The sequence below is a fragment of the Colias eurytheme genome, chromosome 6 (assembly GCF_061535395.1).
Source record: "Colias eurytheme isolate Ceu_HAF_F1 chromosome 6, ilColEury1 Martin Lab GWU primary, whole genome shotgun sequence".
NCBI classification, from domain to species: domain Eukaryota; kingdom Metazoa; phylum Arthropoda; class Insecta; order Lepidoptera; family Pieridae; genus Colias; species Colias eurytheme.
Genome location: NC_142985.1, coordinates 3,320,882 through 3,465,060, shown reverse-complemented (window position 1 = coordinate 3,465,060; position 144,179 = coordinate 3,320,882). Strand labels below are relative to the sequence as shown.

Here is a 144,179-nt window from a genome sequence, read left to right as displayed (position 1 = left end):
ACCTACAAATAGTACAAATATATATTGATATGATTTTTTTTTTATTTTTTTAATATCCTATAGATATAATCTCATTAATCACACGATAACCACATTGTGCATAAAATGTTTTTATAAGGAATATATTGTATTTATTTAATATATAATTTAGTAAGTTCAAATCCAAATAGCTTTTTTGATATTTTTCTTTGAGCATAGTTAAGCGAGAAATAGAAGTTTAATTTAGTCTTTGACACAATGTTATAATTTATATAGAATTATTTATTAGATATAATACAAATGTATAAGTAATTCATTTAACTAATCAACGATATTTTTGTGACGTTTAAAGTTTTTTTTTAATCTATGTATCATGGAAGAATATTTATTAGACATTGCCTTTAAGACAAATAGCCTCATGGCGTTAAATAACATTAATTTTATTTAATGATTAATGATGATGATTAAATAAAAATAACTAAATAACACAGATCTAGATAATAACAAAAAAAAATATTAAAATAAATTAAATTCGAATTCAGGAATGTATTGTCATTAAAATTAAACGCCGACAAAAAATGTCCAAGTCACGATAATACATATAAATAAAATACTTAGTTCCCACTAAACATACACCAAACATCAAATTTACCTAAACTATTTGTAATATTATGCAAGTTTTCATGGTACGCCTTATTACCTGTGTCGTAAGGTCGAGAATTACACGCTATTATCGTCTATATCGGGGATTCGGTTGAAGTCTTCTGGGGCTGTGTTCCAATAGTAGAACGGTGGTCCGATTGAGAAACAGTACTTCATGTCTAATGGGGTATCGTTTTCCACCCAGTACATTAGGTAGAAGTTACACATCTCGTCTTGGTTGGTTGATCTGAAAATAATTTAGAATCATATTACTATGTTGTTTCTAAATCGTTTTTACAAACAAAATAAAAAACTTTTTGAAGTGAAACTTCTTTAGGCGCGTTGACAGTAAAATTTTAAGGTCGCATCATAGCAATACCACCACGTCATATCTAGTAAAGCGACGATTTTGGTATCTTTGAATCTTGCCAAAGAAGTTTCATTTCTGACACGTGTCGACACAAAGGCTCTTTTTTTATAGTTCAACCCATGCAGGTCAACTTTAAAGTGCCCTCTAAAGAACAGAGAATTCTTCAAAACCAGATATTGGCTATACATACCCAATCTTAACCATATAATCGTGATCATTTTTCATCACACATCTCGCGGCCAAAATGTCCCCCTTCCCAATGGGGTCCTTATACACCACGGGGTAGAACATTTGGGGTTTTTGCGGGTCCTTTGTGCCTATAAGGGTCCAATCGTCACCGTTAAGTGACTTGCGAACAACGTAACCGGATACTTGCTGGCCTGGAATACGGAAAAAATAATTAGAAATTAGTACAAAATTATCTTTATGCGCAGATTTATACTTAAGTTTTAAGTAACTAATTATAAAACAATTACAAATTTATTAATGTAATAAAATATCCACGTTTGTTTTGCACACACTTCACCACATAGTATAAAACAAAGTCGCTTTCCCTGTCCCTATGTCCCTTTGTACGCTTAAATCTTTGAAACTACGCAACGGATTTTGATGTGGTTTTTTTTAATAGATAGAGTGATTCAAGAGGAAGGTTTATATGTATAATAACATCCATTAAATAGTGGAGAAGTATTGTTATTTTTGAGGTTTCTAATGTGATGTCGTAAAAAAGTACATTTTTTCCGCTTACATTGCAAACGCAGGCTGAATCCTACGAGTTTTATCAAAATAATGTACTAAGTATTATACACATTGAAAAGGTCTATAGAAAAGTCCGCGATGGTATATGTCTATCTCTTATGGATACTTATATACCCACAATAAATTTTTTTGTCATTTACTTTTTACGACAAATAATGGCTAATTTTCGATGCGATTTTAACCAATACAGCATTAATCCTTAACCAATTAAATACCTTGAATACATTTTTCATTTAATATAGATCTATATGGCCCTTTACATCGTATGATTTAAGTGAATATTTTCGAAGATATTACAGATTTAAAAATTGCGGGACGTAGCGTTTGCGGCGGTACCGGCCGGCCGCCCGGCTATCTATTTTATACCCGTGCGATTTGCGAAGACGGAGCGGGCGGTTATGTTTTTATATACAACGTTCACAGTTTTTCTGTAGTGTATTTAGTATCAGCATTGCACCCGTGCGAAGCCGGGGAGGGTCGCTAGTAATACTAATAAAAAAGGGATATAATATCATAAAATGTATATTAAAATGCAAGGAAGAAACTAAATGATCCCTCGTTTCTCTCTAACGTTATTGGGTTGACAACTTGCACAATGTTTAAGATAAGCGTGCAAGTAACATGCTAACAAGATACTCGAATATTCCAGAATATCGAAGAACATTACCTACATCAAAAGAGATTATTATATTCTAGACTCTTCTAGAACAAAACTATCCCAACGAGTAACCTATCACCATGTGTTCTACCAATCATGGAACTTTAATTTCTCCATACTATACGTTCTCAAATGGAAAATTCTAGAACACAACTCACCAAGGCTATGCGTGTGTGTGCGGAACGCGAAAGGGATCACTTTATCAATAATACAAGCTGTCTCCGTGTGTTCTACCACTCATGGAACTTTAATTTCCCCATAGTACCCGTTACCTAATGGAATATTCTAGAACCTTCTAGAACATTCTAGAACATTCTAGAACACAACTCACCAAGGCTATGCGTGTGCGTGCGGAACGTGCAAGCTGTTTCCATGTGTTCTACCTCACACACGAAAGTCTTTAGATCATTAATTTCCCAATACGACTCGCTATGAAATGGAACATTCTAGAACCTTCTAGAACATTCTAGAACACAAGTCACCAAGGCTATGCGTGTGTGTACGGAACGCGAAAGGGTGGATCACTTTATCAATAAAAAAGCTGTCTCCGTGTGTTCTACCACTCATGGAGCTATAATTTCCCCATAGTACCCGTTACCTAATGGAATATTCTAGAACCTTCTAGAACATTCTAGAACACAACTCACCAAGGCTATGCGTGTGCGTGCGGAACGCGAACGGGTGAATCACTTTATCCTCTCGCAATGTACAAGCTGTCTCCATATGTTCTATTTTGTGTGGAGCGATCACACCGCTTGTACCAAGGAGTAGGACTCCGGCTTGGCGGGGCATACTGGAAATTTTAAAACATTTATGAATCGTTTATAATCACGTAGGTACATAATGATTTCGATGTACATAATTTATTTAAAATGATACGTTTTCATATTCACAGTAAAACCACAGGGCACATACTCATGCATTATCCATACTAATATTATAAATGCGAAAGTAACTCTTGTCTGTCTGTCTGTTACTCAATCACGCCTTAACTACTGAACCAATTTGCATGAAATTTGGAATAGAGATATTTTGATACCCGAGAAAGGACATAGGCTACTTTTTACCCCGGGACATAGGATAGGTTTTATCACGGAAATCCCACGGGAACGGGAACTATACGGGTATTCCTTTGAAAATTCGGGCGAAGCCGCGGGCGGAAAGCTAGTTGCATATAAAATAAATAAATCGATGTACTTACACTGCTTGGGTATATTTCAAGAAGACGCCAGAATTGTCGGTTTTGCCAGCTGAAAGAATAGAGTTACGTTTTGATCAATGTTTTAGTTCGCTAAATATACTCATATGGGAACTATTACATAAGAATTTGGAGTTGATTATTTATTTTCATAAAAGAGAAGTACAATGTTTGAACATGTTAAAAATTCTTCAATTTTATAAGAAGTACCTACAATATGAGGATATCAGGGAAACCGTTAGAAAAATTTTGTTACATATTTTAACAAACCACAAGCTGATAAACTGTGGTGTAGTATTTCTGAAAATAGCCTAAACATTCAATAGGTATTCAAGAACTTACCAGGAAATTTGGACATATAATGCACTTGCAACACGAGGTATTTGATTGGTGAGTCGCGGCCAATGAGGAAGCCGACGTCTGGCGGCATCTCCAGACTTGGCGCATCACGGGCCCATGCGTATACGATCTGAAATATAATTTATTTTTTATACTTAATATGGGTCACTTTTAACAATCCTTACTAATATTGTAGTTTTATTGTGTCTATGTCAAATTATACTTCTTACCGCGGTGAAACATCTAATTTCTAATTTTATGACTACACTGCAGCTGGCGAAGCTGCGTGCGGAAAGCTAGTCATTTATAAAATGAGGAAATATTAAGGATTGCAGTAACCATAAGTTGTCATAAATATAAATAAAATGTTTCAAATGGGTAATAACTTTGACCTATAGTTATTGTGACAGTTTCAAACATCTCCAAAATAATATCAGTCTCAATGTTTATGACATCAGTCTCCTCAGAGAGTATCATTGGGAGGACCCATAATAGAATATTAGAAGATTATCCCCTTCTCGCCGCGGTCGTGCTGTCGTGCAGACGTGTTTTTAGTTTCATTTTATTACGCACTAACTTTGTATGAACGAGATGCCACTACAGCGCTCTCCTCCGCCGTCTACGACTACGACACCAACGCTCACGTCGTTGTGGTCCAAGAGCAAAAGCCAACTTGATTCTGGTTCAAATATGAGCGTACTAGACTCGGATACTGACAGAAACATCCCACTGCGGAAACCGAAAAGAAAACGCATAGACCAATATGATGAAATAAAAAACCTAAAAGAAGATATTATGAATATGCTTTCTTCTTGGAAATCAGAGCAAGAAGACCAGATTACGTCAATATTTACCACAGTTAATTTATTAAAAGACGAATGCAGTGATATAAAAAAATCGATTCAATATATGTCTGACAAGTACGACGAGGTTCTAATTAAATTAACAACGGTTGAGGAAGAATTAAAATCAAAACAAAAACAAATAAATGATATGTGTCAAACAATTGAGAGCATGGAATCCTCGCAAAAATTAACCAGCCTAGAAATTCGGAACATTCCTGTCAAAGAAAAAGAAACAAAACAGGATTTGGTGAACTCGGTTTTGGCCATTGCGGAAACCCTTAAATGTCCATTAGTAAAATCACAGATAAATAATGTGCACCGAACTGGAAAAAGTACCGCATCTGAGAGACCCATATTGCTTAGTCTTGTATCCATTCTCACCAAGGAGGAGATATTACATAACTATAAGAGATTTAACAAAGAGAGTAGAAGCTCAAAACTAAATACCACCCACATAAATATTACCGGCCCACAGAAGCAAATCTTTATATCAGAATCATTATCAACCAGAGCCAAGAAACTCTTCTTTCTCACCCGTGAATTTGCTAAGAAAAATAATTATTCATTTTATTGGACAGTTCGAGGTATTATCTACATCAAAAAGGAAGAAGGTTCGCCAGCAATACGTGTTGATAACGAGTGTACACTGAAAAATCTGAAACAAAAGTGACTATTTTCTATGTGTATAAGAAATTTTATGCAGTGGCTCCCGTTTTGTTCTTTAGTTCGTATTAAGGGACTCCTAATTATTAGCTTATTTTTAATTTTATGTAAACAAATCTTACAAAACACACACATTAAACAAAACTTTATTCACTTAAACAAGACAATATCAATATTGGAATTCTCTTCACATAAAGTAATTAAGTTACCAATACTATCATATTTTATATCTAAGTATTTTCTTGTTCTTCGTATGCATATAATAATATACAAATTATATTTTTATAATATATTATTATACATAATAAGTAATCAAACAAAAGTTATAAATATGCACATTATATATCCCAATTATCACATACTTTTTACAAAATTGTTAACAAAATTATTAAGTAAAAAATTTATAATAAATATAATCGTTAATCACTTGTACCACACAACATCATACGATACTAGATGGCCTACCGTATCCTTTCTGATTAATTTTAATATTCTACAGCTAATGAGAGGGTACTTCAAAAACTTATTGTTCTTTGGTTCGTATTTTAATCTTTATAAGGTTAAACAAATAATCCTTGTCCGTTCTTTATATTTCATGCATACAAAGCTTAACAAAGCTATACTTACTTTTTCTATATTTAAAACTAAGTTAAATCTCCTGCTCAAATTCTCAAAAAATAACAATGTGTGATTTTATACAAACATGTGTGCTTGATGATTTAGATAATAACATGAATCCAAGTGCAGTATACAGTGACCCGGAATCTTGTTGCAGCAAAATACGTAAGAATTCATATTTAAAAATATTAACGCAGAACATTCGTAGTTTGAGTGCTAACTGGGATAATTTGCTTCTATTGTTGTCGAGATTTAATTTTGTATTTGATATTATAGTTTTAACAGAGTGTTGGTTGTCTTGTAATAATATAATTCCTACCTTGAATGGTTTTAAATCGTTTGCAAATACAAAGTATTTAAATCAGAATGATGGTTTAACTATTTATGTACGTGAAAATGTTATGTCAATACTTCTTGAAGAACCGGATTTTTCTGAGGCAAATTGCTTAGTACTAAAGATGGGGAGTGATACAGCTCTTATAGCCATTTATCGTTCCCCAAGTTTTAAAAATATTCATAATTTTATTAATTCATTGCATTCGATCGTAAATAAACTATCCATGTATCCAAATATTATAATTACAGGCGATATAAATATAGACATAAAATCATCAAACACAGATCATTTATCAAGTGAGTATCTCAATTGTATAGCTATGACAGGACTTTTACCAGCACATTTATTGCCAACCCGATCAAACAACTGTTTAGACCATGTTATGGTTAAAAGTAAAGAGTTATATCATACTTTTATTATTGATTCTTTAGTCACCGATCATAACCCAGTAGTTTTTTGCTTGCAATTTTCTTCTAAAAATAGGTCAAAAAACGAACTTAAATCTATAACGACAACCGACTCTGATGCCTTGAGTAATTATTTTGATAAATTAGATTTTTCTCAATTATACACAATAACGGATCCTAATTTAGCCGCGTCTTATTTCACTAATCTTATTTCTCAGGGTATACAACAGTCTACAACTACGAAACAAATATCTTGCCGCAAAAAAATTATCAAACCATGGATTACTCCTGGTTTACTTCGCTGCATTAGACTAAGGGATAAACTACAAAAAAAATTTAAAAAAGCGCCTAATAATCTTATCTTATCTTTAACTTATAAACGTTACCGTAACTTTTGTAACGCATTGTTAAAAAAAGTAAAAAGAAATTATGAACGGACACTTATAATAAACTCAAGTAATAACAATAAATCACTTTGGAATTGCATAAAAAAATTTACTCACATGAATACTCGAAATCAAAATGGCTGTGACTTACTTAATAATTCTGAAAATGCGGTTGAAACGCTAAATAGCATCAACTATTATTTTGCTAATATTGGTAAGGAACTTGCAGAAAAGATTTCACATAATACATCTGATGCGACTCTTCCTTCCTCGTCCCCGTCCAATTTTTTTAATTCTTTTTGTTTCTATGAAACCGACGAGATAGAAATAAACAATCTGATAGTCTCTCTTCGAAGTGATTGTGCAGTTGGATGGGACAATATCCCAGCCAATATAGTTAAACAATATAGACCTATATTTGTTAAGCCCCTTGTGTACATTTTTAATTTGTGCTTGTCTTCTGGGACTTTCCCCAACACTTTTAAAAAAGCAATTATCCATCCAATATATAAGGCGGGAGATAGAGGTTCTATGAATAATTATCGCCCTATATCGATACTCCCATGCCTCTCAAAGATATTTGAAAAAATAATGAATACACGTTTGGTTACTTACTTTGAGAAGCACTGTATTTTATCACCCAATCAATTTGGCTTTCGCAGATCGAGATCAACGACGGACGCACTACACAATCTTATCGATCACGTTGTGGCTAATCTTGATATAAATAGAAGATGTGTTGCCGTCTTCCTCGATCTCGCGAAAGCTTTTGATACGGTATCGATGCCCCTGCTATTAAACAAACTAAATTATGTCGGTATAAGAGGTAAACCATTTGAATTGTTCAAAAGTTACTTAACCGATAGAACACAAATTGTTAAACTAAACGGCTTAATTAGTACCGAACAAACGCTTTCTTTTGGTATTCCGCAGGGAAGTATTTTAGGTCCAACGCTTTTCTTACTGTACATGAATGACTTGACAAATCTATCTCTTGAAAACGGCAAAATAATAGCTTATGCAGACGACACGGTTTTAATATTTGATGGTCGAACGTGGGAGGAAGCTTTTTCACATTCACAGTCTGGTTTAAATATCGTAAGTAATTGGCTGCTATCTAATTCGTTGACTCTTAATTCTGATAAAACCAAATACTTAACTTTTGGCATAAACAAAAATTCTATAAGACATTCAAGTAACTTAACACTTAAAGCTCATTTCTGCCCTGATAAACTATCTTGTACATGTATAACTCTTCAAAATGTTGATTCCATTAAGTATCTAGGTGTTATTGTTGATTGCTATCTAAATTGTAATAAACATGCAACACTTCTGGCTGCCCGCATTCGTAAATTGATAATTATTTTTAAAAATCTCCGTCACATCATGAACTTCAACCTCATTAAACGGATATACTTTACATTATGCCAGTCCTTAATAAATTATGGAATATCTGCTTGGGGTGGCATGGCTAAGAGTAACATGCTTACCATTGAGAGAGCACAAAGATCAGTTTTAAAAGTCATGACCTTTCGGCCAATTGATTATCCGACCAAAGATTTATATAAAAAATGCCAAGTCCTAACAGTGCGACAATTGTTTTTGCTGCAACTTATTTTAAGAAAACACCAGGAACTTGAATTTGAATTAAACAGCACTGATAAACGTAGATCCTACATGGTATGTGAGGTTAAACGTTCTCAACACTATTTTCCTACGAAGTTTTATGCTATATTAGGAGATTATATTTACAATAAAGCAAATAAAATCTTAAACATATATTCTATGAATAATTATAAATGTAAAAAAACAGTCACAGAATGGTTACAGGAGTTGTCTTATGAATCCACCGAAAACTTACTAAAGAAAAAACTATAAAACTATAAATCTTGTTTCACATATAAATATTATAAAATATATATAATTTGTTTAGTATTTAATCAATTACATACTAAATTTATTAAAATTATAAATCAATATTTGTTTATTTTACCTATTTTTTGTATTTTTATTTATTCTCTTATTTATTTATAATTTACTTGATATATTTACTTTATTTTGACACACATATACACGCCAACACACACACACACACACACACACACACACACACACACACATTACTCATAAATTTAAAATTTTATATTTATTTAGTAATCATATTTGTATAATATGCTTGCACATACCATTTATATAACTAGCTCACTTTTCAAGTTTTTTGTTTTATTAAAGTTCAAATGACTCAGGGAGAAGCTGGTGCCTGTATATACAGGCTAGTTCTTCGAACTAAGCCTAAAACGGGTGCCACTTATACTTTTTACTTGTGAACAAAACTATATTGAATATGTCCATGTCTATGTCTATGAAAAGAATAAGAAATAAACGATATATTATTATTATTATGTTTCTCTGTTCCATAATACTCGGGTACCACCAGAAGGACGGTACCCGGATCTTTGGAAGGCTTACGTGGGGACACGGATCCAACACGCAGAGGCCCTTTCGAGAATTTTAATGTGTTGTGGGACACCAGCCGCAGCCTGCCCATGACTGCACTATAGAGATACAGCCCTAGGCAGTCCGCGGCCGATGTAGGACTATTGCAAGATAAGGGAATAAAATAAACTGGGCTATGGAATGGGATGTTAATGGACCGGAATTAAGGACTATGGAAGACTATGGCACCTGCCTTTCCACTAAGATATAGCAAAAAATTGTTGGCAGGTGGTGACTCGCCCTCTCACTGTATGGGCCCCCGAAATAAGTCGCTGCAATAGTGCGACAAGGGGGCAACATATTGTGAGCAGCTAAGGGTGGAGAGGCGTCCCTGGACTTTAAACTACGATCACGCGCTCCCTGAGGGTCCAGCATCACGTGCCCACTCGCCACTTACGCTTCGCATCCACCCTTCGAGCTAAAAGCTCTCGCGACTCCACTCTGGCCGGCCGGTTAAGGCAAGCCAGAGGTGGGGGTCCTGTCCTCGTCAGGCTTCACTCCGACCGGCCGGTGAAGGCGAGCCGGAGATGAAGACAGGGGCCTCCCCCGGGAGCACTCGGTTCCCGCGGGGTCGCTACTCCCCGACACCCCGCCACAAGGTGTCCTGCGGGTTGACTGATTGCACGGGTGGAATATCTATTGTCACGTAGACAATAGATATTCCAACCGTGGGCGATGGGGTCGTCACATCCCTACGCCCTTATTATTATTATTATTATGTTACAGTTAAAGTAAATTTTCAATTTATAATTCAAAGACATCACATGATGCAGAATCTCATTTAAAATGCAACGTTTCATTGCATACTACATTCGTTCCAGTATATGCTATCAATATTGAATCATACACAAACAATTCATATTTGTTATAGACATACATAAATTACACGCTCATTTTGATTTGCCTCGTGCAAATAAAGGCCACTATCTTGGCGAATACAAAACTTGATCTTGGTCAAATAGAGTTTTTTTTTCTTAGACTTATTTCTCTTTCTTATCAATGCCTTCAAATTGTATCGCCTATATCGAGAAATGTGAGGCTTAGGAGGCTATTCAGAGTTTAAAATTTTCAATTTTAATATGTGTTTGTTTAATAGGTGTATTGATGCGTACTAAATATCAGTACTTACTCATTATTATATTATTCTATTAGACTATCAATACCAATAGTAATAAACTGAAGAGATTTATGTTTGGTTTTTTGAACGCGCTATTCTCAGGAACTTGGATTCCGATTTAAATTATTTCAGTGTAAGATAGTCCATTCATCGAGGAAAGCTATAACGGTATAGGCATATGTACCCTATAACGGTATAGCCTATAGGAACTAAGACGTAGTATTAGTACGTATTAGTGTAGAAATGCGGGTAAAACTGCGGGGAACAGCTAGTTTAAAATAATACCTGTGAACCGTTCCGACAAGGATAGAAACTAAGACTAATATTAGCGTAGAAATGCGGGTAAAACCACAGGGCACAGCTAGTTTGTGTATAATACCTGTGATCCGTTCCGACAAGGGCTAGACGTAGCGTACATGCTATCCACTTTACTGCTCTGCATTTCACCACAGCTCCTGAAATATAAACATAAACATTTAAAAAAAATGCTATTTATTTATATTTTATAAACATTTTTGAAACAATACCCATTATTTATATTTTTGTTTGCTTTAAATAACGAATGCGAGATGATGTAATATTAAAGACATGGTATGTTTATAGATAAACAATAAAAAATAACTTTAAACAACAATTGATGTTGATTGTCATTGAGAGTATTTTGATCGACAGTAAATTATAATATACAAATTTCATACTATACTGTTGAAATTCTAGCGTATCTGACCATAATAGACCGGGAGATACTGACACAAAATTTCGAGTCATTTGTAACAGGATGGCGGTTCTACAGGGGTCTTAGTACGCAATGACAAAAAGAAAAATGATGGTATGAACGCTGGTACCGGTGGGTTAGTCGCGTGGGCGTTAGTCGAACTCGTCGGAAAAATAGCGAAAGTCAAACGATTTGTAACACAAAAATTTTAGAATTTACCGATAGCCCATAAAAAAGAAGTAGGCGGTAGTGTCATGCCATACTTTTCCGGTATGACTTACAGCCCGCCATACCGACGCGAATGTGTTGATTTAAAAAAAAAACAATTATTCAACCATTTCTACCAAGCTAACTTTTGCACAGGTAACCATCGTCGTGCAGCCATTTATGAAAATCGCCATGCCATACTTTTCGGACGATTCCAAATGGTCGCCATACCGCCGAAAATCTGCAAAATTTTTTTATTTCGCCTATCTTTTTGTACCAGTATTGCATTTGGCTTTTTGGAGAGTATTTGATAAAATGTGACCATTATTATATTTGCCATACTTCTAGTAGGGGGAAAAAGTGCTGTCATACTTGAAAAATAAATTTATTATTAATTTATATAAGTGAAGATTTCCAACACCTAGATCTTTGAAATTTTGTATTTATATTCGTTGATCCTCAAACTTACAGGAAAAATAAGTGCCATACTGTTACAAATCGTTTGACTTTCGCTATTTTCCGACGAGTTCGACTAACGCCCACGCGACTAAGCCGCCGGTACCAGCGTTCACACCATCATTTTTCTTTTTGTCATTGCGTACTAAGAACCCTGTAGAACCGCCATCCTGTTACAAATGACTCGAAATTTTGTGTCAGTATCTCCCGGTCTATAAATTTACTTGAAAAAGTAAAGTTTTATCACACTAAACATTTCTTTCATTAGTATTAATAATTTACACACACCATCGCAATATGCAACAAAAGCCTCCACTGACATTCACGCAAAAAGGAACCTTAATACCTCTACCAAAAGACCATATTTCCTTGCACCAATATCTCTAAATCTCACATTATATTGAAATTTCACACTTACCATACAGAATCATTAGATCCTGGTTCCGAACAACCATACAGAAGCATGTGGTGTGCTGTGTGCATTGATGCATTCGGTTTGAAGCCCACTGCAATATAGAATAATATAATTAAATCATCATGTAAGAAACTAAATGTGATAACAAGTTTTTGGAATAACTAGAAGTAAAAATGATAATTATATGATATTTATATTAATATTGTATCTAGCATTCAGTTTGATATTCCACTACTAATACATAAAACAATTAATTTAAAAATCTGTCGATTATATTAAAATTAATTAACTATTATAGCAGATATTGTGATGTTTAATCACTACATAGTATAAAACAAAGTCGCTTTGTCTGTCCCTATGTATGCCTAAATCTTTAAAAATACGCAACGGATTTTGATGCGTTTTTTTTAATAGATAGAGTGATTCAAGAGGAAGGTTTTAGTATATAATTTGTTATGTTTTAGACAAAGCGGGCGAAGCCGCGGGCGGAAAGCTAGTAAATAGTAAAATAACTAAATAGTAAAATAAACATGACACAAAACCCAATTTACACAGAAATAGGGGATTTACATTTTATCAAAATATTGTTTTCAATGAATAACTAAGGTTATTCCCCAGAGACCTTTTGACATGTACAGAAATAATTATTTAAGATGATGCATAATAATTATTATAATCAATGTTACAAGATTAGATAAGTATTATTTAATATGCCATATGCATAGTATAGAGATAAGCTTCTGAAATTTACATAACATTTTACAATATATATAATGCACATCCAGAAACCTTAAAGGACTAAAGCATACTTATATGAATATATCTTTGAAAATAAATATCAGTTATCCAAATGTTAGAACATTATGAATGCTGAAACTAACCAGTAGATGGATGTGACAATTTTAACTACAGTATTAGCTGAGACTTCACATAAGGCCTTAATATCAATATGGTGGCAAATACTATCATTTAAAAAACAATCACAAATTGGTTAACCCATCTTCTCTACACATACATATATATTGCACTATAACAAACATTATTATTTCTTACCTATATAAAAGTTTTGAGTTGGGGATATTCTAATAGGTGTACATAGATACAGCTCATCCTGAAACAAACAAACAAATTGAGATCAGAGATAAACACTAATTGCACAATGGTACCCACATGACAACAACATTTACATATATTTTAACATGTTTAAAACTCAACATTTTCAAATGACCTATTTTTAGACTGTACAGATGAATTTGATACAACTTGATAAAAGACAATTTGTCTAAATGTCTTTATCATAAAAAATGAAATATATGAAATTGAATTACCTAGTACCTACCTCATAATATTTGGAGGAGTGCATACAAACTAATGCGTTTTAGAAGAGTATAATTTCATTTTCAGTACCCTTTTAACCCTTTTTAGTCTGTACTCTGTTTATAGCTGGCTTTAATGTAAATTTTTAAGAGCAACAAAATTACCTTATGAACACTTGCAGATTTTCCTTATTAAATATGAATATTATGTCCTTGATTTGATCTTTACACTGGTATGTGGAACTAAATAGACACAACCAGTTCAAAAACCATTTTTCTAATAAACTTTGCAAATCTTTATAACAAGTTTAGAGTTTTTTCGCAATAAAAGGTAGGTAGGTTTCTCAGGGTCTAAAGATTGTCTGTGCCAAATTTCTAAAAATCGGTTGAGAGATTTAAGCGGGAAAGCATAACAGACAGACAGACAGACAGAGTTACTTTCCCGAATATTTAAATAGATTTAACTCTATTTATAAAAACAAGCAAATAAAAATATTATTATATTCGTGAAATTGTATATTATTATGAGATTAGAATCGGAACAAAATTGTTCAATTTATTCTTTTATTGTGCTGTATTATAACTACAATTTTACAATTATGTTGTTTGTTGAATGTGTATTGTATAAATGGAATTACATACTTTTCTGGTGATTAATGAGAAACATATTACAAATACATATAATAACTAGCGGTCCGCCCCGGCTTCGCCCGCGGTACATATGAAAAATAGATGTAGGCCGATTCTCAGACTTACCCGATATGCACAGAAAATTTCATGAGAATCGGTCCACCCGTTTCGGAGGAGTATGCAGACTAACATTGTGGCACGAGAATTTTATATATATAAGAAGATGTTGTTCAGGAAATGTTGGAGTTCATAAAGCAATTTTCAATAATTTAATAGCTTTATTTTGAAATTCACAAATTAACAAAATCACACCCTTATTATGTCTATATTATGTTATTTTTATGGCAAACAACGGCAACCACTGAATCCATTTTCATGCAATTTTAAAGTATAAATAACCGATATTTTGATTTGTGGGAAAGCTCAAAACTTATGATGCTGGAAAAATTGTTTTTATTCTTTGTGTCTCTCAATGTTAGCCAGAAGGGCTACATTTTAACGTGGACGCGTGGGTGAACTGAGGGTTCACCCTGGTAGCGACATGCACAAGGGCGTCCCCCCTTGACGGGGATCTTGGACCTCGGCTTGGGCTGTCACTTGAGTGGAGGAGGCCGGAAGGGCCCTAGTCGGACGGGTGGAAAAATTGAAAGGAGAAAACAATTTCTACCGATAATGCTGAAAAATATAAATAATATAATATTTGTGTGATGGACATAGATGTTTGCTCTGTGTCTGGGTGTTAATTATCTATATAAGTATTTATTTAAATTATATATATATATATATATGTATGTTTATCAGCCATCTGGTTTCCATAACACAAGCAAAAGCTTAGTATGGGATCAGATTGTGCCGTGTGTAAAAATTGTCCTGAAAATATTTATTTATTTATAACTTGAAACTTATTGTCTTTCATGCAAGGGCCATAGAAGTTTCAAGTTTAATTAAATTTCGCAATATGAAATTCATTTATCACTTTAGAGATAAGCGTTAAGTGTTTGATTAGAGCCTTATTGCTCCATGGATCAATAGATAACAGCATCATATTTTGTAATAACTTTTTTTAACTATTTTTAAAGCATTAATTAATTGTTTTTATTTTTAATTTTGAAGATTTTTTAAAGTGTAAAGAGACTAAAATGAAACTGATTTGAACGTACAGTAATTAGTAAATGAATGTAGGTTCAAATCTGTTTTGTTTTTCTTTTTCCCTGTAAGGTAGGCTATGCCACTGGATAGGTGTAATAGGTATTCTTATAACATTTTGCAATTTTTGTCATCTCACTGAATTTGATTATTAATATTGAAACAATAACAACATAATATTTTGTATCCTGTTTTATTACAGAATCGTTAAAGTTTATGTCTGCACTCTGGATATATTTATTATCTATGTAACTACATACATTTAAAGACTTTTATTAAAGTATTTTCATAAATTTCTAAAAAGAGACAAATCTATTTTATTTATAAAAGTATTTAAATAATAAACAAATAACTAACATTTACAATGGCACGCCTCAATAGTAAAGGTCAGGGGTTGAATTATTTCCAAGCATAATGCAAAAACACCCAGGCAGATTTCAATAACATAACAACCTATATTAAACATTAAGGTTCTATTAAAAAGCATGTTTGTAGATAAATAGAATAACAATACCAGTATCTACATCTAATATCTAATATATATTATAAAGGCGAAAGTTTGTAAGGATGTATGGATGTATGGATGTTTGTTACTCTTTCACGTAAAAACTACTGAACCGATTACAATGAAATTTAGCACACATATAGAGGGTAACTTGGATTAACACATAGGATAGTTTTTTATCCCGGAAATCCCACGGGAACGGGAAATATGCGGGTTTTCCTTTGCAAACGCGGGCGAAGCCGCGGGCGGAAATCTAGCACATCATATTATAGGAATTATATTTATGTTTCAAATATTTCTTTATTATATTATATGAACACGCATTTTTATTTGAATGGAATTCTTAAAATAAATCGCACTTTAGAGTTAATTATAGAATCCATCCCTGACCTAGCTTAACAGAAAAATAAATCTAAAATGAATTTTAGCCACGTATATTTTTTAATTAATAAATAGGAAAAAATACTTACTCTGTGGGGATATACATTAGGCATGAGTAAATCGTATGTATCCACTTCATATGAAAAAACTACCAGTATATTTAAGGAAACTATAAAAATTAACACTTTAAACAAGTTATTTAAGCTTTCCATATTTATTTTAATAAAATAAAACCCGCGTAGACTTAGAAATGAGCTATTCGGAAAATGTAAATTAACACTTGTGTGAGTGATGTAGTTAACGTTATAGCGTTAATTTTATTTGCAATGTGTTCACTTATTTCCACAGCAAATAATACGACATGCACTCAGGTTGTAAAAACTAAGTACTGATGGATCAATAAACTTATCTATAAAATAAACAACCACTGACGACGAATCCTGATTCTACTAACGTCATACGTTTGTGTAGCCAGTAATTAAAGTTTTACCTAATTTAGAGGAATATATAAATTAATTTTTCACTATTTAGAATGTTATAATGAGGATTTGTTACAGGTCATAACTAAATTCATATACATATCTCTATTAGTAGTTGAAATTTTGTTGAAAATATCAAAGATTTTCAAAAATAATATAACGAGATCTATTCTTTTTAAGAGATTTAACTGACACGGACTTTCAGTTTTTATACAATTTATCGCAAGAACATAATTCAGTAAATCAGCAGTCTCCCCGACAAATCTACATAAAATCATTAAAATATAGTAAAAAAAACTGAAGTAGGTATATTTGGGTAATTTTTAAAATCTGTATATGGTATCATTGATCGTTTAGAAATTAATTGTTTATATGTATTGTATTATTATACAACTATATTTTATAATTAAGGAATTAACTTTAAAATATCGATTATTTTGTTCTATAATAATAATTCTACAATAACATTTTATATCATAAAAATGTCGTTTATTCGAATCAAGATAGGTATAAAGTGACATCTACAGTTTGATATCGCAAAACGTCAAAGCGATGGAGTTTTGTCATAATTTGATAGTTATCCAATAGATGGCAGTTTAATCAAATTTTTAAACCAAAAACAATAAAAATAATGACTATAGGCAATGATTTATTGATTTATGAACTTCGTTATGAAACTGATAATAAATAATGTGATATACTTACAAAAAAAAAACTTTCATAAGTAAATGCTCAGAACATTAAGAAAGCAGTAAGTAGGTACTAGATACTTGTTATTGAAGCCTACCTATAGACTACAGGCCCATGTTGAAAAAATTATGGGTCATTTGACCCACCACCTGACCTATCTAGAATGATATAAGAGCATAAAATAAAAAGATTCAGCACTATGACGTCACTTGTAAGCTGTCCACCTGAGTGCAGATGAGAATTCGAAGGTTCAGGTAGAGATTTTCTCCCCTTGTCTCCATGATTTTTGTACGGCGTTGCGGAATAATGGCTTAAAAGCAGTATAGAAATAGTATGACACAGATGCCGTACAAAAATGGTGGTCCACAAAGTCGGAATTTATTTTTATTTTTCGACAGTTGCCGGGGTAAATTTGGTCATTTGATTTTGTACGGCATCTGTGTCATACTATTTCTATACTACTTTTAATCAATTATTCCGCAACGCCGTACAAAAATCATGGAGACAAGGGGAGAAAATCTCTACCTGAACCTTCGAATTCTCATCTGCACTCAGGTGGACAGCTTACAAGTGACGTCATAGTGCTGAATCTTTTTATTTTATGCTCTTATATCATTCTAGATAGGTCAGGTGGTGGGTCAAATGACCCATAATTTTTTCAACACGGGCCTGTAGTCTACTACGATTACCTAGTATTTTTACGAGAAAGTTTTTATTCAAATTTGTTTAAAATAAAAATAGTGCCAAAATTATGCAGTTCAATAGGTAAGGTTCCATAGGTATGTAAATAAAAATGTGAAATTTTGCAAGTTCCGTACTTTGTTTATCTCATCTTGGCAACGAACCATGTCCATACATCAAGCCCTAATGGAAGTATCTTGTAGTGATAAAGTTATTTGTCAGGTTTCAAAACTCCTGTTGCTCTCGAATTTTATATAATAAGTACGGTACTTAGGTACATTCAGTGAAATATGACGTTACAGTGATATTTTAAGCTGTATCTACATAATATTAATAATTAACATATTATAATTGTTATGTTAATAAGTATGTAATTATACATATTATTATAACCTAATCCTCTAATTTAATTTCTCTTCGTACGTCCGGTTGTCTGCAAGAAATCACTACCTACATAGCCATAAGACCGCCAATAATGTATAAGGTTAAGTATTCCTAATAATATTATAGTTTGTGAGAATGTGTGTGTGTGTGTTTTTATTCTTTCACGCAAATACTATCTACTGAAACGATTACAATGAAATTTAGCACATATACTAGAGGGTAACTTGGATTAACACATAGGTTTTATCCCGGGAATCCCACGAGAACGGGAACTATGCGGGTTTTTCTTTGAAAACGCGGGCGAAGCCGCGGGCGGAAAGCTAATATTTTATAAAAGGGTAATTGCTATGCAATTGACACTATTTTGTAAAGACAAATTCAATAGCAAACAGGAGACGATTCAAATCTTTCGCGAGTGGTTTCACCCATATTTTGTCTCGCAATATACAATGTAATTTCGTGGAAATAGTGAATTTTTCCGCTGTCCCAATTGATATCCTGTCAAAGCCGTTCAATATATTATCTCTTGTCGGGCGTGTTGCTCACACGTTTTTATGTTGGACGTGATCCATATTGCCTTCAGAAGAACAATGAAACATCTTGTATATAGAGCATATTTTTCAGTTCGATTTTGTAAACTATGTAATAATGGTATTCATCAATTTTATTATCGCGTTGTGTGACTGAAAATAGAGTTAGCACTACTGCACAAATGTAATATAAACATTATCACGTTTGCTAATAAGTCTCGAGATGGTAAATTCAGACAGGTATAGAAATAGGAGGCAAAGAAGAAGTTGTTTGCAGACACGGTGTTTACAACAAAATAATCTTAATTTTAAATTGACTAACAAGTAACCGCATCTCATGAAAGCTATATAATTTTATATGAATCTTAAACGTTCACAAAATATCATACAGGTTCCTTATCAAGCTAAGGAACAACATGGTTTTAAATGCATAGATGTTTTAACCCATTGAGCCCCGAACGGGCAGATCCGACCGCGACACAATAGATTTTCTATTGTGTCTGTGATTCCGGGGCCTGAGTTATTATATGATTTAATAGTGCAGAACTTCATATCCACAAAGTAATTAAAAAAAAAATAGCACAGCTTGTAGGCATTTTCGAATAAGTAACTCCTAGTAAAGGGATCCTTACCTACATCCAGTTTCTATTATTGCCAGTCTACAGATTATACAATAATGTTTGACATAAGCCCGTTTACACACAGATCACGTATCTCAGTATGTATCGGTTCATACGTCAAGGAGGATACACACGTACGGAGTTTGACATGGATGTACACGTGACCTTATTGGGTTTGTGGGTGAATGCCAGCGGATATTGGGATAGGGTAATAGAGTGTATTGTGGGCTATATGACGAATTAGATGGTATGTGAAACGAAAGTGAATTAGGTACACGATTATGTATTAATCATGTACCTAATTCACTTTCGTTACTCTGTGATAAATACTTAGTTGAGACGTTTTAATTATATTGTAATTTGTCACAGATTCTGTTTGAATGAATGTTTTCCAGTTGTAATTAAATTTATGTTGTCATACATTCGACAATCATATAAGATGTACCTACCTATTAGAATAAAGGAATCAATCAGTTTGCCGTATGAGATAAATGTTGGGATGAAACACTGCCATTGACGCCTGAAAGCGCGAAGATACGATATTTTAAGTACTTACATATTATTCCTGAAATCTATTGTTACACCAGTCTTTATTATACTCGTATATTTATCCTGTTTAGCACAACAGTCTAAGTTTGAAAGTATTCCCGTAAACATCCTTTGTTGCTAAGACCTAGAAAGTTGAGCCCTGAAACTTTAAATGAATTTTAAGGCAGCACGTAAAGACACTCCACGAGTTCAGATAGCTAAATAGCTAAGTTTGGTGTAATTAAGATGCAGTCACTGTGAGTTATCACTTGGAATTAATGAGTTTTGTATTATGACGTAAACGGTGACGTCAGAGTACAGTTGGAGTGCCTATTTGTGTTTTCCTTGGGATTTAATTGACATCTAACTCGTGGTTTTCTAACGCTAAATGATTATAAAACTTGTGATGGGGCTTTAAGAAGTTTTCTTTTAGGATTTTTTGGTGGAAATTAAATTAAGGAGTGTCGTTTTTTGCAAGCTTGTCAATTAACTCAAATTTACTGTTGAAGCTAGATAGCTTTTCTACTTGTACTACCTAGGTACCTCTGCGGGAACGGAATCTTTTTGTATCAAAATAATATTCACATAACAAACTCTCCGTTTTAACATTCACTTTTCAATCAGGTATATCATACAAATCTCAGTTGTCATTTCTCAAGGAGGTGTGTCATTTCTTATCTCTCTTCTTTTTCTTACGTGGCAACTTCTGATCCCAGTGAGGACAGATTCTTCCACATTTCTTATCAATTGATAATACATCCAATGTGACACATAAATGACACTTTAGTTGGACAAATGCACAGTGCAAGATAGTAAACACCGTATGAAAGCCAGTCAAAAACAGCCACCCTATAAGTTACACCCAAGAGATATTCAGCCAGGGACCAGGGTGTAACAAAAATGAAAAAATACAACTTATCTACCAATTGCAATCCCAGTGCAGTCCCCTCGCAGATGCTTCGATAGGTTTCTTTTTTATCTTAGAGGGAAAGCCGGGGGCAATACGTTTGTCGCAGATATGAGAATTGCTTACGTTTGGTGAAATTGAATTCCAGTTCAGATGATTGGCCTTTATTGGTATTGTTGCGATGCGTAAAAGCATCTTTGGTTTTTGTAGATTTAAGGTATGTGGATGTCGTAAAGGTTAATGGCCCTATGGGCTTAGTTATAACTAATAAGTAGAAATGTTGTAATAAATAACAACCGAATTCGCAACTAAGTGAATTCATTAATTTATTGTGTTAAATTGCACGTGAAAAGAAATGCGATGATATTAATTTTATAAATTTCTAAATAAACTGTTTTAAAAAATCACATGAAATTAATTTTCTAATTTTCATTGTCATGACAAATTGTATATCAGGTTGTTTATCGATTTATGGTGCTACTGGCTTTCCTCCCGCGGCTTCGCCCGCGCAGTCAAAGAAAAACCCGCATAGTTCCCGTTCCCGTAGGATTTCCGGGATTGCGTCATTTTCCTGGGATAAAAAGTAGCCTATGTCCTTTCTCGGGTATCAAAATATCTCCATACCAAATTTCATGAAAATTGGTTCAGTAGTTTAGGCGTGATTGTGTAACAGACAGACAGACAGAGTTACTTTCGCATTTATAATATTAATATAGTATGGATACTATCTATCAACTATTAGGTATAATGGCAATGAAAAAATATTCAATTTTAAAAAGCTTTTGCGTGCATTTTATACAAAATTAAAATAGGTCCTGAAAAATTGTTATCAATAAAACAACGCTTTTAAGTATTTCGTGTTACTAATTAGAAAAAAGCGCTAAAATACTCTTATTATATTCTTATTCTTTCTTAATATAATATTTTAATAATTATTTCTATGGCTGTTATCACATAATTCCTTTTTATATAAGGCTTGACTAATCATTTAACTGTTAAGAAAAATACCAAAAGTATTTCTTTGACACGTTTTGACCCCTTAACCGAGCCTATCGCAATTTTACATTAAACTTTGTCACGCAAGGTCGTTCATAGATAAACTAGAAACCACAGACTAAAAATGTTTGTCTAGAGTTGAGTTGGGTAACTGTAGTTTTCAGGAAGTTTTTATTGACTTGTACTTGCTCTGTGGTTAGGCGGGTTTTTTAAAGTTTGTTGGCGACAATTTATGTTGTTTTTGCGTGTTTTATGGTAGTTTACGCCGTGAAAACATCTGTCATAGAGGCTTAAGTGGTATAATATGGTAGGGTCAGTGGGTTAACTGCTTCATTTATGAACCTTAACTAGATTGTATTTATTCGGGAATAAATGGTCAGTTTATATTAAAAGTTATCCTAATCTGGGTGAAGAAGATAAACGAAATAGACACGATAGGCACAATTTATTGAAGGCACTACAATATAATTTCTCTATAGTAATTATTTTTCTTCATAAATAACCAAAATTCGAGAATAAAAAATATAATATTTAAAAAAAGACGTGTGGCACTCGGGGACTGCCGCGGTAAAGCTAATTACTTGCTCTGTAGTCTGTGGTAAAGCTATTGCATAGCATGCCTTCAAGCCACACCTCCGAGCCCGTCGGAGTGGGGAGCGTGAGGTTTTTTCGTTACGGAATTTCTCGATTCGGTCCCCGAGCTCAAGGCCCGCGATAGAAGCTATCTTTTTATCATTTGTCTCCACTCCACTAGCAGAACTACTAAAATATTTTACGCAAGAAAAATTACAAAAATATAATGTAAGAAAAAATTCCCTGAAGCGTTCCATTTCACCGGGTCAGCTGGCAAATAGATCAAATGTGAATTCTATTTTAAGATGTGTCCCCAGAATGTCCAAACATGAATGTATTGAGAGGAAATATTCCAAGTGAAGCCAATCAGGCAAAATAACCAAATAGTCGACAATACGCCCAGTCGTTCGAAAGGGACTATTTCAGTATCTCTCACGGTTATCGCACAAATACTATATGATATTTAAAAATATTCACGTTGTTTGTTGGAGTGGAATGGAGATTCTATAGCATTCTATTATACACTATGGTAAGCATAATCATAGCGATTTTTTGTAAGAAGGTACCATAGTTTCTGTGATCTGTGGAAGGTACCTATGTACTAATGGATATAACAAAAAGAGATAAAGACCTAAATATAATGAGATGAATTCAAGAGCATAACGTTGCTTCAATCCTCGTGCGAAATAATTTGGATATTTATTGAATTTGTATTTAAATACAAAATAGACAAATACGTACTACCTACATACTACTAATATATTTTCGCAAATTGCCTATCTTTTCATTCCAACTCCACTTAAAATTATTCGTGTCCCAGAATTTTTAATTCAAAAAATTTGCGCCTATAAAAAAATTGTTTCCGCCCGGGATCGAACCGGGGGCCTTCTGCGTGTTAGGCAGATGTGATAACCGCTACACCACGGAAACTTATTTACTGCGTATATAAAAACGCATCAGAATCGAATGTAGAACAAATTGACCAATCACAATAATTGACCCTGATTATAAAATATGCAAGAAACCTGCTTTGTAGAAACAATGATAAAATGTGATATTTTAATCCCAGTCGTAAATTGTTTGTTTTTATTATTTATCCATGATTTTCATATCAATATAATTCTAGATAGGTATCTACTTATTAATTTATTGCTATACTTAATTAAGAATTATGAAGTTTTCGTAAATATTTTTATCTCATTGATTACAATTTATACATGTCGGAGAATTTAAATAACTCTCCATAATTAATTATAATTAGGTAGATATGTGAAATAATATTAAATAATGACTCAGTGCGCACACCTTGCGCGGTCGATGGTAGTACCGAGACTATATCATCGAGCTACTGACTCAAGGAATATAAACCATAGCATGGCCCGTAAGCCCATGCATTTCATATCAATTCAATATCGACATTATATTGTACATAATAGAGTACATTATAATAGGAAGGTATAGCCACATAACAACTACTCTGTTATGATTCTCTCACACGGCCATTCTGACAACGAGCGCGTTCTCGCGCGAACAATTCGACAAGTAATTTTGCGAGATTACTTCTGCATCACTATGCCATTTGTTGTATTCAAACTCTTTTCCCTTCACGGTTTGTAACTTTTCACACCGACTCACAAATTATTACTCATCATCGTCATCATCGGCGATATCAACAACTGCTACTGTCGCCTAAAGGCGAAGCTTTGAATGTATTGTGTGTGTGTGTATTATATTGTAAGTGTAGAGCTCTGAACAAATACTGGAACTACATGCAGCGCGGAGCCTGACATGTACTGTAGTCACATCAAGCGCAATGCTTCGCACAAAATCTGGAACTACATACAGCGCGGAGCCTCATATGTACTGTGACTACAAGGAGCTTGAAGCTACCCACAACAACTGGAACTACATGCAGCGCGGAGCCTGCCATGTACTGTTATCACAAGGAGCGCAATGCTACCCATAACATCTGGAACTACATGCAGCGCGGAGCCTGCCATGTACTGTTATCACAAGGAGCGCAATGCTACCCATAACATCTGGAACTACATGCAGCGCGGAGCCTGCCATGTACTGTTATCACAAGGAGCGCAATGCTACCCATAACATCTGGAACTACATGCAGCGCGGAGCCTGCCATGTATTGTTATCACAAGGAGCGCAATGCTACCCATAACATCTGGAACTACATGCAGCGCGGAGCCTGCCATGTATTGTTATCACAAGGAGCGCAATGCTACCCATAACATCTGGAACTACATGCAGCGCGGAGCCTGCCATGTACTGTTATCACAAGGAGCGCAATGCTACCCATAACATCTGGAACTACATGCAGCGCGGAGCCTGCCATGTACTGTTATCACAAGGAGCGCAATGCTACTCATAACTACACGAAGCGCGGAGCTTCCAATGTACAATATGACATACACGCCTTGCTTTGTCAAACACAGAGCTATTATTGAGCTATTAAAGTGTGGTGTGCATGTGTGTTATGAAACTTTTGTGTATTACTTAGATTAACTATACGGAACTATGTAACAACCAAAGGAATAAATAGGTAAAAATAATAAAATAAAACAAAAATAAAATTATACGGAGTATGTATTTATTTATTAATAATACTTTATTGTACAAAACAATGTAAGGAAATCTAGTACAGACTTATAAGGTAAAAATATTTTACACAATATGCGGCCTTATTGCTCACACACAGCAATCTCTGCCAGGCTGGAAGTTACTGGAAGTAAGGAGTAACTTGTGGACTACATTTTTTTTTTCATTCATTGACTCACTTTCCAACTGCGGCCTCCAGTTTGAGACTCGATTAGATACCTCTCGTTATCGCAAATTTTAGATTATTTTGCATGGACTGGAGAACTTCTCTCCTAACTCAGAAAAAACATCGTATAACACGCCATCAATTCGTCATCCAGTGACACTATTTACAGGAATACACAAAACCACCTTGCACCTATAACTTGATGTATACTAGGTATAATAAAAACACTTTACAATTGGGGCAGAGTAAAAACTAATAATTAATTTACGAAGACTGAACCAAGTCTAAAGTTCTAAAGTCACACCGACTTCCATATCATTTACCACTACCGACGATATCACATTATCATAGTCTACCTTCCTACGATTCAATAATTATAAATGACTGTTAAAACAAGTAAAATAACATTGATGTTACAATCGGCTTTTCTTTCTTACTAACACAAAATCATCAACATTAAACATAATGCCTTTTTTTTTTTCAATACGAGCCTTATAGACGTACAATTGCTCGTCCATCCTGACTTTTGTGTTATTTCTAATTTCAAATAGGTTAACTACTAAAGCGTTGACACTCGTACTAAAACATTATTACGCGGTGGACTTGCAGCCTATAGACAATTGCAATGGGCTGTCGCCTGTGCTGTGCGTTTCTTTCATACAATACAATTAAAAGTAAGTTGAATAATTGTAGAATGCCAATATCTACATTCATGATTTTCAGCGATAATGAAACAATGAACTTAAGAACAGACATAAACCTTTTAAAATAACCCGTTAGCGCAACTCATCCCGCTTGTAATTTTGTAAAACTCAAAAGAACACTGTCAACGCAAGTCTATGAGTTCGCTACCTGCAAATGACGTAGCTTGATCGGCTACTATTACTTTCAGCGCCATAAGACAACAAAAACACAGCGCTTAACATGCTCCTTTTTTGTGAAGACACATTTTTAACAGGAGCTAGGTGACAATATTTACCAGTAAATGCGTCAACAATTACCAATGCGCATTTCTTAAACTCGTAAGTGCCATTCGTATCGATTGTAATGTATGAAGTGGCTCTGACACATTTTCTATCGGATGTTAAGTCGACTGTCCAGCTCTAGAGGGCCTTTTATTAACTTTGCGATGTTAAAACGTTCAATGTACGTTCTAACGAAATTACACTAAATTTTTGCAGGATTTCCAAACTTAAATGTTTCAAATAATCATGAAATGATTGTATCAATTAACGAATGATAACACTTCATTTGCACCTAACAAAACAAGAAGTTTATATAGCAGGCATTTTTTTTATCGTATGTGACAACCTTAAACTTAAATCAATAATGTCATTTCATCGCACATGTCGCGAATCTTTACTATTTTTGCCCGAATTGAACATTATGTGGAGACAATTAGTTTCTACTAATCAAATCTACATGCGGTATTCTTGCACCCTTGCGTAGGTACCGACATCGAAATCAAAAGCTTGTATGTAAGCCCATCATCTATGAACAGGAGGAGAAAATCTTGTTCTTATGACATGATGCTTTGAGACTATTTTAATCTGTTAATATTTTAAAATGATAACGCTTAATTGATTATGCTTGAGGTCTTCTTAAACCTTTTAACTCTATTCAATAACTATGATAACAACTTTCTGTGTCAGTGATTCTTTGATTTTAATATTCGATTTTTAAGTTGATCATTACTTTCTTGTAGGAAAATTGAACCATAATAATCTATTGAACAGGAATCTGTGTGTACTTCAACAACGAGATTTGTCCGAAAATCGTTAATAAAGAAGCAGACGTCATTATTTTTTGTTTTGTTAATTTCTCCGCAGGTGGGTGTCCGTATGCGAAGTGCACCAATCCTACTTTACGTCTTTTTTATTTATTTCATACAATAGGGGCTAAGACTTAAGAAAAGCTAGGAGTAATCTCTCTACAATACCTCACGAATAAATAGCTCTTATTTATCTGACGAAGCTACCGTTCGATGTTATGAAACCTTGTTGTGAATACCTAGATATTCAATGTTGCAACAGCAACTTGCATTTATTCCAATTAAATGAAAACTCTGATCAAGTGAGACTTTCAATACTCTTCTTAAACAAAAGAATGTAACCTCTTATAATTTTGAAAACTCGAGAACATCGTTGAATATAAAAAGTAGCTATGAAGTCACATAATTTATCTAGTCCTTGGTTAACAACAAGGGCATTACAAAGCCTTATAAACGTTGAAAGAACTATAGATTGTGCTAGTGTTGTATTCACAAGTCTTATTTCCATTTCACAAAATTCGTGCTTTACTTTCAATGATGGGTCACACAGGATGAACATAATTAAAATCATTCGATTCCGCGTCTATAAATTCAATATTATTGTCCGCAAAAACAAATAATAAAATATTTTTTATTTTAAATTCACGAATAATTTGACTCCCATTGTTATTCATAATCAAACTACGTCCGGCTCTAGTAAAAACATCTCAACCTGTTACTTCATCCCCGAAAGTACTCGAAAGTCTACAACAACCAAAGCTCATAATATTTACATCATTAACAGTTATAGGTAATGTTGTACGGGCGAATGAATAGGTTGATACAGTGCCAATTCTTGTTACGTGAGTGTATACAAACTCTAGAGGCCTGGTCATGTTATCCGCGGCTATCCTTTTACAAAGGAAAAAAAAAAAAAACAATCGGACCCGCTGTCAATAAGGCACTTGAACTTAACGCCGGCAACATCTGTGACTGTAAGCAGGGTATCGTGCTGTAAACACACATTAACAGGGTATTGTTTCTTAAAGAGCGTGCCGCCCGTTGCTTAGAAAAACAAACCTCTTCTATGTGACCAAATTTATGACTATAAGTGCGTTGTTGTACTATTTCTTAAATATTCAACGGACCTTTGTTATTCTTATTGATTAAACTAACTGATTTTGTTTCATAGGCGAGATTTACCGTCACGTTTGTAATGACCTGTGAACACACAGTTATAGCAAAAAATTTGCAACATGCGACGCTTTAAATGATTTGTGCCAAAATGTCTATCAAGACCCACAAAATCAATCGGCGTGTATCATAATAAATCAGATCATACCTGGTCATCTGCAATACCTTCTACCACGAATTTACTATATTCGCGTAGTTCCAGCCTCTTCGCAGCCGGTCGGTTAGCAACAACTTTGTAGTGGAGCACTCGATGTATTTTGAAACTCGATCATTTTTTTTTACCATACCATATCTCGAAAAAGGTATTTCCTCTCGCTTCTTAGCTTCTTTCCAAGTTAAGAATAATGTCCTCACAGGTAGATAAAGGCTGGCTTCGTAGTCGGTCTAGGAATCCGATGATAGTTTATTTCGTTACACCATTGTGCTGCCGTAAACTCGCTATCATTCGGGTCGTACATCGGTATGTAAACATCATTATAGTTTACCTTCCATAATTATGCGTTAGACCCGGAAACAAAATTTTTCGTTTCGGGAAAGTGTATCTGCCATTTCTTTTAACATTGATGCGCACGACATGATGATTGCGAAACCCACACACAACTTTGTCGTTGTCGTGCTAACATTCTCATGATTAATTGGTGGAAACTGTGGTTCTTCTCGAACCTCATTAACACTAGCTATAATATCTTCTTGAATCTCACTAACACTATCACTCGTTTCACTCACTTGCAGATTTGCACCGTTTAACAAAGTCTTATTCGTATTGGAATCGGGGTAATAAGTGCCGATCCCACCGCTGCTGTCGGAGAATTTAAATAACTCTCCATAATTAATTATAATTAGGTAGATATGTGAAATAATATTAAATAATGACTCAGTGCGCACACCTTGCGCGGTCGATGGTAGTACCGAGACTATATCATCGAGCTACTGACTCAAGGAATATAAACCATAGCATGGCCCGTAAGCCCATGCATTTCATATCAATTCAATATCGACATTATATTGTACATAATAGAGTACATTAATAATAGGAAGGTATAGCCACATAACAACTACTCTGTTATGATTCTCTCACATACATAATACTTTAAATATTACCTACTGATGTTAATTCAATGTACGTAATTGGTCACAATTGTACTTACAAATGCTTTGAATAATTTATCTAGTTTTATGAATACAAAATGCGACAGCATAATAGTTATCTATCTGATAGCGGCAGTACACATGGGGCCAACGCGTTGGGCCAACGTGTTGGGAAAAAATGAAGGATATCAAGATTCCTGTTCACACATTGGCGTACTGATCATTCTGCATTGGCGTTTCAAGGATGGACGTAGTCCGTAGAAGTTCTTGCAGCCGCGGCAATTTATTTATACAGTGCGTTTAATTATTACGTACATGTGCATCAATAACAATGAGTGTACTCTGCCGTCTGCGATGATACCATTTTCCAATCTCTATTGTCCTTTTTTATTTCTGTATAAATAAAACATTATTATGTTTAGATTTTTTCAAATGTTTAAAATGTGTACATTTTACACTTAATTTAATTTTAATTACCTATAAAACGAAACTTTAAAGATTATATAATATTATTATATTAAATGATAATATTATTTATGTAATAAAGCACAATTTGATCAAAACCACGCTCATTGTATATTGTTATTTAATTTTTAAGAACAAGTAACTTTTTAATACTATTTTACTCTTTTTATAAATATATTTTTTTTTATCGCATTGTATGAAAGTGAGATAAGAAAAACATCTAGAATAATATAATAAATAGAAAATAAAACATCTGATTTATTGAGATTGATTTTTATTTTTGTGTAGTTCATGCCGTGGATTCCAAATTATTCCTTCATGTCGATACAATTCTACGAATTGTAAAACCTCATTGCTTGTCCACATCGGCGCCTCGGGCCTCCATCGCTATTGGGACATGGTTAAACGTAAATTTCATTGACGCGCAACGATACTGTCTCCGCTGACGCGTAACAACAAACTGAACAAGACACCAACGTGTGAACGCTGTTTGCGGAGCGCGCCAAGATCCTTTGATGTGTGCACAAAAAACCGACAACATTCGGTTGGCCTGCCAATATTGGCGCCAACTAGGCTAATGAAGCCAACATACCGCCAAGTAGCTCTCTACACGTTGGCCCAACCCGTTGGCCCAACGTAACGCTACGCAACGTAACGCAAACAGCGTTCACACGTTGGTGTCTTGTTCAGTTTGTTGTTACTCGTCAGCGGAGACAGTATGGTTGCGCGTCAATGAAATTTACGTTTAACCATGTTCCGATAGCGATGGCGGCGCCGAGGTTTTACAATTCGTAGATTTGTATCGACATGAAGGAATAATTTGGAATCCACGGCATGAACTACACAAAAATAAAACGATATGACTCAATAAATTAGATGTTCTATTTTCTATTTATTATATTATTCTAGATGTTTTTCTTATCTAACTTTCATACAATGCGATAAAAAAATGAATATATTTATAAAATGAGTAAAATAGTATTAAAAAGTTACTTGTTCTTAAAAATTAAATAACGATATACAATGAGCATGATTTTGATCAAATTGTGCTTTATTACATAAATAATATTATCATTTAATAAAATAATATCTAAAATCTAATCTTTAAAGTTTCGTTTTATAGGTAAGTAGTTAAAATTAAATTAAATGTAAAATGTACACATTTTAAACATTTGAAAAAATCTAAACATAATAATGTTTTATTTATACAGTTATAAAAAAAGGACAATAGAGATTGGAAAATGGTATCATCGCAGACGGCAGAGTGCACTCATTGTTATTGATGCACATGTACGTAATAATTAAACGCACTGTATAAATAAATTGCCGCGGCTGCAAGAACTTCTACGGACTACGTCCATTCTTGAAGCGCCAATGCAGAATGATCAGTACGCCAATGTGTGAACAGGAATCTTGATATCCTTCATTTTTTCCCAACACGTTGGCCCAACGCCTTGGCCCCATGTGTACTGCCGCTATTAGATTAGTATAGTATTTTATTATCTGTGGCATAGATATTATAACTCGGCTCGGAGCAATTGATAATTGCTCCGAGTAACTCGGTATTATAAAGACAAGAAAACATAGACCCTAGAAGTTTCCAGACGATATCAAGATTAAAATAAAACATCCAAATGTGCAAAAATGAATTATTTATTCCAATAAATATATATGAAAATAAAATAAAATGGTAACATACAATTAACCTACTTTTCCAGGGCACTGACCCAAGTGAATTTAAAACCTTCGGGACCAATCTTCATACATTTGCAGCGGGATGTTTTATAAAATATATTTTTAAATTTGTGTTTTCTGTTAATTCAGGGAATATAATATTTATATCACTACATAGTATAAAACAAAGTCGCTTTCCCTGTCCCTATGTCCCTATGTCCCTTTGTACGCTTAAATCTTTGAAACTACGCAACGGATTTTGATGCGGTTTTTTTTAATAGATAGAGTGATTCAAGAGGAAGGTTTATATGTATAATAAGATCCATTAAGTAGTGGAGAAGTACTGTTATTTTTGAGGTTTCTAATGTGATGTCGTAAAAAATTACATTTATTCCGCTTACATTGCAAACGCAGGCTGAACCCTACGAGTTTTATCAAAATAATGTACTAAGTATTATACACATTGAAAAGGTCTACAGAAAAGTCCGCGATGGTATATGTCTATCTCTTATGGATAACCCACAATAACTTTTTTTTGTCATTTACTTTTTACGACAAATAATGGCTAATTTTCGAAGCGATTTTAACCAATACAGCATTAATCCTTAACCAATTAAATACCATGGATACATTGTTCATTTAATATATATTCTATATGACCCTTTACACCGTATGATTTAAGTGAATATTTTCGAAGATATTACAGATTTAAAAATTGCAGGACGTAGCGTTTGCGGCCGCCCGGCTATGTATTTTATACCCGTGCGATGCCGGAGCGGAGGAGGCCGGAGCGGGCCGCTATATTTTTATACCTATACAACGTTCACAATTTTTCTGTAGTGTATTTAGTATCAGCATTGCACCCGTGCGAAGCCGGGGCGGGTCGCTAGTTACCTATATAAGAATATCCTCATACATTTATGTCCAATCTGTAAGTACCTACCTGAAATATTGAAGATTATTTTGTAACCCCCAAATTTTCTCAAGACAATACTACCATATACAAACCATTATTTATATTTACCATTATTTCCTAACATTATTACATAATGTGTTTGAACAAAAACCATGCGTGAAGATTTATCGTTTACCGTATACTTAATGGATGGAACAGGAAAAAAGCCTTAGCTGAAGTCGTAACTGCGTCAAAAGATTCGCTGTTAATAAGGTATCACTGATATAAATTGGTCAGTATTGTTCTTTGTGTTGCGAAAGATCGTCTGTATAGCCTATGTTTGGTGACCTATACAGACATACTTATAATTTCAAAGAAAAACACAGGTATCAATTACCAGAGTTTATGTTATCTGAAGCCAGAAAGTGGTATTTAAAGATGTCTGTGAAAAATAGGATGAGTTCAAATAGGATTCTTTTAATATACATGTTTCCTATTATCAAACAAGTTTCATTTACAATATTGCAATGAAATGATCATGATTAAAAAATTAAAACAAATACAGAATTAAAAGCCACAAAACCTTCAACATTAAAACTAATCAAAACAGCCTTATAACACCGATACTTGATTACCAACAAAGAAGTGGTTCTTTAGCTAAGCGTGTGAACGCTTATCAACAAATAAACCGGTTCACTTACGAAAAAATACGTATTAAAATCCACAATTTTCACGGGAAATAGACAATAAAGTACGCTCCGCTTCACCCTATCATACCTCTTTGAAACTCGATAGGTAATAGTACCATCTAGAGAAAACTCGACGTAATTGACTTACGCCCGCCCCGTTGAAAACGAAAGTAATATTATTATAAACGGGCTTTTAGCTGGCCGGGACTCAGTCTAATGCTATTAAATCACGGAAAACGTAAAGCGAGATTTATATGGATCCTACGAATTGGATTTTTAACAGTGACCTGGCTTGGCTTTGAGCGTAGTCGTGGACTATGTGCGGCATATATTTGCGCTGATTTAGTTTGCTTGGCACAAAATTCTTTCTTGTTTTTAGTAATCAGCCGAACCATTTTTTCTACTTTTACTTTGCATTTTCTAAAAAAATATTCCTTAGAGAATGTATAGGTATACAAGGGTGTTACATGCTGTTAAGTCTGCCCAAAATATGTCTGCATATTGAAACCAAATAGTGCTAAAGCTCTTCACGATTCTCCTCATGATTACAACGTATGATTGTCACTAGAAAAAAGAAACAAGCACTTTAAATTACATCTAGTCACTAGAGCACAATAATTGTATCAACAAACAATCTTCAGTCTAAATATAAACTGCAAATACAATTTACAAAACAATAGAAGCAAACTTAATTAAACTTAACACCAGCACGATTGAAGATTAAATTTTATTTGTGTTCAAGTCCTCTCCATTATTACACAAAGTAGGCTTTCAATAGGCTCTAGACACCCTAGGCCACGTAATTAGCATCCTGCCTGAAAGATATTTGAATACGGCCGGGGTAGAGTTAGGCGAGGGGCACAATGTCAAATCAGTTGAAGTGTTTGTTAACCCCTTTTGTAACGTTTTAGTATTGTGTATTTGGGTTTATACTGGCAATTTAACTAGAATACTAAGTGTACCTTATTTTGTCATTGCTAGACATGAAAATAATGATACATATCGTAGACGTATACGGTGTTGTGTCGATATTTTTAATCAGTCTTTTTTTTCAATTTTACCTTATCTTACTACTAAAAATATTTAGTAGAGCAATTGTCGTAGCACTCTTCCTCTCTGTATATTTATAATTTTTACCGACTCAGTGTTTTATAAAGTTTTTTTTAATGAAATTTTGCAGGGAATTGCGTGGTGCGGCTGTAGAAACTACACTGATCGGATAAGGCCAATATAAACAGCTGCCACTCTATTACGACAATTCTAAAATTTGTGCATTATCTGTGCTAACATTTGAAGTTAATAATGAAGTGCTAGTCGTGTAGACCGCGCCTACAATCTCAGCGAGCAACGTACAGCGAGCGGTGTTAACGCTCCTCTGGACACGTTAATTGAAAGTGGATTGGAGGTGACAGTGTAGAACGGGCTTTACAATTTTTTAACCTAAAGGGATGTTTGTGTGCTGGCAATTTACAAGCATTGTACGATTCTTTTGTTCGAAGTGAATTTTGAATTTGGAATCCTGATTTCGAATGGTGGATACAATTTAAATGGCGGTTGATTCTGATCGAATTCGTAAAGCGTTGCTCGAACTATTCGCTATGTAAAAATAAAAATAAAACTTAACTGAGAAACAGAGGCTGATTGTTTTTTTCAAGACAAACATTCCAGATGTTTCTGTTTGATTGACGTATTTTCTGAATAAGTAATTACTACTTCATGATTAATTAATAATATTATGTAAATTAAGTTAATTAATATTACTGTAATATCCTACGGTATTTTTCCTTACACGTGATTTATTACAGAGCTGAAGTTAAATGTAGGAGAAAAGGTATTTTTGGTACTTACTTTATATAGCTATTTTGTTCGGTAAATGAGTTTCAACAAAAATACAACGTTAGATAGCTTGTTTCAACGACATGTATTGTGCCACAAGACACAAGCGTAAATTGTGGAAAATATAGTATTATCAGGAGCGTTTTCTAGATTTTATCAAAACATTTATTTATTTATTTATTTATTTATTTATTTATTTTGGTCTACCAACGTTTGTTTACATTACATATAACATATCAAAATTCATATACACAATTATGAGGTCAATGTAAAAAAAACACTTACAGGTAAACACAACATGCGAAAACTAAGTTTAAAAGTATACAATATAAGCGATAAACAAAAAAAAAAACAATGATATATAATGTACTTAATCTATCCTATTCCTTAAAAAGTGAATTGAAAGTTTTGCGGAGCTTGTTGGGGGAGTCTACGAATACATCAAAAAACTCGCTGTAATCGTTTACAGTTTTACAAATTCTCGGAATGGGTGAGTTCCGACCCGATACGGTTCTGCGTTGAGGAGGACACAGCGGCAATAGAACCTTACGAGGATATCTGGAAGGGACCTTTAAGTTAAATTTTTGCAGCACTTGGGGGCAATCGATTTTACCATTGAACAATTTTAAGGCAAATAGTAAATCAAGAAGTACCCGCCGATTATCAAGAGAAGTAATTTTGAAATGAGATAATTGCTTTTTATATGATGGTAACTGTTTTTTTGATTTCCCGCTAGAATAAACAAGGTGCAAAAGAAATCTTCTCTGTATCCTTTCCAAACGTAAGGAATGGCACGCGTAGTGAGGTCTCCAAACCACAGAACCATATTCCAATATACTACGCACCAGGCTGTTGTATAATGATATCTTTGACTTTACATTATGTAAACCTTTCACGTTACGTATTAAAAATCCTAACATTTTAGCCGCCCGTGTAGCAACCTGATCTATGTGTGGCACAAAAGTTAATTTGTTGTCAAAAACAATACCCAAATCTTTTATATGATACACCTCTTTGATACTCTCAGAGTTAATATGATAATTGTAATTGATCAAGTTTCTTTTGCGTGCGAACCTTACCAAAAAACACTTCTTGGGATTTAAATCCATTTTGTTAGAGTGGCACCAATCAACCAGTTTGTCTAAGTCGCTTTGTATTTTATAAGTGTCTTCAATGTTATTAATTGTTCTGCAGAACTTGAGATCATCAGCATACATATAACTTTGGGAGCAAGACAACAAATCAGGTATCTCATTTACGAATACGTTGAATAATATTGGGCCTAAGTGAGAGCCCTGCGGGACCCCGGAAGTTATATTATACGTTTGAGATCGAAAACCATTCACAACAACAAAAAAACTACGTTTACTCAAGTAGGATTCTATCCATTGTAAGAATAGATTTGATAGCCCGTACATAAGCAACTTTTTAAGTAGTAGATATTTTATGTGAGACCTTATCAAACGCTTTACTAAAATCAGTGTAAATAACATCAATCTGTCCATTTCGATCTAGAGAATAGGAAAGACTTTCGCAAAAATCTACTAAGTTAGTAGTCGTAGACCGAGACGGTATAAAACCATGTTGACAGATATTAAATAACTGTTTAAAGTGATAATGCAATACTGGGCAAATTAAGGATTCCAACACCTTACCAAAAGATGACAAAATTGATATAGGTCTGTAGTTATTAATAAATTCCTCATTACCGTTTTTATGAACGGGTACAACTTTAGCAGTTTTCCAAACTGTTGGAAAAACACCAGATGAAAATGACTTATTATAGATTTTTAAAATGGGCCAAGCTAAGTGTTCTGCACATTCAACGATGAATATAGGCGGTATTCCGTCAGGGCCTGCTCCTTTTAATTTATCTAAGCTCTTTAATTTTTTTAAAATTGTACGATAATCTAGGAACAATACAATAATAAAAACAATAATAAAAACATAATTAAAATATTGCATTTTCAATTTAACAACGTATAAAATATGTTGAATAAGGTTTTCACCACAACCTCACAAATTTGGGATCAAAACATGATCGAACAAAGTTTATTCATTAAATTAATTTATTGTTTTATGAATGTAGTAGATATTAAGAGACCATCATAAAAAGGTTAGTACTAGAAGCCACAAAAAATTCACAGTTAAACGTTATAATTTTTTGTACATATTAATATTGTTGCCAATAAGATTTTTATACCTTGTACTACAGAAGTATCAATCGTTCGGTGTTCGCGCGGTAAAATGAGATACCAGTTCATATAGAATGAGGAAAGCGTAACAGTAAAGGCCAATGCCTCATCCCTAACATCTTCAACATATTACGTTACGTCTTATCGTCGTATAGTATACATTGGGTAGACTGAACAATACTTGAATTTTAGATGTCGAACATAGGTAGCAATGTATGCTGTCATGAATGAAAATTGCGTTTTCTTTTGCGATGGATTAGGGATGAAGAATTTGTAATTGTTGGGGTAAAAGGATTGGCCTTTGTACATTTTGTATTCATAATATTGGTAGGAAATCTATACTTTTTATACTCTATCAAACGTTTAAGGCTTTGAAGTAATTTTCCATTAATAGAAGTCAAGGAACGTTCCGTACTCCGTAGGCATAAAAAGTTTGCAGTAAAATTTCGTTTACTGTATGTGTGTTCGTGTAAATCGATAAATACAAAACCACGTTAATTAGAAATCATAAAATTTATAGCGATACGTAAATTAATTATTCAAAAACCTATACAAATAGCGTAATATGAGCCGTCAAGTCCATTCGACGCTGACAAGGGTTGCTTGTTAGCAAGCGATTATTTAGTTGACCTCCCTGTATATGCTTTATTTATGTCGCCATATTTCAAGGCAAGGGATAATAGGAACGGAAGGCAAATAGGCCTGTGTAAATAAAAATACGAGACCTTGCAAGTTGATGTGATATATTATGCTTGTACTTTTGTAAAAGTATAGATGTTTCTGAACATGCTTTGGCAATAATACTTACGTAGTTACTATGCAATATGTGAAAATACAATATTTTATGATGTAATGTTTCATTTTATTTATATCTCTAATATAAAATACACGAGCATTTTTATTTTTAACTAAATAAGTTTATTATTAAGTAATTTTAACGACTGGGCTTATCACCTTAACATATAGATCGCTATGAAAAGCATTCCACGTGTTCAAAACTGCGAATTTAATATTTGACTAATTTTTAATTTTTATCAATATCAATTTGTATGGATTTTTGTTACACTGCGTACAATGACTTAAATAGTGTTTCTTCACTAGACTGTTTCATCATAGGGAAACTATGATGAACCTACCGACCACCTAAACTGAAAACTTTGAACAGTGAAATTTCTCGCCATATCAACAGTTCCGTGCTCATTTCCTACAAGCGTCAGCCGGATGGTATCACTAGAAGGAGGCGTTATTGTGAGAATAAACGCCTCATTTGCATTACACTGCTGCGTATGTACCACCCAGTTTCATAGAGCATGTGTTGCAGCAGGCAATGTACGTTAAAGTGTATATTATACTCGTTTTAGATAAAGTATATCAAGCCCACGTTCCAGACAGCTTCCGGGCGCCACTGGCCACTGTCACTTCCAAATCAATGGGTTTTTAAACGACAGACAAAAATAACAGTTATTTTTTGTAGTTATAGTTCGTAGAGCGTAGTTGTTTTAAATTGTAAGGCATAACTGTGTTTTGAAGATGATGTTTTGAAAAAGTTCAAAAGTGTTTTGTTCCTTCAGTTTGTTTCATGACGCGAAGGATTTGGGATATGGTTTTCTATGTTAAGTTTTCGTAAGCAAAAATATTTTTTTGTGTAGTATCAGACAAAATTAAATTACTTCAAAATTATGTGAAAGTCATAAGTTACTTTTACAATAATATATCATCTATTAAAATGCATTAAATTTTTTTAATCCACACAATATGAGTCTCTACATAGACTCTACAATCTACATACAGTATTGATAATATAAAATTTCCAATCGCTTGCAATTCCATTTAGGTACTGGAATGTTGATACACGGCCCAAAAACCGGTGAGTTTAAAAAGCTTAAAATCCTTCAGCATAACGGATTTCATATTTACATTTTACTTCGTTCATACAGAACAAACAACGATTACACGAATTGAATCGAATTCTGGATATCCCAGTTTGTATAATATATCAAAGTGCTATTGGGATGACGATCGTCTTTGAAATTGATATTTTACTTGGAAGACGTGCATATTGCTACGACGTCCGGCCAGCGCGGAGACACGTCTAGGGCAAAATAAAATTACTTCCGACGGTATCAAATATATAAAATTCAATATTTTAAAGGACGATGTGTGACGGTTATTAAATGATATTCAGATATTATGTTAAATAGACTGACGCGGACGGAGCGACGAGTGCAAGAGAGCTTTATTGAAAAGTTCGCATGAAATTACTTTACAGAATACGATTAAATTTATAATTCAATATTAACAGTAAGGTTTATATTCGGGCAAGGCAATTGATAACTCATAGATTTGAGACATAAACTATTTTTTTTTAGAAAAAAACAAAAAAATATGACGATTATTCTTTTAATTAACACAACATGCAACATAATACACAATAATTAAAATATTGAAAGTTACAGACTGGAGAGGCGTTCAATTTTTTCAATAACAAATTATTATTTTAAAATTTTCGGGTAAAGGGAGCGGGATCAACCTCGAACCGTAATTCGATCATGTTGTAACGTGATTACAGAGGTTCTTCGAAGGCTTTTATCTATAATGGTGCGTAATACTGAGCCCTCTCTCGGGGTTAGATATTTTCAGGAACAATAATTTTTCACGAGTTTTATCTGCTATTTTTAAGGAAATCTATACTTGGATCAAGTTTAATGGTAGTTCAAAATGGAAATTATTGTTTTATGGGGTTAATAATAATAGATTCGTTAAAGTAGTTAAAATAAGAGACGATACTCGGTTGTGTGGCTTTTAAAATGGCACAGACATTTCAGGAATCAAAATCCATACTAATATTATAAATGCGAAAGTAACTCTGTCTGTCTGTCTGTTACTCAATCACGCCTAAACTACAGAACCAATTTTCATGAAATTTGGTATGGAGATATTTTGATACCCGAGAAAGAACATAGGCTACTTTTTATCCCGGGAAAATGACGCAATCCCAGAAATCCCACGGCAACGAGAACTATTCGGGTTTTTCTTTAACTGCGCGGGCGAAGCCGATGGCGGAAACCTAGTTTTATTATAAACTACAAACTACCTTATACTATTATTACCTTATCCTATTTACGTTACAAATTATAGATATACCGCTATAATAAATGTTAGATTATAAGTAACTAACTTCCGCCCGCGGCTTCGCACGCGTGGTGTTTTGATAAAACGTAGCCTATGTTCTTTCTCATGGTCTAAATATTGTCTGTGCCGAATTTCATCAAAATCGGTTGAGAGGTTTAAGCGGGAAAGCGTAACAGACAGACAGAGTTACTTTCGCATTTCTAATATTATTAGTAGGGATATTAGTAGGGATGAGCTGCTCCATATAAACATATGTAGAAGTAAACTATATTATACACGGGAAAAGTCAATTATCCGTCTCTAATTTGATAGAAGCACCGTCAACGATCTAACGTTTTACATGGAAAATGAAATTTTGAATTCGATTAGTCGAACATACATCTACCCTCCTAAAGTTGTCATGTACAGATATCCATAACGAGGGTGAAAATAGTCGGTTGGACGCCTCTGATCTCTGCAAATCCCGTTCTTACATATTATAGATCAGGTAGGGGATGTAATCTCATTATTGGCAGATATTTAGAGATATTTAGTCAACCAAGTGGTGATCTAAATCAGTTGGTTTATATTTTAAAATTATAACTGCGTGAATAGAGTGATATCTGATAGTTCGCTGTGGATGGAGTGTTGTTATTTTATTCGAGAATAAGGCAAACATTGTAATATTTACCAAACATTATCCACCATTATCTTTGTTTTATTTAGGAAACGGGCTGCTGTCTTTTTTTTCAGGCTAAGGATTACGTCATTACTCTCTTTTTTGGAACAATATTGTTTTTTATAAAACAAAAGTCAAGTAGCTTTGAAATTAAATGATTTTTGGCCATCAATTATTAAAACATTTTTCGCGTGGTGAAAACGTATCGTAACGTATAACGTATGATGTCATGAAATAAAAGCTATCCAAATGGACGACCGACGAATGCTTCATTAAATCATTTTAGCACTGAATCTAATTACCCATCTCCCGATGTTTTGTATACATATGATGAAATACAATTTGTCTCATCAATTATTGCTAATGGAGCAGTTTGAGTAAGTGCCACTATGGATAATTAATTTTATCATCACATACTGTTTGAACAATAATAAAAATGAGTTGCTAATTTATTGCGCCAATAAAGCTGATTTTATGTCGATAATAATCCATTAGTATTGCAGATAAAATGATAAATTGTTTTATTTTTATGCGTGGTTCATTAAGCGGGCTTCATGTGGGAAAATATTATGTTGAACGAGATGGTTATTATGGCAAAGACAAAGATTAATATTGGTCTTATATGGTTTGTCTATAACTCAACTATATTATTTGATTTCAACTTAGTTTTAATTTTATTTCAACTCGGTTTAAATTTATAAATATATTATAGTCTTTTAATGTAAAGTTATCAGATTGGGTTTTATATGAACATTATTTGTGATATTAATGTGTTTCGGAAATTAAAGTCATATCATATTTTCAAACTATAGTATGCAGACTTTCGTAACTAATGCGACATAACTTTAATGTCTCTTACCTCAAACCTTTCTAAATGACAGTAGAGCTAATTTTATAATAAAAAGTATATTAATAATAATTTCACTTCAAAATTGTCTCTGAAAACAGCTCGTACATTCACATGTTTATGTACCTGGTTTATTGCACAACTAGATTTCCGCCCGCGGCTTCGCCCGCGTTTGCAAAGGAAAACCCGCATAGTTCCCGTTCCCGTGGGATTTCCGGAATAAAAACTATCCTATGTGTTAATCCAAGTTACCCTCTATATGTGTGCTAAATTTCATTGTAATCGGTTCAGTAGTTTTTACGTGAAAGAGTAACAAACATCCATACATCCATACGTCCTTACAAACGTTCGCCTTTATAATATATATTAAATAAAGTGTTAAATAAATAAATAATAAATAAATAAATGTGTTTAGATGAATAGTTTCACAGAGAAAGTTTATAGAAATATCCATAATTCCATTTATCAATCTCTTATGACTGAACATTTTAAATACTAATAATTTGGAAAATCCAAAAGTGCACGCCTCATATTTTTTTTTAATAAATATTTATTAATTATTATTTTTGTTTATTTAATAACAATTAAACCACATCGAATCAGACCCTGAAAAATGAAAGGGTTCTATTCCTGAGCATACTCAAGCGTAAGAGAAAAAAAAAGACTCGATTAGTAAAGTATTTCGGTCGCTATCGTGTTAACAAGAAAAAGGATCCGCACATACAGACACACGGACGTCCAAGACAGAACTTTTTTAAACTGTTTTTTAACTAGTTTAAATAACAAAAATGACATCAAAAATATCATGAACGTTAAAAATAGTGTTTTTTCTGAATATGTGTGTGTATGTATTATCTTACAAGTGCAATGTATGATACATAAAGACATTTTAAGTTTGAAAAATCAGATGTTTTGCGCGAAGTGACAGTAGTACCCACCTCAACGCTTCGCTTATGAGGCGTGCAATAGAGTTAGATATTAGATAAGCCTATTCACATAAAGGATTATTGAAATAAGATGGTAAGGGGCTAATATTAACTTAAACCTATCCGTGTGTCTCATCAGATCATCGGATTAGGACAAATTCTGTACTAAATGTAAATATAAACATAAACTCTTGAAACAGCCGGCAACAGCCTCACAAAGGTAACTTTGTGAGTGCTCATGGGCGGTGGTGATTACCTCACTAGGTGACCCACCTGCTCCGTTGCCCGCTCTAATATAAAAAAAATAAATAAAATAAAAAATGATAAATTTGCGGAATATTAGATACAGTTCTGATAAATAACATGAATGTGGATCATATAACATGACATATTCATGCTAGAAATGTATGATATTTTTAGTGTTTTTCAACACTTTTATCAATATAACTATGAAATAAGTTGTTAATATTTTAAAAGTGAAGTCCCATGTCCCTTAGAGGGGTAAGGGGCAGATGCGTTATACATCTGTTTCACTGATCGATTTTCTTTAGGGACAAGTAGGTGATCAGCCTTATGTGTCCTACGAAACTGAGACAATATTTTTTCTTCGTCTCCACCGGGAATCGAACCCAGGACCGCTCAGTGCTACGCACACGCATCAACCACTGTACACAGGAGGCGGTCTATATTTTATTAGACGATGATATTTGAATTAATTGATAAATGTCTTCCTAATAAGTAAATTTATTTCAAACAAAAAATGCCTAATTTTCGACCTTTTTATTTATTCGCTTTCACAAATGTTTCCCGCGCTTTATCTACGTGTTTCCGTGACGTCCTGACTAATTAAACTTTGGGTTACCCTTTGCTTTGTCAAAACATTCGAGTGTTAGTAACCTCAGCTAGATTGTCGTCACACTATCCAGTGTTATACAAACATAGTTATATGTATAGTTTGTTCGGGTTTGTTTGTTTGAACGCGCTTATTTCATGAACTAGGTACTGGTTCGAATTGGAAAATTGTTTTTCTGTTATCCATAGAACTGGCATCATGTAAATGATGTGGGTGAAATCGCGGGGCACAGCTAGCTAAGTATAACTGGATATTGCTGAAAATTTGAATGGAATAACTGAATTGGCACAAATATTATTTAAATTTGACGACGCGGTTGGCGCAGTGGTAAAGTAACTGCCTACTTAGCCGACGGTCCCGGGTTCGATCCCCGGTCAGGGCAAATATTTGTGTGATGAACTCAATTATTTGTTCTTGGGTCTGGATGTTATTATCTATATATGTATTTATTAAAATATTATATTTATCGTCGCCTAGTACCCACAACACAAGCCTTAATTGAGCTTACTGTGGGACTAGGTCGATTTGTGTAATAATGTCTAAAAAAAAAACAAAATATTTGTCACCATTCTTTACTCTTGTTAGATTTTTTATAGATTTATTCTTTATAGAATGCTGAAAGTTTTTTTTGGCAATTTATCTTGTATCAATTTAATAAGGAGCAGTAATTTTCTACTCAAAATTAAGATTAACTTTAAGATCTATTTAATTAATTGGACTCACGAAAACATTACTAACGACGACACTTTATGTCCCGACGTTTCATCAAAACAATTAGCTTCCTAGAACTAGTGTAGTTTTATTTTCAACTCAAAACACGAGTTCAAAGCGTTTGTCCGTGTTGCAGTTACGTTCGTTTGTCACACTTCACGGCGATACAATTACAAACGTTCCCGAAACGCAATTAAACTTGTTAAAATTTTATTTTCTACTTGCGCTGCAGCAAATTCGGCGACTTGTTTGCGAACAAGTCGGTTGTTTTTTGTTTTTGTTCGTGCTATAGTTGCGATTTCGTAGTTTTTTAAAAGTGTAGCTGGTGTCAATTGCGATTTGTACCTATGATGTGTACATGAGATTTGAATTGGTGTTTCATGATTTTAATTATAGGAAAGTCACGTCATCGACATTTTATTAATTTTGAAGTGAAAACTTCTTTAGCGGCGTTGAGCACTTTTTCTGTTAATGGGTATAAAATCTTAAACTCAGATCAGGACACGTGACCTGATCGAAAAAGCGTGAGACGGATGGATATCAAACATGCTCAACGTTAATAATCAAGTTTTCACTTCTGCCGGCACTCCCGGAGTGCAACCTGTCTTTTTTATTTCTTTGTATTGCTGTCCGCAAAAAACTGCAATTGTGGATTTCTGATATCCCATCTTTATCCAAGGATGAACAGAGACAATAGAAATAGAGGAAAAATTTAACAATTTTAATACAAGCAAATTTATAAAAAACTGATATTAAAACGAATGCCATATTCCGTAATATACAGTAAATCACTGCATGGCGCAATAAAGTCTACTCCATCATACAGAAAATATTTATGTAGTAGTTGATCTTCTCGTAGGTTTTCTGCTTATTATGAACTGACTTTGAATTGCAAAGTCAGATAATAATTACCGTGGTTGCCTGGAAGAGATCACTACGTAGTGATAAGGCCGCCAAGTTAGTTTTTCTCTGTTTTTTAGCTGTAAGTAATTCTAAGGTTTTCTTGTTTGTACAACTAATAAAGTGTTAAATCTTATATATAAAAATGAATCGCAAAATGTGTTGGTAAGCGCATAACTCGAGAACGGCTGAACCGATTTCGATAATTCTTTTTTTATTATATTCCTTGAAGTACGAGGATGGTTCTTATGTAGAGAAAACGTAAACATGTACCACGGGCGAAGCCGGGGCGGACCGCTAGTAAATAAATAAATAAATATTAATAAGCTACTTTGTACTTTATATAATACCATACATTTTTTGTATTTTATCCGTCTACTTGCGATATTTCTAAAACTCTATCGTATTCTAGGTAGCTACAGAATCAATTATTTCCGTAAAGTTTCACAATATTATATCAAAAAGCTTACTTATTTTGCTATGATTATGTATTATCAACTTCCTCTTTAAGTTATTAGAATTAGATCCATTTCATAGCAAAGAAATAATAATTTATAGGATTGTAAATAATTTAGCTGATGGAAAAATTTATGAGCTATAATTTTAACAATGTAGTTACTTGGTGGTAAAGTTTAGTACTAGTAATCTTATATATAAAAATGAATCGCAAAATGTGTTGGTAAGCGCATAACTCGAGAACAGCTGAACCGATTTCGATAATTCTTTTTTTATTATATTCCTTGAAGTACGAGGATGGTTCTTATGTAGAGAAAACGTAAATATGTACCACGGGCGAAGCCGGGGTGGACCGCTAGTTTTATATAAATGTGACACATTAATAACTGCGATAAAAATTATGGCTTGCACATAGTTATGATTTTTAATCGTCCATTTAGTTCGTAAACTAGACTCGTAAAGATTGGGTCTATATTTTATACTAGCTTCCGCCCGCGACTCCGTCCGCGCGGATGTCGGTCTTCGCGTGGATGGTTTATTTCTCCATTTTGAGTAACTCTGACAATAACATCTTATAAATATCTATTGGACTCAAATACGGCTAGGCCTATAATAATACCCAACGTGTGTTCGCTGTTCTACAGAACAACGTCTATGGATAAAACTGAAAAATTAAGATTATTTTTTTTCATCGTATTTTTTCAGGATAAAAAGTATCCTATTTTACGCCCAGGATAATAAGGTGTAATTATACCAAGTTTCATCGAAATCGAACCGTTAGTTTTCACGTGATGTCTTCACATACAGACAGACAGACAGACAGACAGACAGACAGACAGACAGACAGACAAAAATTTTTTTAATCACATATTTGGGTTTGGTATCGATCCAGTAACACCCCCTGCTATTTATTTTTTCAATATTTTCAATGTACAGAATTGACCCTTCTACAGATTTATTATATGTATAGATTTTACCGTATTTTTATGACGTTAAACACTGGTTGGATATAAATAATAATCATGTTCTAATTAATATAAAATTTGCCTAGAAAAAAGTAGATTTAGATTTGTATAACGGTTTAAGTATATCTTTCTTATAAAACTGATCAATTAAATTAACTTGTAATCTGTCTAAAACTTCTAATGTAAGGGGTTATGAGAACACTTTAGCACACTTGAGTAAATAGGCGTCCATTTTGAAGACTGTGTGTGACATAGCCCTCGGGCATATGGGATTTGTGTCTCTTCTCAATCGATGGTTTGGGACTATAGACTTAGTTTTAACTACGCTTAAATTTGTTTATTAAATAAGTACTTATGTTACGTTCTCCTGATAATCTTTATTACACAATGTACATATTATATTAAAAATTAAATCGTATGTTTTGGTTTTCATTTGATACATTCTTATTATGAGACTCGAGATAAAACGTCTCTATTTTCTAGACTATTTTTAACTCACAAAATATATCATTCACCTGCTGTAACTTATTAATGAATTGTACTGAGATTTGGAGAAATACTAAAGGAATAATTGTATACCGATCATGTAACGTCAAAATAACTACAGATATTTCGATATAAGCTGTAAAAGAAACAATACCAAACATGGATCTGCTTCCATCTTCATATTTTCTCGAACACAATTTACCCCGATCCCGACCAATGTAACAAGACCTATTTCGGCACATTCTGTTTTCTTTACAAGTAAACAAAGGATTGGGAAAGGTAGGTCATTATATAATGGTGAGAATGAACACCGGGATTGACATAATATTTTGGTTTGAACATGAAGAAATAAATGATTACAAATGTACAAAAGGAAGTAAGAAGTACAGATGAATTTGGCTTTGTATCGAGTGTACCTTTACGTTCAAATTATTATTGTTAATAGAATGCATAATCAATTAATAAATTAAGGGCAATGTCTCATAATCAATTTGTTTTAATTTTTTTAAATATTATCACATAATTTAAATAAAACATTTACCTACCTATTTCTCATACTTACATGTAAAATGTAAATCATACATTAATAATTGTACTTTCTCGCGTTACTATTTTCCAAACAAATTACCTTAAGCAAAAGGGCTATAGTTGACCAGAAAAGTAATAATAAATAAATCATACCAATAATACATGATAGATAGTATCACTATACAGTATGTTCAAACCAATACAGAGTACAACAAAATCGTCAACTCTAGCGACGACAACCTAATCAACTAACTTCATTAAATAACGTGTTAGAACTTGTACATTGAAGTTAAAGATCTATGAAAAACAGATATGATATAACCTATATGAAAAGGACATATTATTTAAAATACAGGATAATAATTAGCGTGGGCTTTACTGAAATAAATGAAGCAATTCAGAGTCCACGTGTATATTTTCACTACACGGAGATTCCGAGAAGTTACATACCAATTTTAGCTTTCAATTGCGTAACGTAATAACGTGGGATATACATAATTATTATTATTTTATTACAAAATAGAGTCTCCTGCTAATACAAGATATACTCATTAATGAATCTAGCAACATTGAAGTTTTAATTGGGTGCCACCAATAGTGAAAATAAATACGTAAAATTATCTCTAAATTTTGCGAACAAACAAATTAAAATTTATTTAAGTATTGACCTTTCTTAAACTTAAAAGTAAAAATGATTTAAAATGTTAAAACTCTGAAGTTTATTTCATGCATTTTAACGATAAACGCTTCAAGATCACATCTCCAATTCGGATTGTCTTGAAATATCTTACGCACGTAATCCATGTAAATAGTGCTCCCCAGAGAATCGGTTTATTCAAATTACCATATCCACGCAACACACACAATGTTCCTTATATCGGCATGATATAGTTTGCTGTGAGAACAGCGTCACCTGAAGTTGGCAACTTTTGCGCTAATATGGCTAAACTTTGCGAGGATATTGAATTTTATGAATACATTGAATGTTATTATAGGTACACGACTATACCGCTATGAATATTTGTTCAAGTATGTTAGATAAGCTTGAATAGTATAGTTGCCAAGTGTGTTGTGTATGTTATGATATTTTTCTCGGCGTAAGGGATGATAACTGATAAGATATGGATGTAAATTGCGTTTGTAGGTACTTTTATGTTTTTCAGAAATTTCAATTCCATTCTTCCTTTCTGTAAATGCATGCTTTTATAAGCAATATTATAGAAAAGCATGCATTTACAGAAGTGTATGTAAGTTAGCAGCATTAGCAATGGCGCTGATAGCGGGATTAATGCTGCACACATCTGATTCTGGTATGAGATGATAGATTGCTAAAATAAGTATAAATTGTTTTTTTGTTACCTTCTAATAATTTTATTTCTATTGATTAACGTTAATAAAGGTCCATAATAAGAATAACAAAAATCAACATATCTTAGCGTTTTCCGAATAGTAAAAGGTGCTCTGCCTACCGTAGCCGCTTAGAATAACCACTAGGTATCCAAACTAATGATCAACTGCAACAGTTATTTTGTACATACAGTAAAATAAATCCAATCCAATACACATTGGCGTTGTTATTTAAGAGGCTTAACATATATATGTGAATAATACGCATGCAAATAGCATCGGTTCACTGCTTTGCAAGTGTGGTGTGAAGAACAAGCGATTATCCTGATCATTTATTATAAATTACAGTTGGTAGAGCTTAGTGGCAAATAAATGTAGATTTTTCAAACAACAATATTAAGTTATGAATTTAATGAACGGTGTTGCATAGCGACGTATTCGATAAGTGTAAGAAAAGTAATTTATGCATATTTGAACATTTTAATTATGCCAATAAATTATCATAATATCCTTTGGGATACAGAAAATTATCACAGATGATGGGAGAGTTGTTTTCGTAGGCGTTTCGTAGGCGTTTTCGTAGGCCTTCATCGTAGATAATTTTGGGAAATCGACTAATCTAAAAAGACTGATCGATAAGTTTATATAGACTTTATGCAGTTTATTCATATGTAATTTTGGATTGCATAGAAAATAAAAACAATAGATATTAACCTGTCTTTATTTAAACATCACCGCTCCCGCTTATTCCTTGTTATAATTTCAAATTTCCATGTGCATATTGACTCAAATAGTAAAATTTTGTTACATTCACACTTGTTAGTACTACAGCTACACTATTGTTTGTAACGAATTTGCTTTTCGGCTGTTTCGTAAACATTCCCCGCCATTTTGCTACGTCATAACATACATCCAATTTGACATTATGTGGCCAATGCACTCTGGATTTCATATTGGTAAGTAATTAAATGGTATTTAGATATAGTTATGATTGGTCACTAATAAAAGGAAATTTTAAAATTATTACAGGATAATAATTACTCTGCAAATCGCTCATTAAACGGTAGGAATACCTAAGATTATCATATCAAATAACAATAATTATCCCTACATTTTGTGGAAATACACCTTACCTAAGTATTTAGGAATTGACCTGTAAAACTTAAATTAAAAATGATATATAAAGATAAATCTATGATGTTATTTCACACATTGCTTGTAACGATAAACGCCTCAAGATCACATCTCCAATTCGGATTGTCTTGGAAAGTTGGAACTTTAATAGTACGATTAAATAAATGTTCTTAATAATATCTTCTTACTGAGTCCAGTTTATGAGAGATTGCCCATTATATTATTAGATACTATTTTATCATTAAGACAGGGACGATAGCTAACACACCTCATGCAAATAATATAAAAACATATTCCACAACTACAAAAATAAAACACCCTTATTCCTCAAAGTGAGATCCACTTTCAAAACATATTCACCACCAAAAGAATATCATAAATCTTCAATATCTCAACCAACAGACAATATAATACTAAATCGCTTTTAGTCTCTCGAAATAAGTCACAGATAAAATATGAAAATTCAATATTCTATAAAATAAACATAATTCAGACTTGCAAAAGGAATAGAGTAGCTTTGGTTCGGATTTAGAAATACAATTTTCTACACACTGAACGTTCGTACGATCAACCGCTTTATTTGAGGGATTCGGTTTGACATCGACGTTTGAAATGAAATTTATTTTGCGAATGGAAGTCAATAACGCTATTTGGTTTTATGATTTTGTCCGCCATGTGATTGAATGTCGTTTAATATTGTGTGAGAGTGTTACAGTTTTATAAAGTATCTTAGAAAAATCTTTATAAATTTCTCGTGATACAGCGCTTTTCACCAAAACTAAACGGTTACGGCGGAAGGTGAAAAAACCTGATAGAGCAATTGAGGTATTTTATAGAGAGGACCACACAAACAAAATCTGTGTGACAAGCGCGGCCGCGGCGCGGGGCGGCTAGTTACTAGTGAGTCATACACTTTGTAGATATTCTGCCTCTTAAAATTAAAACTTAAAAATTAAAACCAATCAATGTAACAAAAAAAAATATAATATATATTTGAGACGATTGACTCTAACTAGTGTTACAAATAGTATATAGTATTATAAATAGTAGCGATGGCCTCTCTAGTACGTAGTACATAGTAACTCAATGGGTAGAGCAATATGTTTTGTGGGATTACGTTGTTATTCAATAAAATGTTTTGAGACTGATAAACATAATATGCTTGTATCAAGTATGAATCAAAATAAAGATGAAGGTATGACCATGTGATTCATTAATTGACTTATGAGATAATACTGCTTAGTTATTCAGGTGAAGGCATGGCAATGAACAAAGAAAATATGTTTTATACAAGTTTAAATTCTTGAAAGACGATTTTTCAATGTAACGTACCTATTAATTGAAAATGTATAAATGTTCTTATCCGTAAGCTTTATGCGGTGGGTATCAGGGGTGATCTTCTCAGATGGATAGAGTCTTATATCAGGAACCGCAGTCAATCGGTGATTCTAGGGGGGTTTAAATCAGATTTTGTTGATATTACTTCGGGCGTCCCGCAGGGATCGCATCTCGGTCCCTTATTGTATAACATTTACTTATTCGACATTGGTAACTGCTTTGTAAATTCTAATTTCTTACTTTATGCTGATGATAAAAAAATATTCAGAAAAGTCACTTCCTCTTACGATTGTCAATGTCTTCAAGATGATCTTAATAGATTAAGTGACTATTATAAATTAAATAAAATATCAATTAATATAAAAAAATGCCAAAAAATAAGTTTTACCCGTAATAGAAATAATAATATTATTTGTTTTGATTATAAAATTAATAGTGAATCTATACCTGCTGTTACTTCAGTAAGGGACCTAGGTGTGATTCTGGACGTCAAACTTGCATATCGTACGCACGTGGATTTTATTGTTCATAAAGCCTACAAAAATCTAGGTTTCATCTTGCGACAAGCTGATCCATTTAACGACATTACTTGCTTGAAAGTTCTTTATTTTGCCTACGTACGTAGTGTTCTCGAATTTGCAAGTGTGATCTGGCGACCGCAATATAAATGTCACATTAAAAGATTGGAAGCGATACAAAAAAAATTTGTGAACAAAATGAATTATAAAACAAAAAATTATTCGTTAAATTATGAACAGGCTTGCGCACATTATGGGTTAAATACTTTGGAGGATAGGAGAGATATAATAGACATTTTGTTGTTATACGATATCGTGAACAACAAGTTTGACTATTCCACAGCGTTGGAAAATATAAAGTATCTTGTACCCACACAGCGTACTCGCCACACACGCCTATTCCACGTGCCGGCTACATCAACTAATTATCTAAAAATGTCACCGTTCCACAGGCTCCCGGACATTTATAATAAAAAATTTTCTTCTGTGGATCCCTTCTATTTATCACGTACTAGTTTTAAAAAGCAAATTTTACAATTAATTAATACTGAAGCTCAGCTCACATAATAATATAATACATTAGCTTTTAACACTCACACATTCTCATACACGCACTTTCACACACACACACACACACACACACAATCACATCCTACTTACATTAAATTGGTTTTAATTTATTTGAATTCGAAGATATTTAAAACATTTCCTTTCTTTATAAATACTTATTGGGCTTGATCAATGCTTACTTATACCTACAAAAAATTAAAATCTTTTCTCTTATCATTTGTAAAATTCTTATACTAGTATTTGTTCACATACGTAGATTATTTTTACTACCTATTGGTGTACCTTTTAATTGGCGTAGCTTAGTATTTATTCATCTCAAAAATTGTATCACTAGCTGTAAGGTACCTTATAATAAATAAAATAAAATAAAAAATAAAATAAAAAAAAGTTTTTTCCTGGAAACGTTATTATATCAAATAAAAAATAACAATGACGATATTCAATGTATACTCATAATTGGGTCACGCTGTACCCACATTTGGGTACAAAATAAACTTTCTAAGGAACATTAAGTACGGTAGAGTACACAATCCCATGTTGATTTGCTTATTTATGAAGCAAAATGTATTGGACCGGAGTCACTTGAACATTAACCACGGTTAGTGACGACTTGACCAATTTTATTAATATTTTGAAGGGGAAAAAATTAATATTTTTGGCGTTATGAGAACCGTTAAAAGAGCTTTTAAAACAATGTATTTTTATGCCGATGCTTCATGTAGCAAAAATATAAAGAATGTTTCACAGGAAATTACATTTATTAAAATATCTATTATTCAATAAAAATACTGGTCAAGTTTTTATTACTAATAGTACTATTTATAGTACCTAATCTGTGGTAATAATGAAGAAAATGTACTTATAAAAAATTGTATTAAAATTTGACGTATAAATATTGGATGTTTTTCCCGAAGTTGTAGAATGTCTTTTTTGCAAAGTCCACGGTTTTAGCGTCGCACAGTGGGGCCTATTTCAAGAGTGCTCCAGTGTAGAATGCAATTTCCTCCACAAAGGGCTAAAAGTTTAGCCTAAAATGAACACGAGTTTCCGAACACAATATTATTTTTACTTCAAAAATGTTGCAGAATGTTTTGTAGAACGACTCAATGAAAAATAGTAAATTAAGTGAGGATCAATTTCTGGACAAGACTGACTGTAACTTAATCTAAGGCCTAGACTGAAAGTGTTTATTCACAATTAGTTGTTACTTTTGTACATTCGTCATTACCATTCTGTATCAGATAAAGTTCAGTATAATATGCTCTTATTTCGTTTCTTTGTGACGCGTACGTTGTGGCTCAAGTATAGGAATAAAATGGCCATGATTTTGGTTTTAATTAAAAAAATAATAATGATCACTTAATAACGGATGGGTACCTATATTGTTTATTTTTATAGGCGTGAAGTTTTAGGAAATATAATATGAAATTCATAGTGATGGTGAAAGCAATCAGCGGTTATTGACCCCTGTACACACGGTGATCAATATTTCGGCTTTTCAATTGACAGCCGACTCCAAATTATAGGTCGGGACTTTTAATAGAGGTTCACTTACGTTCCAATTTTGGTGTTATAGGGATATTTATTAATGTATAATTTAGTGGATTTTACGTGGCTCTGATATATTTTGGTAGTTGGAAAATTCTTTGGCGCAAACCGTTATAGCAATAATTATGTATTTTTCGGTTTACTCAACATAAAAAGACGATATAAGAATACAGTGGAGTAGCGTAGATTTTCCAAACTTTTTAATGGTTACGTCACACGAGAAACAAATGTATGCGTTTGTATATTTGTATATTTTATTGTATTTTAATATTATGGTTTTATTTTAAACTAGCGGTCCGCCCCGGCTTCACCCGTGGTACATATTTACGTTTTCTCTACATAAAAACCATCCTCGTACTTCAAGGAATATAATAAAAAAAGAATTATCGAAATCGGTTCAGCCGTTCTCGAGTTATGCGCTTACCAACACATTTTGCGATTCATTTTTATATATAAGATGGTCCATTACAATTTTCAATCCACTGACATTTATAATTAATAAATTAAAGTACATTCCCTTCTCCAAAATAATATCCACAAGTTATGTAACTTTGGAACAACATAGCCGAGTTGTGTGACTTAAACCATTAAGCAAGCGTTACTAATAAATATTTCCACATCATTAGGCAATTACGTCATTAAAATCCATCTGTTTCAATTATATAGGTACTTATTAATAACGCGTAGGTATTATATCATGTACTTTTATCAACACGGAAAAGTAAACAGTATGAATTTATTGTATAGGTAGAGTTAGAAAAAAAATATGTAGATAAAAAATATTTTTATCGAAAATGATTGGCATAAATAGTAGGAACCAATATCCGCAGCGGCTCGACGGAACACAGTGGGGCTTTAGTCGGCAAGAATCCGACATAACCCACGGCTCCTTGCCCGGTAACCGAGGGTATCTATGCAAGATTTCCTCGCTATAAAAAGGTAATAAATTTAAAAACTCGTAAATTATAAAAGAATAAAAATGGAATAGACTTAAAAATAACATAAATGCACAATAAGTAAGTACACATGCGAATAATAAATTAAATCACGATTCTCGTAAATCACTATCATTAGGTACGGTTATTATGTATTACACAAAACCAATGTAAGCTTAAATAATTAAGCCTTAATTAAGCCCAATAAATAGAACAAGGAACTGCCTACATTTGTTCGCATACACACGCAGTGCCAATAACATTTTTAAATTGCAATGTTTCAAGAACGTTAGGATATGAGAACACGCCAACATTTTATTTATAAACAATCTAGGTATTCTATCTATTACTAGTTAAATCTTTGAAAAAAAAAATTGTTGTTGTTGATTATTTTCTGATGAATATTTATTTCCAGATAGTTTTATACTTCATAGCATACAACCGAGCTGACAGGTCACCTGATGGGAAACGATAACCACAACTAAATTAGTATTATTATGATATTTTATAGACTGTAAAAGACAGATAAATAGTCCCCTAAACAAATAAAATATAACAAATAAAAACTGCACATTTAATTCATGGTCAGTAAATGTAACGACAATCGTTGCTGACAAATGTGATTTGACCCTCCATAAAGTTCTTTCATAACCTTTTAATTCCATAATTATCATTAATTGCTACGTTCATAATTAAACAACAGCCGACCACAGTGTAATGAGTTAACCTGAAGCGGGTATGTCATGAAAATCAGTTAACATTGACGGTCAAATATCCCCAGGTTCAACACGATCTCAATTATTTTTAATTAAATATAATCGTGTAGTGAAAGATGAGACTAATTGGACGTATGTCCTGTATGAGCATCGATTGTTTTATCAATGCAATTATTTATTACGAGCTGACCACGCAACTTCATTTGCACTGAATATTTTGTATCATTTTTATTGTATGCTTGTCTTCTGTTGGTTGAAGCGTAATGCTATAGTAATGTCAATTGAATACTAAAATGTTGCATGTTATTTATAATTTTTTTATTACATACAAACTCATAGTGGAGATAAAAAAAATATTCAGAAGAAAATACAAATAGTAATTATTGTAGGTACAAAAAAAAGATTTTTCAATTCAAATAATTCATAATACAAAAAATTTTGTTCTACGCCACTATATACATACATCACCATTTTATTTCATCTCAATCTTATACAGAAGTCGCATCATAAATATTATTTACTGCAAACGGAATTCCATTTCAATTTAACCAAAGCAACGTTTAAAAATTAAATGAATTTTCCCCGAGCGCTAGTTTAAAAAGCAAATAAAAATCTAATCAAGACTCGGAAATAATCGCGTCAACTTCGATCGTCTTATGTTAACAAGATACCAAGACCAGATTGCTGGGACTGATTGAACTGAGATCCAAACAGAAAAAACCAAGTACACATTATCGAGCTAAGTGCGTCCGCAAATATTGGCTCAACATACACTTTCCTTACATCAAATAAGTCTAGACGCGACCAATTTAAGTAGACACTTCGATACATTTATCCTCGTATATCGGGATTAGTCAAGTATGATTGGGTAGGGCTCACACTTGATCGGTCGGTGACAGACGACAAGGGTGCATTCAGATTAACAGGGAGATCGACAAAGAAATGCAATTAAATGTAAAATAGGGGCTGTTTCACACGATTGTTGACACGCCGCGCCGTGACGAATGGGGATGTGATAGACACTATTCAGGATTGCATTTTACGGATTTTTTCGGGATGGCCCGCTATCAAAATGTCAAAGGATTACGATTTTGTTAGGAAAGTCGACGATAATTTTGTTTATAATCGGATTCGAAATTTCAAGTCAATTTTGAATAACAAATGCAGTTCAATTTAAGCTATTTAGGTCATAATCAAATTCAAGACGATTAACATAGATCTTAGTTGACTAGAATGAACATAAGAAATGAAAATAATTCAATCCAATTTAGAACTATGATCTCCTCTGTTATAATTACAGATGTATGCAGTAGTGTAAGTGTTGTTTATTTTAGAAATTTAATAAATCATTAATCGATACTTACAATATAAAAAGAGAATGTTTTTATGAAACTCTATCTACCAAATTATAAATGTGAAAATTTTGAATGTTTGGATGGATGTATGAATATTGTGTAATCAAACACGCATAAACGGTGGATCGATTCTAAATCAAATTTGTCACAGATTCAGATATAAGTAGTTTTGATCAGCACATAGCTTATTATTTAGATACCTCTCTTCTATGCATGTGAATCCTCGGGCTCCAGTTAGTCAAAGAAAAGCAACAAGAATTAAACAATAAATCCCTGCTTAGTCCATATTATTAACATTTCATTTCATTATATCAATGTAGTATCATCGTAAACGATTACTTATTCATAAAATGGTAAAGTTAAAACTCGGGGGAAGCCAGTTAGCGGACCGACTGAGCCATGGAGATTTATGCATTTTAAATTACACCTGAAACGTGGGCTCGTTTACACGATACAACACGATTTGGATTCGATTGCGATACGATTGTCGTGTGGTGATAAAAAACGGGATGCTATTTTCATATGATGAGTGATGCATTTGGGATTGGTAGACCATTTTAAATAAACAAAATTATTTTTGATAGATCGCTATGTCTTCTGTCAACGCTGTGTAGTCTCAAAGTATACTTGGAATAAAACTTTTTACTACTTAGAAATTAAATATAACACTTTTAAATATATTTATTTAACTATACGAATAAACATAAATAAAACAATTTGCAATATTGCAGTATTTTATGAACATTAAAAATTAGTTTCTTAAGTTAATTCGAAATTGAATTATGATGTCTTCGTATACCTATCCTTTATGTCATTACATTATATAATAGAGCCTTATAATTATTTATCTATAGATAACTTATCTTACTAGGAAATTTAGATAATATTAATATTACTTATTTACTTAAAATTACGATAAATCGTGAGAAGTGAAAGACATCTCTAATATTGGCTAGAGTTTGAAGTAAAACATGATAACGATCGACTTTGATGGCTTTCGGATTAGATCTATTTAATTTTGTATGTGGTTTGTAAAATATATGCGAATTATATGATGGGACTTTGTAATTATTTTTATAAAATATAACTTATCATAGGTAAAAATGCGCTGTGTAGGTTCACACTACATTTTAAGGACTTGAGTTACACGTATAATATTAATAGATTTAAGAATCTTTTTATTCTCCAAGTACTAAATTTAAGATGCAAGATACTAACTATACTGTAATTATTTTTTATCTTTTTATTATCATATCTCTTTTGTTTTTTCACATAATATGTTATTGCAATTATACTTATTTTCTGTTCATTTTTCTGTATATCTGTGTTGATGTAAATAACAGTGGGCTACTGATGTAAATAAATAAGTTTGCAGAATTCTAGAATTCAACATTTTAGTAGTAAGGTTTCATTCAATACTCAATCAATATAATTAGCTTAAAACTTTTCATGTATCCAAAAGTTCTAATGCATTTGCTTAACTTTAAAATAGAGAAATACCTATAGATAGTACCTACACAGATAAAACAGACTCAAAAATTACCAACATTCTATGAAGGAAAATGACTAATTGATACTTACTAGTTACTGTAGTATCGTTTTAAATTCATTATATTCAAACATTTAGCTAATTGATACTCTATCAACGACTATGACAAAAACAGACCACAGATAAAACATCATATAATCTGTAACCCGATTATATAAAGCTCTTGCATTATGTATTTCAGGACGTGAAGACGGTCAGCTGTCAGTGATTGATGGAGTGTCTCCACAAGACTGATGCTCGCTGGTGACCTTCGATACTTGCATTAGGTTATTGCTAATCTAATTGGCGCCATCCATTTCTCACGCTGTGGACGTGTTTGTAGCGAGTGGATAGATTAAATATGGAAGAAAAGTATGATTGTAAGGTTCAATTTTAAGTACCTAGGTACGTATAGTGTGGTATAATGGTGTAGATATGTCGCAGGCAAATTGTAATATTTCGCCGTTTACAGACGGTCGGAATTTTGTAATATGTATTATGCAGAAAATTCGTTATCAGAAATTTTTGGTTTGGATAAGGGGGTAGGTTAGCTTAGGTTCTTGTTTTTAAAACTACACAGAAATAGGTACAAAGGTACTAATTTATATAGTTTGAACATGTTTCGAATTATTTCAAACAATTTTTGATAGTATTATTTTCTATTTTATTCTAATAAAAAATCAACATGAGTTGGTTCAGCTAGTCTTTAATAAATCTTCCAATAACAAACTTGAATAAACGCACCCAATCGATTTTATTTTTTACTCCTACTTTTAAATACTTTTACTTTTGATTAAATTTTAATTAGTATTTCGTTTAAATTAAAAATGTATAAGTATACAAAGGGTGTATTTACACGGGGAAGTGATTTCTTTCTGCAAGAAGGTGAGGGATAAATGCACCCCTTATCCGTAACCTGAGGGACGATCAAGTATATCGTTGGAAAAACAGGATAAGACATAAACAAGTTGAAAATTTTTTAAACAGATAAATTGCTTAGCTATTAAGGGTTACGATTTAAGTGATCTTGTTTTCATTAAATAAAATTGTCTGATGTTCATAATGAAGAAATAATATATAATATTTTTACTCTTTCATTGAGCTGTAGCTTTATTTAAATTGCTTCATGATGACATATTATATTATCTTAAATTCAACAGCAAATAGAATGACTGATTTCTACAGCACTTGACAGACTAAATTTCAGCAAAAATTCAGATCATCAATCGCTTCATTCATCATCGTTTCAGTGTTTAACTGAACAAATGTCAAACACACGCATTCATAATATTTCAAGTGATAAAATTTAACTTTAAAGGCATGTCCACATAATCTAAATTCCTTGCCGCAATAATGTGTCCAGAATGACAGTTTGATTCACTTAGATCGTGTTACAGTGTAAACGCGGCATCAGACAAACGGGGTGCGACTTTGTTCTTTGAATATTTCATATAAAATTGTATGGATAGTTTTGATATTGTCTGAAATAAAATATATATCTTATTTGTTTTATATATCTGTCATTCACGCTGACTGACATACATGATTTTTTTGTTCATGGATGAAGTCACGAAAATACTTTTCAAAGCTGAGTTTCAAAGTACCTTGTCATACACATTACACACGCTAACATACATGATTTTATTGTACATGGCTTGGATGGAATAACACATTATTGTTGCCTTTCCATATTGGACACTGGTTTTGGATATCAGTTTTCCTATATAGTATGGGATTCTCTAAAACCATCAACCTATGTGTCAGTGTAAAGTTGTATATAATTTCTAATTAGGTATGCTTCTCAGGGTGGATGCTATTATTGTCAAGCCTTATATTTTCATACTAATTACCCCGATGCACTCTACATAAGTTCAGTACACAGAATATTAAAACAATCTACAAATACCTGTACTACTTGTAAATAAAGGGAGGTAGCTAGACTACAATAATTATCACAAAATGATAAAGCTGGCTGCGAGGGGAGCCACACGTGGTTTCGCAATTTCGACCCATCCGTCCACGCTGGCCGCAGGCGACTGAAATCTGATGTATTTCGTGTTGAATGGCTATTGCTATTGTTAACTCGATTGGCTTGGTGGTAATAAAAGTTTTTCCTCTATAAATAAATGAATTAATAATTGCTTAACATATTTCAATCATCATGATCACAAAATATCTCTTTGTTACATGTTTTATTTAATGTCCGATTTATTAACATAATATTGAAATTCTACCAGCTAATTTATGTATGAAAATATCACAAATTTATAAGATTTGTATAATTTTTATATAAAACATAATTTCTTACACAGCAGGTGTTTAATTTTGTACGCGTGTAAACATTCACGCTTGATTTATGTGCGTATCGAATTTTCTGTGTAATTATAAAACAAAACCCATTTAACTGTAGTAGGTATATAATATTTTCTCATTGACTATGAGTATTATGCGTTTTTAAATCGTTTTTAAAAATAGAATGATGAAAACGATGAAAAAAACCTTAATTGGAAGTTCTTTTCCAATTAGTAAATCTACTCTTAAAATGAAATAAAATTACTTTTTTACACACGAAAATTATTTTCTTTAAAATATTGTCCAGTCATATATTTTATATATCTACTTTTCATGTGAATATTTTTTTATATTGTAATATTATTTTAAACAAAAATTAACAGTTTAAAAATCAGTAAGTACCATTTTTGTGTAACCATTTACAAGCGGCTCGTTGGTCTAGGGGTATGATTCTCGCTTTGGGTGCGAGAGGTCCCGGGTTCAAATCCCGGACGAGCCCAGATTTCTTTTATAAAATTATTTATTTTATTTTGGGCATATACGAAAAAAACACTGCAGCAAGAACCAAGATAAAAAAAAAGATATTTTAAAATCTGTAAAATATACTTATAGTGTACAATGTAGGTACCTACATGCTACTTACATGTATATAAAGGTAAAAACATTAATTATATAATATATTGGTACTTAATTTTAAATTTCTAAGTTAAATTTAGAGATAGTAATTTTTAAAATCGTTTCGTAGGCCCAGTTTATCCGTAGCAAACATACTGTAGACTGTAGAGTAGGTATAAAGTTCTGCTTTTTTCGATATTTTTTATTACTCTTTTCACAAGTGAACGATCCAAACTTAATCGATGACGTCACAATTTTTAATACCTGTACGACGCATTTAAACCCTAAATAGAATATGTGACGTCATAGCCGTTAAAATCCCTAAAGAAGTCATTACTATGCCATCCATACGTAATACAGATTCGTGCAAAGCGTTCGGAAAATCCGTGAACCGTGAAATCCTTTGGCTTAAATCGTTTAAACGCTAAGCAACGCCTCAACACATTGCCACCAGTGACTGTTTGCTGGCTTTTTTGTGACCGAATTAAATTCCTTTCCATCCTTTGAAATTGATCGTGGCCTGCATGTGTTGTCTATCCGTGTTCTTGTTTCAGACGATTTTGTCATGACAATATAATACGAGAACTACGCACAGAGAATTGGCACAAGTATCAAGAACTGCTATGGTACATAATATAAAAATTAATGAGTTGAATGTAGTTGACGATATAGGATTGAAAGGTGTTTTTTTATGCATTTGTAACTTTACTTGCGATGCGTATAGCTTTTAGGCGATCCTCACAATGCCCCGCATCATGCTGCATGTTGCGTGACTGCGTGTTTAACGTTACTTGTAAGTATCTCCGTTTGTATAGAAAACACGCACAGTCCAACACACTGAAAATGCAACCACGCGCGTTCATGCGGGTCACGCGCATACACGCGGAGAAACATGCATCCCCGCGCGTATAGATGCGGGGCGAGACGCAAGGTATGGCCACAGTATTACCATCCTACAGTATGGCGACGAATGTACTTGTGCAGAGAAACGGAGGGGAACTGGCGGGGGGTCGGGCGACGCGGGCCGCTTAATGCAATCACGCTGAGTTTGCATTAACTATCGCGAAAGGACGACGCAGTCGTATTTTTTGTGTAATAATTTTATTATACATAGGTACTTACATATTCTATTATGACGCGCAAAAACTGTTCCGTTTACGGATGTAAATCTACATTGAAATCCCAGAAGGAAACAATATTTCAGAAAGATTGTATTAATTGTATCTGTTGAATTAAAATCAAAGCTATGTATATGTTGTCCTCATTATTTTCTAATCAGATTGTACATCCCAATGCGAATGCATTACTTAGTTAAATGGTATAATATACAATTAAGAACATCCAAAAATAAAGTGTCCAAATAAATAATATTTAGCAGTGCAATATCTGTAATTATATATTTATGAACAAATAATTACATCAGATTTAATAATCGCAATTATTTTGAATGTACATATGAATAAATGATTTCATCATAATATTAATAATCAAAATTGTTTTATTTCCCATTTGTTGCAACCCTAGCGTATTTTCGTGTGGCAGCGTAAGTACCTACGCTGGCGGCGGCATCGCGCGACATCAAAGGCGATTCCTTACTGTAGTAAATAATATTGTAATACTGTGGTATGGCACACCGAATCCCGCAGTGCCGCGCGTTATTTTGAATGGGATTTTGAATTATCGATCGATTTATTAACAAATGACCCATTTAAAGATCTTGTTTGTAAATAAGGATGTACCCATGTATCTTCTATAGGCACGATTTCTTTTAATTTGACCGTACAAAAACCAAACAGTTAATATAATGGCAGCGTCCTGAATGAGTTCCACACTATTAACAATTTTTATCAAAACTATCGTGATGCTCACACCACAGAGAACGGCGAATAAATGATTAATGAGAGCCGCCGCGCCGTGCGTGAATCTACAAATGCACCTACGCGCGTGAGTGCGCAAAAAACCCGCACGATGATGCAGATCTGCACTCCCGCAGGAACGCGCGTAGGTACTTCGACATGCAACATGCAGCGTGATGCGGGGCAGTGTGAGGATCGCCTTAAGCTTTTATGATATTTATCAAGTCTAAAATATATACGTTATTAAGTTAAATGTTCTTATAAGTTTAGATTCGATTTAAAAACTTCGTTGGTTAAGTTGCAATGGAAATATGAATATCGAAAAATAACAGATTTAATATAGGATCCTATAATAAATTTTGTGAAACATGAATATGACCTCTATGTAATCACTAATCAGCTAAGCTAATAAATTAATGTAAAAAGAACTTCAGTACGGTTTTTGTGAAACGGCTCGTTGGTCTAGGGGTATGATTCTCGCTTTGGGTGCGAGAGGTTCCGGGTTCAAATCCCGGACGAGCCCAGGTAACACTTTTTATCATTCTGAGATTTATAAAATGTAAAAGACCTATAACAATATGGTTCAAATATAAAAGATGCCACAAAATTTTAACTTCATAAATTAAGAGACATTAATTATTTTAAAGATAGGTTGATGATACTTGATGCGTGTAATGTGTATGTTATTTTGGGAGAACGGAGTTCTGATATTATAACTATCATAACAAAAATACCTATGAGCTGAGAACCACCCTTCTCATAGAACTTGCGAAAGTAGAGATATATCTCTCTACTCTCGCAAGTACTCTATACTATAGAGATATGTCTCTTCCAAAAATGGATACCATTTTTATACATTTTTATAATAATTTATCATTGCCATCTGCATAGTCGTGCACCCTTGTCGCCTGTCACGCGTCACGCATAAATAATTTGGCGGGAAAATCACACCAACCCGCTCTCAGGCGATGTTTAGCGAATTGTAATTTTCATGTTAATTATATCATTGCGATTTAAAGCTTTAATTAGCTAATGTTGAAAAAAAAATGAAATGAAATGAAAAGTATGTGCGTTTGTATGTGTTTATGTTTGCGACGATAAATAGTAATTGTAGTACAAACAAACGAAAAAAAAAACAAATGAAAGTAATATAGTAATGAACTAATGAACTGTCACTTGACAGTGTCGTTCAGAAATATTTTGCCGTAGGTATACAAAGATGCAAAACAAGGTATGATTTATTTTTGCAATGGTGTTAGACGCGGCTTGAATGATGGTTTGAATGCTTTTTAACCAACAATTTGGCTAAATGATTTACTATTTAACACATAATAGACCACATGGACGATTTTCTCGCGTGTGTCATTTTATTTCAAACATTTATGAATTTCTTCTTATTTTGAACTCCATCATCTTCAAGTGTGTTAACTTTTGCGGAATTCAGTAGATAAACTCACTAAGTGCTCATAATTTGTGTGCTACAAGTTTCTTAACTCATCATAATTAGTTAATATGTACCCGTGTGTTAATAGGGTGACCATCAATCTAACTTTATACGATACAAATCTAAATAATAACCCTGTAAAGCTATGTATAGAATATGATTTTTATTCATTTTTGTACGACGTCTATTTTCTCTTTAGTTATTATTTTTATTGGTGTTATTTAAACAGCGTATAAGCTTTAAAAGGGATGTTTATATGCTAATATTAAAACGAAGATGTTTCGGGTTCGGTTCACGGTATAGTCATAAATAAAAGTTGTGTTCATCGATTTCGAACGATATTTAAGTCTAGACTACTTCCTTGGATGGAAAATAAATGTTAAATGTGTCTGAACATGGATGGGCCACTTGGAAATTTATTGGGCCTATGTATTGAAATTCTTCTTCTCTAATCTAAAATATAAAAACTTTAAAGTTATATTGAAAGCGTTGCTCTTTTAATTTTTGATGAATCTACAATTGTATTTATTTATTTATTCAACTCCATTTCATCTTTCTGTTCGCCTAAATGAATTAAGTTCCATGTGAAATTTGATATACTAACAGGTATAATAAAATAAAGTGAGATTTATAGTTTAAAAAATCAATCATATTATTTTGGTATTTGTGTATAATTTTCTTTGAATTTTACCCTCTTAAGAATAATTTAACATACACCTACACCTCATAATTTTTAACAAAATGTCAAAAGCAAGACCTTTATTTTATTACCATAAACACATTAAACACAAAAATCACAGTCACCCCACATAAAGAACGTATCACATGGACGAAGAAGTTCACGCTAAGCTGTGCGGATACTTTCAAGCCGCTTGTTAGAAGCTACACACGCTTCTGCATCCACAACTTTCTTAATTGTAGTGCAACCACACGTTTTGAACTTTAAATATTGAAGTTGAATTGATTCTGTATGAATCTTAAATACTTTTATCGTTCTTGTAAGACTTGTTTCAAGGTGTCTATAAGAAATGAAAGTAAAGTGTAGTAGTGATTATAGAATAGATATTTGAAAAATGTATAATTAGAAAATGCAATTATTGTATGTGTAAAAACACTGCCCATAGGTAACAAAACTAACAAATAAAACTACGTATATAAAATTATTGACTATATATTTCAGTTTATCTTAAAACTATCACTATTAGCAAACTTTATTACAAATTGTTTCTTGATTTTCTTGGTAATGAATAAGGAAGAAAAAACAAAACTGTATATTAAAATTGTGCACATTACAATTGCTTCTTAAAAACGAGTTTTTATTTATTTATTTATTTTGCCCTTATTATTACATGACACTTCAACACAAATTACAACAAAGTTACACATTAATAATGTAATTCGGATAAATGCCCTGGGCCCGTAGACAAAGTAACAATTAAAAAACGATAACGAAGTTAGAAAAGGAAAAATGTATGGGATTGACATTAGATAGACCACGTGATCTAACGCGGCGTATGTCAATCCCATACATTTTTGCCTTTTCTAACTTCGTTATCGTTTTTCAATTGTTACTTTGTCTAAGGCCCCAGGTCGCTTTCGGGTATAGGCCTCCCCCAATTGTCCCCATTTCCTCCTGTTGCCAGCTGCCTTCATCCAGTCTCTTCCCGTCAATTGCAGGATAACATCAACCCAGCGAGCTTTTGGTCTGCCCTTCTTTCGCTTGGCTCCTGGCCCTATCCACTTCGTGACGCTTTTTGGCCATCTATCTTCAGAGTATGAGAACGAAAAACGAGATACTAGTATAGTAGGTATTATATTATCTGTGAAATACCAAACGTCAATATCTCTAAACACAAACGCCTTCATTAATTTAAGCCCTGCCGTTCCGCAAATCTCAATACTGTAAGTAACAGTTCTTCGTAATAGATAATCAGCGAAGCGAGCGAATATTCCAGATATTTGAATAGAGTTAACCCTCTTCCTGGCGTGATGGAACGATGATTGATTTCTGTTTGCTCTGAGGGTAGATCGCAATTTAATATCTTATTGTTAATCGTAGAACTGTTGATTCAGCGAGACCCTTTACGCACTGCGCTTAATGTTTTCTACATTTTTATTCGTAAAAAAAACAAATATTATTACCTATAACTGATTATGTGTTACGCTTGAAATTGTAGAGAAAGAAAAATTTAGACTCAGAATATATTTTTTATTTTTATTTATGGGAAAGGAACCTTACTAGCCAAGCATTATATTGTAAAATCCCATAACCGCATTATGTGTTTCGTACTTCTATAACAATCATCATAATATAAAATACGACTCACCTCCAAAAATATTATAAAATATTAAATCAGCTGTATCGCGTAGACCGTAGAAGATTACTTCCTTTTCACAAGAGAATAGAGATATCGCCTCAATATCGCCAAGCGCAGTGGGTAATATCTAAAATTTCCATGGTTAATTATTATAAACGCTTCAATTGTTTTGTTTATGTTCGCGTCCGAGTTGAATAGAAACACTAAATACAAATCTAAAATAAATATTTGCTTACAAATTCAGTTCAATGACTTATCACATTTTAATAACTATAGCAATAATTTTGTATTGAAACCATCAACGAAACTAGGGATAGATTAACAATGAAAAGGACTAGTAAGCTTTTTTGTCTTTTTATATTACGCACAGGAACATGATCAAATCGATATGCATGACTTAGGTAACAATATGTTATTGATTAAGAAAAGTAAGCTTGCATTTTTGTGAGTACGTAGCAATACGATCCTATGACCCTTGGAATTATTGTCACATTTTTATTTTCACTTATAGATCACCTTAAATTTGATAAAAATGAATGCTGCAGTTTAATGGAAAAATAACGGTAAAAACGATCTATTTCTTCAATTATAATAGCTTGGAATATATAAATTTTCTGAAATCTTCATGATGTGAATGCGAAATATTCAAACAACGGAAGCATTGATGAACTAAATAATAATTGAATGAAATGCTAAGAAGTTGATTTTGTGAACGTTCTATTTTAAAATACATTAGGCATACGAATTTATTTCTTGTCACCTTATAGTAGAGCCTATAAAGAAAAAATATTACGATCTCTGAGTGTTAATACTCTATATTTAATTATAGCAATTTCAGCGGTGCTGGTCAATTGTTGCAACCCTTCTATTGTTGGAAAGTTTTGAATGGCTAACTAAATTTAAATTAAGTTTAAAAACAATTCATCTTACCCCCATGCTCTATTACGTAACTGTAAACTTTGCTATCAACTCAAGTGTCGTGAAACCCGCAAATAAAGGGATTTGTTTTTAACATACTGACACACGGACCTCATGTTTGTAGTATAAAATGTTTTATATATTTACTAGCGGCCCGCCCCGGCTTCGCCCGTGGTACATATGAAAAATAGATGTTGGCCGATTCTCAGACTTACCCGATATGCACAGAAAATTTCATGAGAATCGGTCCACCCGTTTCGGAGGAGTATGCAGACTAACATTGTGACACGAGAATTTTATATATAAGAAGATTAGTATATGTAATTTTTTAGTTTTTCCAAAAATTTTCTATGTAGTCTAGTACCTATTAGTCTATTCAAATTTTGATATTGAAAATAAGGATCTCTCTATATTATGACAGTACTTCAAAACACTTTAATTTTTATTGGCCTTTTATTGCGTAGTAATTGGATTGATTATTTAAATGGAACCGTGACTAAACTAACTCTATGATAGTAGGAATATTTTATTTAAAATATTATGTAGGTAAACACTTATTACGTAGCATTTATCAAAGAACAACCATACATAAAATTAAACCAAGCTCACCAAACGGCCAAGCAACGTGTAGTACAAAGAAATAATAGCATTAATGTAATTGCGATGCAAGGAAAGTTTGTCCATTAGAGCATTATTGATGGGTTTTAAATTGCACACAGCCCAGGGGACGGCCATGTTGACATCGGATGGGCCTGGGGTGCCTGTAATGATTTCTATGCTTATCGATTTGGGACAGGTATTCCATATGTCTAATGAAGGTATTTGAGTTAGGTTTATATGAAATTATGAAAAAAATTAAATTGTTGTTAGGATACGATTTTATTGTATACCATTTTAACCAATGTCAAATTAGCTTGGAGACGCGGTAATGTATACCTACAAAATGGTATAAAATTATGAAAGAAGTCGAGATATTATGATACATACTTTACTATTTTATTTTATACTAGAGGTCCGCCCCGGATTCGCCCGTGGTACATATTTTGCAATAAAAGGTAGCCTATGTCCTTTCTCGGGTATCAAAATATCTCCATACCAAATTTCATGCAAATTGGTTCAGTAGTTTAGGCGTGATTGAGTAACAGACAGACAGACAGAATTACTTTCGCATTTATAATATTAGTATGGATTTTGTATATCATTCACGTGTATGCATTTGTACTTTGCGCGATAATATCATGAATTCGTATCTAAAAAACGTTCCCGCAAAACCGCAATACCTCGAAGTGAAGTTGCATTGCGAAAATAAAATCAAATTACCTTCGCCAAACGAGGCCGTATCATCATTGAATGCTTGCCAAGGGCGCAATCAGGAATCTAGGACAAGAGGTTGCGGTGTTTCTACGACTGTCTGGACTCTATCAATTACTGTAATTGTCAATTTTCATAATGTTTAACGATAAAGTGGCTAATTGCACTTTAAGTGGTGCGTTCTACGTTTATTCTTATGCGTGATGTATTTCTTTGAAATAATCGTAAATCTTAATAAACGTAATTGGTAAGTTATATTATATAGAACTATTTTTCTATTCTCCACTGTCTTAAGCTAAGCTTGCTTTCGTAGTTATTAGAAATAAAATTATTAAAGGAAATAAGTTGTGTTATTAGGTCTTTATAGTATTAGTATTGGGTTTTATATTCGACGTAAAGGTCGTTATCAAAGTAAGTACGTTCATATTTTTAGAAACAGTTCTACAAACCAGTGCTATAGCTTTGTGAAATCGAAAAGCGTTTGTAGAGGAAGTCAAGTCGAATAAATACTTATTACAGTTTTATGAAAGAGCGAAAATTCAATACTCAATAGCGTAAAATATCTACAGGTATTCAGTGCCTATTTTCTAACAATTGAACAAAGAATCACATGCCAGGAGGTGAAAACGGTTTCATATTATATTTCAGTGTCGTTTTTCGATTTATTGCAAAGCTAGAGAACTCTTAGAGGGTGTAAGGAAAGAAGTTTTTTGTTAGATATTTGCCGACAACCTGTCCTGCCGATCAAACAACATATCCGAGGGAATATTTGCTCGCGTCGCTCTGTTTTATTGTGGTCCAATGTATTAAAGTAAAAGTTTTTTAATAGAGTGTCATGATTTGGACTATAATAGATAATGTGTCTACAAATGTGTCCACCACACATTTGGAAACACATCTTTATGGTAACTGTAGATACAAGATTAATTTAATTTAAGTAAAATAAATATACTTACTACAATATTCGTATTTACCTATGTTTACGTAACTGGCCATACGAATCGGAATGTTTAGGGAATATAGCTGCAATAATTAAAAGATGCCAACAAAATTAATATAACGATAAAGGTTTTTAAGGCTTTTCATGGCAACGTCTCTATTACAATACAGTTGTGATAAAGTTGCCTCTACATTGACACAAGAAAAGAATAATAACTCATTTCTACACACTTTTACATTAATATCTCAAAATAAAATAATCAAAATATACAACGCTAAATCCTATCACATAAACCGCAATAAAACAGAACAGTATTCCGAATGTTTTCACTTTTCTACACCGTTGAACCGAATACCATGAATACATACCAACTTTAAAAATCACCTTCTAGTTTCAACATCGCTTTCTTGAAAAATGATAGCAATGCAACCTGGAGCTTGTTATCGGAATGTATATTATTGCTAGCTTTTTACTGTGGAATTGTTCACATCTCCTACACGCTCCAGTTTGATGAACTATATCACCCCCTTTAGACTAACAATAACACTAATAGAGATGAACTAAAAACTAGTGTACCTACATAATATATTTCTGACACAAATAACAAATACATATTGTATTAACAATCTCCGTGTGTGCTAATTTTTTTATTTTAAGATCTAACTTTGATTACGATCTTTCAACTATAGTAAGAATCGGGAATAAGTAGATTTATATTTAAAATTTAAATTGTATGGTTGCCCTTAGCTACCAAACACTAGTCTGTAATATTGTCTTTAGTCGCCGGCCCTAAACGCCGCTACTGCTCATTCTATTACATAGTACCTTATAGTACCTAGTATTTAATTACACAAGATCCTATTCAATTTGTAGAGGTACCTAAACATTAAGGTCCAAAACTGGCCGTTATATGCAGCGAAATGTAATAAATACGACTTCAAAGCCAGTGGACACTTCCTTTAGAAGCCAATTCTCTTTTAAATTAAAGGACAAAAGGGTTTCGCTTCCCACATTACGGAGGGCAAAGCTTCATTGCAGCCACTTACGTAGTTCGTTCACTTTGTAGTTACTGCGTTTTAAAATTCCTCTTTGGCATCCTGTTACACCAAAGCAAATGAAATCGTGCTTAATTTTTATTCACTCAAAAATCGATAACATTAAAATTTAAATTAAAAGGACAAATTATAATTATTAGTCAACACAACAAATTGTATAATACATAATCGTGCACAATACGAACCAAAAGCTACATAAATTATTGTAAATTATGCTCAAATTTGGCTAACATTAAGGCATTTCATTCTTACACCAAAAATATCAATAAAAACCAAACTTAAATGGTATTTATTCAGTTATATATATTAATCAAATAAAGCGCATAAATTAACCAATGCGTGTAACAATTCGTTTGAGCGAAGTACATTCCTAGAGTTCAATAATGTTCCAATAAAGAGATACAATGTGTCTGAAACCGCACGCAACATGCGCCTGTAATGGCGGCCGTAAATAATCGCAACTTACAAGTGTAATAAACTTTTTAGTGTATGATTTAATGAGTTAATTATCAGTGTTTTATGGCGTTAGCGATGCCATATGGATGCCATTTGACAGGGGTTGTCGTTAACGTTATGGGGTACTGAAATTTGCAGGGAAATCTCTGCTTTAATTACGTATTTAATTAGCAAAATAATATTATAATGTATCTCTGTATGTGCGACTTCTATAGGTCATGGTCTAGATACCTAGATCTTCAATAAGTGTTATTTATAATGTTGTGTTTACTTTGTACTTGTTTAGCTGTAAGTGCAATGAGATAAATAAATAATTCTTACTATAATCTTAATATATATATGTCGGAGACGGTCAATAGCGCTGATGCAAAACGACTCGAAGCACGAGTTCCGGGAGGTGGCAGCACAGTGATGTTGGCGGCTTACTTCATGCTTGTACCGGGTCGAGCCGGTGAAGGCTCGCCCTCAGGACGGCACTTCACATTCGAACATCGAAGAGTTCGGACCTTCCACTACTAGGAACTGTTAACCTTTTCTTTGCTAGTGTTTAATTTAAATGTGTAACGTAACGGTTATTAAAAGTGATTGTATTGTAAAACTGACATGATTAAAAGAGCAACTATGGAGTTTCTTGCCGGTTCTTCTCTGTAGATACTGCTTTCCGAATCGGTGGTAAATAAAGAAATGATTGAGTTTGAGGTGTTTCTTTGCTCGATTACCCAACGCAACGCCCACAGCTTGAAAATAGATTCACATTCTACACCATGCTCCGACATCAGAATTGGGATCAAATCGAGCAAATGAGAAAACACGTGGCGATAACCTCGATACGATATACGATAACCTGATTAAAAGTCAAAGCGCCGCAACCACGTGGCACTTCGATCCAGTTTCAACGGGAACAGCAAAAAGTCGGAAGCCGTATCATCGAGAGCAGCGCCGTGTCATGTCGTGCACCGTGCCATCGCGTCGAGCATCCGGCTTCGAGCATCATGCGTCGAGCGTCATGCGTTGCGCCATGTGGTGCATTACGCATCCATACTGAGCGCCGCGGCACCAAGCTGGGCTCCGCGACACCACGCCAGGCGCTGCGCATCCACGCCAGGCGCCACAATACCACGCCGGGCGTCGCGCTACCATCACTACCATCAACACGTCGAGCCTGAGATCACCTGAACCAGAGCGACGTGTCGACGTGTCGTGCAACTATCCTTCAATCTCATACCAAACCGGTCAGTAGATAACATTCCACTTTTTAGATATTCGAAAGAAAAAGAAATTTTTTGCCAAAAACATTAGTTACAAAATTTATTTTAAAATTAATTGAGGAAAATGGTCACAGCCTCGGCAAAATGCTGCACAAGGGCAGCGCTGATTTACAGGTTGTACCAAATGTAACGATTAGATTTTGTTTAAAGTTGTAGCCTACAAGACCAGTGTATAGTTAAATCTTATTACATTACATTAAACTCAACTTATTTACGCAGTGATGTTATTATTAGGTCGTGCGATATGGCTTTAAGGTTTTGTAGTTAGTTAAAACTTATTCCATTACATTCAGCCCATCTTAGTTACGCAGTGATAAATTATCAGTACCTAGGTCGTGTGACTTGTATTTCACTTATTCAGGGACGCGTTTACTTTAGTAGGTAATTCGTGTTATTTTAAAAATGCTTCGCGGCGTAAGTACTGCCTTCAAGATGAAATTAAGTAACGACTTGTTTTAATGTTTGTAACTTTGCGAATTAACGCTAACAAAGAAAACACATTAATTTGTACACTGCATCCAGATTCTTCAATCGAACGTAAACAATAAACATTCACTTGTCCGTGTATCAGAACAAAAACAGTATGCGAATTGCTTTTAAATTAGTTTCTTAACTACCCGCGTTAGTTTCTTGACTACCCGCATTAATTTTTTTAAACTACCTGCGTTAGTTTTTATTTAGGCTATAACCCTTGACAAATAGCAATTAATTGCTACACAAAGACAGCCTTATTGCTATTCGATTAAAAACGAAAAGTAATGCGTTAACTAGTGCATTAGAGGTTTATAAACTTTTCGTAGGTTTTATTTAAGGTGATATTTGAGGTTAATTTCTTAAAATAATGTTGTGAACAATTCACAGTATGCAGTTTTTACAATATGCAGTTTTATGAAATGACAGATTTACTTTGATCGAATAAAAGGTAAATCGAGGCATTTAGTTTTGAATTTTTACTTGGAGAATTTATTAGGTCCTTATTTAGGCAGTTCATAATACAATGTCGCAGATAATTACCGTGTTCAAATAAACAGCTGGCCTAAGATAAATGTTATGATTGGAATACGGGTCTAGATTTAGTTTGAGTACGTAACTTGATTGCTTTTAAATTATTTTAACTATCTCATCGACGTTTGGGTCCGTTCAATGTTAAGATATTAAGACTGTTGAAAATAATCTTAAGGTTAATAGCGCCTTTACAGTTTACATACTATCGTCAGATAATGTCTGTTTAATTGCATAGAGAAAGGAAAAACCCCTCCAGGTTTTCTGAAGGTTTTTGAAGTGAAACTTCTTTATCGGGGTTGAAAAAGAAATGTAGCGTGACATTTTTCCGTTACGCACCATTTTTTTTCTTATCCCTATCACGCGTGATTCGACCATATTTCTGTAAAGTTGCATATAGTAAATTATTTTTTTGAAAAATAAGGTCATAAAGAAGTTTCATTTCGTGCGTAGTACACGCACATATTTTTCTTTTTTTAGCTTCAAATAAGTCCTAAACGTGGAGTATTCGATAGTACCTAATCGATTTACATCGATGGTACCTAATCGATTTACATCGATAGTACCTAATCGATTTACATCGATGGTACCTAATCGATTTACATCGATCTTACCTAATCGATTTACATCGATGGTACCTAATCGATTTACATCGATAGTACCTAATCGATTTTAACATTGTGTGCATTTAATGTAATTTCTTGATAATAGTTTTTGTGACTAGCTGCAGTTTGACATCAACTGAATACATCAATTAGGTAACTACCTACAGTACACAGTGTACAACTGTACAGTAGTTGTTGAGCAGTTCATTCTTATTACGTTGAAACTAAAATTTAGCTCAGCCCTTTTGCCGTTCGATATTAGATTCACAGATGAGTTTAAGCCTACACTTAATAATTGTTTTAAGTTGAGTTTTCAAATTTGCCGATAAAAAAAATTTGAAGGGTTTCTCGCGATTTTTTGTAGGCAGATATGTTATCACATGATTACTTTAAATTCAAGTTGGTAAATATTCAGTTGAGAATAAGCTTTCACCACTTTGAGTGTTTTCTGCGGTTCAGTTACGAATTATTCGTTTTAAACTTTTTAAGATGTTATTTTTGTGCTGTTGTCACATTTGTTTGTCAATGATCATGACAACAAAATAAAACTGCTGTTAAAATTTGAGCAAGCTGCACAGGCTCTATGGTAGACTTGAGAGGTATAGTTCAGTAGAGTTGTAGTGGAGTATAGTTGTAGCATACTGATGGTTGTGTTGTCTCGTACGTTGTGAAGTAAATGTGTGTTGCGTGAAATAATATTGTGATGGTAATGTAGTTCATCGAAGGATTGTGGTGTTCTATCTGGCATGAGGTCCAGGATAGTAGATGTGTGTTCTGACCGGTCAGGAGGACCGGGGCAGTATGGTTACCCTGTAAGGTCAGTGTGGGCTGAGGCAGGATGGTAGTTATTTTGGTATCCCGAGATGAATTACCGTAGTAATGTAGTGTGAGAAATGGCGTACGGGGACACATGATTGTCAGTATGGCTGTATAGGAGATAACTTGAGTTTATTAAAACGAAAAACGATTAAGAATATTGATTCTGTTGGATGAGTAATAGTCAGTTCAGGTTTCACTTTTTTTTTAACTGTTGAGCTATTGAATCCTGTAAACACCAATAATCGCTTTGAAAAGACAGATTTTGTTTATACAATGTTCGGATAACTTCACTTTGTTAAAATATTGAGGATGCCTGAGGGCCAAGTACCACTTGAAGTTGATTAGTGTTTGAAATTTGAGTTTGAGTTGAGTGATAGCGATGAATCTTAGTTCGGTTGGTCAGAGTGTGCCAGTAGTCATTTCGTAGCCGTAGTCCGTTGAAATCGGTGTCTGCTATTAGGAGTTATGGCTGCTTATAGTAAACCGTGGATACGCGGTATTACCGTAGTCCGTTTGAAATCGGCGTCTGCTATTAGGAGTACAGATAGCTGCTTGTAGTAAACCGTGGATACGCGGTGGGCGAGTGACGCTGGCGGAGGTTGGGTCTTGTAGAGACCATTGGAATATGGGAGTCCGTGGGACTCGGCATTCGGAGGAATGCGTGTGGAACAAACATGAGGTTTGTTGTTGGGCTTAGTGAAAAGCCAGAGTTTGCATTCGGAGGAATGCGTGTGTGTTGTTGGGCTTAGTGAAAAGCCAGAGTTGGCATTCGGTGGAATGCGTGTGTGATGATGGGCTTAGTGAAAAGCCAGAGTTGGCATTCGGTGGAATGCGTGTGTGATGATGGGCTTAGTGAAAAGCCACAGGCCTCGGATAAGATTCATGCTCTAGTTTTTTTGTGATACTTTAATAATGATCTGCTGATGACAATAGCAGTGAAAGTGGTGTTTGGTCGCTTATGCGTTACTTTCTTTTAGTAGTAATTTAATTGAAATGATCAGAATTCAATGTTTTATTATTTTAATCAAAATGGTTAATTTCAAAGGGTTGAAGTTGGAAATTATTTTAGGATATTCAAATTAAGAAAACAACCTGTTGAACTTAAATTTTGTTTTATGAGATTCTTTGCTATAGGACGTTTCTTGTACAAATTTCATGATTCTGTGTTCACAAGAAATATCCTGAAGGTATTGATTCCTCGTGTCCCCTGCGAATGTCGAAAACTGCTATCTTTTGATCGACTGTTATAACTTTTCAAAGCTTAACGGGACGATGGTATGCGATATGAATTTCAAAGGTCTTGATAGATAGACTGATAGACTTACGGACAACTAAGTGATCTTAAGGATTTAGTTTTTTTCAGTTTTGTGGTTTAAAAGCCTAAAAATTAGATATCAGAGTTTAATTGTAAAAATTTGTCAGGATTGGCCGAAGAGCATGTACTGTGCGAGATGCTTTCTGTGTTACAGCACCCACAAACACGAGGACGTGTTCAGCGCAGGATGGCCGTGTCGGAGACGGTCAATAGCGCTGATGCAAAACGACTCGAAGCACGAGTTCCGGGAGGTGGCAGCACAGTGATGTTGGCGGCTTACTTCATGCTTGTACCGGGTCGAGCCGGTGAAGGCTCGCCCTCAGGACGGCACTTCACATTCGAACATCGAAGAGTTCGGACCTTCCACTACTAGGAACTGTTAACCTTTTCTTTGCTAGTGTTTAATTTAAATGTGTAACGTAACGGTTATTAAAAGTGATTGTATTGTAAAACTGACATGATTAAAAGAGCAACTATGGAGTTTCTTGCCGGTTCTTCTCTGTAGATACTGCTTTCCGAATCGGTGGTAAATAAAGAAATGATTGAGTTTGAGGTGTTTCTTTGCTCGATTACCCAACGCAACGCCCACAGCTTGAAAATAGATTCACATTCTACACCATGCTCCGACATATAAATCTCGTGTCACAATGTTTGTCCTCAATGGACTCCTAAACCACTTAACCGATTATAATAAAATTGGCACACCATGTGCAGTTCGAACCAACTTGAGAGATAGGATAGGTTTTATCCCGGAAATCCCACGGGAAAGGGAACTATGCGGGGTTTTCTCTGAAAACGCGGGCGAAGCCGCGGGCGGAAAGCTAGTCAGAATATAAAATATGCAGCCTACTACATAATTACAATAGCATGTAATGTTCTGCAAATCCAAAAAATAATTGAAAACAATATATTATGTTAGTATTAAAAAGACATTGGTGTAACAAAAGCCATAGAGCAATTGAAGTAGCAATGCATTCCGACTTCAGTAATTATTTCAGTTTTGACTTGTTCGAAGTTTGCGAAGTTGCACTATCGTTTGGAAATGACGGCGAATTGAGCGCCGATTGTACTTCCTTCTAAATGTTTTGTACTCTTTTACTTTTCAATTGAAAATATTAATCGTGTTTTCATTAACAGCTTCAAGCACGCAACACCATATCTTGAGAATTAAAGTCGTCTATTTATACTAGCTTCAAGAGATGTATTTTTATAGGTACCTACCTAAAGTTATTACTACAGTTGTTTAACCTATAATAATAGAGTTTTTGTGGGCTCTCTGTTCTTGTCATTCTTCTACAAAAATAATCATAATGAACGGAACAATTAATTTCATACACTAATTAATTTTTATACGTACCTAGATGAATATTTTAAGTAAAATTAATAAAGGCACAGTAATAAAAATAACAAAAACTCAAGCTAGCATCATAAACAAGGAAAACTTTACAAAATTTAAAAGGCACAGCTAATTAATGCTTTGGAAAATTTCTTCATTATTTTGACGTTTACTAAAAAGCCACTCGAGATATAAAATAAAGGGTTTATGTGTGAATATCATGCTATTTGTGACGTTAATTTGCATGACTGTCCACCGTTTGATCAAGTTTGGTACAAAATGCAAGATTTTGTGTTTATTTTTTCGCATTTGGGATATAAATAAAATAATAAGGGTATAAATATTATGTAAATAAAATAATAGTGTACCAAAAATATAAAGCGCTAACGTGAAGACAAAAAATGTATTAAAGTTTTTTCACAATTGTGAAACTAGAAGTTAAAATGTTCATCTTTTGGCGTAGAAGTGCATCAAAACATTGATTATATTTTCATAGCTTCATGCTCATCTTTAAACATTGAGATAATATTACTGCGTATGGAGGAGACACCACGAACAAAATCTTTGCGCCATTTTTTTGCTCTAACTAAGTTTTAAAAATTATTATCTAGTTAGATACTTACCGATGAAAGTTATTCCTTTGCACTTTTCCGTATTATTTGTATTATTTGTGCAATATCGTAACACACACGAAGGCATATTTGATGCGTTTCACTTTAAAACCATTAAATAATTAATGGAACATTAGTGGTGTAGGCGGTGTCGTCTCCATATTAATATTATCTCAATGTCTTTAAAGTTACTTACTGTAAAAATAATATACTACACACATAGCCACTCTGAAATGCGTAAAATATTTTCTATGATTATACAGCACATTATTTAATTATAACCTCTTCGCCTTATAATTTAAGGCACACATAATCACCAATATTAACGCGAGTTTCTAGGTTTACGACTTTGTAACGACGCGCTAAGCGTTGAATTATGAACGCAAGAATGTGTCACATTATTTATTATTTTTAATATTTAGGTCACTGGTTATGTAGAGGAATAAAACGTTAATGTTTGTTTTTAAATGTTACAATTGTTTGCAAAATCGTCATTGTATAAACTTCTGAAAATTGTTTGTATGTAAAGTTACTATTTGTATTAAATTAATCCAGACATATACCTTAAATGAACACGTACCATTTAGGGCCCAATATATTATTAGTATCTACCTCATTGTATTTACCAACATAATCAATGATTTTATCCAGCCCTGAAACACGACTCTGTAGTTTCTTTTTTTGTTTTGACATTTTATATAGGATTCTTTATTGCTAATATCTTGGAAAAAATAACTTGTTACAACAGTTTTGTTCTAAATTACATGTACGTTTTCTCAGTACATAAAGCTATTACAACTTTAATGACGTATCTCAGAGCTACGGAGCGAACACTCAATTACAATGTGGAATCTTCGTTAGATACAATGTAGGGTTGCCAACATGTTGTTAAGATAGTAAACTGTACTTGACACAATATAGGGGTGGTACACATGGTTTCTTATAGATGAAAATACGGGTGCATAGGGGATAAAAACGATATTTTATTAGTTCTAAATACGGGTGGATAAGGTGTTAAAAGTTAATTTTGTTACGAAATTTTGCAAATTTTTTAAATTGCAAATATAGATGTTGTTTTGTATTTTTGTTACAAATCTTGTAGATGAACGTTAGATTCTATTTTGTAACTACAAGACACTAGAAAGCTCTTTACAGATTGCCAGTTGTTAAAATATTGTTGTTACTTGCAATATACGTTGTGTGTTTATTTTCAGACTTTTGGTTTTTGTCTAATCTCCATCTCATAATATATATCTATAAGTTAGTATCCGAACCTGCCCTAACTATGGTATAAACATATTAAGGTGCATGCTAGGGGTGCTTGTTCCTGACATAACTTAACAGTCAACTACCGTAGCACAAATTCTGTCTAGAATACACGCCTCTTGAAACAGAAGTCGTTGCTAAAAAGGCGAAATGTTGACGGAAATTGAAATTGGCTTCCATAGAGATTGTGTTAAACTTACTGTTTGAGTAAACTTCGTATTTGTTTGAGGTTTTCTCTGAATTGGAGGTGAAATTCGAAATGAGAATCCACTAGGAGTTGAGATCAAAGTTTAGGAAATGGGATTTCTTGCGAACTGAAATTATTTCATGTGGCTATAATTATGAAAGTTGAGTCAAGATAATAATGTTTTTAAGTTTCGTCTATTGGGTTTGTCTAAACATAATTGTGTGTGTGAGTACACACTCACACACACCAGATAAAATGCACATACACATACACATGTGTATGTGAATTTTATTTGGTAATGTATTTTTAGCACATTTGCACTGTTTTTAATGATTCTCAAATGACATTTTTTACATAACAGTAAAATAATTTCCTCAAAGTTCTCTTCAATAATACCTACATCATAGACACACCTAAAAGTTACAATACACACTTATAAAGATATAATATTTATATCACATCTATATCCAATAAAATCCATATCTATCAGCATGCAATTTAAATGTTAACTCGCAAATAACCGCTACGAACGAACAATATAACAGAATGATGCAGCCGTGAGCGGCCGTCACTGGCAACGATTTCCTAAATCAGATTGCGTTTGCGGTCGAGCACTGCTTAAACGGAATATAAAATGAGTTTTATAATTTGGATCTAGTTAACGCGGTCGTAGTGGTTAAGGAACTGAACTTGAAGTAAAAGTATGAGATTTATTTGCGAAATCGTCTCTTTTTGGAGGCGGTTTGTGTTGAAATTGTTTACATTGCACACGCGAATTGAGAAGTAATCTTGATATAGCAGGAAATAAAAAAGTCATCTTTAAAACATGATGAATAGAATTAATTATATTATTTAAACTTTGTAGTAAGTAGAAAAATGCCACAATATTTGGTCTCTTTACCATAATACCATTATAATATCTTGTTATAATCTCTATGTGCAAAAATGTATGTTTTTTTTTATTACAATTTATTTATAAGTTTGAAAACAAATTCGTACATATTTTATTTACATTCGCAGATATTTACATTTCCAATCCACCTACACATACCTATATTTTCCTATGCGAGAAAGCGTGTCAATATTCTAAGAAAAACGCTGAAATAGTTCTCAACTTAGCTTTAAAATATAGACATCAACTGACATCAATATCAAATAGAAGCGACAATAAAATTCAAAATACATAAAAAAGATATCGTTTTTCACAACAAAACACTAACAAGAATAATATTCTACACTATTTATAAGTCGTGTCTTGCAGGATCAACGTAAAGGAATAAATAGCCACTTATTGGATGCATAGGAATAAGCAATTCGCTCTAACATCGATTCCAAGAATATTCGAGAATTCCCGGGTAACTCAAGCCAGGGCAAAGTATCCTGGTTACATGAGATTTGGGGCTTCAACGGACAATATTTGCCCGGCTCGAAATATGAGATAATGTATTTGGTTTGCGATAAAATCGGGTATTTACCTTCAAAGGTTATGTAGGATGAGTGTTGTAGGGATTCCACCAAAATATGATTGTTTGTAAAACATTTTGATTGTAACAAAAGCTTTCAATGATGTTTGTAAACATATTGTAAATTGTTATTGGTATATTGAAGAATATTCTTTATGTGATTTTTTCCTGTAATGTTCCTGAGTAAGATATAACAAATGTAGCTGAAATGTTGACTCAAATAATGATACCTTAATAAACTCTTCGTCAATTTTACAATCGGTGGAGGCATCGTGGTTTGAAATTATTCATGGCGTATGGCTTCTAAGTTCTAATTTAAATATGAAATATTATAAATAAGGATTCGAAAGGCCTTAACGAGGTAGATTACGGTCTTAAAATTAAAACAGAACTCTATATTGCATGTAAGATATTGTGACAAAAATTTTGTTCGGCCCTTGTGCTTAGATTTTCACATTTACATTTAGACTAAATATTAATAAATGCGCAAAGAAATGTTCATTGAATGCAATATCAAATAAAATGTAGATAGCAAGTATATATAATTGAGTTATTTAGCAATATAATTCAGTTCTCCAGTCAACGCTCAGCAATCAAAACAACGATATACGACCATGTCTCTAATACACGAATTAAACATTTCAAACATAATATTAATACGAGTATCCGTTTCTAAATCCACGTTTATCGAAATTTACCATAAAACAACCCATTTGGTAGCTTCGGATGTTTGTTTGGAACAAACGTATTCCTTAAGTAAAGTAAACATATCCTTCCAATAATGACGTGGCTTGAGTCATGCTGTATTTATAGATGGTCGATACATGTTTCGTGTAGGTACATTAGAATTTAGATAGATGAATAGAATTTTGGTTTTAGATTTTTAGTTGAAGCCTGCTGTAGAATTCGTTACAACAAAAAATAATGTTCGCCTGTCAATAATAATTTCGTTGTTAAGTTGGTAGATACTTGAAAGAGCTAAATAAGATAATTGGAGCTAGAGCCAACGACGTCATGCTAGAGCAGATAATTAACAAACTCTGTATTATGTCCAAATGAAGTTGCATTCAGGTAAAACAACATATTAAGTTCTGTATAAGTGTATTTAAACTTTAAACAGATTAGATATCTAACAAAGCTTTCCTAGAAATCGGTTGAATTATTCTCGATGCAAATAAAATAACAAACACCGAGCATAGCTCAACTTCATATTCGAATGAACATTTTATTTTTAAAAATTAAAACGTACATAAAAGTTTGCGACGAACATGCATAGCACGCGTACTCTACGCCTGCACGAGTTTCTGGAATTTTCCGATAGAGTGCACAACGAAGCGTTCAGTATCGCATACATAAAGACCTATGCGATAATAGACATCTCACTTAAAAAACACATACTATAATGAACATTCTAAATTGCTTTTTATACCAACACAGTTCTCATAAACATTGGTAATACGGAATTGCAAAGTAGCGTACAATTCTCAATACTAATGCATTTAACGTGGCTGCTCTATTTTTTTTTCTATCTGCTTTAGTGTCAGAGCGGCATACTATAAGGAAAATAAAATATAATTATCATGAGCATTCGCTCGAACAATCTGAAATTCAGTCAATATTTTGTTGTTATTTCACCAGACAATATTTTCATATTTTATAAGAGCTAACGGAGGATTAAAATATATTACGTTTTTATATTTCTGGATTACTTCTCGGTACGATATTTATTTTTAAAGCTTTTGCTGTTTTAAATACTAATTGAGTACAAATAATATAAAACCTCGCAGCCAACGTTTCTTTGTTATGGCTACAATAAATTTTAGTATTTGTAGGTAATGATTACTTTCAACTATCGCGTTCTCTATCTTTTCCATTTTTTAGACAAATTCGCAGCTCTTTTTCCCTTACTTTCAATTATTATAAAAATACTAGCGGTCCGCCCCGGCTTCGCCCGTGGTACATATGAAAAATAGATGTTGGCCGATTCTCAGACTTACCCGATATGCACAGAAAATTTCATGAGAATCGGTCCACCCGTTTCGGAGGAGTATGCAGACTAACATTGTGACACGAGAATTTTATATATAAGAAGATAGTGTTTATCTTTTTCCTAATTAATAATACAATTGTAGATGTGATTTGGTTACTCAAAGAGTAATTTAGAAATTTAAAACGAATTGCACACGTGCTACGAAACATTTAAAAAGCACAACACTAGAGTTTAATACACACTTCATACGACTTGAATTGTACTGCCCACCATACACTAAAGTGCAGTAACAGCAAAATCACGATTTCGAGTAAAACGCATTTAAAGTTAAGAATTGATTTTAAAAAATCAACAGAATGATAAGCAAAAAAATTTGAATGCAGAAAGGTTGTAAAGGCATAGGTTCACACGTTAAAGCAATAAAAAAAAATATATCTTAATAACTGAATTTATTATGGCCATTTATTCTTTTTGGTGCCTATTACTGCATAGCCTTTTTTGTAAAAAATACCATTTTAAACTTAGTAAAATGCAGCAAAAAGCCCTATTACTGCGTTTGGATCAGTTATTTTGTCAAGAAACCCAACTAACATGCAGTAAGGTCAAAAAAATACTGCATTTTAGTTAGTTTTTTAAGAAAAAAGTGTTCAATTTACTAGTGCAGTAAGAAAAATAGCTAGTTCACAGTTGCAGTATTTAAAACATTAACTGCACTTTAGCTAGGAATAATCATATCTGTGTCATTATGCTATCCAAACTAATCTGCAGTAATGCTGTATTTTACTGCGTGTTAGTCAGTTTATAATGATAAAAGAATGTTAAGTATTCACAACTAAAATGCGACAAGCTTTGATTTTACTGCATTTTAGTTGGGAGTTCGTGACAATAAATTGTATTTTCTTAATTTGCAGTAAAAATAGCTTGTATGGCGGTAAATTTTACTGCGTATTAATTTTTTTTTTTAATTTTTTTCCAGAAATATAAAACTATCTAAAGAACTGTAAAATTATATTGCTTACTGCATTTTAGTTATGAAACCTTAAAATTTAATCTGCAGTATAATTTATACTGTATTTTAGTTGGGAAATCACGCCAAATTGTTAATTTTTTTCGTTTGCAGTAAGTGAAAACTGTTAAATAAAAACCATTCTTATAGTCTTAGAAATAAGTAAGTTAATTCAATAGAAAGCTTAAGAAACCCGCTTTCAGAATCACTAATAAAACGAAAAATCACAAAAGGGCTGTTACTGCTCTTTAGTCTCTGGTGGGCAGTGTAGCCCCGTTGAGAAATCTATGAACAAAACAAACTAACCTTACGTTTAGGATTACATTTGCTATGTTAAAGGGATATTGCAGTAACTTCTGCTTATTAAGCGAGTTAATCCATCAGTGTCGTGAGTACTATCCGATTATTTATACATTCCTACTAATCTTAACAAAACCAGGTTTTCCGAGAAACTTTTCTGATTTATTGTTCCGTGTGTTTTATTGCGAATATTTCGTTAAGGACTGTTTTGTTTTGACTGTATGTGCTTATGAGTATTGTGTCTAGTGGCCTACGCTTTTTTGCAATTTCGTATGGAAAATAGATGTTATTGATGGGCGACTTTCAAGAATTATAGCACACATTGTTTTATACACTTGTTTCTTTCTGTACTAAAGTCTTAATATTATGAAACATACGGCTTAAAACATTCCTTATACAAATTAACTTGCAGTAATGTTCAATCAGAATAAATAAATACATGTGTTGATATAAATTTTTCATTTCATAGCTCAGAATTTAAACATTACGCACGATATCCGAATATTCTATGTAAAATAAAGTTATATAATTAGTCGCAATTTATCAGAGTAGCAGAGTAAATATCAATGTCATCTGTTTCATTACAAATTCAAACTGTAAGTTTATAAAGGCGGAGTAATTTCATTAGTGCCATGCGAACAGGCCTAATGCGCGGAAGCGTCGCTCCCCTGAGATAAACTCAATTAATTCGCTTTATAAGTCTTCGTCGATGAAAGCCTTTCAATTTTTAACACATTTACACGACGGAAGGGCACTCCACTGTATACCTGATTTTTGAAACTCAATTATTTATTATGTACTAGCTGTTGCCCGCGATTACGTCGTTTTTCGTTATTCGTCGTTTAAAAAAAATACGTGACACTTTATTTTTGAATGTTCTTAATTGTCTCTTATAAAATTTAACTATTTATTATGTATAGAGAGCTCAATTTTCTTTGCCTATAGTATAGTGTATACCTTCCTATTCAAAATTTATGTAAAACGTTAGGTAGGTATATAAATGGACAATACTGTTAAAAGATCGTTAAGCGAGTCGTTCTTCTAAAATAATGTAGTTATGTACTTATGTAGGTATTGACTGAACAAAAACTACCATGCTTTTATCCGGTACCAAAAGTTTAGTCAGTGCAATGGTTTGTATTCGATTGAGAGAGCTTGGTTTGGAATATCATATAATAACATCACAGTTTGTATATTCGTCATAGTACAGATAGACTAAAAAATATATTTCCTCATTCAATTTTTTCTCGTTGAACTTGCAGTTTACCGATAATCGTTCAAGGTGCAAGCCTTGCGGTATAAAGCAAGTTCACACTCTGCAAGGGTTTAAAGTGCGCATGACACACGTAACTTGTTGGCGCTGCGAGTATCCGAACACGGCAGTGCGGCGTGGTGTCGCGGTCGCCCGACGCGTATCCACGCTTTCCCGCGTTTTCAGTTGACAATCCCGCGAACGTTCGAGGTTTGAAATTGGAATTCAGATTTTTTTTCATTTTATCTGTGTTCAATTTTGTTTTATTTTTGTAGCATTAATTTTTAACTGTTTATTAAATTATTTTCACTTGTATAATTATTATTTTGAAATATTTCATTTTGTATATAAATATTTTTTTATTCTGTTTCTCACAAAGTTCTTGTGTTATCTGCACTTAGAAAACTTTTCGCGCGCTCCCATTCAAATATGGATGCAACATAGTTGCGAATTGCAGAGCTTGTGAAAATGAACTGTAAAGTGAAATTGAAAATGATAGAACAGTGAGTTATTAGTAATGGCGTGTAAAAGACTGATCTTCGTTTGGGCGGTCTGGCTCGCGTTGCCCCTGGCAACGGGCCATCTCAACGTGCTTATCAGTCAAGCTGAAGTTATGAAACTTTTAGGTAAGTAAAACAAATTACCATAATCATGATGTATTTTCTTTTAAGGAAATATACAGCGTATTTTAGTACAAGATAAGCTCGTTTTTAGATTCATTTTTTTTATGTTAAACAGAGAAATGTACATATTTTGTATATATTTTGATATTACTTATACATATTCAAAAGTACTTTTAAGGCATAGAAAATTATACATTAATATTACTTTCATTATTCAACGTATTTGAAAGTAATCTAGAATAAATTAAAATCTCATTAACGTATAATAATGTGTACTATTTATAGCATAGGCTTAATAAACATGTTAGGCCTACAAAATATACATCAATCTTTTACGGTATCATAATCCTAAGTGACAGGCAAGGTCATTAGTTCATTTGTGTTATCAACAAAGCCTCAATGTACTGCGATAGTATATTATTTGGAAATAAGCAAAATCATGATGTTTTGCTTCAATTTAGGTTTATAGTTAACTAGCTTTCCGCCCGCGACTTCTCCTGTTTTGTTTAAAAATTTAAAACCACTATAGTTTTCTAATAAAAAAACTGCATCCGATCCGTGGTGTATGTAAAGGTGTTGTTTTATACTATAATAGGTATAGTGATTAGTAACTATAAAAGGCATTATAATTATCATAATATCAATAAAATCACCGATTATTTATTTAGTAGGTAATAAAGTTTAGTTTATTGAACAACTACCTCTACGTTTTTAAAGTTTTTCAGTCGGTAAGGGTACGATTTCTAAGCTACAATTTATAATTTTATTAAAGAGCTCTATTGCACGCCTCATAAGCGAAGCGTTGAGGTGGGTACTACTGTCACTTCGCGCAAAACATCTGATTTTTCAAACTTAAAATGTCTTTATGTATCATACATTGCACTTGTAAGATAATACATACACACACATATTAAGAAAAAACACTATTTTTAACGTTCATGATATTTTTGATGTCATTTTTGTTATTTAAACTAGTTAAAAAACAGTTTAAAAAAGTTCTGTCTTGGACGTCCGTGTGTCTGTATGTGCGGATCCTTTTTCTTGTTAACACGATAGCGACCGAAATACTTTACTAATCGAGTCTTTTTTTTTCTCTGACGCTTGAGTATGCTCAGGAATAGAACCCTTTCATTTTTCAGGGTCTGATTCGATGTGGTTTAATTGTTATTAAATAAACAAAAATAATAATTAATAAATATTTATTAAAAAAAATTATGAGGCGTGCACTTTTGGATTTTCCAAATTATTACTTTTTATTTCGCATTTGATTTGTCTTGTGTGGTACATAGATTAAATATTGCGGCTTTTGAGTCATATGTAACGGAAAGTCTTAGGTTAATTTATCTTGAAGAAATGTCCCCTTTAAGGTTATTTTAGTTAGGTAATAATACTAGTAGAGAATGTAGCTAATTGTTTAATTGCTACTGGTTTCTTTGATCATTTATATCATCTACTATAATATGTTTTATAGAATTTTCTTTATTTTAAATCGATTAGTTATCTTACTATCTTAATAGGTATGTATTTTTTGTTACTCAAATTTGTATAATATTATGCATTAGCGATAATATCCAAGTCAAAATTAAAGCTAAAAATGAATGAAAAAGTCAGTCAAACATCCCAAGCATTTCCTTGTGCTAGTTTTTCCGATTTCTCTAGAGAATGGCTGATTTTTCTGGGTCAAAACGAACCGATGCGAAATGTCTTCAAAATCCATTACAGTTGTTTTTACGTGAATTCTGAGCGCATAATACAAGGGACTAATATTATTAAGGAAACCATCTTTGGAATATATACTACTACTGATTATATAAAATATCCTAAAAATGTATTTGGTTATTATTTTATTGGATAAATGGCCCATGAAGGTTCTCTTACTTATAGCGTAGCTTGACTTGATAATAAAGGCTATGGGTAATTGACGCATTAATTAATATGAATTGATATTTTGTTAATATGGTTGGAAGTTATAGATTATTGGGGTTGAATTGAGAATGTACTGTTGTTGTGTTGACTTTTTTGCATCCTTAATAATAATATCGAAAAAAAATATCTTAAAATATATAATTTGGCTGAAAACTGTATTGAAAAAACTATATTCATAGGTATTCTATTAATTATGACCACCTTCTTTATAGAGTGGTTAACGCGTGGGCTTAGAATTGTAAGGTATGTTTGATTCCCAGTGGCAATGAAGGAAATGAATGTTTCGGTCTGGCAGGTACCTATTTGTCTGCAAAGAAAAACGATCAGTTAAACTGGTGTAAAATACATATTATGCCCCATACCCCACTAGGGGACAAGGGACCTCACATTACTATAAATTATGTTAAAGTAAAATATTTACTATCTGTTAAAATAAAAATTTTGCGACTTCTATTTGCCATACTTAGACATGACAGACTCTCTGATCTGTAGAACATTTATGTTATAGTACCTACGTTGTAAAAGTAATCAAAATAATTAGTTCATAAATGGCTAGAAAAGTTTTTCATTTGGAACAAATTATAATAATATGTAGGTACACAAATTATGCATCAAATTGACAAAAAATCCAAATCACTCGCATGGAAACCTTGTGGTTATATCTTTGTTTACTAAAGTCCGATATCTCTGACGCTATCAAAACATCCATACAAAGACCTGTCGCCTTAACGTTGACGTCATCCCCCATTTCCGAAGATCAAAAAATGTAATTATCTACCCCTGATCTACCCTCAACCATTTATATTTGTTCTACAAATTCGACGTATTTCGTACGCAATTGGCTAGGTTTCCGTTGTACGGTATGTTTTAAAAGGGACAAATAATTGTATCAATGTTATTTCCTTATATTTTTAGGAATGTATTTTGATAATATTTTGTAATGGAAAGGAAATAAGTATTTATAGGAAAAATAATTTGGAGTCGTCATTTATTTGTTTGACAGGCAAATAAATGATGACTAAATGATAAATAAAAGAAAGAAGAAATAAAACCAAATATATTCTAAATCTAAATTTAATCAAAAAGTACAGTATAAAGTACTGTTTTCATACATGTTTAATTATAAAAGACTCACGTAAAATAAACTATTTTCATTGGTTTAAACGAAAAAGACAACCTACGACGTCCTTCATCGAAACGCAAACAAAAATCGTGTCGTGCCACAACGGGAACAGAACTATACCGCACTAGAGGTTTATTACTTAAGGGAGCACATTCGTATTGGGATCTTATTAGAGATAAAAGAAACTTGCCACTGCGCTATGCATACAAAACGTCGAGACTCATAAACCATGCTGGGGACAAATGCATGGAATAAAAATAATGGCCCGCGCATGATGGTATGACGTCGTTATGATATTCCACCGTCTACTGGGAGGAACTCGGATGTTTGTGCTGGAAAATAAGATGAGAATTATTAAGGAATTCCTGTTTTTATAGTCGTAATAGATATTCGTACAAGATATACGTTATTGCTAACTGCTTTGTTTTTTTTTTGAATTATATGTTCAATTTTTAATAACCATTGCTATGACAAAATTTCTTTGTAATTTTTGTGTACGAAAATGTCTTCAATCTTACGACTTTAAATACAATATTATGAAATAAGAACACTTCAGAAGTGTATTTATAAAGAAAATGAATAAAACTTCTTGAAATAAGTTCATTAGCGATCTATTTGGTTTGCATAAAGAAGGTCGTTATGAGGCCGTTTCCAACGCTCTCTGTGGAATTATAACTTCATTTTACATTTATTACACGATTCTAATTAATATTTTCAATGCTTAATCATTAGTCAAATATCTTCTTCATATTACATTCTTATCATTAACGCTATCAAAAGCGGACGAATTTAAAAATGATATTCAAGAATTATTTCGCATTTATATTAAAGGCAGTAACAAAGAGCTAACACAAATAACCTAAACGTTGACATAAAAACTTCATCAGTGTCTAAATGAATAAATCATACAAACGACAAATAACTGTCGTATGTGTCAAAAATAATAGACTTAAGCGACATCTGTCGGCTTGGGGATTAATGACAGTTCAAACATCAATTGGGCGCAGTATGGGCACAGTCTTATCGGGTGGGTGCAGGGAGGGTTCATCCCTGCATGTGAGATAATTGTGCTTTTTGTATTGTACTAGCATATTGGGTTTGCTCTACCGTAAGTTATTCAGTTTGCTATTTTACGAGTCAATATTCGACGCTTATGGTATGTGATTTATAATTTGGCTATTCGTCAATATAGAAGCAGGATGCTTATGTGAAGGAATATTATGTTTTTGTACGAAGACGATATAATATCTACTTTGTAGATAATATTATTAATTAACTTAATATGCAGCAATTGTTTATTATAAAAAAATAGACAGGTAGAGTTAATGTGAATTGATATTCCGAATAATTTAGTAGTGTATGGAATAACATCTGAACTTTAGTACCCAAGAAAATTACATACCATAAATAAATAGCAATAACAACTCTATTATAGTATTTCGTTAAAATATTGTACAACAACAAGACGCCAAGGCAAATGACCCACTTGTTGCCGCTAGAACATTACTGCTTCCTGCGGTGAAAGCCTTATTGAGGGCAATATCAATAAAACTATGAACTTCATGGCAGTCGCCGGTCAATACTTTATGTATCTACGGATATTTATGGTTCGTCTTACTTTACTATTTACGAATTTGTGAAATATGTCTGTATTTTACGCTATGGACGTAAATGTAAAGCTATTTTAGACTATGAAAATCTAAAAGCGTTTTCGAAGTATTATTTTTTTTATAAGTAAGTAAGTACTAATATTATAATATTTTATGCTTGAAAATACAGTTGAACTAGTGTTGTTATATTTTATGATTTACTCAGCTAGTTTTATAATATGTATTGATTTCGGTACGGTGTGGTTTTGAACACTGCATGTTATACGTAGCTGCGGTTATGTATTGGTAATATTATATCTCTACTACTAGATAATTTGTTTTTATTTTAAAACAACGATCTATATTGAGTGATTCCTTCATTTTCAATGAAGAACATACCTTACCGTACCGATTATATCTATGAGGCCTTGTAAAAAATTTATATTCGACTTTCTGACTGATGAATATTCACTGTCTTGAAATTAATGGTAACTAGGTATCTGTTCTTGTACCATATTGGTATTAAAGCGATGATGTTGATGGAATATTATACAATAGGTACGACTAAAAATAAATAAATAATTTATTAACTACACACAGTAACGAAAAAATATTATACAAAAATAACAGCATAAAACACAATTAATAAAAGGAATATTTTGACAGCAAACGTATTGAATTGCCTTATAATTGGACATAGGTGTCCATATTTTTAAAGAGGACAGAATAAAATGTCATGTAAAGTGATGAAGAGGGTGCGTACTCAATACAAATTGGTTTGGTAGTCGAGTTAATTATACCAGCTATGATTAGTTGGGTTTCATATTTTGACAGTTTAAAATTATTTCGGCTGGCAATTTAATAAGTGCATGGTATTATTTTTAATCTGTTGGTATGTTGGAATGTTTGAGGGGTATTCCTACTAATTACCTTGTGGATACGAATTGACACTGTCATTTGTTTGTGATGTTATTAATTGTAAAATGATGAAAAGTGGAAACGTTTACAGCTCTGTTCCAATTATATAAATCACTTCATATGTGTTTAAATAGGTTTAAAAGAATTTTTAACACTGACTTTATACATGATGATCTTCAGGTATAACTAATAATATATTGGAACAAGCCATAATATGTCAATAAACATTAATTACTCGTATTTGATATCACAATTAGACCCTCGCACATCTTGCCCTGCGTAGATCGTAACTCATAATTTAATAACAATAATTCAAACGTACATAATTCACAAGTACATTAATCAGTCGAACAGCCGATAATATCTCCCCACGGTGCTTCGTTAGCGGAATGGCTTCATGAAATATATCATGGGTTTATCATTTTTGGCCCAATTTACCTTTGCTACCACTGGGAGCAGTTTGATTCTGCGTTGAGTTGATGTTATGTTTCGGTTTTGAAAAATCTCTTCGATAATGGATGTAACAAAAAATGTAAAAATTTTACTAGTTTATCTTCTGCTTTGCATCTATCGGTTGTATAGCAATAGGTAGATATTATACAGGGTGTCCCAAAAAGTAGTGATGAACGGAAGCTGGGAGGTAGAGGACCTAGAGAGCTATCCGAATCACCCCCATGTATGTTATGCGATTTTTCGTATTTTCGGAGTTATGACATTTTTTTCAATTTTTCATCTATCGCTGAGTACGATGAGATTTTTATTTATGGTGACGTGACTTATTGCGCTAGATGCTTGATTTTTTTTTGTGTGGTAAGCTGAAAGATAGGCCAATTCAGTATGGTAACATTTACTATCGTTAGATCTTCGAATGGAATAAAAAAAGAATTAAATGCCAAGAAAGATAAAATTACCCAGTATGTTCACAACTTCAAGGGCCCATAAAAAAATAAAATCACATAAAAAAAGTTTTCCATTTGGCTTTTAATAACTCGCTCTATCTATCAGGTAGCTACCCTAAAAATTTCATTTTATTATTCAGAAGGCTTCAATCGAAAAATTGAAATCTAAATGTGGTAAGTGCAAAAATTTTATTAACATGATGATCATTAAAACCAAATTAAAACCCATAAATAGGTGTTTAATTACCAGAAATTTTTAAAATAACCCCGCTGTTGCTCAATGCAAGTGCGACATCACCGTAAAAAGTTGTCTTTTAAATGTCTGAATGCCCTTTTATCATTTTTAATGGTTTCTTCTGCTACTATGAATTTCCGGGTTATTTCGTCCAAATTGTAGCATTCTCTCAAGTAGCCGAGGTCTTTTTAGTATCCCCATTGAAACAAATCAATGGGGTTTAGGTCGAGGGACCGTGCAGGCCAGGCTTTAAGGCAGGCGTCACCAGCGCATGCGCAGGCTGCAACGACCAATCCATCTTTCAGGGTATCTTTGCCCTTTAGCCTGGCCTCGACGGTCCCCGGACATAAACCCTATTGATTTTTTTCCGTGGGGATACTACAAAGACGAGAGACTGCCACAATTTGAACGAAATAACCTGGAAATTCATAGTAGCAGAAGAAACCATTAAAAATGATAAAAGGGCATTCAGACATTTAAAAGACAACTTTTTACGGTGATGTCGCACTTGCACTGAGCAATAGCGGGGTCATTTTAAAAATTTCTGGTAATTAAACACCTTGTTATTGGTTTTAATTTGTTTTTATTAATCATCATGTTAATTCAATTTTTGCACTTACCTCATTTAGATTTCAATTTTTCGATTGAAGCCTTCTGAATAATAAAATGAAATTTTCAGGGTAGCTACCTGATAGATAGAGCAAGTTTTTAAAAGCCAAATGGAAAACTTTTTTTATGTGATTTTATTTTTTTACGGGCCCTTGAAGTGGAGAACATACTGGGTAATTTTATCTTTCTTGGCATTTTAATTCTTTTTTTTATTCCATTCAAAGATCTAACGATAGTAAATGTTACCATACTGAATTGGCCTATCTTTCAGCTTAGCACACAAAAAAAACAAGCACCTTCCGCAATAATTGACGTCACCATGAATGAAAATATCACCGTACTCGGCGATAGGTGAAAAATTGAAAAAAACGTCATAACTCCGAAAATACGAAAAATCGCATGACATACATGGGGGTGATTCGGATAGCCCTTTAGGTCCTCTACCTCCCAGCTTCCGTTCATCACTACTTTTTGGGACACCCTGTATAGGATTTACTTCAGAAATACCAATATGTTCATATTTAAATAACAAAGCTGAAGTATGGTTTGTGTGAAATTGGATCGTATTCAAAACGTTAATAGAGTCATTTGACTCAATGTTAGCGAAATTTTTTCTTATGATAAAAATGTTACTTCAATTTCGTCGCAAACTCCACAGACCTTATTTCCATGAAAAATCTAGAAGCTTCGCTAAATGTTTTAGAAACTTGTACTTATTAAATATTAAAATGTGTAAGTACACACTCTAGGGATTCTGAAATTTCTCACTAACTTCAAAACGTGCTGATGAAAGAGTTTTCTGTTTGAAAATGTTTTCATGCTCCAAAATTTTAGTAATTCCGTATTAAATGTTACAAAATTGTACAGAGGATCGTTTTCAAACATGGAAAGTGCAAGGTTGTGTTGCAAATACATTAGGAAGATAATATTAAAAACGTCATAGTTTTAGATTTTCCTTTCCTCGAAATGGCTCTGTAAAATTATAGTAAATCCTGAAATGAAATTGATAAATAAATAAAGTTCCAAATAATGATATACCAACATAAACAATTATGAAGCTACTAGATGTGCCGCGCGGGTTTACCCGTTTCATAGCTTATGTGTTATCTTGGTAGGTACAAAATCACCATCAGGGGGATGAATTTAAATTTTATACAATTACTGAACACATTATGATATATGGAATTATCGGTTAACCTTTTTTACAATTTTTATACTTTACTAATCTTTTAGGTTCTTTATTGATAAAAATAGCGTGTGTACATGTTATTTGAAGCGAATGTTCGTCGCGTATGCGTAACAACGTAAAGTGCATGGGCGTGACAGAGTTATGGCTTGTTTACTTTACACACGTTATATTACATTGTTTTCAAATAACGCTTAAATTTAAGATCTATTTCATTATGAAAGCTTTTTAATATGGAGTTTTGTTTATCAGCGTGTTGTATGAACTTGAAATATTATTTTAAGCTTTAATAACGTTTTCTGTGAATATAAAAAAATGTCCTGAAATGCATGTTATAATATGCGAAAGTGTATCCGATTATTTTTTTAATAATTGTTATTTATTAATCTAATATAAACTATATTTATTTTATCTTAATTCTTAGCGTTCGAAATTAGAAATTCCTTGGTTTCCATTTAGTCTATCCTACTATTTTTAATCTGAAAATTTTACGGACAATTGTCTTCCTTATACATAGGCTCAAAAGGCGCATCAGGCTTAACAGGAAACTTCTTACTAAAATTCCTTAAATTCATATCTTCTACAAACTATAAACGTCAAATATTGATTAAGTTTAAAGGTTCAATAGACGTTATATCTCCTGCATACTACTATATCGTACTAAGCTGTATGTATCTATATAGACTGGGGTAGAAGCCTTTGAAAATAATGAAAAGACAAAAAAAATCGCAGTCGGATGAAACCCATTAGAAAAGGAGGGGAATATGATAAAAATGTAAGGAAAAATAAATTACGGTCAATCCGAGTTCGGGAAGCGGGAGGGGGGAGCTTTTAAGAGAAAAAAATGTTTTCTCTCGATTTCCGACAAAACTACAAGTCCTATAGAAAAAAGTTCAATGGCAAAGTTGTAGGTAATCAAAAGTTCTACAACTTTTGTATTCACAATTTTTTCACATAACCTAAAAATTTAGGTGAAAAATTCAAAAAACCAAGTTTTTGGTCTTTTATTTCTATCTACTTCAAAATTTATTTTTTTTCTACGAAATTTGGTGGAAACTTACTTTATTATGTCCCAAATACACTGTAATTTATTTGATTGAAAATATTTATTTTTTCGCCTTATTTTGAATTAATACCAAAAAAACAACCTAATTTTCAATCGAAAAGTCACCCGTCAAAATATCAGCTTTTTTCAAAGACTTGGGGTGCCTTTTATTCATTGAAATCTCTACTTTCATATGGTGTAAAAAAAATAAACACCACCATAGTAAATGTTCTCAGGAAATGCATACAAACAGTCTGAAAATTAGCTTTTACTAAATCAGGCACACTTCTTGAACTCTATATCTTCTCTTGTATCGGCTTTTCGGTAATATTTCAAAAGAAAAATAATTATCTGTTCTAAGTTTAATATTTTACAGCATATTCAAAAGCAAAATGATGTCGATAAAAACATTTCAGGTAGTTCGAGAAGTGTGCCTGATTTAGTAAAAGCTAATTTTCAGACTGTTTGTATGCATTTCCTGAGAACATTTACTATGGTGGTGTTTATTTTTTTTACACCATATGAAAGTAGAGATTTCAATGAATAAAAGGCACCCCAAGTTTTTGAAAAAAGCTGATATTTTGACGGGTGACTTTTCCATTGAAAATTAGGTTGTTTTTTTGGTATTAATTCAAAATAAGGCGAAAAAATAAATATTTTCAATCAAATAAATTACAGTGTATTTGGGACATAATAAAGTAAGTTTCCACCAAATTTCGTAGAAAAAAAATAAATTTTGAAGTAGATAGAAATAAAAGACCAAAAACTTGGTTTTTTGAATTTTTCACCTAAATTTTTAGGTTATGTGAAAAAATTGTGAATACAAAAGTTGTAGAACTTTTAATTACCTACAACTTTGCCATTGAACTTTTTTCTATAGGACTTGTAGTTTTGTCGGAAATCGAGAGAAACCATTTTTTTCTCTTAAAAGCCCGCTTCCCGAACTCGGATTGACCGTAATTTATTTTTCCTTACATTTTTATCGTATTCCCCTTCTTTTCTAATGGGTTTCATCCGACTGCGATTTTTTTTTGTTTCAAAAATTATCTACTCTAGTGTAATACTGCGATGCTATTTTACGACGTTCCTTTACGTCCATCGTGCTATGGTATTCGCCACCTTGTCATAATATTTTCTAATACCCCGATAAGTGTTATTTTATGACCGTTTTGCTATTAACGAAGAAATGGCTCTGTACTTTGTTTACTTTTCGAGTTTATTACATTTTTATTACGTTATGATGATTTAAGCTTCATTTTACTTTGAGACATAAATCTTGTAAGAGCTTTAATTAATTATGATGTTAATTATATAGACTGAAGCACTCTAAAACAAAAGGGGAAAATGTAACTAGGCAATGATATTTGATGGAATGAAGTAATGTCTTAAAGTAAAAGGTATATTTTTCTTTGCGGAAATAACAACTGAAAGAGGGAAAGCTTCGCAAACTTTCTTGGCATAACCATGAGGTAAGCAAACTTACTTTACTATTGTTTTTATAGCATTTGGGGTAGTTTAATATGCAAATGTTTTTGTTTCAATCTAATGCTATATTCCTATAGTAGAATATCCGGATAATTTAACCTTTTTGATGATAAAATAAAACTTCAATACAAACAGTGCTATACAAATAATATTGTAGGCCAATTCAATAAAAACATAATATCAAAAAGGAAATATATCCGTATTCCATTAACATAAATTATTTGACCGTGAACTAATGTCATTGTTATCCCCAAAGAGGATCCTCTGTGATGAAATTAATCGGAAATATCGTGGTATCCATATTGGCAAGATTATACGCTTCTTGATTTCGGTCAATGTGAGGTCGGATAGCTGTTTCGTAACCTTTCGATAATGCTATTATTATTTAGTTTGCTCCTTATTGTGTATTACGATATAATATGCCCTTAGACGTTGAAAGGAAGTGAAGAATATGCTATAATTTTTGTATAGGAACGAACTTATAAGGTATATGAGGGAAGGTGACAATGGTCAAATTTATAATGCAAAAGTGGCTGCACTGTTTCTAGAAACTTTTTTAACCTACAATAATATTCTATAGAATAAGACCTACTTTATTCTATAGAATTATAAATAATAAAAAACAATGATAGCTACCATTTATTTAGCAAAAATCTCTAATACACTTATATTCAACGAAATTCAAAAACAGCGTCGTTTAATTATTACCCATATTTCAAAGAACAAAAAACGCATAGACGCGACACTAATAATGTTTTCGCTCAGTCACAAGATTTGACTAATAGCGCTCTTGTCGGAAACACTCCGTGGTTCCCACGGGCGCTTCGGGAACACCAATTTCATGTGGTTTTGTCGCTTCTACGTCTCTTCGAGGAAATTATAGAGTACTTAAAACTTCTGAATCGATTTAATTTTTGGACTAATAAATGAGTTTTAGTAGTGACGAGGGATTTAGACTTTTTTAGAGAAATATTTATTGAATATTCATCGTTCAATTTTATCAGAAGAATATACATATATACCTATAGAACCTTAATATTGTATTATAATATATTACCTACTACTATACGAACCTTTTTTTGGTTTTCCTGATAATAAGCCTGATGTAAACAAAATCTTTGTACACCGTGATGAAAAAAGATTCAATCAAGAAGTTTTTTCCTACTTAAAGCTTTTTTTTTAAGCAAGAATATCTTCGGATCACAGTAATTAATATTAATTCCATACAATTACAGTTTACAACTTACGTAGCACAATGATCCGAAAAACCTAATTCATAAACGTAATTACTTATACAAATTAAATGCGTAAAGAAACTCATGAGTCACTTTATAAAATGAAGGCATTATATTAGCACAAATTTTACCGTGAAAAAACATTCAAAGGACTGTCGGCCACAGCCTTACTTGCTGACACCTTTGACAGGCTTTCTTAATATTTCATGTTTATGTATACTTTTTATGGCATGAATTGATCCTGTGAAATTCAGCTAAATTACTTTCCTCTACATTTGAATATGCATGAATGAATGAGCTCTTCTTGTATAAAGTGAAATGTATTCGTAATATGTATATAGGACGGTATTGAAGAGTAGTTCAATAGTACCTATATTTTGTAATTTACAAGTAAATCTGGAGAAAAGAGAGTCTTGTCAGTATATTGTGTTTGAAGCATTATATTGTTAAAATACATTTCGGCTACGTATTCTTATCACGCATTGAAATAATTAATTGATTGTATCTGAGTCCGATTATTGAACCTATATTTCTCTGTAAGTGAACATACTTATATTGCTGCTAATAATTTTTACAAGTGCAAAAACAAGAAGGCAATTTACTGTTTAAAATCAAACACAATGTCATCTTTTGTAGGGTTTAAGTCGGTTAACGAGCACGCAAGTCCATGTTTTTATTGGATTTATTTTTAAAGCTACATAATATACATTCATAGACAGCTAAACTACATATTCAGAGAGTTTTATGCAAATAATGCGGACATTGTCGTTAAGCATCACTTTGACTTTTATTCTGAACTAGAGGTCCGCCCCGGCTTCGCCCGTGGTACATATTTCTCAATAAAAGGTAGCCTATGTCCTTTCTCGGGTACCAAAATATCTCCATACCAAATTTCATGCAAATTGGTTCAGTTGTTTAGGCGTGATTGAGTAACAGACAGACAGATAGAGCTACTTTCGCATTTATAATATAAGTATGGATTCTTGTATAATTTGAAATTTTTACTGTTTAAAATATAATCATAATACGTTATTTTTAAAAGTATAAATTAACATTCGCAAATATTATATTATGTTTTTGTGAATGTTAGTGAATGTATAAATATTGTATCATAATTTCTATTCATTAGAATTTTTATAAAAATAATAATATAATGATGGTCTCAAAGAATTCAAATTGTATTAAGTAACTTAATTAAGAAAATAATGAAGAAAAACTTATCAAAGGGTTTTTTCCTCCGGCAATAATTTAAAATTTTAACGAGCACCGTTAAAATTTCGTGGGCTTGAAAGAATTCTTTTTCACACTGTGAACCATATTTTTTAAATTTGACCCATTTTAACTCGTGTATAGTAATGCTAATGAGGTATTTGAATTAAAAATTAAAAAGTAGAGTATGTTATAATAAATAAATTGCATAATACTAAAAAAATTTAAATTCAGTCCAAAACTCTAAATTAAAAAAAAAAAATACTTTATATTCTACTTAATTATCTGGATTTAATTACTTTTGACCAATTCAAATAAAAGATATGAACTGAAGACTGAAAGATATGAACTTAATTCAGAAGAACGAACAAAGACGGTTCCATTGAAAAGTTTATATAATGTTGTGAAATACACCTTAGATTGGCAAAACAGGCAACTGGTAGTAATTTTCAATTACCTTGTACCAAGAAGATACGGAATAAGGATTTCCGAAAATGAGGTCAAACGTAAATTAAAATTTATTACGATGATAACAGAAGTTAAGCAAGATGGTGTATAAATCTTCCTCAGTACGCTTTCTCATTGAATAAAATTTTATTTCAATTATTTTTTGGTACGGATTACGAGAATATTAAACAATGAATACATAATGTTGAGTAAAACACAATACACAGGAAAAATGTCTTAAATGTAGGTTATTATTATCTGAAAATAACTTTCAGAAAGGCACATAACACAGATATCATAGAGAAATGATGAAATAAAGTATTTCATTTTATTGAAATATTATTCAAAACGAGAATGAATACTTAATATTCCCCTAAATTGCTCGAATACGCCAAAATTGTAGACTTTACGCGCCGTATCTTTCCCAGACTCATAATATACAGGCCCCTAACAAGATAAGCCACAAAAAGACATTCAAACCAGTAGGCATTCGCGTGTTAACCAAACAAAGAGACAATAAATACACCTTTATCGCAATTTAATAAATGTTCCTGCAACGAGAATATATTCAAAGCTTTATGTTTATGGATTTAACAAGTAATCTATACTAATATTATAAAACTGAAGAGTATTGTTTGTTTGTTTGAACGCGCTAATCTCAGGAACTTATGGTCCAATTTGAAAATTTTTTTCGGTGGTAGATTGTCCGTTTACCGAGGAAGGTTATAGGCTATATATCATCACCCTGAGACCAACAGGAGCGGACCAATGCTGGTGAAACCGCGGGGCACAGCTAGTGTTGTAATATCCGACGAATCTTTTAGTCAAGGCTCTGTTTAATGTTTATAAATAAACTCTTGTTACGAATATTCACAATACTCTGTTACATCGTATTTCATTACGAACTTCATTCACAATGATTTATTGTTGAACGAAAAGTTGGAATATATTTTAAGACCATCATATTGTAACACATTTTTCAAAGAAATAATCATAATAAGATTCTGTTTTATTTTTGGTTGACTATTATGTGAATATTTTATCATTTCCTCTACAAAATTAGTCTTGTCTTACAACTGTAAAATAGATAAATTTAATGGAAGAAAAAGTCATAGTTTCTAGCATGTTTCTAGCCAGAAATTACACCACCAAATCAGTACTATGTCATTAACATTTAAACATAATGCCACCATCAGCGGTAATTCCCCACTAGTGGTCTAGAATGATCCAAATGACAAGCGTAATGCAGTCGTATCATTTTGTAATTACACTGCAATGGGCCATTACTGTAACTGGAGCGTAGTGTGATGGGCCGAAAAGTTTCAGATAATGTTACTGGCCAACAAAGTTATTTACTCGTATTTAGTAGGGCTTTTTAAAAGTCACCAATTTACTTGCAAAGGATCTGTATGTGGTCGTATTAATTTAAAAGTTAAATAGTATATTGAGTTGTGTGATTTTCTTTTTCTTCAACCCCCACAGATAAAGAATAGATCGAATGCCAAAGCAATTCGTCTTATGGTGCATTTTCATCATACGAGCTCATTCTAACCCCACTATGTCAAATTCCTTTAGTGTATACAGGTGTAGAGCATTCTTGTTTTTATTCCATTCAAAAAGATTATGCTTTAAATATACTGAACAACACTCAATACGAGTTTTCGTTTACACTAAAAGATCACGAAAGAATGCTCTTGCTCTAGCTCTAGCTCTATGGTCGTTTGATGTAAATGATGTAAATGCACGGTTACAAGTTGCAAGCGCTCTACATTGATATTAGTTATACGTTATATATTTTTGTGATTCCATGACCAAGTAATGTAATAAATTTAATGTAAGAGAAAATGTTAAATTTAATGTAAGAGTAAAAAATACATTAGCTTAACATAATAATATGATGATTTTCCTATGAATAAATTATGACGCTCACTATTTTTTATAAGACGTAATCATACATAGCACAAGCCATGGCAATGACCATGGCTTGTGCTTTGTATAACATATCATATAATTATTAGATAATATAATGTGTATTTTGTCAAAATTTTATGCATCACTTTTAATATAATACTGTAGAGTCGTCGCAAATGTTTCAATGAAAAAAATAGCATTGACTCAAAAGATTACTTACTATAAATCCAAACGATAACCTAGGAGGTAATTAGCAAAACTTACAAAAGCGTCACGCTGAGCTCATTACCAGCTACTTAATACTGTCTCGTTAAGGCATGTATAACATAACGAGACAGGTTCATATTAGCGCCTTTGCGAGACAAAGGAATCGCTGCGGGCGCCACGCATTCCCTTGTCATTAGTAAGTTTTAATAATGAGAAGCATTGTTTCAAGAGACAAATTGTATTTGATGCCTACCTTGGGGCTGGTGTTATCTTAATGGAGTAATTATGGTGGGGTGAAATACTTTTGTTTATTATTCGATAGTAATAAAGAGGGTAGGTACATTTTGTTTATATTTTAAATGGGAAATTGACAAAATATCGATTCAAATTAATGTGATGTGTTAAATAAATTATATTTTAACCCAGTTTCGAATATAGTTTGAGGATGACCATGCTTGCTAAAAAGCGTCGAATACCTGAATAAAAAGCATTTAAATTATTAAAAGACCCATTCAACGAATAATACGCGCATAAAATCCAATTCAGGGAACACCTATTAAAGAATATAACCAGGCTTTGCAACGAGCCGAAAGCTATATAGAAAAGAAATAAAAATTAAATAAATGAAAATATTCATATCGTATCGAGCATTTGTAAAACTGTATATCGTTTATCGCTGGAAATTCGTTCACACTATCGGAGTATTGACGTTTTAACATACATTTTATCGGCCGTTGGAGACCTTTAAACTTTACAGCTGGAATTATACCTATTTTATTTCAGTGTTCTTTATTAACATTTCATCACCAATTCGTTCCCGGATATAAATGATAGTTAGAAAATAAAACGATCCTCTGCAAAATAATCAAAAATGGTCCTGCTTTTTGGAAATAATAAGTTTTAATCGTCTTATTTTAACTGCACAAATTTCTTCTATCTATCTGCGCTTCGAGTGAAAACTTTTTACATATGCTTTCGACATAAATAAATAATAGTTTAAGAATAAAAATAGTTATGCGTATTGCGTATTTTAATGACATCTAACACGAGGAAAACATCAGTCTATAAACTTTTACTCTCAATGGAAACTACGACAGTAGTTACATAAGAGTATAAGATAAACAGTACTCAACAAGGGGTGTCTAGCGCAAGGGTGTGAGGGTAGTGATTCATCAATCGCAAAGTGGTACTTCATATTCAGTCCGTTTGACTGTCGCGTCCGCTTTGCCGCCTTTGAATGAGTGATAGCGTCTTTTTATTGGTTAATTTTTTTTAATAGACGCAAGCTGAGTAAGGTACTTATAAAATGGAATGGTTGTTGAATATGTACAATATTTTTAGAATGAATCTTGATAATAATGCTCTACAAAAGCTTAAAAAAAAAAAAACGTGTGGCACTCGGGGACTGCCGCCGTAAAGCTATTGCATGCTATGCCTTCAAGCCACACCTCCGCGCCCGTCGGAGTGGGGAGCGTGAGGTTTTTTCGTTACGGAATTTCTGGATTCGGTCCCCCGCTCAAGGCCCGCGATAGAAGCTATGCAATATCTTAATAATGTGTTAATAAATAATTGTTCTTTGCATTTAATTCCGTTATAAAAACTTTTCAGCAAAAATAAAATGAAATAATATTCAATTTCATTTTCATTTCCCTCACATACTTACTTAGGATATAAGTATGCATTTCCAATTTTCAACAGTTTTGCTGAGTTCACGGATATGCATTAGAAAATGTCTGAAATGTAAAGTCTGCAGTTTTTAGATATTTCCAATATTCTTAAATTGGTTGGTAGTGAATTTCTTCGTTCACCGTTGTGAAAGTACCAAAAATTGTCCGGGCTTTTTTCTCTGGCTAAGAAAATAGAGTTAGTTGGATAATTTGACGCAGTCGCCCCACGGGAATCGAACTACCACTGGGGAGCACACCATTTGCTCAATGCATTTTGTGTGTACCTAACCCAGAAGAAATTCCAAGCAATTTTCTATCCTAACTTCCTATGAATAGAGCGTCAATTGCTTTGAGATTCGATACTCACTTTAAAAATTAGAATAATAAGATTTTTTATACGAATGCATTTGAAATATTGATGAACTTAATGCATTTATGCGGGTGTATAAATTTTGTTGAATTTTCATGCATTTACATTTGAATGTCTACTGCAGATGTAATAAATGTTTATCATCCAGTCCAGTCCTTAAGTGAATATGAAACGTAAATTTGAAAAGTTCGCTAAGTTTGTAAGCTTTGCATTTGGTTAAGAATGTTTTACATTCCTTACGAATAGGTCTTTGAAATCGTCTTACAGCGCGAATATTTGATCGTATTCAATATAATTTCATAATAAAAATAAGGATGAGTACATACTGGTAGATGATATTAAAGTAAAAATAAAAAAATTACATTAAATTAAAGATGTTTATCTTAAAAGTTCAAAACAAAAGTGCTTGGTTATTTGAAATAAAATAAATACAAACATCTACAATATCGATATGAATTATAATGAATTGATTGATTTCGGATTATTCTTAACATAAGAACAATTAGTTTGCTCGTGATAAATATCTAGACATGTAAAAGAACAAAAATATCTTTATTTTCTTAATGAACTTATGTATAAAATTCAGCCTCTACCAGTTAAGGTTAGTTCCATCCATCTAAAACATGTTTTCTACTATACTCTATCTCTCATATTCTGATGAAAACCTTTGTTACACAGGCCTAGATGCAGAACTATACTACGTGAGGGAAGGGGTTGTTAACAACTATGCTACAAGCTTCGTAGTGCCTGTACCGGCGCATATTGCAGATTTGGAGTTCATGTGGCAGGCTTTGGGAAGAAAACCGGTATGTATTTTAGTTCATATTCATATAATAATAAAAGTACATAAGCACGCCGGAAAGTATCCGACGTGCACACACGCACTGTTCTTTTAAGTCCCTGTTGAAAGTTCATTATCTAGCCATGCAATAGTTGCATTAGTAATAATTTATGTATAATTATAATTTTGGTATATATTGTTATATATAATATATATAACAATATATACTACACTACACAAACTACAATAATATATTATATTATTGTAGTTTGTGTAGTGTATAATACAAGTATATTTATATAACTATGTGGTATCTTATATCTATGTACAGTATATGTAGTTTATGTAGTATGTAGGCATTTTTTTAATAATTATATTCTTTCTTTTATTTCTTTTTTGCGCTATCCTTATTCTTCTTACATTTCCTTTCCTACCAGGTTGAAGGCAGAGATTGCTGTGTAGCAATGAGGCCGCCTATTGTGCATAATTTTTGTACCTCATTAATTTGTATCTACCACATTTCCTATATTGTTATGTACAATGAAGTGTTATAAATAAATAAATAAATAAATAATACTGTTATGATCTATATGTTATGTATGTTTGATATCTTTCTTTACATTGCTTATAAGAGCTGAAATTGGTATCTGAAATAAGTTTGAAATTATTCGTATTCAAGGCAAGATTGTCACATCTTTGCATCTCGTTATAATTTAAATAAACCGAAATCGGTTTAGTGGTGTCTTCAATAAAGCTTTATTCTAAGGTCCTTAAACTTATTTTGAGGATTTTGGTTTGTATACGTGTATGAATTATTTGTGACAAAACAGTTCTGACAAATAAGAATTTTATACTCGATCAAATTAAAACATGTTCTTGGAAATGTGTGTTAATCGAAGAAGTAACTTATATGGCTCTATAAAGCACGAAAAATATATGAGTAGGTATAACAAACATTAAATTACTTGCACAATAAAACACATTAATTAAAATATATCGAAGATCTAGATTTTAAACAATACAAATCGTGACTCGTGCAGAAACAGTTTCAAAACACAATTTTAATTGTCCGCGTTGTTCCCGCGCTTTTCAATTTAGCTTTCAAGAGATTTAATTTTCGAAAACAAAGGCGCGCGTTTAGCCGTCGTTTTTCAAAGAAATTCTTAAGCGACACTTATTTATATACTTAGTTTAGAATTTAAATTCACGAGAATAATTTCTTTTCCCGTTTATAAAGAATCAGTTTATGTTTTTACTGAGCATCTCTTGAGTTCCTTTGTTTTATAAATGAGTTAGTAGGTATTTAATGAAATTATCTTTTTAATGAATTTATTTTTATTCTTTTATAATAAAATTATTTTATAGTCCCTTAACTAAAGTCAGCGTGCTTGTTGTTACTTATTATTAAAAATGGTTGCAAGCTATATCCGATTATATTTATAAATCTTGTATGGCTCTTCTATACTAAAAGGTTGTATAAAGAGGTTTGGGATTTATACTACTAGACCAGTTTTATTTCCGTATTACGAATTACTTATTTTAATTTTAATTATTTTCCCAAAATTCTATTATTATATGTATTTTTCCTATATGCCAAGACTCTATCTTTGTATAATATTGGCATTTAATCTATATTCCACAAACATTTCTTCCATAAACACTGAATCTCAACACACAATATAAATATGTAAATTTGTTTTAGCTGCCATACATGATGGCTATAGACTATGACGTCAGAGCGGCAAGGAGCGCCATGCTGCCGCCGCAAGTTAATATCTCCGAGAGAGGCTTCGTGCCGACCACGTTGCAGACTTTTAGGTATGTTGTATTTTTTTTGTATAAACTGGTTTAATTTACGTAATTTCAGATTTGTTTTCATAATTTTTCTCTGATGCACGTCACACATAAGCATAATGTTTGCAAGACATATTTTGAAATTAGTTATCTAACACTTAACATAAATTTGTCGAGTTTGTAAAATACTAATCTTTTCTGTATGAAAATGTTTCATAAATGTACAACTTGATCTTGGACTTGTTGACGCAATGAAAATGTTAGGTTATGTTTAATAAACTGAAACAACGTACAAACGATTTTGAAAATTCTTACTCCAATAGAAATCATCATTCCTATATAATGACAAATGACAAGACAAATGACATGTATTTTTTTTAGTTTCCTACACGATTCCCACTTAAAACCTAAGCATAATTAAATATCATATAAGTATTATATATCCATATTTATTACAGAGTGCGCCTCCCCTGCACGGGAGTAGTAAGCGAAGAGATTCTAGTCTCAATACAATTGAATATCTCTTCCGCGGATCGCGCGAATAAAGACGTTCGATTGTTATTCAAGAGGAATAAAATCTGCTTAGCTGGTAAGTTGTTTCTCTTTTCATTTTTATATTTAAAATTGATATCTGTTTGAAATGTGAGGCTGTAGATTGTTCTGTATGGAGGAAAACTATAAAGATATAGATAAAGTTTTTGTTTTAATCATTAGTACCTAAATTTATATTATTCTATATTTTTGAAACCTTTTCATTAACGTTTGAAAGATTTTCTTTCTCATTTTCATACTATTACATAAAAGTTTTCGTGCCTATACTAATTCTATACCAAACTAGATTAATTTAAAAACTATGACTTCCCAAATTGTATGATGTGCTATCTTTATTATCTTGTATTACTAAATTAATTTTCATTCGTATAAATAATAGGTAACTAATTAATTGATGATAACAACCCAATTAAAAATTAAGGTATTTTTAAATATTCTGTACACACAAACTATTCAAAATGATAGTCATAAAGTCATTAACAAAATCTGATTATCGAACACTCCACGCTATGTTAGCCGTCATAATATGTTTCCACCTTCCTAACCACTTCAAATAACCAGACCCAATATATTTACGAGTCATTCATGAAGAAAAATCATATTGTTTTGCTTTGATGTGATAAATTATAGGCATTCCAATTGTAAATTCTATGAAAGAGGGTTGTGGTTTTATGTAATTGGGATTGTATTGAGAATTATTGTTATATTTTTAACGAAAAACCACAAAATATTATATGGGAAAGAACATCTAAATTAGGTAAAGCTTCTACTTCAATTATACCTTTAAAAGTTTATTGTTGAAACGAAGCGGTCCACTTTTCTAAATTATTTTGAAATTTAAGAATGCACTTTATATAATATAAGTTTTAGAATCCATTTGCTTATTAGTTTCTGCCAGAACACGATATGAATAAAATAAGATAAAAAAACATACAAATCATAGAATAACTTTTTATAGACTTTCCAAGTTACTTTTCTTCCAAGAATCCATAAATATTAGCAACTAGCGGTCCGCCCCGGCTTCGCCCGTGGTACATAATATTTACGTTTTCTCTACATAAGAACCATCCTCGTACTTCAAGGAATATAATGAAAAAAGAATTATCGAAATCGGTTCAGCCGTTCTCGAGTTATGCGCTTACCAACACATTTTGCGATTCATTTTTATATATAAGAAAGAAGAAGATATACATTATAGAAACTAATCTCATAAAAAATCCCACTCATCTTATAAAATCAATGCTTTCAATTCGCGGACTTATTCAAATACCTATTCCCCTCCTACAAATCACTTTAATAACAACTGGCTGTATACTAAAAACACATAAAGCAATAAAACCGAACTTTTCCCGAACACTTCGTCTGCAGAAATAATAATAACAATAAATTTGAAACGCGCAAGGGTGTTTTTATCGTATTCAGAAAAGCATACAACTACACAATATTCGAATATAATTATCTGATAACAAATCGATTTCGAACATCGATTCGTGTTTGTTTAATCTCGATTAAATATTGCTGTCGAGCGTTTTGTTTGAAGATCTTGATTACGCTGTTGCGATATTTCGCAACTTCGCTGCATAAAGGCGCTATTTTGGCATGAATTTATAATAATTGCATGCAAAGCGTATTTTCATTTATTACACTAGACCTTGTTTTCCCTTGAGGCGTTTTATAGTGAACGCTTATTATTGGGTTTTATATGAAGCTCGTTAAACTTGACTTGTTATCTAGTGTGGCAGATTAAACCCTTATATAATACTAGAACGTTTAGTTTATTCGTGCTGCTTTTGGTTAAACTTATAAAACTTGCACGTATTAAAATGTGTTAACTTTTTAACAAATAAAACATTTTTCCTTATCTTAATTGGGAAAAGAAATTAATTCAATAACTCATCCAATTTTCGTGGTCGCGATATTTTAAACTGTTGTTTAACACGCAGTAAATATTTAAATGCAAAAAGTAATTAATTAAAATATGTATGTGTGTTCTTATTTATTTATGAGCAAAGTGTATGCTTTTTAATGTGTATTCACCAACAAAAGTAAACAGAATGAATATAGTAATTTTTTTGCAAAAAATAGTTAACGAAATCAATGTCTATCAAGGAAAATCTATGCTTTATTGCATATTATAAATCTGAAGAGTTTGTTTGTTTTTTGAACACGCTAATCTCGGGAACTACTGGTTCGATTTGAAAAATTATTTCGGTGTTAGATAGCCCATTTATCGAGGAAGGCTATAGGCTATATTATATCATCACGCTAAGACCAACAAGAGCGGAGCAATACGGGTGAAACAGCGGAGCACAGCTAGTCCATACTAATATTATAAATGCGAAAGTAACTCTGTCTGTCTGTTACTCAATCACGCCTAAACTACTGAACCAATTTGCATGAAATTTGGTATGGAGATATTTTGATACCCGAGAAAGGACATAGGCTACCTTTTATTGCGAAATATGTACCACGGGCGAAGCCGGGGCGGCGGCACTAGTACTTAATAAACCTACCTTTCGTTCACTTTAAAATAATTTGCCAATATTAATATCAAACTCGCGAACCCCTACTAATATTTTTCGCTCAACTGATACAAGTTTACGTTCCACAAATCACTCCCTCCGTTATTAGCATGTAGACGATTGTGTAGACGCAACAGGATATTTTGCAAGGGATGAAGACGTATTATGAGGGGTCCTGAAGACTCCGCATCCCCATTTTAATGTGTTTACAAGGAAGTATCGATTGTTCTATTGTTCTGTTATTTGACTTGGAAATTTCGCACCCTCAACTGAAAAGCGTCGAGTTTATTTGGGTTTTTATCAAATTTTTATTGCAACGGTGTACAATTTGAGCAGGCGGGATGTTTGCGTGCTAGTTATGTGTTTAAACGTTTCCTTTTTCTTTTTGATATAAAGGAGTGAATAGGAATATCATTTTGTTCGTTGATTGATTGAGATGATGTGTAAAAGCTTGGATTGTTTGTAAGAGATTTTAACAAAGAGCTTTCTTTGATCCGACTTCAAAAAAGGAGGAGGTTCTCAAAACTCAGTTATCAGGTGTAACATGAAATTAACTTATCAATTGGTCTTATAATATTTCTTGTATAAGATGTGTTATAAGATATACTTCACATAAATAGAGACATATAAAAATAGACTCAAAAAATATTAGTCCATAAAGAAAATTTACATTGCAAATACATATAAAATATGTTCCCTTTTATTTTATTTTACCTAGTCCCGAATTAATACAGCTAGTTAACGCAAATCCGCTGTACCGTGTAAATTTTGTTTTTCACTTTGTGAAAATTTGCATCTGCATTGGTCTAGAAAATTCCACGTAGTAAATTATAATTTTAATTTTGGCAAAAATGAGTGGCAATTATGATACTAGCGAAATAATTTCATTTTATCTTCAAAATAACGTAAATGTATACTACACAGTACACACATGTCATCAGTTATGATGTATTATTATCTTCATAATATACTTATTATGTTTTAGTAAACTCAACTCTCGTTTTGTAATAAATACACACAGGATATGGTGTAAAAATGAATAACACAAAAAACTGTTTGTAAATTCAAACTTTAACCTCTTCTTTTATGATACAAAGAAGACTCTTCTTAGACATTATTGAACTGTTTATTCTTGGTTGAATTTTATTTCTAGACGTCCTTTTAAATATACAAAACTTAACGCCTAGCATTAGCATTGATAAATAAAATAACGCTTTATTTTCTCACTTTAAAAGCGACATTTGTATTCGATAAGGTACGAAAAGCTTTGCTGCGAGCTCAAGATTCATTATTTAATTCCAACAAATCCCTTTCTTATCTCACGAGTGATATAAAATGTTCTCTAACACTACATTGAAGTATATTGTTTCAACCGAACCTGTACTAATAGTATTTGCTATGGACCCTTGTTTTCTTGAACCTTAACGGATGGAAAGCGAAGAAATATCGCCCTTGTTGTATTATATGTATATGTATTTCTGATTCTTTACGCGTGTTTTTATATTTTTCTTTGTTTACTCATACTCTAATAAATACCAGTAAAAAATTTTTGGAGGCTGTCATTATTATAATATGTTAGAAATAACAGCAAGTTTATCATCTATCGGCTGTAGCTAGTAGCATCTATCGGCTGGAGATAAGTACTTGTGAAACATAATAAATTCCACTATGAAGTCTGTTTTTGCTTGAGGAGATAACCATAGGTGGCTATAAATTAAAAGGCAAGCTGTCTTGTGTGCTATACTAGAAATACTTATCTTATGATATGTTTGATTGACAAACAATTACAACTATAGATATAATGATAGGCTGTAATGTGTTTATTCTGATTCACTAAACCACTAATAAATATCAAATCCTCGTCAAACCGTCCATAAAATTATATTCACTTGAGAAACAAACATTTCATTACGAGCAAACTCCAGAGTGAAGTCAATTCTAAGATCTTCATAAAATTTTATTTCAATATTAAAATTCAATTAAAGTCTATAGATAGCCCGTAATTTTTCCACCTGAAGACGTTTCAGACAAGGGGAAGTATTTAATAACCGTTGATATCTGAGTGCGTACCTGCCCCCGTACCATGAAATCTTAAAGCAGTATTATATCCAGAGTGGAAAATTGACAGCGCTATATAGATCGTCTATCACCATCACTTTCCCACACTGGAAAGAATACCGCTATAAGACATCATAGTAACCCCCCTGGATATAACTTCTCCCTCCCTATCCGTTGAAAGTTTTTCTATTATCCCTAATATTTCATTTAGTCGGCTTCAATCTAATATCATTATGGCAGCGTCGTCGAGAAAAGCTTTTTAAGTGATGTAAATAAGATTGTATAACGCTTTTGTTACGTGTTTATTTTAACAACGTCTTTAACGTAGTTACGTTACACTTAATAAACAATGGTAGGTGTGTGTTTAATTTATAATTTTATTACTTACTTAATTGACAATTAATGCGGTAAGATTTAAATGATACTTACAGTATATTATGACCATCATTCCTAGATACATTATTAGATACATAATATACAGAATTCTTTAATTCGAACATAATCCGATAAAGTGACTAATACGATACGTACAGAGATACGTTTATTATAATCTATAGTTTAGCGATATTTACAACATTTTTAAATCTATAACGAAATATAAATTAAAAAAATATAACAATCAAAAACACACTACCTTTAATACAATGCATATCTATTATCTCTACATTCCAACATAACTAACCAACAAACGAATTACAGGCGTATCCACAATAGTAACTCGCAACGAGACAGCACGCCTCGCGGGCGACGCCACCCGTAACACCGGCGGTGTGATATTCGCGGCGGGTGGCTGTGCGGCGGCCGCGTTGGCTCTGCTGGCCGGCGCAGCGGCAGTGGGCACGCTGTATAAGCGGGGGAATAAAGCAAGGCACCATGATTCTATACAGTAAGTGGATTTATAACAGTGTAATGGTGAAGGAAAACATCGTGAAGAAATCGACATGTCGAAGAATCAAAAGTTCGAAGATACGTCACATCTGCAAACCCGTACTTGGCCATCGTGTTGGATTACGGCTTGGCAGGCCCGTATCCTAGCAATAGGAACATAAAGGGCCAAAGATGATGATGTTTATGATTCTGTAAAAATACCTTGGACGAGAAAGGTGTGTGTACTTGTGTGGTGTTGGTTTCCCCTGTCACTTATTAGCTATACATTTTATTTTAATTTTTGAACTGAATTGAAGATAAATTATCCGAACTTTAATGAGAACTACTATGAAGGGAGGATGGAATTTTATAAATGGGTAAGGGAATGCTTTATCTTCAATCTGGGTCTATGTGGCTGCAATTCGATTTTATTTAAGCAATAGGGTAAACCACTGTTAATGACATACAGTAAACAGATACTAGAATTAGAGTTAAGATTAGAGTAAATTTATTTAATCTCATATTTTGTAGCAAAATATAAAGAAAAAATACATTTTCCTTTTTCTGCGCTAAATATAATGTACGATCGTTTTAGTAACCCATTTTACCCTGTACACAATATCAGGTTTAGATTGACCTGGTGATTGGTGTAAGTTATGAGATATTTCATATTTTTATAACAAATTTTTGTAATGATAATTCTTGGGAAAATTTTCAGTAATAAATGAACTTATTGTGTGTCGATTAAAATGACATTGCAGAAAAACAAAGTTTGTAGCAAACGAATGATATTTTTAAGGTGAAATTCCTTTTTATTGGATTTTTTTTGTATCTAAAGATTGTTACTGGATTGTCTGTAGACAATTTATTCAGTCTAATATAAAAAATACGAGTTGTGCTAGAACTTTATGACTCATTTTCTCTTACTTTCATAGCAAATTACATAGTATAGTTCATACTATAATTTAATAACTGAATAAATACCAGAAACATAATTATGCCTATCTAACACGAAGAACGAACACCACAAAATGACGCGACGTCTAAACAAAAGTCGCTGCCACTCAACACTTGTTAATATTTGTAGTTCTATGGAAGCTACCCTTGTCTCTTCACTTGATGGATGATAGGAGGCTTTATCGATACATAATAAATTACCCGGCGACGTTTATTTGCAAGGTTTATGTAGTACCTACAATGAAAAATTGCCATGTTCGGTTTTAGACAATGTCTATTGTTCGAATGAGCTTCGTCATTATTTTGTGAATAGAAACTGTTTTACTTATTCATGGGATAGTCATTGTGCCTCACTAATTTAGAAGGTTTTTGTAGTGTTCAATAAGTAATAAATAATTAAAAAAGCCTTTGATTTCCTTAATAATACATGTTTTACATTTCAAGTGTTCTTAATATTAGTTGATTTATACAATGAAAAAATGTAAGTTCAATAAGTACCTAATTATAAAAGTTCCTTTAAAACTATTTTAAATAAATATTTCCCTAATTTAGCTTTTCCTTCAAAATACTGTATATTATCATTATTCGTCCATGATATTATATATCACTAGCGGTCCGCCCCGGCTTCGCCCGTGGTACATGTTTACGTTTTCTCTACATAAGAACCATCCTCGTACTTCAAGAAATATAATAAAAAAAGAATTATCGAAATCGGTTCAGCCGTTCTCGAGTTATGCGCTTACCAACACATTTTGCGATTCATTTTTATATATAAGAGAAGATTAATTCATTATCCTTTACCTTGGGCAGCCTGGAAGAGATCGCTGATAAGCGATAAGGTTGCCTTATGTGCTATGCATGTTTTCCATTTCTTTCAATATTATGTATTGTAATTTGTAATGGTACATTAAATTGTTAAATAAACAATTATAATAGTTGACATTTTAAGCTAGTCTAAACTATAAACTATGTCCGTGCTAAATTTAATCAAAATCGATTAGGTCTTCTTATTGTGAGTTCATGAACCCATGCATATTAATGTAATATATTAATGTATGTATGCCTATATGTTTATTGCTTCTAATATATAAGTGTATTCGAATTTGATTGTGAAATAAATTGATTGACTGCTATCCAATGAAGTAATTGATTAAAACAAATTGCGACCTTTCAAATTAGGTTAATTAAATAGATTTTTCCTTGTATACGTATTTTTGTGTTCGAAAAGTAATTGATAGTAACACAAACAAAAATTAAGTCAATTACCATCTCTAGAGTGAAATTGTTTTAGTTTTACCAATTAACGGAAAATAAAACATTATTTTTTAAACGGCTGGAAAATTTCTTCTTAATTTGTTTGCTTTTATAATAATTATATGTATCTTACTTAAGAACAATGTTGAATATATTCAGATAAGACAAAATATTATGTCATACGAAATTTGGAAAATTTATATTATACACCCAATAAAGGATTTTTTTTAATAATTTTTCATAAAAACAATCTTACTCCATAGTACATCCTACACTACGGCCGCCTACGGCAGTCACCAGAATGTCCTACTACGACTTGATACTCTCGGCCGCCCGCCCAGTTCCACTGGCTCTTATGCTACGATTGCCAGCCTGCATAAGTTTCCCTTCGGTAAGTGTACATAAGAGAACAATATTTTTGTTTAGTAAATGTGATGGTTTAGAAAATATAATGAAGTATGTATGAAATGGAGATTGAATTTAAAGAGCAGTAAGTTTTTTCATTAGGTATTTATGATCGTTTAGGAAATCGATTGACTTTTAAGAACACTAAGTTTTCCTTCAACAAATGTTCCCAGAAAATATAATATTATTATGTAGTGAGACTTGAGTGAGTCCGTAAAACTTAAAGTATAAACAATAGAAAATTACTTTTCGGTATTCAGTATGTACCTAGTTATGTAGTAACATAATATACTTATACATTTATTTGTATATTAATACAATTAGATGATAAACAGGATGGTTAATACATGCTATAATGTTAAATGTTTAAAATAATACGATTTATTGACTCGCTCCAGTTAAAAAATACACCTCACATTATTAATAATAATTAATCCGATTTAAACTTTTATTTTATTCCGCTCATTATTCAGCGATTAAATAATTTTACCATTTTCATTTTATCTCATAATATAATAATTTTATTCCTACTTATTATTGGATTCAGTAAAAGGGATGATACATGTATTGCGGCATTTGTTTACACCACGTAATTGTAATTAAATACAAGCGGATTTATCTTTTGATTTTCATTTTTAAAAATTATTTCAAAATATTAAAAAAGTTTTTATCTGTAAAAATAATACGCGTTTCTTTAACGAGGTTATATTCAATAGCTGAATACATTGTATCGATGATTTTGGTATTATTGAGTAACATCGACACCGCAAGAAACAATAACATTTTTTGTTTTATTAATTATAGCGTTTATTCTTTGTGTTATATTGAACTGAATATCCTGGAAAATCTTTTATTTATTTACTTTAAAAATACTATTATCCAATACTGTTTAATTATGACCTATAAAAAATTGCACTTCTGAACATCATTGTGTCACTCGCGTCAATTATTCGTTATATGCATACAAAAATATATTTACTTCCTTGTTTAAGCTTCCGAAATCATAATTCTATAGTCCATTAGCGCATCTAGAAATACATTAAATATTAAAACTAAATTATAATAACAAAATAGGTAGCAGAAGATCCCCATCGCCATACGCGACGACCCACATCGGAGAGCACGTGTACGCTAAACCGGAGTCCAGGGTTTCATACTATGCGGCTTCTAACTTGACGCATGTATCACAGGTAAGTTTCAATATATTGATAATATAGATTAACATAGAGATTGTTGTGTAACTTGATTAAAAAAATAGTCAAATATTGAATTTAGTTTTATAAATTCTAGGTAGGTACTACTTTTAACGTTATTTTTAAGCCTGCCTATCCTAGCCTATTTTTGTGTCTTTTATTTTTTGTCTTAAGTTACATAATGTCTCATAAATAGAAGATGTGTATGTTATAGAAATGGTGATTTTTTAATAATACAAGAATAAAGCAGCCTACTATCACAGATTCTAATTGTTATCATAACGTGCAGAATGATTTTTGAAAATAGCCTACTTACCACTTACGGATATATTTTATTATCTCTCATAATCGTAGAAAGAAACATTCATTTCCATCATCCATAACCGTAAATAAATTACGCCGCAATGTCTGTTAATCTTTGGTTAATCCGATACCCATAATAATTAATCTCATCATTAAATGTATGATATACACAATTATTTAATCGAGGAGCCATTTCATATATTAATAATTATTTTAAAATGATATTAGTAAAACGACTAACATTTTCCATTTCACAAACAACGCTGCAAATGCTTATTAAAAAAGTTTATGCAAAACTAAGAGAAGTTTATAATGAGAATATGAACTGAAATGACTGTTATTTTGTGAACATGGCAAATGGTTCGTATTTAAACAGAAAAATAATTAGAAAATGTAGAACTTGCTATTGTTTTTTGTAGTCTACTTTCGAAATTGAGATCTGTTGAAATCTGCTAATAATGTTACATTTTAATTCAGTTTGAACCCTTTATTATAATAGTAGGTACATGCGCAGTCAAATATATTATAATTAAATAAATATTATTTACCAATTCCAGGCTTGTATTTACCTTATTCTACGAATTTATACCCACCTTTACTACTCAGATAAAAGAAAATCTGTTTTTCTAATAACAATAGCTAGAAATATTTCTCCATTAACAAGGCAACAAAGAATAAAACACGAAATTATCTAACAAAGGTTTTTAAAAATTACCTTCTCATAACGGACGTTAAATTGCGCGTGAAATGAGCCCCTTACCTCATTAGAGATCCAATTTTAACTGCAACACCCTTCAGGTGATACAAACGTAATATAATTAGCAATCTTCGCTCAAGATATTGCAAAGCTCAAGTTGCTCTAGAAGGATTGTTTTTATCAGGGTAATGAAAAATAACGAGATTGAGGCTTTAATTATTTTAAAGTGCCATTCAAACGAACTCAGCGTTAATCAATCTAAAACTACCTATTTTTAACGAGTGGAACATTTTACGATTAAAAAGAGACAGGGATTTCTGAAAATATATTTAGAGTTCGCAATACTTGAAACTATTGAAGGTCGTAAAACATTGGACGTGAAAAGTACGTAATAACCCATTATAGCTGTTATACTAGATAAGTTTATTATAATAGCGTATCCAGTATCCTATGTTTTCATTATTAGGCTTGGCACGAAGCAACGTTTTTAATTTGCAACCCCCTTTGTTCGTAAATTTAACGCAACGTTGAAATTCTTGGGAGGAAATATGAATTAGTGTTCAACGGAGGCGTTAACGAAGATCGCTAGAAGCTATGTCAAGTTTTAACGAAGCTCAAACGTTTTTAAAGTAAGATAACTGTGAGATTGCGCTGTATGTACAGAAATTATCGAAGCATTAAAGTGTATAATTAAGCGTTTTTTCTTAGTTCAAGTTAATTATGACTCTTGGGAATCATTGCAATCTACTTCAAGATGTTAATAATTTCGAAACTGAGTTCTTCTTATCGAGTTAGTTCTCTAGACTAATTAACTTGATTAGACGTTGTTAGCTTTGTGAATATAATATGAAGCAATCGATTGAAATTAAAAACGTTCCCCGAATCATCTCCATAAAAAAATTGTAGTTACTGCAAATACTTGAAGAAGTCCCTTGGACAACATGACGTGTTTAATATCTTTGGTAAATCACTTCTATCATCTACATATCCAAAGAAAACTTGAATGACATTCAAGAAACTGCAAATACACATTGTATGAATCGTACAATGCCTTAGGTTAATCAAAAAACTGCCAGTCCGGTAGCAATTTCTGAAGACAATCATTAATATCGCCCTGTAATTGGAACGTCAGCCAGACCACAGCGATTTGGTGAAATGTCTACAGAAATCTAATCTTTTGAAAATAGAGATCTAGCCTACGTACGTGCAATTTGTGTGGAAAATAGAGTTTATTGTATTTTTTAAGTGTCAATTAGTGGTAATCTCCTTGTATTCTATTATTTATTATATTGTAAGTAATTTATAATACGGGGAATGGAAACAATTTTGATGGATAGTGTCGTAGAGGATCTGTTGGGCTCTAAATATTTGTCAAAGCAATTCGTAGAATGAGTGTCAAACTAATTTCGATACAGTTCTACAAATTACGACACTCAAATGTAACTTAAATTTTAGTTGTTCTCAAGAGTTCTCTCCTCTGTCTTACGTATTGTTGATGTGATCAATCTCGAAAATTATAGTTTATTCTTTAATAAAATGCGTATCAGTAAAATGTATTTATCAATATTATTTACATTATCATACATTCCATATAGGTTATCGTTTCTTTTCAATACTTTTTCACTAACAACAGCAAACAATAACAAAGGACCGAGTGACGGACCCTGCGGAACAACTGCGTCTCCTCACAACACCACGGTGTAATATTCGCTTGGAAATACTCGTCCATGAAGGGACATTTGGAAGAATATATAAGGGTGTGTTCAAACGGGGTGATACGTATGAAGAAGTGCTTGTTAAGACTGTGTCAGGTTGGTGATTTGATTTATATAACGTTATTTTTTATGGTTGAGGAAGACTCGAACTACCTTACCTCATTCGATAGTGTATCCCTCCCTTATTTTTCAGCTCATTTGGAATTTGAGTTAAACTTAAAGATTTCATTTCTTTTATATAGTAAATAGCGAGTTTTTGTTTATTTGGACGAATTATCACATAATTTAATAGTAACTTTTGTATCTATACATTTTCTCTAACACTTGTCTTTTTCCAAAATTCATACGTACACGCAAGCAAATACTTAAACTACTAAATTTTAATTCTGACTCTAATCAATAGACGCGGCATCAGCAATGCAAGCGGCATTACTCGTAGCTGAAGGATTACGATTCTTCGGTTTGGTTCACAACAATGTTCTATCTCCAATGGCCGCGTGTGCGGAAGAAGCCAGGAAACCGCTACTAGTGTATTGCTGTGTATCGCACTCTTCTAATCTTAAGAGGTAAGAATATGTGATTATGTGAAAGTTGCTAAATTTTTTGAAGACGTTAGGAAATATTGTGTTGGTATTTAAATATGTATTAGTCAAATTTTGAACGATGAAGCACGAAACGTAGTACGTTTTCTAACTTTATTTTTGTGACTTATTTTTATAGGTGGAAGCTATATAATAATATCATATTTTCTTGATAAGCTCAAGAAACAAAATTCTCATTGAGGAAATCAATTCTCGGAAAAAAATAAGTGAAAGTTGTCACGGATAAACATAAACATCACAAAGCGTTACATATTTTGCACAGACATTCTGACACATTAACACTCTTATCAAAGCAATACAAAACATCAGTAAACTCGCGTATAATGGTGGAGCTCGGAGAGCAGATCGCGTGCGGGCTCGCTTACTTACACTTACACAGAATTGTACACACTACTGTCTCAATACATTCATACACACTCGTATAAACAAGCGATATTACCATACACACTCATATACACAAGTGATACTGTACCAAAACAGTACAAGCACGATAAACTCGCAGATACCTCACGTCATGCCGTGTGGGCCAGCAAGCCGCGCCCGCCACCCGCGAGCTGGTGGAGCTCGGCGCGCAGATCGCGTGCGGCCTCGCTTACTTGCACTTGCATAGGATTGTACATGCAGATGTAGCTGCTAGGAATTGCATGTAAGTTCTAGTTATGTAGGATTTGATGGTAGGACTTAGGAGTGGGATAGTTCTAATGATTATTGTGTATTTGATGAAAATTTTCTGTTTTAATGTACTTATCAGCCTAATAATGGCCAGTCTTCTTGTTGTATAATGAAAGATTTTAAGAATTTTTTTCAGATTTATTTTTTGCATAGCATTTTTTCATCTCCAAGATCTTTCTGGTTAATACGATCTTTATTTTACTTAAGGCCGATTTTTCAATACTCGGTTAAAACTTATCCGTCCAATAAAGTATTACACGATAATATTAAAATGGCACGTAAGCTGTCATACGGACAATTAGAACACGTTTTTAAAATTGTAGTTTTATACATTATTCGACGTATAAGTTTTATCCAAGAATTGAAAAATCAGCCCTAAATACGAATACTGGCAAAGTCAAAATTTTGAAAAGGTTTCTCCTACTTGATTGAATTATAGCTATTATTTAACTTTCTCCACACAGAGTGGACGAGAAGTTAAGACTGAAACTGACAGACACTGGTCTATCCCGGGACCTGTTCCCGGACGACTACCACTGCCTCGGCGACAACGAGAACCGACCCGTCAAGTGGATGGCGCCCGAGTCACTGCTGCACAACCAGTATACTACTGCGTCTGATGTGGTGAGACTTTTGTGAAATGAAAAATGGTTTGCTTGATTGGTGAACATTGAAAAGATACCTTTTTTTGTTTTCCCTATTTATTGTTTTTTTTTGTTATAAAAAATGGTCGCCACTCGAATCTTTGGCGTACAGTGCGATTTTCTCGTTACTTTATACCACGCTCTACCAAATTATGGAATAGCCTTCCCGAGACGACATTTTCAACATTTAAGTATTTAAGAAGGGAGTGTATCAGAAGTCAGCAACGCACCTGAAGAGGTTTCTGTACATGAATATGGAATTTGTTTATGATCAGGTGCTCCACAAGCCCGTTTGCCCACTCTGATATAAAAAAAATGATTGTCTGTAAAGTCGGTTTACTGACGATAGTTGCACGTGACAACGTCCGATTGTGGTTCTTTATCGCTCGTTCCGCGCTCTCGCTTGCACTTCAAGCCTTACATGGAACGCCTCAGAGCGGGGTAACGCCGCATGAGTTATTTTTTTTCGTGCGTGCAGCCGGCGCTATCGAATTATAAGACGTTGTCACGTCAAAGATTGTGCATAATATTTTCACGCAATTTTTGTTTCTCCATTTATTAAGATATTTTTCTTCACGCAATCGGAGTTTGTTCTCTATTTTTAAAGTGAAACTTTTATTGCATCGTCTCAAACTTTTTGGTCTGTGTAGCGCATAGCTGTGTAGCGTGTAGCGCGACGGTCGGCTGCCGAGTAGGTATACCTACTCGGCAGCCGCGATACACGCGACATGCGCTACACAGACCAAAAAGTTTGAGACGATGCAATAAAAGTTTCACTTTAAAAATAGAGAACAAACTCCGATTGCGTGAAGAAAAATATCTTAATAAATGGAACGGTGAAATGGTGTTCGGAACCGTTCGAACAGTTTCACTTTTACCGTGGTTTCATAAAACCAAACAACATTTTTTAAATGTTTGTTCATACAATCTCCCAGTGGTCTCTCGGGGTAACTCTGTGGGAGCTGTGCACGCTGTGCGCGGGCCCGCTGTGCGAGCTGGACGCGGGCGAGGTGGGCGCGGCGCTCGCGGGCGGCTACCGGCCCGCGCAGCCGCACAGCTGTCCCGATGACCTGTGAGTGTTGCTGATAAACAGAATAAATGAATGAAGGAATGAAAAACTCTGGTCCACCTAAAGCAAAGGGGGCGCAAAGTAAGAAATAGGTGTTATAATGACACCAACCCCATCAAAAATTTTCTAAGTCCTGCGCCCCCTTTGCTTTAGTCCAACCAAAACTCTTTATTGCACACTAAATACAGAATTAGAAACTTAAGATTGGTGATGAATACAAATGTGCTTTTTGATTGTAACCTAACTTTTTTTGAACCCATTTTTTTTTTAATCTAACCTAACCTTGAGATAAACAGAATAAAATGCTTTTTTGAATCTAACCTAACCTTTCTTGAACTCAAAATTAGCTTTTTTGAATCTAACCTAACCTTATTTTGAACTTAAGCTTACCTTTTTTTATCCTAGCCTGTTTTTGTTAACCTTCACGGCGTTGTAACACAGCATAGCTTGTTTTTTAACCGAAACTTACCTAATACCTTTCTTCATTTCTATTCTGTGGCGGTGTTACGTAAACTGAACGAAATGTTCCACATGCCACGGCAACAAACGCTTGGTTCCAGACCCTCCATCCTTTACCACCTATACGCACTTCCTCCTTCCTCCTGATTCTTAATTAATAAGAACACTTTACATAAAAAAAAGATGTATGCATATTGCGTGTACTAGAGTACACACGTAAGAAGTGAAACTTCTTTATGACCTTAAAAATGTCACGAGTATGGCATAACGCAAAAATGTCACGCGTACGGCGTAACGCAAAAATGTCACGCGTACGGCGTAACGCAAAAATGTTACACTAAATTTTTGTCCAACCCCGATAAAGAAGTTTCACTTCAATAAAAACCACCATTTCTTTTACAAATTTAATAGATATTTCATACTAAAAATATATCCCTACAAAGGTACGGTCTAATGTGCTGGTGTTGGACAATGGCGGCCGCCGCTCGTCCGCTCGCGCCACAACTCCTCGCCGCCCTTCATGACTTTAGACAAGCGCTTAGCACTTATATTTAATTCAGCTTTTCTACCAAATTATCTGAATTCACATTTTTTGTATCTCTATCAATAATAATTGGCTCTTCTCCATTTTCGAAAGTGTTCTCTTTCGAAGTTTATAATATAATTATCCTAAGCTTTCTTGTTTCGAAAAAATATATATGTTGCTCTGTCAAATTATGCTCAATAGATTTTACATACAATTTTTCCAATTTTCATTTATCATAATATCATCAAAAAGCAAATGTGAATGCGTGGAAATAAGTATGTTCGATATTATGATCAAAAGTCTAGTCAACAACCATCGAGATAATATGTATGTCAACAACAAGATTTTTAATTGCTTTGAACGAATGTGTCTCTGAAATCGGTTTATATGTAAGATCTACTGGGCTATAATTTAAGTCTCCTTTTACTAAATTTTATAAAAAGCTGTCATAGTTCTGGTCTTGAAAATTAATCTTTGTAATAAGGCTCTTTGATGTTTGTCAGAACATTTCAGGTTATTAAAAGTCAGAAGTAATTTCTCATTATAAAATATGTTTTACTTAGCATGAAAATATTGATTTAATAATAATTAGTGTTGTCTTTCTGTATTCTGAATCTGAGTAAGTGAAAAATTGTAATGCTATTTCTTATTGTAACTGCTTTTTAGAATACAAAAACAATCCAATTCTCCAGTTACATTTCTTATCGATAAGTAATAATATTTTTCTTTTTTTGAAAAAAATAATGTTTTAAAAATAATTGTTTTAATTTGATTTGTTTTTGAATTCTCAAACTGTAGTTATTATGAAACAAAAAAAATATTAAAAGGTCTCGCTTTTTCACTCAAATCTTATTTCCGATCTTTTAACGAATATAAGTACCAAAGTGCCTGCGAGCTACGTTTTTATTTTATTTTATTATTTGTATGCTGTCATGGGGGACCAATTGGATATTGACGGTCGAGGGTCACTTTAAATTTCATGATTTTATGAAAAACGCACAATTTGCATGCACCATCCTAATCTATGCAAAATCGATTTTTCTCAGATATAAAAACAATTAACGAATTAACTATTGTAAAACTAATAGACAAAGATAAATTTTGTATGGAAACAAAAGTCGGTGACAGCTGAAAAGCGAAACATTAGGTAGATCTAATATAATAAAATAAAAAGTAATTTTTTATCAAACTGTATGTTAAATTAAGTAGCATTTTAATACGAAACAATGGAAATGTAAATAACAGAATCGGTGTTTATTAAGGGCCATTTATATTCTAAGAACGAGAATTCTTGGAATTCTTAGATCTAATTCAATGTCTATTTATTAAGGTTATATTACCAAAGAAATACTGAGAAGTATTAATAAAATTAATCAACGATACACTTAATTAAAGTCAGAAATTGCGGATATAAGTTACCACAATATGAACGTTAGAAATAAATTTCCTGTCTATTTTTAAATCTTTAACGTGTGTAAATATGCAACTACCCACATTAAAATTAAGGAATTGTATATAATATGAAGTCAATGCAAAAGGAATTTAATTTTTGACCATAGTATAGGATATACAGTGGAGATAGGTAAGTATTAGGTTAAGAGCTCCTGAGGACATCGTCCGTCCAGGCACAGTAAGGATTAACACCAAAAACAGTAGGTGACACGAAATACATTAAAAATTGGCTTTGAGGAATTATAAACAAATAAAAGGCGTCAATTTTGAGACACAATATTTATTTCAAATTAAATTTATAATATGAAAATCTACGTAATGTTTTTAAATAGGATACCTTCTTTAGAATCATTCCTTACATACAACTCATGGTTTCCTTTCACACGGCAAAAAGTTCAGGTGGATCTTGTAAATCTAATAATGCATCAATATACTGATAGGATTAGATCTTACATAAGATTCATAATGGTTTGTTTGGAGAATTGTGGCCATAAATACAAGGGCTACTTCAAATAAACGAAATTTGAAACAGACATTTTGCCAGTTGAATTCATGCACACCGTACCAATAAAAACTATATGAAAGAATGCAAATACGCCATTGTATTTGAAAATTAAAACAATAAACCATAGGAATGCTCACAACAAATGAAAAAGTACAAACACAACAAATCCCCTACGAATACCGAAAAATATCGTGTTTCATTTGGCTATGGAAATTAATACGACGCCTTATAACTTGTAAAAATAATCCCTCGAAGCCACATTCAGGATTTCGTGTCTATAGTCGTCGTCTATTATACCAAATGTTATACATAGGAAAATATATACACATTATATTTATACTGGTTTAGTGCAATATTGTAAATAGACATTCACTTGTTTTGTTTTACACTTTTGCTTGTTAATTTTACAAAGATTTAGCGCTGCAATATTTTATCCTATTCACATTATCTAAATGTTGAAACTTCCGTGTTTATTTCTTGCTAAATAAAATAATTTTGACCCTGTGATCCAAGGCCGTTGTCTTCAATTAAAATATGTTTTCTCTGTGATGCTCAATATTAATTTAAACCGTGTTTATTTTTATTTAAAATAGATACAACTAAAATGGCTCTGCGCGATTTTAAAAACATTAGGAGTGGCCTATAAATGCCATTAAAATGATCTCGTTTTTCGTTTTTTTTTTTTCAAAAATAAGTTTATAAATCAACGGCCTTGGTATATTTATTTAACTTTTAGCTTCTAATCTATGTATGTTATTCGTAATTGTATGTAAAACGCGTTATGGATTATACAGGGTGTTTCAACTCTTAGGCATCTTATGCGCTATATATCTCTTCTATGGAGTATTATTTGCATGTGTAGCTAATTAGATGTTTAAGTTATCGTGTTTCGATGTCTAAATGTTATAATAATATTTATAATTGTAACGAAGTTTTGTACGCGTATGGCTCGGGTAAATATTAAGTTTGTATAGCTTATTTATGCTCAATGCTAACGATTATTTCTTTAATACTGTATTATAATTAATTTTGTCAACTAAGTACCTATTTATTTTTTGTTAAGAATGACTACTGGCAGCTGAATGAAAATCTTGAGGAAATATGTTTAAAATTATTTTATTTTAACCAAAGATTATTATCAACAAACTAACTTTATGTAAACCACTCAATTATATCTAATTTCAAAATCGATAATTCCCTAAAATATTTTCAGAAGTCAAAATTTTTTCTCAATATTTTTTGTTATATCTTACTTCAACTCGAAACGTATACTTCAATAGATCGATTCAATCTTTGACTGAAACAATAAAGACCAAGAACTATCTGGTAGTAAGGGGTGTTCAATACTCAAGTTCTGCCTTTCATCTTTACTGAAAGATACTCACTTCAAGACATAATTAGAGCGAATCTTGCGACACTATTGCTATTGAGAAAGACTGGATCTTACATGGTTTTTTCTTAGAAATGTAGGTAATTAAAGGATTGAAATGTGTGTTTAATTTATTGATTAATATCTTACGTTTACCAAAAAGAAGCACCATTTATATCTGATTTGTTAAGACGAATAAGTATTCTTGTTATTTGGGTTCAATTCATTTGTTGTTATCCATAAACTACATAATTATTGTATTTTAAAAATGAGGTCTACAGTAAAAATAATATTTAAATGAACACGCTGTAGTTTTGTAACATGTATTGATGTATTATTTATTTTTGTGCATAGACTGGTAAAGACACGTCATCATTTTACTTATATTTAGGCTCATAAATAAAAAAAAATAATCTTATTCAGCTATTTGAAAATTTAAATTTGTCCAGTTTAAAGAAAAAAAAATTGTAAATGATGAGTGGTGTAAGTGTCGACACTGAGTGCCAGATGATTGTGATTGTATGTTAAATGTTAAATGTAATAAGCAAGTGTTAACCATAAGTGACGTATATGTATCCGATACGGCTTCGTGATTTACGAGGAATAAAAGATGTTATTTTACAATATTATGTGTTGTTTTATTTATACACCCTGTATGTATAGTTTGAACACCTCCTTTGTAAAGAAGAACCATACCTGGGTTCGATTCCCAGTGGTGACTAACAATTGGCAGGACACAGAAGGCTGACCACCTGAAAATATCAATGAAACAAACATTACATATTATTTTAAAATATGAATATTGTTAATAGAATTGTATTAAGAGCGCATATTTAATTTAACGCAAGTCAAAATCTCCGCGATCTATTACGATAGATCATCAAAATCATCAAAAATCTTCATATGTATTCACAAATACTGTATTAATTGAAAAAAACTCTTAACTAACTACATAGACAATAAAATTTCCTAAAATTATTAGTAATTCATATGTTTGTAAGATAAGTGGTTGATGGACAATCTGGTTTGAAAAATCACATATTTGAGCCAAACAGCGCACGGACCGCGTACACGGCCTTAAATGCAGATATATAATTTTAAATGCTGTCTTTAGTTAACGTGAACTAACTTAAAATGTAAGATTAAAAATTTAAAGTTTTTAGGTTAAAAACCAATGAATCAAACAATTTTAGTCTTAGAACACGGTACAGTGAATGAGTATTTTAATAATTTTATAACTGATGCAGAAACTTTATGCATAAAGAGATTACTTTTCCAACTGGATGTATTAATTCACTAATTTTCTTTTCCATTCTATATTCTATAATAATTACCTGAAAATAAATAGAGAGCATACGGTCCACTATTATTATGATAAAACAATCTCCAATTGACTAAAAAAAACGTTTTACCTGTTCTCATACTGAAACTTTTTATACAAGCAAAAGTTACAAAACCATTATATAAAACTAGATTTCCGCCCGCGGCTTCGCCCGCGTTTGCAAAGGAAAACCCGCATAGTTCCCGTTCCCGTGGGATTTCCGGGATAAAAACTATCCTATGTGTTAATCCAAGTTACCCTTTATATGTGTGCTAAATTTCATTGTAATCGGTTCAGTAGTTTTTACGTGAAAGAGTAACAAACATCCATACATCCATACATCCATACATCCATACATCCATACATCCAAACAAACTTTCGCCTTTATAATAGTATTAAGATTAAGATTAAGATTAAGATTGCAACTACTAAACTACAACCTCGTTAGCATTACAACTGTTCATTCTGAAATGTACTTTAAAAAACCACTACATACGACATAAAGTTTCGTCTTTGTTAATTTTTAAATTTACTATAGAACGATCGAAGACATCCATACTAATATTATAAATGCGAAAGTAACTCTGTCTGTCTGTCTGTTACTCAATCACGCCTAAACTACTGAACCAATTTTCAGGAAACTTGGTATGGAGATGTTTTGATACCCGAGAAAGGACATAGGCTACTTTTTATCCCGGGAAAATGACGCAATCCCGGAAATCCCACGGGAACGGGAACTATGCGGGTTTTTCTTTGACTGCGCGGGCGAAGCCGCGGGCGGAAACCTAGTATAAAATAAACTCAAATATATTTGGTTGGTTATTGTTTTAGAGCAACTTCGAAGTGAGAAAAGTTCTTAAATTTTTTATAAGATAAAAATGGGAATGATAAGTGAGAAAATTTTGTTTCAACAAAAGTAAACTCTCAGTAAAGGAATTTTTTAAACTGATCTTACTTGAATGTTATTAACGTGTCTGTTGAAAAGTAAAAAAAACAGTCATAAAAAAATACAGAAATTCATTAATACCCAAAACAGAGCTCAATTTTTTCCCACAAGCGTTAATACTCTTGTTCATCAAAGAAAAACATGATCTATTATAAACGTCCCAATTTGTGTATTAATGTCTAGTTTTTTGCTACGTTATTTATCTCTCACTTAAGACCCTTGCGTTGAGGTGGAAGTAATCGCCGTATCAAAGCGAAATTTGTCAAAAACACGACTTCGTGCGAAGTTCCGTCAATTCACTCCAATTAATAACTTGCTAGTGTCTCTGTTTCGCTTGCTCAAATATTATATTTCCATCTCCCTCGAGTCCCCTTGTTTGGAAGCCCCGTAGAGATAGAATATTGCCACTTTGTCGCGCCGCCACCCGCGGGCTGTTTATATACAGAGATTGCAATTTTTCGAGACTGAGGGAAATATCTATTGGAAATTTTAAAGTTTCGCAAAGTAAATGGTTTCTGGCTTAGTGAAACGGTCGGTTAACGAATTTCGCTTTTGGCAGTATTTCAGATGGAGTTACACGTTGGATAAGATAGTGAGCGCGTAGTAAAATGTGGCAACTTTTTATGAAATGAAAATAGATTTTTAGTTTTGCTAATTCTTTACTTTAGTTCACATTATTATTATTTATGAGAATAAATTTTAGATTTACTGTAGTAGGTAGGTAATAATAAAACATAATATGGTTTTATTTTACCTCAGTAAAATGGTTGAATGCCATAATATTGTGATAGTGAATAAAATTATCTGTCTGGCAGAGCATATCGTAATGGTTCGTATCATATCTAATATAGGCTACTTAGGCAAAATATTATTACTACTTTTTACTGTATCTTTGATATCCCCTATTGCCAGAGGGGATAATCTGGGAAGTCTTTTACAACGTCTGACATAGAATGAAAACTGAAAACTTTCTTGACTATGCATAGTTATTATCGCTCAATAATTGAGCAATGACTTCATTTCACTTTAATCTCTATATAATAGTAAGCCTTCTCTTTGACTATATCAGAATATTTTAGGAAAATCCACTTCTAAAACTTCCGAAATCTGAATTCATATTCCTATCATTCATAACAAACTGTATACAGAGTCACACAGACAAACTAATTAAAAGGCCGTCGAGCGAAAAAAGGATTTAGTCGCATATCCGCCGAATGCTGGATGATATTTGAAACATTCGTCACCCTTTGCCAATCGCTTTGAGGCCTAATTTAATTAAATTGATATAGACAAAGGCCATATAATATGTTTCGAACGCTCGTAATCTGATTATTTTTATTGGCTGGCGCTTAATTTTCGTTAATCTTTTTACACTGGACATTTGTTTAATTGGTTTACGTTTTCGGACACACAAATAATAGGATATGCGATGAAATGAAATTTGAATTGAAATGATGAATGAAATTTTACGCAGTGCATCGTGTTAATACGAATTTAAATGGATTGCGGTTTGCAATTGCGATTATTTGATTTTTAATTGGAGTCAGTTTTAGATATAGCATAGCTATATCGCTCAATATTATGATAAATTATAAAATGTCAATTATATATTTTTCAAGTTTTACTTCAGGGAAAACGTTGAAATGTTGAATGTTTCTATGGTTGAATGCCTTTACTCCATTGTTATATTTATGTTATAGGCAAACTCCGAAGCTCCGGCGCTCCTAGGTTGGACTGGTCAATCCTCAGGTCAGACTGAATGACTTAGTCAAAGCCCAAACAAATGTAAATTTTCGGCCTTTGACTAAAAAAATTTCGTCAAACCTGGGAGAGACTAATTTGGTCAGGCAAACGTCAAAACACAATTTTATTAAATCGGGGTTTGACGAGTCAAACTCCGATATAGGTATGAAGTGTCTTATCTTCGTATATTTGGAAGCATTTTATCATTTAAGCAGCTTTCAAGTCTTAAGAACCGCTTAACTCTGCCAGTTCTGACACCTGATTGGTCAGCTTACGTGATTTTCACTTTTATATTTGAGATGCTTTGAGAGAATGCCGTGTGGCATTAGGCCCGCCTTTTGTACGATGTGCAATAAAGTATAAAATAAATAAATAAATGCTTTGGAATATACGGAGGTTAGTTTGTATAAGATTAAGTATTAAAAAATAACATTTTTAAAATTTTGATGTTTATTGTTTTAATAATTTCTTAAGTAATTAAAGTGACAAATTAATCATTTTTCTGACATGGTGAGCGCACGCTCAATGAACGAACATGAAATGACAAAACAATCGGTAGGAAGTCGGAACACCGCGGTCCGCGAGAGACATTATGAACCTGTTTAAACATGTTCAGATCAACGTTTGACCGAGAATTGCAGTCGCTTCTAGGATTGACTAGGCCAAAACCGAAACAGAATAATTTACTTTCGACGTTTGACTGAAAAGTTAGGAGCTCCTGGGTTTGACTAAAAATACTTCAGGCAAAGGGCGAAATTGAAATGTATTTCGGGGATTGCCTGATGGCTTTGGCCAAACCTAGGATAAACCAGTCCTTCCGCGAAGAGACTGTGTATCGGACTTTGACTATAACATTTATATTGCAGTTGAACTTCTAGTATCAGATACAGAACCCATTGCCTTTGTATCTATACTAATATTATAAAGCTGACGAGTTTGTTTGTTTGAACGCGCTAATCTCAGGAACTACTGGTCAGATTTGAGAAATTATTTCGGTATTAGATAGTCCATTTATCGAAGAAAGCTATAGGCTATATATCATCACGCTAAGACCAACACGAGCGGAGCAATGCGGGTGAAACCGCGGAGCAAAGCTAGTAAATAATAAGCATTAGTAAGTCCCACGCGTCCCTATCACAGTTGAATCAACTCTATTATAGTATTGTTGAAGTTATAATTTCAGCTTTATCGTGTGCATTGAGTTTTAAATAGTTATAGTTCTATTCTGTTTGTTTATTTAAAAATAAAGCACGTACTCTCCAATGTTTATTCGGGTTATATTCCTTTATTATAAAAAATTATCCTCTTTATATCCAAGAGGTTTCTTATTCCTATAGTAATATTCTTGTATTAGTGTTTATGGCTTATGATTTGGGATTGCTTGTAAGATATTTATTTTCAGAAGGTTCAGTAAACTAGATTATTTTCTTTCTTTTTGAATCATCATATTGTATTAATCTTGGGTAGATTATGGCTGAAAAAGTCACCTCTTATTATTTTCCTTCACAATATGGATATAAAAGCCACAGAACTATATCGAGATAGAAGGAAATAGTTCGTCGATTTATATGAGAACCGAGCGTGTAACATTTTGCGTAGGTACTAGGTACCTTAGTAGGTACTTTGACGTCACGCGAGTCTTTTAGTGATGTGCACAACGTCAAAAGAATCGTTTCCAATGTGAATAGAAACTAAGTAGGTGGGAATCGCTTTTGACCTTGACAGAAGAATGAGAATAAAAATGTATGTTAATTTTTCTATTTTCCTTCAGACGAATAGCTTTAATAATTTAAATAAACTTTAAACCGAATATATTCAGGGTGTTATAAACCACAAAACGACTTTCTTAATCCTATAAAACATACAGCCATATCACTGGAACTGCTAAAACTATAAAACACAAAATGGTCGGACCGCGGTGGAATCGCTCCAGTCTCATAAACTAGTGTTTATGACCCGACTACAGCTGCCTTTATGATCGCAGTGGCCTTCTGAAATGTGCTGGATGTTACATTGTATTAGGAATTTTGTTGGTTATTGAAATACATATAGCTATAATGTGGGTACGGAAATTGAAAAAAGTATTGAGTTAAATATGGAATCCTAATTTTATACATAGGAAAAGATTTATAGGTGAGAGTGAGATTAATCTAGATATTGCTGAATCTGTTTGTTATTTAGGTAGTAAAAAGTTGAAATACCAATATTTATAGATGTAGAGAAAAATATTGCACATTTGCACAAATTAATAATTGACATGAGCAGATGAAATGATCCCTGACACGATGCTCTATGTAATTATTGTGAACTAGATTTCCGCCCGCGGCTTCGCCCGCGTTTGAAAAGGAAAACCCGCATAGTTCCCGTTCCCGTGGGATTTCCGGGATAAAAACTATCCTATGTGTTAATCCAAGTTACCCTCTATATGTGTGCTAAATTTCATTGTAATTGGTTCAGTAGTTTTTACGTGAAAGAGTAACAAACATCCATACATCCATATATCCTTACAAACTTTCGCCTTTATATATGTATATATATTAATTAATATTATAATTTTATATATTTTATAATATATATTAGATTAGATATAAAGTATCCCTTATCACAAAGCACAAAGCACTTTAAATAAACAATTGATTAGTGACCACCAATCACATGAGATACATATCACAGCTTCCAACTTCTCACCTCGTTGCAACACGTGCCCCAAATGTATTATCTTAACAACAAAAGGTCGTAACTACAAACACTGTAAGCGACTTTCAACCCTATGTTCTAGAAACAAAGTTTTTTTTGTAAGAACAATTTTATTTAATTTAGTTTTTGCTAACAGGGACTTTGTGTTATATCGTCCATTCTAGAGAAATACTTTACCAGGTGACCCACTGAGCTTGCAATTCTTTCTGTTTAGTTTCCTGAAGGAAGTTTATTAAATTATGACAGATAATAGGAAAATAAATTTATTGTAATAGTCGAAATAATATTTTATACAAACTGTTAAAAAAAATTAATAATTAGTTTGATTTCTGCACCGTCAAGGGTCGTCGCTACAAACTTGGGAGTAAAGTTACAATTAAGATGTTCTCAATACAAGTCTTGTTTGTTTTCATTGCATTGAAAAAGTCTTTAATTAACTTTAAATATATCTAGAGCAGTCAGCATATTTCATTTTAGTGATATTTTATATTTAACTTATCATCATCATTACAAAGGAACTTATCTCTAAATCGAAAAAATATTAAATATTTTATACCTGTTTCGATTTACATACCTAAAATGTTAAAAAAAATGCAATAAAAGTAATTAGAAAAAAATATATATCTCGAAATTACATCGACGAAAAAATACGGAAACATTTGGTAACCTCAGTAAAGTATAAATAAAACCACAGAATTATTTCAATATTTTATTTATTAATACATTAATATTTTTTCTCAAACGTATTTCTATGTTCAATATACCCTATAATACTCAATAAAATGTACTTAAATATTCATAAGTACTGTTCGAGTTTAAGAGCAGCCGGATATGAAAGCGAGTGGAGCTGTACGGCGCTTCCGGTTTAGCCTTTCAGATGATGTAAAATTAACTATACAAACTTTGATATAATATTTGATGTAGAAATAGAATTAAATTATGTAATATTTAGAAATAAATACCTCAAATACTTATTCTTTAATTTGTAAACAGAACAAAGCAAAAAACACATACATATTTAATTTGTCTGTAATAAACAAAAGGATTTGTTACCCATAAGTAATCTTAATATATATAAATCTCTTGTCACAATGTTTGTCCTCAATGGACTCCTAAACCACTTAACCGATTATAATAAAATTCGCACACCATGTGCAGTTCGATCCAACTTGAGAGATAGGATAGTTTAAACATATACCTGGTGCATTCAATAAGTACCTAGCCTCATCGCCAGAGGGCGCTATTGTTTCAAAATAGGTTTACCACAGTGTAGCTCATTCTTTTTTAATTATTTTTTTTAATTTTCATTCAAATCCCTTCATTTGTTTTAATTTGACAACCTATGGAAGCGAACGTGTCGATCGGTTTTACAAAAATGGAAAAAGAGCAATATCGTTCGGTGATTCGATTCCTATTTTTGGACGGGATAGAGCGCATCGAAATCAAAGAGCGCTTGGATTCTGTGTACGGTGACTCTTCTCCATCGATGGCCACCGTCAAGAATTGGTTCAACGAGTTTTCACGTGGCCGTACGTCGGTTTTTGAATAACCACGTCCAGGTGCACCAAAACAGCTGCTACGGAGGAAAACATTAAAAAAATCCATGATTTCGTATTGACAGATCGCCGATTGAAGGTTCGGGAGCTAGCTGGGACTGTAGGCATTTCAGAAAGAACAGTGCATCATATTCTTCACGAGGAACTCGGCATGAGAAAGCTGTCGGCGCAATGGGTGCCGCATTTACTCACACCGGAAAACAAGCGCAACCGTGAGTCCACATCGGAGACGTGTTTGGCGCTGTTTAAGCGGAATCCAGGGGAGTTTTAGTCGTTTCGTGACCGTCGATGAAACCTGGAATCACTGGTACACACTAGAGACCAAGGAGCAATCAAAACAATGGATCCAGACCGGGGAACGTGCTCCAAAGAAGGCGAAAACTGTAAAATCGACCGGAAAAGTTATGGCCACCGTTTTCTGGGATTCACAAGGAGTTGTCTACATCGATTACCTCGAGAAGGGTAAACCAATTACAGGGCTTTACTATGCCGATTTATTGGGCCGATTCGACGCCGAATTAAAGAAAAAACGACCCCATCTGGCTGAGAAAAAGGTGCTGTTTCACCACGACAACGCACCGGTTCACACGTCTGCCGTTGCCATGGCCAAATTGGTCGAATTACGCTACGAATTGCTGCCTCATCCACCGTATTCTCCAGATTTGGCCCCTGGTGACTTCTTTCTGTTTCCTAATCTGAAAAAATCCCTCGCCGGGAAAAGATATGGATCAAATGAGGAGGTCATCGCTGCCACGGAGGCCTATTTTGAAGAGTTTGAGAAAACCTATTTTTCAGACGGGTTAAAAAAGTTGGAGCATCGCTGGGCTAAGTGTATCGAACTAAAAGGAGACTATGTTGAAAAATAAATTGCCACTTTTCCAAAATTTTTGTATACTTTTTGTAGGCTAAGTATTTATTGAATCGTACCACGGGCGAAGCCGGGGCGGACCGCTAGTATGTATTATAGTTGTTAAGCATCGTCAGTAGGTAATTAATGATAGGTGTAATATTATATGCCAAATCCCAATTTTGAGTACAAATTATTGATAAGGGATAGAAAATGAAAAATATGACGCTTTGACCTATTATTACATCTATTGAACCTCAATAATAATTAGATATCATTTTCTACTCCTACATAACATCCATTATACACAATATCATTTAATTTTCCTTACAAATTTACTATTTTCTGATTCTATTTTCCGAAGCCAAATTGCACAGAATTCTTATTATGTTATTACACTTTTAATCATGTTCTGTAAAGGTCAATATGTAGGCGTTACAACAGCTCATCCACTGGGAACTGATGAAATTTCAGTCTAAAGATATTCTGGTAGAGAAATTCAATCAATGAAACAAATGTGTTATCTGCCCTTTTGATGACCCACGTGATGGCATGTTAGTTTTGAACGGGGTGCTTACAGAATCTTCTGTTTTCAGTTTTGTGAAACTGAAAAACGAGACGGTGCTAGTTTCCATTTATTTTGGTTATAAAAGCATGCCAATGTGTAAATAATGTTAAGAGAAGGCTATCACTGATTTTTGCAAACGTAATTATGAAAAAAAAAATATATATTTGAAGAATTACGTACGAATAAAAATCATGTACTCTAAATAACCTCAATAAAGTCAATTTTTCTTAGGAGGTTTCACGCAAGATGGAATAAGATACTTAGTGTCAAGATTTAATGTCGTTTTGTGTTTGTTTATAAGGTCAGTTGTTTGTTTCATTACCTTGTTTGTTGGGTCCTTGTCGACTTTTTTGTAGGTGTTTTCGTCCGACAGTATTTCCGACATTTTGTTGTTGTAATCTGACGTATCCATTATAACCGTTGCGTTTCCTTTGTCAGCACGGAGTACTATTATATCTTCATTCTTTCGCAGGTGTTTTAAAACCCCATGTCAATCATACCAAAAGACTAGAAGACACGATCAGCCAATACTGCCAACATCCGGAAAAATACTCCACATACCAACTACGGAGGAATAGGTGGAGGTAGTTTACAAACAGCAATTTTTGAATGACCGTCAAGACGTATAACATCTCAGTCTCCCCGTGACCACGCTCGCTGTAAAGTGTTCGAAACGTCGGGAAAATAATAGAATGAATAAATCGCGTTTAAAATCCGTTAAAAAGTCTTTAATTTCTAAATTATAGACCTAATTAAGAGCAATCTATCAGTACCGGTCACAAGTTGCACTTTTGAGTTTTTTGGAAGAAAAAAAATAAAAAGTTCAAGCATCGTAACTACCCTAATAAAATTCAATTCCCCGTAAACGCCTCCGTGGTGGAATCTGGTATTTTTATCAATGATAGACCTAATTATGAGCAATCTATATGTACCGGTCACAAGTTGCACTTTTGAGTTTTTTGGAAGAAAAAAATAAAAAGATCAAGTTCAGTAACTCAAACTGCCCTAATATAATATTTTGACAATCGATTCCTCCTAAAGGCTTCCATGGAGGAATGTGTTTATTTTACCAATTATAGACCTAATTAAGAGCAATCTATCAGTACCGGTCACAAGTTGCACATTTGAGTTTTTTGGAAGAAAGAAATATTTTTTGATCGATTGATGTGTAGTATGGGGAAATTGTTTGAGCCAAAATCATTTTTTACTGCGTATAACTCAGAAACGGTAGGATATAGGAAAAAATGATTTATGTACAACTTGTAGATAATTTTATGGCCTTTCAACTTTTCCTTGAAAGTTTTTCCCTAACATGTACCGTTTTTGAGATTTAAGCGAAAAATGAAAATATGGACCCATTTCCCTCCTCCCCCTACTCCGGGGCTCCTCCTAGTGTCCCGGGGTTTTAGTATGTTTATTACCTAGGGACTCTTGACATGTTTCCGAAGAAACATCTTACGTTACTTACTCACGCACTCTAGAACTTTTTATTCAATGGACTATATCTCTAAATCGAATAAATATTAAATATTATACCTGTCTCGATTAACTTACCTAAAATGTTAAAAAATGCAATAAAAGTAATTAGAAAAAAATATATATCTCGAAATTACATCGAAGAAAAAATACGGAATCATTTGGTAACATAAGTAAAGAATAAATGAAACCACAGAATTATTTCAATATTATATTTATTAATACATAAATATTTTTTATCAAACGTATTTCTATGTTCAATATACTCTATAATACTCAATAAAATGTACTTAAATATTCATAAGTACTGTTTGAGTTTAAGAGCAGCCGGATATGAAAGCGAGTGGAGCTGTACGGCGCTTCCGGTTTAGCCTTTCAGATGATGTAAAATTAACTATACAAACTTTGATATAATATTTGATGTAGAAATAGAATTAAATTATGTAATATTTAGAAATAAATACCTCAAATACTTATTCTTTAATTTGTAAACAGAACAAAGCAAAAAACACATAGTTACATATTTAATTTGTCTGTAATAAACAAAAGGATTTGTTACCCATAAGTAATCTTAATATATATAAATCTCTTGTCACAATGTTTGTCCTCAATGGACTCCTAAACCACTTAACCGATTATAATAAAATTCGCACACCATGTGCAGTTCGATCCAACTTGAGAGATAGGATAGTTTAAACATATAGGTACCACGGGCGAAGCCGGGGCGGACCGCTAGTATGTATTATAGTTGTTAAGCATCGTCAGTAGGTAATTAATGATAGGTGTAATATTATATGCCAAATCCCAATTTTGAGTACAAATTATTGATAAGGGATAGAAAATGAAAAATATGACGCTTTGACCTATTATTACATCTATTGAACCTCAATAATAATTAGATATCATTTTCTACTCCTACATAACATCCATTATACACAATATCATTTAATTTTCCTTACAAATTTACTATTTTCTGATTCTATTTTCCGAAGCCAAATTGCACAGAATTCTTATTATGTTATTACACTTTTAATCATGTTCTGTAAAGGTCAATATGTAGGCGTTACAACAGCTCATCCACTGGGAACTGATGAAATTTCAGTCTAAAGATATTCTGGTAGAGAAATTCAATCAATGAAACAAATGTGTTATCTGCCCTTTTGATGACCCACGTGATGGCATGTTAGTTTTGAACGGGGTGCTTACAGAATCTTCTGTTTTCAGTTTTGTGAAACTGAAAAACGAGACGGTGCTAGTTTCCATTTATTTTGGTTATAAAAGCATGCCAATGTGTAAATAATGTTAAGAGAAGGCTATCACTGATTTTTGCAAACGTAATTATGAAAAAAAATATATATATTTGAAGAATTACGTACGAATAAAAATCATGTACTCTAAATAACCTCAATAAAGTCAATTTTTCACATTTCAAAATTCTATCTCAAATGTGAACTTTCTATGAAACATGTTTGACCTATTTTTGCATGTTTTGTTTGTCATGATAGATAGATAAGAGCTCATATTAAATTTCATTAAACCTTATCTTTACTCTATATTTCTGCTCATACTCGTACGCAAGGAAGACTTAGAAAACGTTCCTTTTAAAAACACCATTACACGTAGACAAATCAGAATGCATTAAGTAAAGGTCCTTGTTCTCACACCAGGGGTTGCAATAGTGAAATTTATGAGTGTTCTCCGGCCGTCCCATCAATCCCTCTTAGCATTTAATAGCGCCATCCCACATTTGTCACCGTACAAACTTAATAGGTAAATGTTCGACTACGTAAGTCTTGGAAACAGTACTGTTGTATATTTTTATTAAAGTTATGGTTTGATAAATATTTCTTACTAGCTGCTCCGCGCGGTTTCACCCCCGTGGCTCCACTCCTGTTGGCCGTAGCGTGATGATATACGGCCTATAACCTTCCTCGATAAATGAGCTTTCTAACACCGAAAGAATTTTTCCAATCGGACCAGTAGTTCCCGAGATTAGCGCGTTCAAACAAACAAACTCTTCAGCTTTATAATATTAGTAAGTATATATTATTACGTTCTTGAATGTATCACCATCATCATCATCAGCGCATAATATATATAATATATTCCCACAGCTGGGACACGAGCCTCCTATGAGGGTATGGCCATAATCCACCACGCTGGCCAAGTGTGGGTTCGCGGATATCACATGTCGTCAAACTTTTTGATTCTTCGACATGTCTGTTTCCTTACGTTGTTGAATGTATTGAATTGGTATTGAATGTATATCAAGGACTAATAATATTTTTACGCTATAAAGAGGATAGGTACAAAATAAACAAGAAAGGTAACGTCGTTGTTATAGTAGAGAGCGATCCGTAGCAGACATCAAAGAAAAAATAGAGCTAAAGCAACACAAGTAGGTAATATAAGAAAAATATATAAAAGTATAAATAACTTTGTACATTGCGTTACGTTTTCGTTTAGCGCCTAAAAGATTTCTTAATCGATTTTCATTCTAAAAAACAAGACTATTAGGTATACCGTAATCTACACTAATGTTATAAAGTTTGTTTGTTTGAACGCGCTAATCTCAACTACTGGTCCGATTTGAAAAATTATTTCGGTGTTAGATAGCTCCTTTATCGAGGAAGGCTATAGAGTATCCATACTAATATTATAAATGCGAAAGTAACTCTGTCTGTCTGTCTGTTACTCAATCACGCCTTAACTACTGAACCAATTTGCATGAAATTTGGTATAGAGATATTTTGATACCCGAGAAAGGACATAGGCTACTTTTTACCCCGAGGCATAGGATAGGTTTTATCCCGGAAATCCCACGGGAACGGGAACTATGCGGGTTTTTCTTTGACTGCGCGGGCGAAGCTGCGGGTGGAAAGCTAGTAGGCTATATAATTATCATCACGCTAAGGCTAACAGGAGCGGAGCACTGCGGGTAAAACCGCGGGGCAAAGCTAGTGTAAAATATATAAAGACCTTTCAATCTGTCAGCATTCTAACACTCAATAACGTTTCAATAAATCCAGTTTCAACCCATCCTTAACCACATTTTACGCCCAGTTTCACCCTACACTATGATCAAATTTATGATCAAACAGTGCATGTGCATTTTACGATAGTGGCCCATTGCTCCGATACCTGAATTTATGTCACTATTGACCCGTGTGAAAAAAACTGGATTTAGTTTGCGTAAACTACGCGCGCAATGTATTTTATCGTGCGGTTTCTGGACTGTTTTTAGTCCGTTGTGAGCTTTTTTAGAGTTGTAGGTATGAACACGACCACATTGACTTAGTGGTATTACAAATGAGTATGTTTGGAAGTAAAGAATAAAGATGCTTGTTGCTTTTCACACATAAAGTACGGATAATTTATTTTAAATACGCTCTGGTAGAGATATTCAGATTGATATTGCAAATAAGGATTAAACATTATAATATTCTTTATTTTCCATAAGTGATCAGCATTCTGGTAAGTCTTATATAAATACAATAGTCATGCAATGTTGGTTGTTATTTCAAAACATAGTTAATGTATTCTTGGGAAAATCTGGCAATACTATAATAAATATTTTCTATACCACTATAACATTTACAAATATGGAACCTATTCTACAAGTATATAACATATCAAATCAACAACAACGTATTTAAAAGAATAGAAAATCAAAGAGTTCGTTGAATCCACGGTACCATTTACAAGAGCCGTGTTGGAAATATGCTACTCATCTAGTGGAAGTAATCGATGTGTTACCAAGACACTGCGACGGGATCTAACGGAGGGCTGCAAGAGGCTTCGCGGTGTGGCCACGAAAAGGCCGGTTTTTTTAAGCGTTTACTATCTCATATTAAAGTGTCATACTTAACTCTTCAGCTTTACAGTATAGCTGCTATTCTAAAATTATAATGCTGAAGAGTGTTTTGTTTGTTTGCTTGAACCCGATAGTCAGGAACCACGGCTCCGATCTGAAAAATATTTCACTGTTAGATAGTCAATTTATCGAGGAAGGCTTAGTTTACTTAGTAATTACTGACCGGTTGGCTTGGTTGGTAGTGGCCCTGCCTTCCAAGCCAGAGGTCGTGGGTTCGATTCCCACCCGGGGCAAATATTTGTGTGATGAACATAGATATTTGCTCTGTGTCTGGGTGTTAATTGTCTATATAAGTATTTATTTAAAAATTATATATGTATGTTTATCAGCCATCTGGTTTCCATAACACAAGCGAAAGCTTAGTATGGGATCAGATCGTGCCGTGTGTGAAAATTGTCCTGAAATATTTATTTATTTATTTATTTATAATTTCCATTTCCAGCTTCATTATTTCTGGATAATTAAATCATTAAATAAAATTTGTATTTTCTGTTTGTGTGCAATAAAACTTATAAATAAAATAAATAAATAATTTTGCCAATGAGGCAATTTGAAGTAAAAAGTATTAAATTAGCTACCAAAAACGGTAAACATTGAAACTGGCCGTAAATAGAAGACCAGTCTGTATTTTTACAATAATAGATGTTTCTTAGCCCAACATCGCGATCTCTGTAAGATCAAACGTTGCTAAGTTACCAAACATTTGAGAACAGACACTCAAACTTCTCTTATTTCGTAATGTCCTCGACAATATTAATTTATTGGATGACGGTTCGTTTAACTTTTATTTTTATTTCGTTTCTACGAAAGAATAATATGTCGAGAAATACTTTTTCCTTGGAATTAAATGTCCCTTAATAAATATTAATTACGGAATCGCAAATATATTCTGAAACGTGCGTTTTGAAACTTTTTTGTTTGAACTACATTTCTTCATAATTCAAAATTAAAGGGTGGTTATTTATTAGTTAAGTACATATAATATATTGTCTTATATAAAAAAACTGTAAACAATGCTTCTTGTATTTAATAATAATAAGCATACCAAAGTACCTATATAAATTTATTATATTAAAATAGATAAATTAAGTAGGTAGTCCATATCTATACAATTAAATAAACTAAAATAGAAAAAATTAATTAAATTTTCCTTGGAAAATAGTCTCATTAATATTGTAAGCATTATAAGGTGCGCTTGAGTGTTTTGGATTGGGAAAATAAAATATAGAGATAAAATCTATAAAAAGCAGGAATATAAAAGTGTATTCGTAAACTTGTATTAAGATGATCTCGAATATAATATTATGACATAACCGTTTGAAAGTTAATAATATAATCCAATATTTATACATAACTACATATTACAATAAAATATTATGTAGGTGTTTGCTACGAAATCTAAGAAAGAGTCCTAAATATTTATGTTTTATGAAAGTCTTTATATTTATCTTGAGTA

The 144,179-nt window shown here is 32.9% G+C and overlaps 2 protein-coding genes and 3 non-coding genes across 5 annotated transcripts; 3 read left to right on the top strand and 2 right to left on the bottom strand.

Annotated features, from left to right (window-relative positions):
- Positions 1 to 638: 638 nt before the first annotated feature.
- Positions 639 to 17,029, bottom strand: Phm (Peptidylglycine-alpha-hydroxylating monooxygenase). Its single transcript, XM_090103341.1, has 9 exons — positions 16,675 to 17,029; positions 13,661 to 13,718; positions 12,611 to 12,698; positions 11,194 to 11,269; positions 3,949 to 4,075; positions 3,610 to 3,658; positions 3,056 to 3,201; positions 1,182 to 1,371; positions 639 to 868 (listed from the first exon to the last, which is right to left on the bottom strand). Exons 1-9 carry the CDS (start codon positions 16,795 to 16,797, stop codon positions 700 to 702), a joined length of 1,026 nt encoding a protein of 341 aa, XP_089959467.1. The 5' UTR covers positions 16,798 to 17,029; the 3' UTR covers positions 639 to 699.
- A 6,801-nt stretch (positions 17,030 to 23,830) lies between these two features.
- TRNAV-AAC (transfer RNA valine (anticodon AAC)) lies at positions 23,831 to 23,903 on the bottom strand. Its single transcript has one exon. It is a non-coding gene; the product is annotated as a tRNA-Val (tRNA).
- Positions 23,904 to 61,709: 37,806 nt separating this feature from the next.
- Positions 61,710 to 61,781, top strand: TRNAP-UGG (transfer RNA proline (anticodon UGG)). Its single transcript has one exon. It is a non-coding gene; the product is annotated as a tRNA-Pro (tRNA).
- A 2,423-nt stretch (positions 61,782 to 64,204) lies between these two features.
- TRNAP-UGG (transfer RNA proline (anticodon UGG)) lies at positions 64,205 to 64,276 on the top strand. The gene has a single exon. It is a non-coding gene; the product is annotated as a tRNA-Pro (tRNA).
- A 22,479-nt stretch (positions 64,277 to 86,755) lies between these two features.
- Positions 86,756 to 124,639, top strand: LOC149907534 (inactive tyrosine-protein kinase Dnt-like). The gene is made up of 14 exons (XM_090102563.1): positions 86,756 to 86,825; positions 87,017 to 87,241; positions 105,978 to 106,105; positions 107,783 to 107,898; positions 108,333 to 108,463; positions 113,706 to 113,892; positions 116,348 to 116,475; positions 117,564 to 117,679; positions 120,316 to 120,493; positions 120,801 to 120,963; positions 121,502 to 121,645; positions 122,136 to 122,295; positions 123,251 to 123,387; positions 124,287 to 124,639. The coding sequence occupies exons 2-14, from the start codon at positions 87,133 to 87,135 to the stop codon at positions 124,396 to 124,398; spliced, it is 1,809 nt and encodes a 602-aa protein (XP_089958689.1). The 5' UTR covers positions 86,756 to 86,825; positions 87,017 to 87,132; the 3' UTR covers positions 124,399 to 124,639.
- Positions 124,640 to 144,179: the final 19,540 nt, after the last annotated feature.

Bases quoted from the DNA above. Each gene is read 5' to 3' on its own strand.
- Phm (XM_090103341.1), bottom strand. From the start codon at position 16,797: ATGGAAAGCTTAAATAACTTGTTTAAAGTGTTAATTTTTATAGTTTCC. The intron at 3,659-3,948 runs GTAAGTTCTTGA...CTATTCTTTCAG, and splicing joins TTATATGTCCAAATTTCCTG to CTGGCAAAACCGACAATTCT. The intron at 3,202-3,609 runs GTAAGTACATCG...TAAAATTTCCAG, and splicing joins TTGAAATATACCCAAGCAGT to TATGCCCCGCCAAGCCGGAG.
- LOC149907534 (XM_090102563.1), top strand. From the start codon at position 87,133: ATGGCGTGTAAAAGACTGATCTTCGTTTGGGCGGTCTGGCTCGCGTTG. The intron at 121,646-122,135 runs GTAAGTTCTAGT...TTCTCCACACAG, and splicing joins GTAGCTGCTAGGAATTGCAT to AGTGGACGAGAAGTTAAGAC. The intron at 123,388-124,286 runs GTGAGTGTTGCT...ATCCCTACAAAG, and splicing joins CACAGCTGTCCCGATGACCT to GTACGGTCTAATGTGCTGGT.